This window comes from Rosa rugosa, chromosome 1 (genome assembly GCF_958449725.1).
Source record: "Rosa rugosa chromosome 1, drRosRugo1.1, whole genome shotgun sequence".
Lineage (NCBI taxonomy): Eukaryota > Viridiplantae > Streptophyta > Magnoliopsida > Rosales > Rosaceae > Rosa > Rosa rugosa.
Genome location: NC_084820.1, coordinates 645083 through 782888, shown reverse-complemented (window position 1 = coordinate 782888; position 137806 = coordinate 645083). Strand labels below are relative to the sequence as shown.

The 137806-nt window shown below is 39.8% G+C and overlaps 19 protein-coding genes, 1 long non-coding RNA gene, 2 other non-coding genes and 3 pseudogenes across 26 annotated transcripts in view; 15 read left to right on the top strand and 10 right to left on the bottom strand.

Annotated features, from left to right (window-relative positions):
• LOC133708666 (serine carboxypeptidase 24) overlaps nucleotides 1-7462 on the top strand; it is an 8177-nt gene extending 715 nt beyond the window's left edge. The window contains exons 1-9 of the mRNA XM_062134141.1: nucleotides 1-27; nucleotides 1488-1595; nucleotides 1726-1821; nucleotides 1926-2018; nucleotides 2093-2178; nucleotides 2284-2684; nucleotides 2814-2909; nucleotides 3201-3306; nucleotides 3415-7462. The exon at nucleotides 1-27 is cut by the window's left edge and continues 715 nt beyond it. Coding sequence (XP_061990125.1) covers nucleotides 1-27; nucleotides 1488-1595; nucleotides 1726-1821; nucleotides 1926-2018; nucleotides 2093-2178; nucleotides 2284-2684; nucleotides 2814-2909; nucleotides 3201-3306; nucleotides 3415-3561 — 1160 coding nt within the window. The 3' untranslated portion in view covers nucleotides 3562-7462. The remainder of the gene's footprint in view (nucleotides 28-1487; nucleotides 1596-1725; nucleotides 1822-1925; nucleotides 2019-2092; nucleotides 2179-2283; nucleotides 2685-2813; nucleotides 2910-3200; nucleotides 3307-3414) is intronic.
• A 13006-nt stretch (nucleotides 7463-20468) lies between these two features.
• Nucleotides 20469-20624, bottom strand: LOC133726858 (ATP synthase small subunit 6, mitochondrial-like). Its single transcript, XM_062154502.1, has one exon. It carries the CDS (start codon nucleotides 20622-20624, stop codon nucleotides 20469-20471), a length of 156 nt encoding a protein of 51 aa, XP_062010486.1.
• A 6420-nt stretch (nucleotides 20625-27044) lies between these two features.
• On the top strand, nucleotides 27045-29908 carry LOC133708659 (uncharacterized). Its single transcript, XM_062134133.1, has 4 exons — nucleotides 27045-28087; nucleotides 28747-28817; nucleotides 28937-29330; nucleotides 29430-29908. The coding sequence occupies exons 1-4, from the start codon at nucleotides 27971-27973 to the stop codon at nucleotides 29625-29627; spliced, it is 780 nt and encodes a 259-aa protein (XP_061990117.1). The 5' UTR covers nucleotides 27045-27970; the 3' UTR covers nucleotides 29628-29908.
• Nucleotides 29909-30121: 213 nt separating this feature from the next.
• On the bottom strand, nucleotides 30122-33914 carry LOC133708648 (uncharacterized). The gene is made up of 3 exons (XM_062134124.1): nucleotides 33701-33914; nucleotides 33142-33623; nucleotides 30122-31719 (listed from the first exon to the last, which is right to left on the bottom strand). The coding sequence occupies exons 1-3, from the start codon at nucleotides 33795-33797 to the stop codon at nucleotides 30343-30345; spliced, it is 1956 nt and encodes a 651-aa protein (XP_061990108.1). The 5' UTR covers nucleotides 33798-33914; the 3' UTR covers nucleotides 30122-30342.
• A 6478-nt stretch (nucleotides 33915-40392) lies between these two features.
• Nucleotides 40393-41005, top strand: LOC133708639 (UPF0057 membrane protein At4g30660-like). Its single transcript, XM_062134114.1, has 2 exons — nucleotides 40393-40560; nucleotides 40664-41005. The coding sequence occupies exons 1-2, from the start codon at nucleotides 40471-40473 to the stop codon at nucleotides 40808-40810; spliced, it is 237 nt and encodes a 78-aa protein (XP_061990098.1). The 5' UTR covers nucleotides 40393-40470; the 3' UTR covers nucleotides 40811-41005.
• A 2196-nt stretch (nucleotides 41006-43201) lies between these two features.
• LOC133708623 (F-box protein SKIP1-like) lies at nucleotides 43202-44659 on the top strand. Its single transcript, XM_062134096.1, has 2 exons — nucleotides 43202-43624; nucleotides 44038-44659. The coding sequence occupies exons 1-2, from the start codon at nucleotides 43209-43211 to the stop codon at nucleotides 44612-44614; spliced, it is 993 nt and encodes a 330-aa protein (XP_061990080.1). The 5' UTR covers nucleotides 43202-43208; the 3' UTR covers nucleotides 44615-44659.
• A 97-nt stretch (nucleotides 44660-44756) lies between these two features.
• Nucleotides 44757-45537, bottom strand: LOC133708631 (uncharacterized). Its single transcript, XM_062134106.1, has 2 exons — nucleotides 45379-45537; nucleotides 44757-45292 (listed from the first exon to the last, which is right to left on the bottom strand). The coding sequence occupies exons 1-2, from the start codon at nucleotides 45512-45514 to the stop codon at nucleotides 45045-45047; spliced, it is 384 nt and encodes a 127-aa protein (XP_061990090.1). The 5' UTR covers nucleotides 45515-45537; the 3' UTR covers nucleotides 44757-45044.
• A 4534-nt stretch (nucleotides 45538-50071) lies between these two features.
• On the bottom strand, nucleotides 50072-52856 carry LOC133726905 (protein MULTIPOLAR SPINDLE 1). Of its 2 annotated transcripts, none has more exons than XM_062154539.1 (10): nucleotides 52524-52856; nucleotides 52378-52435; nucleotides 52150-52296; nucleotides 51995-52054; nucleotides 51773-51852; nucleotides 51590-51644; nucleotides 51270-51383; nucleotides 50863-51055; nucleotides 50635-50705; nucleotides 50072-50375 (listed from the first exon to the last, which is right to left on the bottom strand). In XM_062154539.1, exons 1-10 carry the CDS (start codon nucleotides 52683-52685, stop codon nucleotides 50191-50193), a joined length of 1125 nt encoding a protein of 374 aa, XP_062010523.1. In that variant the 5' UTR covers nucleotides 52686-52856; the 3' UTR covers nucleotides 50072-50190. The 2 variants fall into 2 exon arrangements, with proteins under 2 accessions (XP_062010523.1, XP_062010524.1); XM_062154540.1 differs by having other exon boundaries at nucleotides 51270-51359.
• Nucleotides 52857-53474: 618 nt separating this feature from the next.
• LOC133708617 (eukaryotic translation initiation factor) lies at nucleotides 53475-58646 on the bottom strand. Its single transcript, XM_062134084.1, has 9 exons — nucleotides 58237-58646; nucleotides 56969-57040; nucleotides 56750-56857; nucleotides 56357-56524; nucleotides 56087-56184; nucleotides 55853-55940; nucleotides 55421-55771; nucleotides 55084-55326; nucleotides 53475-54989 (listed from the first exon to the last, which is right to left on the bottom strand). Exons 1-9 carry the CDS (start codon nucleotides 58414-58416, stop codon nucleotides 53937-53939), a joined length of 2361 nt encoding a protein of 786 aa, XP_061990068.1. The 5' UTR covers nucleotides 58417-58646; the 3' UTR covers nucleotides 53475-53936.
• On the bottom strand, nucleotides 57410-57513 carry LOC133727595 (small nucleolar RNA snoR103). The gene has a single exon (XR_009855276.1). It is a non-coding gene; the product is annotated as a small nucleolar RNA snoR103 (small nucleolar RNA).
• Nucleotides 57680-57785, bottom strand: LOC133727596 (small nucleolar RNA snoR103). Its single transcript, XR_009855277.1, has one exon. It is a non-coding gene; the product is annotated as a small nucleolar RNA snoR103 (small nucleolar RNA).
• Nucleotides 58647-62263: 3617 nt separating the features above from the next.
• LOC133708549 (heat shock 70 kDa protein) lies at nucleotides 62264-64640 on the top strand. The gene has a single exon (XM_062134027.1). The coding sequence runs from the start codon at nucleotides 62459-62461 to the stop codon at nucleotides 64424-64426; it is 1968 nt and encodes a 655-aa protein (XP_061990011.1). The 5' UTR covers nucleotides 62264-62458; the 3' UTR covers nucleotides 64427-64640.
• A 2668-nt stretch (nucleotides 64641-67308) lies between these two features.
• LOC133708589 (translation initiation factor IF3-4, chloroplastic-like) lies at nucleotides 67309-70238 on the top strand. Its single transcript, XM_062134061.1, has 9 exons — nucleotides 67309-67655; nucleotides 67763-67802; nucleotides 67884-67943; nucleotides 68268-68320; nucleotides 68776-68831; nucleotides 68943-68976; nucleotides 69423-69495; nucleotides 69604-69696; nucleotides 69823-70238. The coding sequence occupies exons 1-9, from the start codon at nucleotides 67363-67365 to the stop codon at nucleotides 69964-69966; spliced, it is 846 nt and encodes a 281-aa protein (XP_061990045.1). The 5' UTR covers nucleotides 67309-67362; the 3' UTR covers nucleotides 69967-70238.
• Nucleotides 70239-80653: 10415 nt separating this feature from the next.
• Nucleotides 80654-83113, top strand: LOC133708568 (polygalacturonase-like). The gene is made up of 4 exons (XM_062134047.1): nucleotides 80654-81198; nucleotides 81979-82268; nucleotides 82376-82604; nucleotides 82705-83113. The coding sequence occupies exons 1-4, from the start codon at nucleotides 80767-80769 to the stop codon at nucleotides 82921-82923; spliced, it is 1170 nt and encodes a 389-aa protein (XP_061990031.1). The 5' UTR covers nucleotides 80654-80766; the 3' UTR covers nucleotides 82924-83113.
• A 2528-nt stretch (nucleotides 83114-85641) lies between these two features.
• Nucleotides 85642-87893, top strand: LOC133708558 (probably inactive leucine-rich repeat receptor-like protein kinase At5g48380; annotated as a pseudogene).
• Nucleotides 87894-88238: 345 nt separating this feature from the next.
• Nucleotides 88239-89433, top strand: LOC133708608 (2-alkenal reductase (NADP(+)-dependent)-like). The gene is made up of 2 exons (XM_062134074.1): nucleotides 88239-88936; nucleotides 89257-89433. The coding sequence occupies exons 1-2, from the start codon at nucleotides 88694-88696 to the stop codon at nucleotides 89416-89418; spliced, it is 405 nt and encodes a 134-aa protein (XP_061990058.1). The 5' UTR covers nucleotides 88239-88693; the 3' UTR covers nucleotides 89419-89433.
• An 829-nt stretch (nucleotides 89434-90262) lies between these two features.
• LOC133726857 (zinc finger BED domain-containing protein RICESLEEPER 2-like) lies at nucleotides 90263-92640 on the top strand. Its single transcript, XM_062154501.1, has 3 exons — nucleotides 90263-90277; nucleotides 90911-92583; nucleotides 92628-92640. The coding sequence occupies exons 1-3, from the start codon at nucleotides 90263-90265 to the stop codon at nucleotides 92638-92640; spliced, it is 1701 nt and encodes a 566-aa protein (XP_062010485.1).
• Nucleotides 92641-97435: 4795 nt separating this feature from the next.
• LOC133708579 (2-alkenal reductase (NADP(+)-dependent)-like) lies at nucleotides 97436-99457 on the top strand. Its single transcript, XM_062134054.1, has 5 exons — nucleotides 97436-97757; nucleotides 98122-98308; nucleotides 98389-98555; nucleotides 98643-98725; nucleotides 98857-99457. Exons 1-5 carry the CDS (start codon nucleotides 97518-97520, stop codon nucleotides 99239-99241), a joined length of 1062 nt encoding a protein of 353 aa, XP_061990038.1. The 5' UTR covers nucleotides 97436-97517; the 3' UTR covers nucleotides 99242-99457.
• A 7325-nt stretch (nucleotides 99458-106782) lies between these two features.
• On the top strand, nucleotides 106783-109738 carry LOC133726856 (2-alkenal reductase (NADP(+)-dependent)-like; annotated as a pseudogene).
• A 551-nt stretch (nucleotides 109739-110289) lies between these two features.
• On the top strand, nucleotides 110290-113137 carry LOC133708539 (2-alkenal reductase (NADP(+)-dependent)-like). Its single transcript, XM_062134019.1, has 5 exons — nucleotides 110290-110639; nucleotides 110971-111145; nucleotides 111495-111661; nucleotides 112181-112263; nucleotides 112532-113137. The coding sequence occupies exons 1-5, from the start codon at nucleotides 110406-110408 to the stop codon at nucleotides 112908-112910; spliced, it is 1038 nt and encodes a 345-aa protein (XP_061990003.1). The 5' UTR covers nucleotides 110290-110405; the 3' UTR covers nucleotides 112911-113137.
• Nucleotides 113138-113833: 696 nt separating this feature from the next.
• LOC133726855 (2-alkenal reductase (NADP(+)-dependent)-like) lies at nucleotides 113834-121371 on the top strand (annotated as a pseudogene).
• On the bottom strand, nucleotides 115119-120343 carry LOC133708537 (uncharacterized). Its single transcript, XR_009845874.1, has 9 exons — nucleotides 119471-120343; nucleotides 119220-119271; nucleotides 118975-119080; nucleotides 118637-118889; nucleotides 117858-117926; nucleotides 117134-117418; nucleotides 116654-116730; nucleotides 116126-116191; nucleotides 115119-115287 (listed from the first exon to the last, which is right to left on the bottom strand). It is a non-coding gene; the product is annotated as an uncharacterized LOC133708537 (long non-coding RNA).
• A 5244-nt stretch (nucleotides 121372-126615) lies between the features above and the next one.
• On the top strand, nucleotides 126616-131387 carry LOC133708496 (cellulose synthase A catalytic subunit 7 [UDP-forming]). Its single transcript, XM_062133964.1, has 12 exons — nucleotides 126616-126800; nucleotides 126903-127316; nucleotides 127441-127534; nucleotides 127632-127755; nucleotides 127848-128114; nucleotides 128260-128605; nucleotides 128732-128995; nucleotides 129085-129297; nucleotides 129371-129590; nucleotides 129684-129880; nucleotides 129992-130345; nucleotides 130557-131387. Exons 1-12 carry the CDS (start codon nucleotides 126726-126728, stop codon nucleotides 131136-131138), a joined length of 3150 nt encoding a protein of 1049 aa, XP_061989948.1. The 5' UTR covers nucleotides 126616-126725; the 3' UTR covers nucleotides 131139-131387.
• On the bottom strand, nucleotides 130967-133969 carry LOC133708507 (pentatricopeptide repeat-containing protein At4g30700). Its single transcript, XM_062133973.1, has 2 exons — nucleotides 131471-133969; nucleotides 130967-131106 (listed from the first exon to the last, which is right to left on the bottom strand). Exon 1 carries the CDS (start codon nucleotides 133912-133914, stop codon nucleotides 131545-131547), a length of 2370 nt encoding a protein of 789 aa, XP_061989957.1. The 5' UTR covers nucleotides 133915-133969; the 3' UTR covers nucleotides 130967-131106; nucleotides 131471-131544.
• An 842-nt stretch (nucleotides 133970-134811) lies between these two features.
• LOC133708516 (AUGMIN subunit 8-like) overlaps nucleotides 134812-137806 on the bottom strand; it is a 5429-nt gene continuing 2434 nt past the window's right edge. For 3 of the 4 annotated variants that reach the window (XM_062133982.1, XM_062133990.1, XM_062133997.1), the window contains 6 exons: nucleotides 137103-137806; nucleotides 136540-136659; nucleotides 135919-136035; nucleotides 135747-135836; nucleotides 135435-135542; nucleotides 134812-135236 (listed from right to left, as the gene is read on the bottom strand). The exon at nucleotides 137103-137806 is cut by the window's right edge and continues 718 nt beyond it. In XM_062133982.1, coding sequence (XP_061989966.1) covers nucleotides 135132-135236; nucleotides 135435-135542; nucleotides 135747-135836; nucleotides 135919-136035; nucleotides 136540-136659; nucleotides 137103-137806 — 1244 coding nt within the window. In that variant the 3' untranslated portion in view covers nucleotides 134812-135131. Of the gene's footprint in view, nucleotides 135237-135434; nucleotides 135543-135746; nucleotides 135837-135918; nucleotides 136036-136539; nucleotides 136660-136709; nucleotides 136990-137102 lie in introns of those variants that run through there. The other variant, XM_062134004.1, reaches the window with a different exon arrangement.

Genomic DNA, 137806 nt, shown 5'->3' with positions numbered 1-137806 from the left:
AACCTCTCGTTCTTTGGCTCAATGGAGGTCAGTAAATTAAATTACCATGAATGAATTAATTACATTATCTATATATACAGCTCAAGTTTCAAATAAATTTAATCATTTCCTTATCACTAGATTAGTTTCTAGATCTTCTTGAGTTCTGATTTCTGGAAAATTGAAGGGACATGAACTATACTAACTGTAAAACTTGCAGCACCCATTAAATCCGGCCTTGACTGATCAATGTGTTTTCTCTTTCACAAAAAAAAATAAAAAAAAATAAATAAAAATAAAAGATCTTTTGTTCATGCTGTTTGAATGTTTAATTATGATTCGAACCGGTAGGTGAGTCTTTTATTTTGTGTGCGTGTGATATATGGGGGTTTGCCATGGATGCCAAAATGATGAGCAAACTATTTCTGGTCCTCCAAATTTAATGATCCATTAATTTGCAACCCACCTATCCAGTTGATCCTTAATTGGTGCTGAATGCATGCTCGATCATTATGTCTCGCACGTGTTGCCGCGACCCCCCACGTGCCTTCCCCCTAGCTACCTCATCGCTATTGACATATATTAAGGCGTACTTCAGTGAAAACTGGAAAAGTGAGCAGCCCAGAAACTGCCTCGCTAGCTCTTACTGATATAGAATGCATAAAAGATAGATATGGTAAGATCGATATATCAGAAACTCACATGCATATATGGCCTAAGTCTTTATGGGTCCTCTTCCTCGTGAACTCTCTCCCTCTCTCTCTGTGTCTCTAGCTATGACTTTTTAGGGTTTATTCCTTTTGCTTGTTTCAGTTTCGTTCCCTCTTTAGAACAGTAGTAGTCCCCAGTCTAAAAGTCTGTGGCTGCAGAAAACACAGTCGAATATTTCCCGTCACCTTTTTTGGTTAGTTCTTTTGTCGTTGGTTCGTGGCCTGTATAGTATAGTTGTTGCTTGTTGGGTGTGATCGATACACCAAATTCCAACCACAACAAAAGTGAACCAACTTTCCATCCCCACTACTACTTTGAAACCGTGCATGCTACGCAAAATTCCATTTCATATTGTCTAAGCTTGTAAGAAAGGGTTTTCTCTCTCACGCACGCACGCACGCACACAGCAAATACTGACGTCGTCTATGTGTTCTTGCTTTCTTCCAAGCACGCTTGCTCAGAAGAGATAATGGTGATAATGACGTCGCGTTTGTTGAGTTATGCTTCCTCCTGATTTTAACTTATATAAAAACAGTATATGTATTCTCGTCTGAGTCACCATATGAGGGAAAATTTTAGGTCATTCATCATATAACAGAGATGAACCGGTTAATTACTAATTGTTTCAATGGTACGTGAATTCATCTTCAATGACTTTGAAATAAGATGAGTTTATTCTATGTTACGTAATCAAAGATTTCTTGCACGTCTGTGACCAAAAGAACTTTCATGTAGACATTTGGTCACAAGTAATTATCCAGTCACATAAATAATTAACTACCATGTACATGGTGCAGGACCAGGTTGTTCATCAGTGGCATATGGAGCATCAGAAGAAATCGGCCCGTTTCGGATTAATACAACCGGTTCATCTCTTTATCTCAACAAGTATTCATGGAACAGAGGTAAATATATGAAATGAAAATTTCACTGAATTAGTGCGCAAAACTATTACATGCATGACATTCATTTCACTGAATTACATAAACTCATAAAGCTAAGGTTCACTAACTACTGTTACCATTCCACTTGCAGAAGCGAATATTCTCTTTCTTGAATCGCCTGCTGGTGTCGGTTTCTCATATACAAACACAAGCGCTGACCTTAAAGATTCTGGGGACAAAAGGACTGGTAAAGAGATTGAAAACGACTTCTACATTTCTAAATATTACAATTATCATTATTTTCAAGCTTCAAATAATCCTCACCTTATCTTCTGTGGTTGTCACACACAGCTCAGGATGCTCTAACTTTTCTGCTCCAGTGGTTATCAAGATTTCCTCAATACAAATACAGAGAATTCTACATTTCCGGGGAGAGCTATGCAGGTGCATGCATCAGAGTTCATTAAATTTAAGATCATCGCAAAGTTACTGTACTTACAATACTATTGCATATGCAGGGCATTATGTTCCTCAGTTGGCAAAGGAAATTGTCAATTACAATAAAGCACATTCCCATCCCATTATCAATCTAAAGGGGTTTATTGTAAGTTCAACATCACACATATATATCGATTAGAACAGTCAATCCCAAAAAGAAATATATGGTTTTGAATTCATGAACTTGACGAGTTCAAAAATACAAATGCAGGTGGGCAATGCTGTAACAGACAACTATTATGATAGCATTGGAACCGTCGCATATTGGTGGACACATTCCATAATATCTGATCACACCTACAGATCAATCCTCGACCATTGCAATTTCACAGCCGATAAATCAACCACGCAATGCGATGATGCTGTAGATTATGCCATGAACCACGAATTTGGAGACATTGACCAGTACAGTATTTACACACCATTTTGCTTGACACAGATTAATAACGCCAAAAGGCATCTAAGGCTTAAAAACACTCTTCTGCGCCGACGTATCTCTGGGTATGATCCGTGCACTGAGAATTATGCAGAGAAGTACTATAATCGGCCAGATGTACAGAAGGCAATGCATGCAAATATTACCAAAATTCCTTACAAGTGGACTGCTTGCAGGTTTATAATTTCCCAACCTTCGTTAATATATACAAACTATTTTGAAAATAGAGGCATAGAGTATCTGGTTATGTTCGTTAAAAATCCAATTTGAGATAAAATGTTACTAAATTTTGTATTGGCATGCAGTGATACTCTTATCAAGAATTGGAATGATTCAGAAGATTCCATGCTGCCTACATACAAGGAGCTGATGGCAGCTGGTCTAAAAATTTGGGTTTTCAGGTAACTCAAGATTCAATTATATATATATATATATATATACACACACGTAAATAACTAAACATTACCATGCATACTACCGTAACTCATTTGGTATTCTAGTATGCATTTAACCTGGATGACCCTAAGAGTTCAACATTGTATATTTTGATAGCAAGGAAATCAACAACTACTTTTGGTAGCAATTGCTACAGTATTGATCTAAAACTGAACTTGACGACGAAAATTTGAAGGACAAAATCAGAAGAAACAGAAATAACAATTATATGCTTACTTTTCCCATTTTACATGCAGCGGGGACACAGATTCAGTAGTACCAGTGACTGCTACTAGGTTCTCCCTCAGTCATCTCAACCTTACTATCAAAACCCCATGGTATCCATGGTACACAGGAGGCCAGGTATTACTTAAACAAAAACTTATAAGATCAATTGCATTGTTTACCTTCATGTTTTATGAAAGAGAGGTGAAGAAACTAATTGGTCGGTGACACTTTTTCCATTCAAAGGTGGGAGGATGGACAGAAGTCTACTATGGCTTAACCTTTGCAACTATACGAGGTGCTGGCCACGAGGTTCCACTGTTTAAACCAAAGAGAGCTTTCGTGCTTTTCCAATCATTTTTAGCAGGAAAACAATTGCCAAGACCTAATTGACATGTTACTCAGAAATACAGATTCCCATGCAAATGGGGTGATGAAGAGCTAGGCAGCTAGTTTAGGAACCATTTATTCAAAATATTTCTTACATATTCATATTTTCATATTTTCATGACAATGTATTTAATTTTAATTTATCTATATAGATTAAGATGAATCGTGATTTTAAAATTTGTTTTGAATAACAAATTCTACAATGCAAAGGACAATAAAATGTACGTGAGGTATCTTCTGATCATTAATGTGGTAATATCGATCAGCTTCTTTTTTACAGTCAAACAAATTTTGTAGCATGTAGCAGTTTCTTTAAATAGTATGTAGTAATACAAGTGTAAATAGCCTGTCAAGAGCTAACCATGTATTGACATATATAGCAAATTAACAATAATACAGCTGACCAAATTAATACCATAGTAATATAGAAGATCAGAAACCACTAGCAGAAAATTAGCTCCATCTGCTGTGAAATGAGGCCACTACCTCTTTAAAAAGAAGAAAACAACGTCAGAGACAAACAGGAAACTTCATTCCTTGAACTTCCTCAAGTAGCTAGTGTAAATCAGTCCAAACTAATGCGTCAACCAAATTCCCATAATCTTTTAGGGAAATCAAGCCCCCTTTCATAGTAAAGACTCGCAGACATTGCCAAAACCCAGTTTCAGTAATGCGCGTAACACGTCTTAAATAAAAAAAGAACGATTTGTCGCCCAATTCTTCTGTGAAAAATATGCCATGTTCCCATTCACAAACAACAAACGGAACGTTAGACAGAAAACCTGATTCAAGCGTATTAATGGTGTAATCTAGTGTCCACTGCTTTCTGTTGTAATCTTTCATTACCCATATCTCAATTTTCGTATCTGATGAAGTATCAACAATAGCAATAGATCTGTTTGGCTCCAAAACCAGTTGGCTTGCAAACTGTCTCTTTTGAGCGAGTGATTGCGCAGGCGTGCCAGCACCGCGGGGTGCAGTCGTTGGGGTAGTCCCTTGACCTGACTTCTTCTTCAAGCGCTGTGGACGAGGAGAGCACCAACCTCGTCACAGGGTTCTTCTCTAGCCTTTCGGAAAAGGACTTTTGCCTTACGGATAAGGACTTTGGTTGTGGTCTCTTGCGTTCACCGAATCGATACTTAGTGTTGTAGACTAAGCAGGCAATCACTGGGAAGTTGGGAGAAAGCACGGGTTGCGCTAAAGCGTGACTTTAGCTTCGCTGGGTTGCGAGGGCGTTACCCTTGCTTCGCTGGTAGTAACGGTGGCGGTTGCGCTCGCAGTCGGCTCGCTGGGAGACTGGGACTGGAAGTGCGGTCGCCGGGTTGGTCTGGTGATGCTGACAGTCGGCTCTTGGAGAGACTGGGACTGGCGCACGGTCACCGGGTTTCAACAAGGTTGAAGGTTTGCTCCGGGGAGGCTTTGTAATCGCTAGGATTGATTGATCTGAGAGAGGGGTCTCCCTGTATCGTCTTTAGCCTCTATATATAGGCTGCTGCAGATTCACTTTCCAAATATGAATGAAATACTATAATTTAGGCCACAGTTATTGGCCTTGAATCAAATCAAAACTCTTTATAGTTTTGATATCTATCGTAAGCAATAAGAGATTGACTCTGTCGTAGCAATCTTCTAGGCAAGGTTAATTACCTTTTAGAGTCCTGGACGTAATCTTCCTCTTGGTCGCGAGCTGTTGGATATGTACGTATATATGTTCATATATATCTTCGCGAGCACTCGTCGCGGGGACTCACAATTAAGGTTGATAGCTTCCTTAATTGGTCCATGTTATTGGCAGAGTGATTGATTGCCCCACGTCCACCTTAATTGCATGAAAAAGCATTGATTGCTTGCTTGCTTGCATGCATATGTATATATATAGCCCACGTACAGAGCCATGCAGCTTGCATATATTAACTTATATATATGATATCTTCTGTTGATTGCCATCAAGAATGATTATGCCCCTCCTTAATTGCTCCACCGCAAGACATTGCATGGACAATTATATTATATATATCTCCCTTGATATTTGCGATTAAGGTGGTTGATTCCTTCCCAAACTTGTTCGCGTCCTCGCAGAGTCTTGATAATCAAGCAAACAAATTACCATTAACTATCAAATACTTGATAATTAATAATAAATCAATGAATATCCAGATTTGCTTCAGGATTGCTTAACCTCCAAGTAGGCTTTATTTAGCCTCTAAACAATATATTCCGAGCTTATCGAAAATATATAGCTTGGGCCACGGATATTGGCCCGGTTTTCTTCGAGTCCCTCTTATCGGCAAAAAATGTTATTTTGGGTTCAAACATTGCCCCCCAGACCTCGAAGTCAAAGTTCCCCGTCTTGACTGAAGAGGTCTTGAGTCAGCACTAATCTTGCAATAACGTCGCTCTAAAGCCACTTGCATTGGCTTCATAATAAGTACAAACTTGAAATCACTTGATTGATATATAGGCCTCTTAATTAGGCCGTGAAGTATGAATGTCGATGTCTAAGATGAACAATGAGATAGATTAAAAGAGTAGCACCTTGATTGACAAACACTCGTAGATGAAAAACTTTTATTTTTAGGCCACTGGAATTGACCTTAAAGAGCTTAAAACACTGCATAAGTCTTGAGCAAGAATATTGACAAAGTAAATTCACCACTTGACAAAGTAAAACTTTGATAAAAACTTAAAAGCCACAGGTGTTGGCCTTAGATGATTTCTTCTCCAAAACTTCTTTGAAGAGAAATCTTCTTGAGGAGGAAATCCCCTCAAGGAAGATCCCAATAAGGAGAAATCTCCTCGAGGAAGATAGAAATCTTCTCAAGGAAGATCTTGGTGAGAATGAAATCTGAGTGAGCTTGATGAAAGTTCTTCGCGAACGTTTTTGCATAACTAGCCTGATGCAGCTGTGGTGTACTTGCTTCAAACCATCAGTAAATCACATGGAGAATGTGATAACTAGCCTACTTTTGCATCTTGTACCTAAGCACCATGGAACAACAAATTGCCAAATCATCAAGTTCAGCCGCATGCCCGAAAGAATCTTGGCCCCTAATCAGTGAGCATGTAGCAATGCCTTCCTCACGGGCTTTGTTGCTTCCAACCAGTATATACAAAGTATGTATAACACTCAATCATATTCTTTTCACCACTTCATATGTAGCTCTCAAGAAGGGATGATGACCAAGCAACTTAATTAATTATCTTTTTCTCCACCGAAACCTCAGCCAGCTTGATGCCCACATGATCCATCCCTTTAGCTCGTCAGCCTGCTGCGCATGTCTCCTCTGCTGCTTCGTACATGATTGAATGCTTCTTGAATTGATTATATACTTCTTATAAAGCCACTCAGTAGACATTCCAATATATATATACAAGCGAAAGCCACAAGTTGGCTCTACAACTCTGAAACCTGCAAGAAGGTTAGAGCTACGCAGTGTCCTTCTCTGCAAATCAATGTATACTGCCACTATAATTGGCATTAAATCATCTCGCAAAGTAAAATCTTTGTACAATTTCATGGCCACAAGTATTGGCCTGGGTGATACTAAGACACTCAAACAAGTCTTAATTAAAATCATGCCACAGAATTTTGAAATCCCTCCCCCATATATCCATACACAAGTGTATAATATTCGAATATATATATTTCCAGGAATTTTAAAATCACAGAAACCATGATTGAAGAACATGACCTGTCTTCGTCCAAGCAAGACTTTGTGTTGCCTCCCCAGTCCGCAGTCTTGTGCACTTCATTGCATAGTCCCCAGACTTTCAGGAATGCCAATAACAGAGACCAAAGCATCATATATTCCTCTCGTACAGGCCCTCTGTCCATATGGTGCCCCCCGGTTTTGATGTCTGCTGCCCTGCGTAACTGCATTGAAAAAAAGTGCTGCATCCAAGATTTTCATCAATCAGACCTCTCCACTGCATCTCCAGCCAGGCATAGCCCTCAATCATAAAGTCCATGAAACTGAATCTCTTTCAGGCATTCCATCAAACACCTTGTGTGCATATCTCAAATTCTCAAATTTATGATGAAAATCCAACAGAAACAGCCCACAGAGGAACAATCTATAAACAAAAAGCACAACCAATCACTGGGTCATGGGGATTGAACTTGATTCTTCGTAGAAACAGTGGGAGATTACTCCGGATTGAACATGTAGCTCCCCGAGGTTTTGTTCGCTGCCAGAGGAAACTCTCTCTGAAAGTGCTTTAGCGTCGAAAGTCCTCCGCTTTGTTCTGCCTCGACGTTACCACTGGAATTGGTATATTGTACCACTCAATGGTTCTTTGATTGACTTTGCCTCAAAGCGTGCCTCTTGGTGGAAGGAGTTCTGGCGCAGCTCTTTGTTAGATCTTGTCTCGCTGACGAGACTGCAATGGGCCTGAGTGCCCTTGGCCTGACTCAGCGAGCACCGCTTCCTCGATCTCGGCGAAGGGATTTTAGCGATGAGCTTCGTGTGTTCGCGAAATGTCCTTGCGAGCGTTTGATAACCCCTTGCCCCGCGACCGTTCGTTGAATGTCACTGTTGAACTCGTTCTTTTCGCTGCCATTCGCTCGCGGGGTATTGGCTTCGCGGCCCTGCGCTCTTCGTGGTCGCTTGCTTTCGCTCGCGGCCAATTTGCTTAGTCTTCGCTAGCGGCCATCTCTTCGCGGCCACTTGTTTTCGATCGCGGCCCTCTCTTTTAGCGGCCATCTTGCTCGCGGCGGACGCGGCCCCGCGCTCTTCGCGGTCATACCTTCACGATCCCTCGCTGAGTTCTCCACGTCCTTCGCGACAGTTTGCTCTCTTTTTGTTCTTTTTTTTTTTTTTTTTTTTTTTTTTTTTTTTTAACTAAAAGAAACATGCAAACTAAAAATTAGAAGCAAATAAAGAGGCTATCATCAGTGCGTTTGGCTAACCTCTAGAAGGCCACGGAGGAGGCCATCTATGCTTCACTCCAAGCTCTGATGTATCAAAACTCATAGTATGAAAATCTCTCTTCTGAGAGCTTGCAAGAAAGCAACAAAGATACTTCGCGTCGAAAATTTGGAAGAAAAATGGCTCACAGGAGGAGTAATATTGCCCCCCAAGTATCTTTGTTGGTTGACGAAGCATGATCTTCAATTGCAATTTTGGAGATGATGGTGTCCCAAGATCGGCTTTGTCGCCAACTACCATGTCATAGAACATGGTGTCTTCAGAATAAGCCACAAATTGGCTTTTGCATTTAACCACTTGTTGGTTAAAATTCTCATGATCAAGAGCCTCAAAGAGCTTGAACTCCTGGATGTGATTTTTTGAACCAATAATTAAATTATAATTATCATCATATTCATCATAGATTGGCTCTGTGTCAAGATTGAACTTGGGGTCACCAAATCCTTTTTTACAAATTTCAAAGCCACTGACTGGCCTTGAAATATATATGAAGATCTTCAAATTGAATTGATTAATGAAGCCACAGATTGGCTTTTCAAGACCAAAACGTAATTGATAACCAAGTGGCCCATGCCTTAATTGGTAATTAAGTGGACCACACTCTTGACCCTCTGCATGATGAGGACGTCCAGCAACCATATAACAACTTAATTCATAATTAAGTTGGTTGTGGCTTTGATTACCTTGGTCATGATGACGTCCAGTAGCAGAGTCATAAATAAATTGATTATGCACCTGCTTTTGGTTATCAAGGGGGTGAACCTGGGCAATATCTTGCCCCCCATGCATCTGATCAGTAGCCACATATTTGGCCTGATCAGTGGAGAAATCAAATATTTGTTCAGAGACAATTTTCTTGTCAGAAGAACACTCTTGTGGGCCATCTTCTCCATGCACAGCCTCTGTATAAGGCTTTGATTCACCAGTGAGGCATTTAGGTTTATCGCCACCTGTAGGCAATTGAACCTCAGAAACGACCTCTTTGCTTGCAGCTTCTTGATGTCCCAATTCGCCTTGATGCAACCTGACTTGAGCAGTCTTGTTTTGGCTTGCGATGGCCTCCACGACCTGCTTTTGTTGCTGAGTATGCTCCTCAGCGATTCTTCTGGCTTGCGCTCTAGACTCAATGGCTTCCTTTTTCGACTCGTCGGCCAGTTGGGCCATACGCTGGTCTATTTCGCGTAAGATCTTGTCTGTTTTCGCGTTTTCCCTTTCCAGATCAGCAGCTATTTTCTTGCTATGGTTTTCAATGTTTTCCAGGATAATCGCAAATACGACCTCGGAGGAGGCTCCCTCTGGGATAGGCTTCGGAACGAAAGCCTCTCTTTCAGTAGTATCGCCAATGGTGGTAACATTGGCCATCTTTTCACTTTAGGAATTTCCTTAGGTAAAGATTTCCCTCTGGCATCCCAATGATGGTGAATACAAAAAGACTCTTTTGAATGGTCCCACTGGGCGTGCCAAAATGTTTGGCTCCAAAACCAGTTGGCTTGCAAACTGTCTCTTTTGAGCGAGTGATTGCGCAGGCGTGCCAGCACCGCGGGGTGCAGTCGTTGGGGTAGTCCCTTGACCTGACTTCTTCTTCAAGCGCTGTGGACGAGGAGAGCACCAACCTCGTCACAGGGTTCTTCTCTAGCCTTTCGGAAAAGGACTTTTGCCTTACGGATAAGGACTTTGGTTGTGGTCTCTTGCGTTCACCGAATCGATACTTAGTGTTGTAGACTAAGCAGGCAATCACTGGGAAGTTGGGAGAAAGCACGGGTTGCGCTAAAGCGTGACTTTAGCTTCGCTGGGTTGCGAGGGCGTTACCCTTGCTTCGCTGGTAGTAACGGTGGCGGTTGCGCTCGCAGTCGGCTCGCTGGGAGACTGGGACTGGAAGTGCGGTCGCCGGGTTGGTCTGGTGATGCTGACAGTCGGCTCTTGGAGAGACTGGGACTGGCGCACGGTCACCGGGTTTCAACAAAGTTGAAGGTTTGCTCCGGGGAGGCTTTGTAATCGCTAGGATTGATTGATCTGAGAGAGGGGTCTCCCTGTATCGTCTTTAGCCTCTATATATAGGCTGCTGCAGATTCACTTTCCAAATATGAATGAAATACTATAATTTAGGCCACAGTTATTGGCCTTGAATCAAATCAAAACTCTTTATAGTTTTGATATCTATCGTAAGCAATAAGAGATTGACTCTGTCGTAGCAATCTTCTAGGCAATGTTAATTACCTTTTAGAGTCCTGGACGTAATCTTCCTCTTGGTCGCGAGTTGTTGGATATGTACGTATATATGTTCATATATATCTTCGCGAGCACTCGTCGCGGGGACTCACAATTAAGGTTGATAGCTTCCTTAATTGGTCCATGTTATTGGCAAAGTGATTGATTGCCCCACGTCCACCTTAATTGCATGAAAAAGCATTGATTGCTTGCTTGCTTGCATGCATATGTATATATATAGCCCACGTACAGAGCCATGCAGCTTGCATATATTAACTTATATATATGATATCTTCTGTTGATTGCCATCAAGAATGATTATGCCCCTCCTTAATTGCTCCACCGCAAGACATTGCATGGGCAATTATATTATATATATCTCCCTTGATATTTGCGATTAAGGTGGTTGATTCCTTCCCAAACTTGTTCGCGTCCTCGCAGAGTCTTGATAATCAAGCAAACAAATTACCATTAACTATCAAATACTTGATAATTAATAATAAATCAATGAATATCCAGATTTGCTTCAGGATTGCTTAACCTCCAAGTAGGCTTTATTTAGCCTCTAAACAATATATTCCAAGCTTATCGAAAATATATAAGGGCCACGGATATTGGCCCGGTTTTCTTCGAGTCCCTCTTATCGGCAAAAAATGTTATTTTGAGTTCAAACAAGATCCCCGCAAAGTAATCAAGTGCAATGCAGCACATACCCGAGCTTTGTAATATGGGAAGGGCAATCAAGGTGAACATGCACTTCTTTTGTGAAGTCAAAAGAAACTATGATGCATATTCCTTTTTCGAAATTTATATTGCATATATCTTCGATTCCTTTTTCCGTGAAACCACTACACAACCAATGCATGTCTCCATAGGCGCACACATTGTTCATGCAAATAAAATTCCAATTCGGAAGAACATATGGTATCTCTCGCCACAATCTTGTGCCCAATACGAGCACCTCAGCTACCATGCGTACTCTCTTTCTGTTATCATTATGATCATAAACAATTCTGGAAACACGAATAATCTTGTGAATGTCAGATATCTTATCAGATCCCATGCCAAAGAATACCTTCGAAATTGTTCCATCCTTTATAGGTTTGACGGTACTCATTGGGAGCCTTAGGATTTCTCCCCCAAGAGGGTTAATTAAGAATCAAGGTATATCACCATGTAGATGCTTGAAGCAAAACAAGTTGTTGAAAACAAAATCAACATTGTAATGATGATTATCTATCACGGACAAAATCTCCACAGCCTTAACTTCAACATTGCCGTCGTATCTCAGTAATTGCAAGGCTGTTACTGTCTGCTCCTTTTTTATATCTGCTCTCTTACATTCAACAAGGCGCATAAGTAGTGGTGTTTCAGCAACATATTCTGTGGAAACTTTTAACAGTGTCTTGCACACACATTGGATGCGGCAGAGTGACTCGGTGGAACAGTCGAATTGTGGCTTTATATGCAGTCTTTTAAGGATGTTGACAAGGATTTCCGGGGGTAGGTCCGTCAACTTTGTTGTGTTGATGCCCCTTCTTCTGTCCATGTAGGTGTAGGTGTGTCTCATTCTCTTGGTCCTCGGCATCACCATGGATCCAGTTTAGTTTTCGAGTATTATGGCTTCCTGATGCACCGCCCCTCCCTTGTCTTGTACTGCAATCCCATTTTAATTGGGCCAGTACAACAAAAGCCTAAAGGGAATGAAAGCTAGAGTATCCGTATCCGGTTAGAAATCGGTGACCTCTCTTTTTTTTTTTTTTTTTTTTTTTTTAATAGGAGTTGATTCTATTGAGAAATCAAATCCTACATGATCTAGAATACTTATTGTTAGGTGATTTGCTGTATAATCATTCATCAATTTGAATTAAGAAAATATTTCTTCTTATTCTAAGAATTCTTTATGGTATCAGAGCGTACGCTCTTGAGAACCTAGAAACCCAAAAACACACATCCTAAGACACAACTTACCTCATGGGCGGAGAAGAAGAACAGAAGGCTGAAGTTCAGCAACAGAACTCTTCCAAAGCCTCGGCACCATGGGAGAATGCCAATCACCCTCTCTTTCTCCACCATTCAGATCAACCAGGAGCTGTCCTAGTTGCACAACCTCTGATGGAAGATAACTACACAACATGGGAGCAGTCAATGACTATAGCGCTCACCATCAAAAACAAAAAGGGTTTTATTGATGGAACGCTCGCAACTACAGTGGGAACGATGCAACACCCTTGTGAAAACCTGGTTACTAGAAGCTATGTCGAAGGAGATTGCAAGCAGTGTAATCCACTGTAAGGATGCGCGAGGTATGTGGTTAGAATTGAAAGAAAGATTCTCTTAGATCAATACAGTTGCACTTTTCCAAATTGAAAGTGCCATCCATGGTTGTGAACAAGGCACAACAACAATCACATCATTCTTTACAAAGCTTAAAAGCTTATGGGATGAGAAAGATGCACTCTGTGCTTTCCCTCCTTGTAGTTGCGAGGCTGCTTCTCAGGTCAAAGATTACATCGAGACGCAGAAAACCATGAAGTTTTTGATGGGGCTGAATGAAGGCTATGCGCAGAACAGAAGTAACATTATTGGTATGGATCCTTTACCAACTCTTAACAAGGCTTATGCTATGGTCCTTCGTCAGGAGAAACAGGTAGTATCCACCAGGAAAAACACACAGGCCTCAGAAGCTTCGGCATTTGCTGTGAGGAAGTCTTCCCGTGAAGTTTAGTTTACAGGAGGAGATACCAAGTGGTGCGAAAAATGCAAAATGGACAACCACAATACCAAAAGCTGCAGGGCACACCTCAAGTGTACGTATTGTGGCCTCAAAGGCCATACGTATGACTATTACCGCAAGAGGAAGAAAACATTGGCAGGAGAAGAAGGGAGCTCGAAAGCAAACTTTGTGGGAATGTCTAATGAAGGCAATGAAGACCTTACTGGTCTTCCTTTATCACATAGTGAATGCAAGCAGATGATGGGATTTTTGAGCAAGATTAAGGCCGCAGCTAGCAAGACCAATGACGGCCATCAGTTGCTAGAGATGTTGAACACCACACAACCATCTTCTACAAATTTTGTTGGTAACGTTCCTAATTTTGAAGATATGTCAAGTAAAGCATTTGCTCTCACACAACACAATAAAGATGTGATTTGGATATTAGACAGTGGAGCTAGTGACCATATTGTATGTGATCCTATCCATCTTACGTCATCTCGGCCTGTCCATAATCGTACAGTCAAATTACCTGATGGTACCATGTTGCAAGTCTCCCATATTGGGACTGTAGTCTTTTCCTTACATTTTATGCTGCATATATAATGTCCTCTGCGTCCCATTGTTCTACTTAAACCTCATATCTATTAGCAAGCTTGCGTTGGATTCCTTTTATGTCACCATATTCATCAAACAAGTTTGTTTTATACAGGACCTTCAATCGGGGAGGATGATTGGGACGGGAGATGAAAGTGAAGGACTCTACTGCCTCAATATGCCCAAGAAAGGAACGTGCGATGTGGTGAAGACCAAAACTCAAGACTTGTGGCATCAGCGACTCGGCCATCCCTCTAGCAAGGCGACTTCTTTGTTCCCTTTTATGAAAAATAAAACTTGTGATCTTAGTCACTGTTCCGTTTGTCCTCTAGCTAAGCAAACTAGACAGCCTTTTCCCTTAAGTTTTTCAACTAGTACTTCTTGTTTTGATTTAATTCATGTGGACATATGGGGTGGCTATCATGTACCATCCCTTTCTGGAGCTCAGTATTTCTTAACAATTGTTGATGATTATTCCAGGAGTACTTGGGTTTTCCTCATGCATCATAAGTCCGAAGCAAGAAATTTACTCATTCATTTTATCACTTTAGTTGAAACACAGTTTGGGAAACGAGTCAAGATTGTTAGGAGTGATAATGGTCCCGAGTTTAAGTGCGTCGAATTCTATTCCTCTAAGGGTATTTTACACCAAACGAGTTGCATTAATACGCCTCAGCAAAATGGCATCGTTGAGCGTAAACACAGACACTTGTTAAACGTTGCTCGTGCACTTCTCTTTCAGTCACACTTGCCTAAACCTTTTTGGGGGGATGCCATATTGACCGCTGCTTACTTAATAAATAGGACACCAACACCACTCTTACAAGGGAAAACACCCTTTGAGAAGTTGTTTCACAAACCACCGACCTATTCCCATCTTCGTGTCTTTGGTTGTAGGTGTTTTGTTTTCACCCATCCGCTGCGACCTAGTAAATTTGACCCTCGTTCTACTGAATGTGTTTTTCTGGGTTATCCTCACGGTCAAAAGGGTTACAAGGTTTATAGTTTAAAAGACAAGAAAACATTAGTATCTCGGGATGTGATCTTTTTCGAAACTGAATTTCCTTATCAGGCTCGGACTCCCACATCTTTGACTCCTGATAACTCTCAGCCATTAAGTCACTTATTTCCTTCCTCATTTAATTCGTCCCGAACATATCAGCACATCTCACCAAATCTTTTCGAATCTGAGTTTGATTCCAATCCCATCACGTCACCAGATCTTCCAGGACACAATCTGATTCCAATCCTAACTCTCCAAATCTTCCAGGATCACAATCTGATTCCAATCATAACTCTTCCAATCCCATCACCTCACCAAATCTTCCAGGATCACAATCTGATTCCAATCCTAACTCTCCACATCTTCCAGGATCACAATTTGATTGCAATCCAAACTCTCCAAATCTTCCAGGATCACAATCTAATTCCAATCCTAACTCTCCCACTTCTTCCTCAACCGTATCACCTACCACTCATTCTCCAATCATCACAGACTCTTCCACTTTCCAAGAAGTCGTTCCACAACCACGACGGTCCACAAGAGCCACCAGAACGCCGACCACATTGCAAGGCTTTCACATTGAGGCAGCCCTTCCTTCTCACCCTACACAGTCGTCCTCCACGAGCGAAGTTCAACCTTCAGGTACTCCTTATTCCATTGCTCATGTCTTATCCTATGACAGACTTTCTCCCACACACAAAGCTTTTACTGTCAATCTTAGTCTAGAAAAGGAACCACAGTCTTTTTCTCAGGCCATACTTGAACCAAAGTGGAGAGAAGCCATGAATCAAGAAATTCAGGCCCTGCAAGCAAATCAGACATGGAGTTTGGTACCACTTCCTCCCAACAAGAAACCAATTGGCTGTAAGTGGGTCTTTAAGATCAAACATAATCCTGATTTCCTGATGGCACCGTGGAACGTTACAAGGCTCGTTTAGTTGCCAAAGGTTACAGTCAAGTTGCCGGAGTTGATTATCGAGAATCTTTTGCTCCTGTAGCCAAGCTCACCACAGTTCGCATCCTTCTCAGTTTAGCAGCTTTGCAGGGTTGGCATCTCCACCAATTAGATGTCAACAATGCCTTTCTCAATGGTGACTTATATGAGGAGGTTTTCATGAAGCTACCTCCTGGTTTCGGACGAAAGGGGGAGCATATATAGAGTTTGTCAACTTCACAAATCCTATGGATTGAAACAAGCATCCCGACAATGGTTTTTGAAGCTTTCTGCTGCTTTTAAGGTTGGTGGGTTTAGTCAATCTTGGTCAGACTATTCACTTTCATCCGAAATTACCAAGGAAGATTTACAGCCTTGTTAGTATATGTTGATGATGTCATAGTAACCGGGAACAACTTGGAGGACATCTTGAAGACGAAGCAATTTCTTGCAAGCAAGTTCAAGCTCAAAGACATGGGGCAGTTGAAATATTTTCTTGGCATTGAGGTAGCACGATCTAAACAAGGTATTGTTTTGAGTCAGCGCAAATATGCACTTGAAGTTCTTGAGGATGCTGGTTTTCTAGGAGCTAAACCATCACGATTTCCCATTGATCAGAACTTGGTGTTACGGCAAGGTGAGGGAATATTGTTAAAGGATGCGTCTTGATATCGGCGATTGGTTGGAAGACTCATTTATCTTACAATCACTAGACCAGATCTTGTGTATGTAGTGCACATTTTGAGTCAATTCATGGACAAGCCTCGCCAACCTCACTTGGATGAAGCTTACAAAGTGTTGAGATATTTGAAACAGACCCCAGGTCAAGGGATATTACTGCCTTCCACCGGACAATTAGAAATAAAAGCTTAATGTGATGCAGATTGGGCGCGTTGCAAGGACACTCGAAGATCTACTACCGGGTACTGCATTTTCTTAGGCAATGCACCAATTTGATGGAAGACTAAGAAGCAAGGAACTGTATCTCGTTCCAGTGCAGAGGCAGAGTACAGGTCTATGGCAACAACATGCTGCGAAATTACGTGGATTAGAAATCTGTTGAAGGACTTGAATGTTAATTACACACGTGCAGTCAGATTATTCTGTGACAATCAGGCCACAATTCATATAGCATCAAATCCAGTTTATCATGAGCGGACAAAGCACATTGAAATCGATTGTCACGTTGTCCGGGAAAAGGTACAAAGAGGATTGGTTCAGACCGTTCATGTCAAAACACAGGAGCAGCTAGCCGACTTGTTCACCAAGCCGCTGAGTTCTAAACAGTTCATTGTTCTCTTGAGCAAGATAGGTGTAATCAACATACACTCTATCTTGAGGGGGAGTATTGAGAAATCAAATCCTACATGATCTAGAATACTTATTGTTAGGTGATTTGCTGTATAAAATGTTTTAATCATTCATCAATTTGAATTAAGAAAATATTTCTTCTTATTCTAAGAATTCTTTAGATTCCATTAGTAATCAAGCCATGAAACAGGCCAGAGTCTAACATAACTTACATAAGAACATCCGGAAAACCGGATAACCTATTTAAGCCAAACTAAACTCATTAAAGTCTAATGGGACGCTCGCATGACGCAAGCCTAACTAAGCAAGAATAACCTCGCTTTCTAAGGAAAAATCATTCATCTAGTCTAATTTTCCGGCACGTAATTGTGGTACAAATCACAACTAGAAACATCTTAGAAAATCTTATAAAGTTTACCCCTACCTAAACAAGACTTGCATCCAATTGTCTAATAGCAGAAATTAAAATCTAGCAGCTAACAACCTCGGCAACAGGTTGGTCTTCTTGCTTTTCTTTGAAATCTGCTTACTCAAATGGGTCACAGGCCCAAAGGCTGAAGCCCAAATCCGAGTTCTTGAAACAGAAGCCCAAACACATTGCCAGGCAGTCACTGCCGCCGGCATCTAAACTTCCGGCGGTCGACCTTTCCACCACTCCATCTCTCTTCAATCAGCAAAGATCCAAAACCAGACAACTCCAGTCAAAAACCCAACCAGATCCGTGCACCAACGATCAGAGCACCACCAACAAACCCAAATTCGGCCCCAATTTGTATCCGGCGCCGATCTGGTACGACCTCGACTTGCAACCCAGCCGACCGTCGATCATCGCTGCCGCTCTGCAGATAAAAAACGTTAGCCTCCGATCTGCTTCAATCGAAAACCACCGATCGATTTGCTCCACTCACAGTTCCTCCTTGGAAGTCAATGACAACAAAAGCCAAACCTGTCGACCTCGAGCGCCAACACTGAGCACGGTGTGAAAAACCGCCATCTAAACTAGGGTTCACTCTCGCTCTCCCTCTCCTGTGGCTTTTGTGAAAGCATGTTTTACAATATCCAGAGTTGTTTCTAGAAATCGATGACCTTGAAATATGAAAAGTGAAAAAATATAGACAATAAAAAAAGAAGACAAGCAGTAGACAATTAAAACATACCAGGACATATAAAGAAGGGGGGATCAATAGCCACCTAAAATATAGTTACGATTATATGTTCTGATTTTATATCATCAAATTAGATAACAATTAATAGTTGAGATTAAATAATAATTTCTTTTTTGTTTTTTTTTAATATTACATATTCTAAAATACAAAAACATATGATAGTCTTTTTTTCCTTTTTTTTTTTTTTCGGTCATTCATTTATTGCAAACAATACCCGATTTGGTATTCCAAATCGATCAAGAATATCTACTTATCTACTTTCTTCTCTAAACTCATTCATTTCATATATTGTATGCCTATGCTAAGTGAGACTAACGGTGTCATGTCATTCAAGTGAAGCTAATGGTACCATGTGCATGTCTATGTCAAGTGAGGTTAAGCACATGAAAAAAATGCAATTTACACCATATAATTATTTCCGAAGCCCAGGAAAACTGACCTCTATAACTTTATTCTAAAACAAACAAACAAAAAATTTCAAAATCTTCGTTTTTCGCTCAAAACTGTGGATTATAGCACACGTTTTTTAGCCAAAATATTATGTTCTTATATTTTCACCAAAATCTTTTTACCTCTAAATTATGATTTCTAAACAATTCTCAAGTTGACGGAACTCTGAAATGTTGATCTAATTTTTTTATATGATTTTTCAAAATAAAAAAAGAAAGAAAATTTATTTAAAAAGTTCGGATCGAGGTTTTTGAGATCCATCACTTAGAACAGCTATTAGAAATCATAATTTACTAAAGGTGAAATTATACTACGAAAGAATTTCGATTCAAAAGGGTATTGACAATGTTTAGCACACCACGGGTGTACCAATAGAATCTCCAAAGTGGTGAAATATCAAGTTCTCTTTTGCTAAAAAATTTCCTAAAGTAATTTCACAGTCGATAAAGTATAGTTTCTAAAATATTTTCTATTTGACGGAACTAAAAAATTTTGAATTTATTTTGTTTTACGATTTTACAAAGAAAACAAAAAACAGGTAAAGAACGGCGGGAGACACGCGGCAAATTTATGAGAGCGTGCAAATATATATAGCTCATATTCACAACTAGAAAAAAAAAAACTCGACTCCTTCCTCTTTCTACAGCAGCGGCGATCCTCTAAACGATTTTGCTACCTGTCATTAATGGTTCAGGTGTGTCTTTCTGTCCGGTTACTAGTTTAAATTTCTGATTTACTTTTCCAATGTTTTTCCCCTTGTGATTCTACCATTGGAACTGATTGTGATATTTTGTACTCTGACTTTATGGTCATTCTTAAACTTTGATTTTGTTTAGAATCGGTTTGTTTTGCCATTGAAACCTAGTTACGGAAGCAAAACTAGTGTAGATATATGATCAGTTTCTAGCTGTAATACTTTAAAGCATACCCTGAATGAATTGTAAACCTAGACACAATTGGTACATTATCGATCGAACGGTTGGGAGAGGGAGGCCTTCAATCCTATGAGTAAGTAAATACCGGTGGAGGCTGGAGGAAATGAACTCGTAAACAACCTGCAGAACCCTTGGTGAATGTGCAGAGTAGTGATGATGCACCAGATTTATTACGGAGTGGTTGTTACCCAATTGCTGAAGTGAAGAAATTTCACGCTAACCAGCGTCGACTCTAGCCAGCGAGAACTCCTTAATCACATGGCGTTGCCCAGTGTGACGGTTGATGTCTCTATAGACAATGCTGGTACTTTCTTTGACGACCCCTCCGTCGCGCTGATACATCTCCATCATAGGAATCCGAAACTTCTTCTTGCTCTGTTTCTTGAATTCCCGCCAAAAACAGAACGAGGTTTTTGCTTTTTTGAACAGTTGGTAGGGACGAAGTTGTTATTTAACAACTCGAACTTAGGCCTTTCGATAATTTATTATTGGGCTGAACGTTTATTTATTTTACATTTTTTTTCTTTTCATCCTATCATTTTTATTATGTAATTTCGAATAAACGGTTGAAATCTCATTCTTAACCTCTTGGGCTCACCTCCAATGGTGAGCAAGGGTGAAAATTAGGTTACATCTAGAGGTTCGTTCGATTCTCTCAATTGTTATTGGGATGAGAAAGAAAGATGGAGCGGAGTGCCAGTGAGACTGAGAGAGAACTTGGTGATTAGAGTCCCGGTGATGGCAAAGTCGACGAGGAAAGGCCAGTTCTGATTCCACTCGCGCTTAAAGAACACAGGCCAAGGATCAAACTTTCTCATCTTCGATGATTTCTTTGCCTTCTTCTTCCTCTCTTACCAAACAGAAAGTCGTGAATAAAACAAAAGTGAAACCCGAAATCAAAAGTGAGTGACGGGGATTTAGGGCAAGAGGATGAGAAACCCGAAACCCCTAAACTTTTACCCCCAAATCGAGAGGAAGAGAACTTACCAGATTCGAAGACAAATCTCGGATTTAGGGCTTCAGAGTCAGGGATTAGTACCAGAGAGTCGGGGATTGGTACCACCAAAGTCGGGGCTTCAGAGGCGGTGGATTTAGCGTTCAGAGCTTCAGAGTCGGGTTAGCTTGGAGAGAGAGTCAGGGTCGGGTGGTAGGAGTTTTGGAAAGAGAGTGCTGTGGAGTGAATGTCATTGTGTCGAGATAGTTGGGAGTGAATGCTATTGTGTCTAGCTATAGTTTTTTTTTTTTCCCTTAAGTGTTCTAATTTAGTCTGATTGCTATTGTGTAGTGGTTTAGGACACATGGATGAATCATTAGTTGATGTATATGTACAAGCCATTAATGGTTTTTTTCCACATAAATGTTGTCTGAATGCCAATTTTAAATTTTCAGTTTGCCTCCTGTTGTTGCCTGGGTGGAGAGAAATGGGTATGGGGGGAGAGAATTGGTGGAAATAGTTGGGGAAATGTTGGTAGACATGTTTCTCTCTTGCAAACCTATGGATTCATACCACAATTTTAAACAAACCGTTGTGTCACCACTACATGTTGGGGAAATATAAGTGCTGCCAAATGGTGGGAAACTTGCCACCCCTATATACCATTTTAACCTCACACCACACCATTTATAAACGTTTTCTGAAACAATTCATAAGTCCTGCATAAAAAACACCCGTTGGTTGAATTCATATTAGAAGACGGACATTTTAAATCGTCGTCGAAAAAATGAAAAATCATTCACACCACAGAAACGGGTGTGGCGTCGTATGAGAGGTGTTGTGTGCTTCATTTTCTGTAGTAGTGAATAGACTCTATATAACCTAATGTTAACAATATGTGGTACTCTTGAAAAATGAATACATATATAAGAGCTTGGCTATCATGCATCTCTTTATTTAAATAAAATACTAAGTATTGATTATGTGAATATTTTAGCTTTCTCCAATATCCCACTTGACTAAAGCTCAGATACTCTAAAATGTAATTCATTTCAAGTTTCAAGTTTCCACTCAACTCCAACTAGTCCTCCTGCCTCCCACTTAAGCAAGTATTAAACACTTTTGTAACAGAACTTTGTTACAGGTGGAGATGAATAAACCTGAAAATTAGGAGGCGGTGAAGACAGGTGTAGGAACCAAGAGGTTTGGGTTTGAAATTAATGGACAGCGGTGATGAGCAGGTGTGGAATGAAAAAACACAAGTAAAAGCTAAAGGAGACAGAAATGAAGACAAGGGTGGGGTGTAATGATTGTAGGAGGAGAAGAAGAAGATGAAAACTTAAAGATCCAGAACAAAAATTGGTTCACCGACTGGGGTGGGTACTAGGGATGAAGAAGCCTAAGGTGTTCTAACATGTAGAGACAAGGTTTGCTACTCAACTTATGGCACGTTTACTAACTTGGAATCGGAATAAATCATGAATCAGAGACAACTGGAATGGGAGGAGAGAGGAATCGGTATGGGAATAATTTAATTCAATTAAGCTGTTTACTTACCATGTGGAATCAGAATAAGAATGAAACTGATTACGATTGATGTTGTTTACTTACATTTAGGAATGAGAATTAAACTACTTCGATTACTAAAATACCCCTAGAAAATGAAAAGGGAAAAAGACAGCTATATGATTTCAAAGGTTGGTCCTTTTTGTTTGGGTCCCCAAAAAATTCAAGTCTTTTATGTTGATGTGATTCTGTTTGCTTTGTTTAGGCTTCAGAAGGAGTTCATTTGATTCTCTCATGGTATGTTAAGGTTTCTGTCAATCTATTGTTCTTTCATTTTGATATTTTCATGGTGATTTTGATGCTAGAATCTTTACTTGACTTATTGTTGATGTGATTCTCTTTCCTTTGAGGTGTTGTTCCTCTTCAGCTATCTCAATTGTTGCTACGTACTCTTCTTCATTATGTGGTATTATTTATGTGTGTTGCTGCTCTTGGTGTGGTGAAGACTAGAAAAAGCACAGAATGATGAATTTGTTGAGAAAGCCAAGAAGAAGCAACTTGATATTGTTTTGGGATTAGATGAGAAGAAGCTATTTTTAAAAATATTTCTCCAATGTTTCTAAGGTGGAATTTCTATATGGTGATAATTTAGAGAGGAAGATGTTATGAAATTCTCAAGCAGGATCACAAAATTGGTCAAGGCAACTTCTACATATGAGTGTTTGACTCCAGCTAAGGTTCATTTGATCCAGATGTTTATGGTTATTCGTTTATCACTTGTTCAGAGCTTATTCTTCATATCCAAGTATATTCAAAACTACTGGGTTTGAGGTGTCTTCCAGCTGAATTTCGAGAGACAAGGGGTGTTCCAAAGGAGACAATGCAGGATGGTTATCAAAATCAAAAATTCTAGTTTGCAAACTTAGCTGTCTGCTGTAGCAGTAAAATGATTAACGAGAACAAGCTATTTTCCAAGAAGAATAGGTACCGCTTTTTAATTTTTATTTGATTTGTTTTATTTGACCAAATGCTAAAATTATTGGTTATATATATATATATATATATATATGCATATATGTGTATTTTACTTGTAATCAATGACAGATAACGTTTGTATTTGCAACTTTAGTGCTTTAAGATGATAGAATGTTGGGTGATTCGATTGAACCTTTTTTTTTTTATCAAGTTTCTATCTGGGATTTTATTTATACCCTTTTTTGGTCTATGGCCTAGATTGTAGAGCAGTAATGTTGCTTCTAAATTGGAGTCAGTCTTTGGGTCTCCTTTTTTGGGAGTTGATGTTTTCTGATGTCGACAACAGTATATATATTTCGAGGGTTGGGTAATTTGGTGTTATTGAAATTATGTTAGGGTATTTTTGGTATAAAAACTTGATTCCGAGTGGGTTGATTCCTAAACCCATCTCCCCACTAGGTTATCGAATTCCTGAGTATTAAGGAATTGATTCCCGATAAGGATGTGGGACCCACAACCATTCCGATTCCCTTACATGTAAGTAAACGACAAAATTCTCTTATTCCGGAATCATTCCATCCATTCTCATTCCGATTCCAAGTTAGTAAACATGCCATTATTGAATCTAAAATGTATTCAAGTTTCCACTCGACTCCAACTAATTGTCTACCTTTCAGGTTTCAGCAAGTATATGTCACTTAATATTTGGCCTTTCTATAGGGTTCAACTAACCCCTTGTTGTCAACAAGCTAGGATTTGCAAAAAGATGGTTCTCTCTCTAACTCTCGCAAGAGAGGTAGCTTGGCGGCGGCTAGGTTTTGCTGGTGGCGGCTCTGTACTTTCACCCAAGAAGGAGGTTTTGTCACCTTCATCTGGATTGTTCCTTGGTAACGGCGGGCGTGCTCGACGGTGCCTGTATCTTGTAGGCTTCGGCCTTATTTTCTTTGCTGTGTTCGTGGCTTGTGTTCGCAGCAATGGTGGTGTGGTTAGTAAGGAGGCGCTCTGGGGTCATCCTCACGGGTCTCAACAGATGGTGTTTGTAAAGCCCAACGCTGGTGATTGGGTTGCTGATTGGATGATTAATCCAGGTCAGCGTGCTCTGGGGATGATGGCGGCAAGGGCCGGCATCGGTGTTTGCTCAGATTGCGGCGAAGATAGCTGGCAGAATTGGGGTGATATTGGGTTTATGGTGCTCTGCTCGTCATCGGCGCTAGTTCGCCCAGAATCGGATTCGCGTGCTACTAGTGGTGGTGGAAGAGCGGGTGTCGGTCTCCGGCGAGCAGTGCATGGTGGCGCAGGCAGGGCTGTCTCCTCACTTAGTGTTTACCCTCGGTGGGGTGACTGGGACTGGTATTGGGATGCTATCATCTCCGGTGACGGAATTTGGAGGACAGTGGTGAAGGCTTTCCAAAGTGGTGAAAGCGCAGTTGGCGTCCTCCGGCAGGTGGTGTTTGGTGGCGGCGGCAGGGTTGCTTTCTCACTTAGGGTTTGTCTTAGGTGGTTGGGTTGGGCCTGGAATTTAACTGTTAGGGTGCCAATTTGGGCCCTCGCAGTTACCCTATTTTTATTTTTATTTGTTATTTTAATTCTGATCCTTTATCTTGTTCAAAAAGATAATGGGTTTGTTTGTTTCTTGTTTTGAGTGGGAAAGATCACAAAGAAAAGAGATACCCATTGAACCCCTATATTGGAGGCGTTATTTTTATTCCTCGAGCTTCTACTTATTAATACTAGAAGGTGGGTGTGCTAGGAGATTACTAGTTTTGTTTGCTCTGTTTAGGGGTGGCTTTGTAGTAGTTTCTACGGAACGGTTCTTTCTGTCGCCCTCATAGGGGGGATCGTTTTTGTACTGCTTGCTGAGCTGCATAATGGATGACCTTTACCCGCAAAAAAAAAAAAAAAGTATATGTCACTTAATAATTGGACCGAGTCATGCTAATGTTAACATGTGTGGTAGTCATGAAAAACGAATGGCTTGGTTATCATGCATCTTTTTTTTTTGGTTACAATCATGCATCTTTTTATTTGACTAGAAAAATGAATTATTATTCGACTAATGAGTTCTGACTGAATAAACTGATAAATATAGTAGGGAACTGACTTGTAAAACATGTTAAAAAAAAAAAAAAAAAAATGTGCACCATCCACAGGGCTTGGTTGCCTTTCAAATCTCTAATCTGTTGATGGCTTGACTTGTTCTAGTCCAAGTTAATGTCATTTTGTCCATGTTGAAGGAAAAGCCACGACAGTCAGTCAGCAAGTCGCTAGATTTTTGCCTTGATGATATACGAGAACCAAAAAAACATGTTCCTTATCTGGTGGATTGGGCTGCACAACCATTAGTAATGGGCCTACACCTTTCTGTTCTGGCCAACCCGATAATAGCTGGGCTTAGACAAGCAGAAATGCTAAGAGAGCTGCTAATCACGTAGCTTCTTTAGCTCGACGGAGCATGTCCGCGGCCGACTGGACACAGCAGCCACCTTCCTTCCTCCCTTTTACACATTCGACGGAGCTCCATGCTCAAGTAATGTAACCCATGTTCGTTTCTGGGAGCTTTTCTTTCAAAATTTTCTGGATTAATTCATGCACAATGATAATGGTAAGAGAAGGAAAGGCCATGACAGTCACTAGCTCATCGATCTCTATGCCTTGCATGATCAAGCAGACTGAAATATTTTAATTTCCTGTGATTCTTTTAGTTCTTTGTTATATTTTAGTCATCATCCTCTCTCTCTCTCGCTCTCGCTCTCCACCCAAGTCGGTCTCCAATATCAGAAGTCTTTCAATTATGGCTGGTGATGGAGTTTGACTGTTTCCTAAATCTCTCTCCCCCTGTTACCCTTTACATATAAAGAGAAGTCATCCCACTTTGTTTTTTTTTATCATAAAGGTTGATGTTAACCACCAAAAACATCAACCTATATGAACCTATCCCATACAATGAGACAATTGACAAGAAATAATTTGCCTATCTTATTGAGAGTCGACCTTGACCTTTTGCCAAACCACCCATTCTAATTACTCAAAAAACCGTCACATTATACAGGACTAATGAGAAACATGAAAAGAACTTCTCTCTCTCTCTCTCTCTCTCTCTCAGATCTGTGAAAGATCAAATCTTTAAACAATTTGGTGGGGCCCACAAAAGTTGGGTTCATGGTCTTCTTCACCCCTGAGCTTGGCCTGCAAGGGCGGGGCTGCTCTCTGAGATGGAATGTGTTTTAAGACTTTCCCGGCAATGGAGGGTATTTACAGTGTACTTGGCTGTTTACCAAAATGGTCCCAGCCTTCTATGAAATGGACATGCAACGAATGAGCTTTCTGAGGGGCAAAAATGGGAAATTGGGCCATCTGGTATTAACTTCTGTGGGTGGCTCCAACATCACTAACAGAGGGAAAAGGCTATGAAGCATGGGTGATCAACTGTTACTGGCTGGGAAGGTAGGCACAAAAAGTCCAGATTGTAGGTGGCGGATGGCATCTTCCTTCTATTGATTGAGAGAATATGAAGAGAATTACCAGCCTACCCTTCCCCAACATAAAAAAAGCCATTGATGAATCGATTTGGGGCAACTTTAGTGACTGGCATGAAGCCAAAATTGGGGACTTGTTCTTCTTTTCTTATGCAAGACCTTTGAAAGCTGTGTGGGGTTAAAAACAGGAAAGGATTGAGTGGGAGAGGGGGGATTAGAGCATCCTTTGGAATCAAAGAAAAACCAGAGGAGGATGGGGGCATGATGGTAAATAGCCACCAAAAATTGACCTGGTGGTATAAGATATATCACAAACAACACCAGCAGCACTGGCCATCATCCAAAGCCTAAAAATAAGGTAAGAAAGAAAGGAAGGAGAGAGTAGAGAGTACCAATACCAACAACAACTGCAACAAACAGAACAGCAACATCCCATTCATTTTTATCTCTTTCTTTTTCTTTCTTTGCCGTGCCTTTATTTTTTATCATCATCAGCATCATCATCATCATCATCAGCCAGGCAGACCCATAATCTTCAATGCCTACTCACCTTCTCTCTCTCTCTCCCTCTCTAGAACCCTCTCTGTCTTTCTCTCACATCATCACAGAGAAAAACGCACATCCAAAGAAACCCTTCCCCATCAAAAACAAAGAAGAGTCCACACCACACCCAACCCAACCCAACTTCTCTCTCTCTCTCTCTATCTCTAACTTCAATGGCCCAGCTGGACCAAAATTTATGTAGAAGAAAGAAAAACAAAAAAGAAGGAGAGAAAGAAAGAAAGAAAAGAAAGAGATGATAGATGTCTTCAAATGTCCTCCAACCAAACCCACCACACCAGCCAGCTCTCTCCCCCCATAAAACTAACAACAACAACAACAACATCATGTTTGCCAGAAATGCCCTTCTGCAACCCCCCAAAAAATCCCATCTTCTTCATCACTGTCTTTCACAACAAGATTATATATTTTTCACCGAGTTATGTGGGACTCTTTTGGGTTTTTTCTTGTTGTCTTGGTCAGAGTTTCACAGAGAAAACAGGAAAGCAAGAAATTTCTCCTCCCTTACTTCTCCCTCCCCTTTATTATTTTCTTCCCTTCCTTGTCCTTCTTGTTTCTCCCTGCCCTCTTTCCTCTCCTTTTATTATTTCCTTCCTCTCCTTTTCATCACCCATTTCCTTGTGTCTCCCACCCTTTCTCTCTCTCTCTCCCCCCATAATTCTTCGTTTTTGGCTTCTGGGTTTTCTCTGAAACTCTCTCTCTGATCCATCTGATGAAGAAGATGAAAGGGGTTGTTGCTGTGGAGCCTTCTTCTTATGCTCTGTATCAGGATTCAAAGGCCAGGTTTAAGCATCAGAGTCTTATGCAGGACTATGAGGAGCTGCAGAAGGTATATACCATTTCTGGGTTTCATCAGATCTGTGTTTGTTATTGTTTTTTTTGCCTGGGTTTTCTAGATTTGGATGTTTATGTGATCGTTTTTGCTATTGAGCAATTTGAGCTGAAGAATGAGTAATCAGTGTTTTGGATCTTATTTAGATTATTTCCTTAGTTAGAGATATGCTTAGCTGAATCTCAGGATCTCTATATGATCTGTCTTTGTTTCCAGCTTGCCGCTCTCTATGCAACTCTGTAATTTTACGTTACTTCTGTTTGTATGTTAGTGAAGACCCTCAAAAACTCAGCTAATTAAGTAGTAGTAGTTTTAGGCTCATTTGGAAGAGCTTTGTACTTGGCCAATTATTTGTTTGGATTTCTCCGTGTTTTCACCTCCTTTTTGGGTCGCCTTGTATGTGGTTGATTATTTAGCGTCTGATTATTTAGCCTTGTATCTATAGCAAGAAATTTCCAAATTTTTTGGTTACTTTGTTCTCGGGGTTCTACAGACATTTGGTGATCATTCTTTATAATGTTTTATCTTAACCTCTTGCTGATTGTCATCTTTTGAGGAAATGAACTTTTCATCATATGCTAGTGGATTTAGTTCAAATTGCTTGACCTAGTCGAGCTTGATATATGCAACTAAAGCCTTGTGTTCTTTCTTTGCAGGAAGCAGAGGCCATGAAGAACAGATTGGAGATGATGAAACAGAAAAAGTCTATCCTTACAGCTGAAGTCAGGTATAGCATATAGTGTGTTCCACACATTTCTACACCTTGTGATGTAGCTTAGATTTTCAATGAACAGAAAATATGAAAGGGAATTGACTTGGTTGATGTTTATCTTATTGACTTTGCAGATTTTTGAGGAGAAGACACAAGTACTTGATTGGGAAGCAGTCCATGAACCCCAAACCGAAGCAAGACCTTGTGCAAACACACAATTTGAAAATCCAGCGAACCGATGTTTTGAAGGGAAAGAATTACAGTAAGAAGGAATCTGCTTTGAGACATCCTGCTCCTGCAATGGACTTGAGCCAAAGGGTACGGATTAAAAATGCAATGGAGGTCGCCTTGCAAAAATCTACTCCAAATTCTGACTTGAACCATAAGGCAAGGACTGTCAGCCGGAAGGAAACTACTCTGCATAACTCAAATCCAGTTATTGACTTAAATCAGAAGGAAAAGATTCAGAGTGGGAAGGAATCAACCAAGCGAAAAAACACTCCAGTTTTTGACTTGAACCAAGTTTCGGTAAACACATAGTAACCCTTCTAAATAATGTGCTTTCAAGTCCTGGTTTGTTTTTTCAGTGCAAGGAATGATGGTCTCCTTTGTTTCATTTTGTCACAGCTTGAGGAAGAGGAGGAAATTCAAGCTGATTGTGAGCCATTGAGGACAGACGAGCCAAACAAAAGTATACTTAGAGGGGGTATTGATGAGCAGCACAATGATATGAAGTTGCTGGTTTGCAGGACTATCGGTAATGGGTCAAACCGATCAGGGAAGAGGAAGATTACTTGGCAAGATCCGGTTGCCTTGAGGGTTTGATTACTTTCTTCTTGGAGAATTAGTACATCGAGAAGATCATATAGGGTTGAAAAGTTTGCCTAGCCTTGGCAAGCTAAAGTTTAACTACTACTCTTGTTTGATTTCTAGTTTCTTGCTCTTTTTAGTTTTACCTTTCTTCGCTGTAAAGTAAACATAGTTAACACATGATGAGTATATATAGATGAAATGGTGAATTGTTTCTTAGGATTCAGAGCTTAGGACATTGTTTATCCTTCTTTTGTCACAATTTCACAATGAATGCTCTGCTTATGTTGCAAGTATTGTTAGATCGGCCAAACTTTGTTGGTTTCTTTGTCCAATTCTATATCCTTTAGTCTCGGGGTTTAGATGAATTCTAAAGAGAGTCGCTGCACATAGTTTAGGTCAATCGGCCTCCTCTTTTAACAAGTCAACTGCAACAGTCCGGCTTTTTCTTTCGATGCTCAATAAGGTCAAGAGGAGTATTAATTGGGTCACAACCTTGGTCAAGAATGTCATTGGAAACTTTGCCATTGAAAATTAGTCATATGCATTCTACAAGACTACAAGGGCATAGAACTGACCGACTTTAGGCATGGAATAGAACATGTTAGATCTACAAAAGAAAATAGGAAAGGAATCTAGAACTAGAATGTTGCTTGCTTATCAAAATTAACAAGGAATAACAAGCAGTCAGCAATGCATTGACCCCACAGATTTTCGTCATCGATATACCCTATCCAGTTAACCTTGCTTTGATCAACTTTTCATAAGCCTCCAATTTCCTCAAATTTTCAGCCGTCTCAGTAAACCAGAATGATTCCACGGCAACTGAGGTTGTGCTTTGCATGTTGGCATTTGCTTCTGTGGTCACATTAGTGGTATTATTCTTTATAGATTCCTCAAGCAGCGTAGCAGTTTCTGTCTCCTCACTAGCTCCCCATGATGTCACGGCTGCTGCTGTTGGAATGCTCACATCTTCTTTGGTCACATTAGCAGATTCCTGCAGCCTAGCAGTTTCTGCCTTCTCAGTAGCCCTCAATGATGCCACAGCAATCGTGACTGGAATGCTCGCATTTGCTTCTTTGGTCACATTAGCAGGTGCAACACTATTCTTTGCATCTTGCTGAAGCCTTTTTACTGCCTCCTGCGTAAACCCTGATGATGCCACAGAATTTGTGGTGGGAGTGCTCACATTTGCTTCTTTGGTCACATTAATAGATTCCTGCAGCCTAGCATTTTCTGCCTTCTCATTAACCACCAATGATGCCACAGCAATTGTGGTTGGAATGCTCGCGTTTGCTTCTTTAATCACATTGGTGGGTACAAAACTGTTCTCTGTGTCTTGCTGAAACCTCTTTACTGCCTCCTGCATAGCCCCTGATGATGCCACGGACTTTGTGGTGGGAGTGTTCACATTTGCTTCGTTGGTGGTTCGAACTTTATTCGTTTTTAGTTCCTCAAGCCTATCCATATGCTTCTTCGCCCTACTATGCTTCTCCATCACCTTTGGATTATTGCTACCAACTTTACAAATTTCACATAGGAACTCAAATTTTTTTGTTTTTGTTGGTTCTTCCTTTCTCTGCATCATGTGCACCTTTTTTACTTCAACATTGTTCTTCAAATCCTCTCCGCATTGGTCTTTCTGCACTGGCAGTTCCACTTTTTTCTCTTCTGAAGTGACTGTATCCTGCATTTTCTTGTCTGAACCATCACCAGCTTCATTATGGTCAAGCAAACCCCTTTCTTCTTTGGCCCCTAATTGTGAGCTTGCAGCACCAGTGGTCTCTAACTCTTTAGGCTCAAAAGGTTTTGCAGTGTTCTTCGAAAGTGGTGCATTACTGGAGCTCTTTCCCAGTTTTTCAGCTCCAAGTCTTTTTTCGCTGGCCTTGTGCCTCTTGCCCTTAAGGTGACCGTCAAACATTTTCTCATTTGCTACAGTAACCTGACACAGAGCACAACTCCATTCCTCCTTCGGTATCTTCTTCTTCTTCAATTCCTCCTCCGGTATCTTCTTCTTCTTCTTCAAACGATATTGATAAATCTCATTAGCACCCTCTGATGGTAGTTTTTTCCGCTTCAGTCCAGAAAGGTCTGGGTTGGGTTTAGCCTGCAGCAAAACACTTATACACAGTACGTAAAGAGAACCATTTAATACTAAAAACCTGGTTAATGGTATAACTGAAACAGAACCACAGCTTTTGAAGAAAGGGCTTGATCCCCAAGCAAGACAGACCTCAAGCGGCATGAGGGCAATTTTCTAGAAAGTTTGAGAAGGGAAGAGAGTATTTTTTAAGTTAAGCAGGTTAATTATTTCCCACGAGTGCATTCCTTAACTTAAAAAATAAACACTCTTATTCATCTTTCAAACTCTATACAAGCTGTAGATATTTTGTAGTGCTAAACAAGCTCGGAGAAGAGTCTTGTTATCCCCAACAATGTTTTAAAGAGCTAATGTAAAAGCAGTAACATCTGACTACAACATAAGAAAAATAAGAATTATTAGAATGAAACTGCATGTTTAGTTCAAACCACTGACAGTGAGATGTCTATAAAAGCTAATCATAGAACTTCAGTAAAGCATGTTTCACAACTAAATAGATTCTGGTTAAGTACAATTCTTAAATTGAAATTCTATATCAGAATATTTCAATTCATGATCAAAACTCCACAATATTTTGATAAAGAGAATAAAAATCCTCTGAATCTTCTCCATGACAATGAATCCATAGTGAGAAATCCCTTTTTTTCATTACAACTCAGAGACTCAAACTGAAATACTATGAAAGGTCACAATACTGACCAATATAAGAGTAGGTGATAAAGGGCCTGTTTTTATGGAAGATTTAAAACCTCACATCATATGGTAGAAGGGGTTGCTGCATAGTGCATGTACAGTGAGCAGCCTTCTCCAAGAAAACACACAAATGAAAAACCAGTATTCAATGATCACCAGAGTCATTCATCAAGATTATTCTTTACCTTGATCACCTTGATGTCACGAATATCATGGTAGACTATCCCAGTATACTGATCAAACTATCAAAGAAAAGTAATCTCCCTAATGCTATGATACTCACATTGAGGGGCTGACTTTTTACGTGCCGATCCACAAACAAAAGGATTATCACATACACAGAAGCAAGCCGACGCAAGTCTTGTGTCAATATTAGCATTGCTTTTCTAGGAATGATTACTTAAAGTTCATATGTACGTTTTCATTGTTAGTAAACAATAACTGAGCAAATCCAGTGACAATCGCGAGCACAAATGCTAGCACAGTCACACTAACTCCTGTATGCTTGCATTAGCAACTGTGCTTGCCACGACTAGCTTCGCTCTTAAGACTATGATTTAGTCAAAGTACCGTATTCTTCAACCAATGTAATGCAATTGACTAGTAGTCTCATCTTGCTTGTTTATCATTGTCTAATCATGATTTCAAGTTACCAATAAACACAAAGAAAATCATCATAACATAATTTCTACCGAAATAAATTAACTTAATAAAGTTAAAATGTAACTGACTAACCAGTACGATCAACTTGTCCTTGTTGAGCTCCGGAGGACGAGCCGGCGGGGTCAACTCCTTGTTGACCTCCAAATTATTATCGGGCACAGGTTCCGGGAGCCGCGGCACGATAGCCAACGGCGAACTACTCCTCGAGCTAAACCCGAAGCGATGGTCGAAAGAGTGGGCCTGCATTGGGCCGAACGGGTCCTCGAACCCGAGCCCATCTCCGACGGCTTCCTTCATAGCGATCTCTCGCTCCAACATGAGCTCTCTCCTCACCTCGGCTTCAAGAACTCGCCGCCGCACCATCTCCGCCGCGAGAATCTCCTCCCTGATCCTGTCCTTCTCCATCTGGCGCTGCATGGCGTCGCGGGCGTTGGTCGGGTGCAGGATCGGGTCGTGGATCGTGAGATAGTCCGGATTCGGAAAACCAGTCGGGTCGGGACTCGTTCTTGGACCCGAACTCGGCGTGACGGCCCAAGTTGGAAGAACCGATTGACCTGAAAGATAGATTGTCGTTAAGAGAGGTGAGATTTACAAAGAAATTGAAAGAAAGAGGGGAATGTGGGGAGGGGACCTCGGATTGTTCGCTCGGAGGAGAAGTATCGGACGGTGGAGGAAGAAGGAGGAGAAGGGCGGTCGGATACGTCTACGGCTCGGAATTTGAATTCCATGGTTAAGAGGAAGCAGATAGATTAGGAGGATGAAACCCTAAAAATGCCGAGAGAATTTGAGAGAACGGTGGGACGAACAATTAAGGAGAGCAGATTTTCTCGGGCGGTTTCATATAAATTTTGAGTGGGGAAATAGTAGTGACGAAACAGCGGGTCAATTATATATTGCCGGAAAGGGCAGTGTGGGCCAGATTTGAAATGCAGGCCCAAACTCATACAAGTTAAAATAATCAAATACTGTCAAATCTTTTGACAACTATTTTTTTTTTTTTTTTATCGAATATCATAATCTCAATTGTATTGATATTTTAAAGAATTTTTTGAAGGGACGGCTAATCTCGAGTCGATTTTTTTTTTTAAATGATTTTTGTCAGTTTTTAACTTTAAAAAATCATTAAAAAAAAAGAAAAAAGATTGAGTTGAGGTTTTTCAATTTTACAATTGCTTAAAATTCATTATTTACCAATTGAGAGATTTTAGTAAAACCTACAATAAGAACATGCGATTTTCTTCAAAAAAATCGTGTGCTATATAATTCACAATTTTGAGTGCAAAATCATGATTTCGGACAAAAAAATAATTTTTTAGGGAAACTTCTGTGGTTAGTTTCCACATGGTTGAAAAAGTATACAACATTTTTTAGTGTGCTTAACCTCGTTGGCATGACACAGTGTCGTTAGTTAGCCTCTGTATAAATGTGCATTGTTGGGCTCACTTCTCATGAGCATCGTTAGTTTCACTTGCCATAAACATCGGTTACCTCGCTTATTATAATTAAGCATTGTTAGCCTTGATCACTTGCAAGGGGCGTTGTATGCCTCACTTGTCATGGGCATCGTTAGCTTCAGTACTAGTGAATTATTAGATCGCTCACTTTTTGGCTTTTTGCAGTGTGTCCACATTGAGATAACCTATATGCCTTATGTCAAGGAATTGCATTTCCTGTTGCCATAATTTCAGGACTTTCTGCATATAGATAGGACATGATAGAGGATAGCCTCTTTTCCGTTGTGATGGCAAGCAAAGAATGACCAACCTGCTAAATCAAGCAGAAAGAATGAGCTCATTTCAGAACCTTTTTCTATAGTCTAGGCAAAATTAAGAATCTCTCTTTTTTCTAGAAACTGCTGCATCCCATGACAATGATGCCATTACCTTTGCCATTATCTATACAAGTCTCTCCTATCCAAAAGCATATTTTATATCCCTCAGGTCCATGCTATTGCCGGCCAATTTGGCAAAGAATGGGACACTGCATTTCCCAGGAATCAATCTAATATTCAACTCCAATAGTTACTTAGTTAGTAGTACAATGTAACATAGAGTTTCTTTTTGGTTCTATTTTCTTTTTAATCAATAGGTGCTAGCTTCTTGTAAAGCATTTGGAAGTGAACGCTGACAGGAAAGTCGTTGGATTGACTCGTACTGGATGATCAATCAAACAGCTGAGTGGTTTGTTCGCTTCGAAATTTCCATTGTTACGTAGCTAGTAAGCGAGATATTTCTGGTCAACTTGATGATTAGAGGACTCTAGTTCTATAGACTGTAGTTAAAAAGATCCAATTAGCAGTATGATATTCAAAGCCAGGTGGTTTACAATGATGTATTACTTCGATCAGTTTTTATTTACTTACTGCTAATATATTTCCAATCTCACCTTCTGTAATAATTTTTACCGGACTTTTGTGGGTTTACAAAATGTTGAATGAACTCGAACAAAGAGATAATCAAGTAAAATCTCATCATCTGCAAAAGCCCTTAAGATTAGCTTAAGTAGCGACGGACGGTGGAAATTTGGGTTAGGTATTAGGTGATACGTACTCTATTGTAACAGAAAGGAAAAAGAAAAAGAAATCTTCTGGCTTCTGCGGACTCATTCATTTATATCATAAACGTTATGTTAACTTTCCTTAGCAAGCAACACATGCTTTTTGTAACTTCAGAGGTGGACTTGGCCCAACAGGCTGTGGCCATAGTATGTATAGATGAGCATATGTTGGTGACGAAAAATTCCTTAGAGGAGTTTGACTCACCAATGAATGCGGACTAGAGCGGGAGCTGACCGGGAACAATCGAGAAGCTTCCCTCGAGCGTTGACTCGAAGTTTGACCGTCTGCTCGAGGAGGAGGGGGGTACCTGTAGAAAACTCTCCGACACCTAAATCAGTACGTTTCTTAGTAGTGGAGCAGAGAGAACCAATTCGATGGATTACCTGGACGTCGAGCCTCCTTTATATAGGCGATGACTTACTTGGGGAACAAGCCGCCATTATTTCTGCTTTTATGGCTGCATTTATTTACACACTGATGATGACAATTATTGCTGCACCAATAACAGTTAATCATTGCGTACTTACGACCGTCATTCATTGCTTATTTATGATAGTCATTCATTGCGCACTTATAATCATAATCATTGTGCGTAGTTATTGTTGTAATAATCGCCGCATTCATGACTGAAATTTAACTTCATACTAACTACGGAGTTAATCGCCTTAATTGCGGGCCCAGCAAAATTTGACCACTCCCACAATGCCCCCAAATTTTCTCTTTGGACACTCGTCCTAGCTAAGAGGAAATTTCCATTCTCTAGCTGTTTCGAATCTTGCCTCGAATATTTCCTCGAGTCCTGGGCGTCCCGATTCTTTCCTCGAGCCCTGGCCGCCCCAATTCTTTCCTCAGGCTCTAGCCGCCCCGATTCTTTCCTCGAGCCCTGGCCGTCCTGGCCACCCCGAATCTTTCCTCGGGCCCTGGCCGCCTCGATTCTTTCCTCAATGCGAAGATTCATTTTCAGCATGAGACATGGAATTGCCCCCATTTCCCTTTGAATCTGATCAAAAACATTTTATTCTCCTTGGTCACCGGCCTTGGGTATTTACTCTGGCCACCAGCCTTACACATACATTTCAACAACACTGACCACAAATAAATTTCAAATATAAAAGGAAAAAATCAGAATATGATTACTAAAGGAAAGAACGCTAGTCTACGTTACCCAGACTTTTATCACTTCAGGGCTTGTATTCCATCACTCCCAGTCCTTAGTGACAGAAATGAGATTTCTAATGGTGCAGCTCCCGCCATCACTTTTTAGGGAAAAGTGCTTCCCACAGACGGCGCCACTTGTTGGTGACGAAAAATTCCTTAGAGGAGTTTGACTCATCAATGAATGCGAACTGGAGCGGGAGCTGACCGGGAACAATCGAGAAGCTTCCCTCGAACGTTGACTCAAAGTTTGACCGTCGGCTCGAGGAGGAGGGGGTACCTGCAGAAAACTCCCCGACGCCTAAGTCAGTACGTTCCTTAGTAGTGGAGCAGAGATAATTGGAATTCGATGGATTACCTGGACGTCGAGCCTCCTTTATATAGGCGATGACTTACTTGGGGAACAAGTCGCCATTATTTATGCTTTTATGACTGCATTTATTTACACACTTATGATCAGGCCCGGCCCTGGCCCAGGGCCCAAAGTTTGCAGTAGATGGATAAAAAAAAAATGTTGTTTGAGAGGCTAATACTACATCAAAAATGCAAAAGTTGTCCAAAACAGACCCAACACTACTCAGCCGTAGCTTTTTAATTATATGAGAGACAAAGTCATGAGATAGAGAGAGAAAGTGTGTGAGAGGAGAGAGAGATGGATGTGTCATCATGGGCCCAATTTTTTCATCGATATGAAATATTTTTGAATTTTTTTTTTATATAAAAGGCCCAATTTTATTCTTCGCCCCAGGTGTTGAATTTCCCAGGGCCGGGCTTGTTAATTTGTCCAGCTCAATGGTGAAGAACAGAAACAATTCTTTCTCTCTCTACCTTCATCACTCAAGAAGCACTTGCAAGATTTTAATCAGGAACATAAAGTTTTTAGTGAGTGTGTCTTCGATCTCAAACGTCAGTTTCTTCAACGTACAGGAACTTTCCTTTTATTGACAAGGATTGTGGTTTTCTCGGGGTTGTTCGGCACTTTAATTATTTTTGTGAAGGGATCGATGTTATACAGTTGTTTTGTTTTTTTTTTTTTTTTGTCGAAGCTGAATCTTCTAAAGTTCTGATTTGTTTTCTACTCTGATTCTCTGAAGGGGGAAAGTGAAGACACATGCATGTTGGGTGAATATTCAAAGGTCGAGCAGTTCTTTAAGAAGGAAGTTGCAGAACTATTGACATTGTTGCTCGCACCAGCTTCGGAATTGATCATGGAAACTGGTTTTTTTTTTTTTTTTTCTCTTTCTCATTTTAGTTTAAAACGCTTAATGCAAGTCTAGAAAATTTCCAAGTCTTAAGACTGTTGCAATAGTATGAGTAGAAGAAATCAGTGAGCAATCACTTGCACAGTCATTGAATCCAATTCCAGAATTATTTGTTTATTTTGGTTGTTCTTTTATTGCTCAGTGTAAAAGTATGGCTGACCTACAGGAAAAAGCTAAAGCAATTGGTGATGAGCTGATAGATGAAGAAGAAGCTGCGAATAAAAATAAAAAGTTGGTTTCATACCCTCTTCTTAAGGCAGCAGCTAGATATTATACCGATCCTCAAATATTTTGAAGCTTAAAAGCATTTTCATATTCCCATGCATATAATTCTTAGATTCCTAGCTATTAGGTTTCTGATTCTAGTTTTTGAATCTCTAAAGACAAAAGAAAACGGAGAAACTTTAAAAGCAGAGAGGGAAGGGCCAACGATAGAGCAACAACCAAGTGATCGATGAGCAGTGATGGTCGCAAGTTCTTCTTTCGGCTTTAATTTTTCAATTGATGTGTCCAAACGACCCTTGTTTTCTCAAATTCTTGGTTCCGAATGAAATCTAATGAAAACAGCAATAAAATAAACTAGAGCGACTGAGATTTCTCGAGACGGAGAAGAAATCATAAGAGACATTTAACAACATTACCAGATGAAGAGAAAAAACTTATAACTAATTCATCCCCATTAGCATTGATGAAATAACATTTCAAGACAAATGACTTTGATATCACTTTATCATATTCTTCAACTTCTAACTCACGAGCTTCTCTCCATATAGCAACCTGTGCTTCAGTTTGCTTTATTTCGATCATGACGCAAAAATGCCACCAAATTTTGGGTCCTTCTCATTTCTTCCATTAATCACACTTATTCAATTGAATGAGAGGTACAAGAAGGAAAGAAAGAAGTGTTTTTTTTTTTTATAGAAGAATATGCAATCAGCTCAAATTACTGATGAAGTTTATGATAACAAGAAGTTTATGATATCTAATCTATGTTAAACAGCGACAAGCGTGGCCCGTGGCCCACCATTGTACCGATACTGTCCCAACTTAACCACCCAATAGGTGTTGGGTTTTAATCACAAAAGGCCTCGGTACAATTGGGTGAGATCCACCCACTTATAAGTTATATTTTATTTGTCACTTTTCCAATGTGGGATCTTTCCTCTCCAACACGCCTCCTCACGTGCAACCTAACTCTAGGTCTGCACGTGAAATTAATTAATCCAATTTCCAATGGAAATTGGGACACAAGTCTCATATCGGAGACTTGGTCGATACAATCCAAGGCCCACATTGGACACTTGGTAATTTCGATGGCAATACAGGGAACCCCAATTTGGGCTCATGATACGTGCCTACGTGGAGACGCAATTGGAGAAGGACCCGCTCTGATACCATGTTAAACAGCGACAAGCGTGGCCCGTGGCCCACCATTGTACCGATACTGTCCCAACTTAACCACCCAATAGGTGTTGGGTTTTAATCACAAAAGGCCTCGGTACAATTGGGTGAGATCCACCCACTTATAAGTTATATTTTATTTGTCACTTTTCCAATGTGGGATCTTTCCTCTCCAACAATCTACATAAAGAGAAAGCACAAAATTCTACATGAGGGCCAGTGGCCAAGTTTTCTATACAGATCCTTCTCTACTAAAAGGCTAAAAGCACAACAGTTTACTAACAAGCAATATAGATGCTACTTGCTACAAGCCATGCTTTCTACATAGATATTTCTTTCAGGGCCTTCCACTCTTGGATGTCTTTAATTGGATTCCTCAAAGGCCATGTTTGGTTGGTGGAATCAATTTCCTTTCCTTTGGGAAAGTGTTTCCGGAGGGGGGGGGGGGGGGAGAGGGAACCAATTTCCCTCGCTTTTTCCTTTCCTTTGGGAAAGTGTTTCCCTTCCTTGGCTGTCCCAAACGCAGGAAAGGAAAGTGTTTCCTTTCCCAATGCCCACTTTCCGGGAAACAAACATGGCCAAAGGACTATTCTTCAGAGCCTTCCATTCTGCAGTGTTCCCAATTGGATTCCTCGATGACCGTATTGCGAAATGGTCTTGAGAAATGAGAATAAAGCAGAGGCTGTATTTATAGCATTCCTGCCTATTCCCAATGGGCGAGGGTAAATGGTTTAGTTTCCCAGTCGGTGTAGGGCTTTAGTTTCCTTAAGGCTGTAGGATTCGGCTTAAGAGACCATGGGCTGCAGTTCTTTCTGTTCTGTAGTCAAGCCTATGGGCCAAAGTTCAGGATAATACATTAAAAAGAAAAAAAAGCCCAATTAATAAACAAACAATTCAAAACGGGCCAAATCATAACCCACAAGAGTCTCCCTTCCTAGCAACACATTGTGAGGATGTAAATCAAAGATCAGAAATCTCAATCAAAGTCAAATTTGAGATCTACAGAGAGCACCAAAATATCTAAAAATGCCGAGCGGGTGTGCGATCTGCTGCGAGATTGTGCTCGCCGTCTTGCTCCCTCCCTTGGGGGTTTGCCTCAGCCACGGTTGCTGCACCGTAAGTCTTATATATCCATCCGATCTCATTCTGGTTTCTTAGACTCTTGAGTTTGTGAAAAAACTGAGGCTAAATTTTGGTGGGTACTGTTGGATTTTTGCAGGTTGAGTTTCTGATATGCTTGTTGTTGACTTGTCTGGGTTACCTTCCGGGAATCATCTACGCGCTCTACATCATCGTGTTTGCTAATCGCGAGGAGTACTTTGACGAGCACCGCCGTCCCCTCTACGCTCCTGCTTATTCTGGTTAAACTGTTTGTTGTTCAGTAATTTAATTTTCACTGTGTTTTATGGGTTCGATTCCAAATTCGCCTTTCTGGGTTGTTAAAGGGGATGATGCTTTTGCTTTTGTTTAATGTATCTTATTTTCAATAACCTAATCTGAGTGTGTGTAATCTGATTTTATGTTGGATTAATAATGTTGACGACGTGCAATTGAATATTGATGATTTTGAGTTTAGGTGGATAATATATATATTATTATGTTCACGTGAGAGAAGCTTGATTCTTTCTGTTCATTCTCAATTGCTTGCTTTGCTGCTAAGAGGAATAGCAGCAACCCAATTTGCTATACATGGATATTAGGGCTCTATTGAATTGGTATTTAGGGTTTAAGCTGAAGTACAGTGATGCAATGCATAGCATTTTAGTTGGTTACAACTTACAGATACATAGTGCTTAGCAAAAGATCAGCTTTTGGTTTCAAATACTATAACTAGGAAGGAAGTGCATGATTATTTCAGTGATGGGCATAGGAGTGAAGAAGCACTTTTAGATACAACCCACATGAACATTTACCTCTTGGATGAGTTGAGGAGGCCTGGAATGAACGAATGAATTATATCCGATTCTCATTAATATTATGGAGCCAAGCTGGCCCGTGTGGCTGTGTCAAGTGAGGCTGAGCATCTCCAATGGTAATGTTAAAACGCTTGTGTCAAATTCGAATTTGACAGCTGATGTGTCAAATGTCATTTTTGACAAATTTTAACTCCAGTGGATATGTTAAATTTAAATATTATTTTATTACTTTTCAGAGTATTTTATATAAGAAAAATCAAGAGAGCTTTTTCTCTTTCTCCATCCTCATCCCCAGATCGGCATATCCCATTCTGTTTCTACTTTCTTCCTCCATCGTCCTTCCCTTATCTTTCATCATCCCCTTTGTCTCCTCCTTTTTCTACTCTTCTGTCTAAATCTCTATCTTGCCCTTTCTATCCATATATGCACAACCATGAACTTATACTTACTGAAAATTTGAGATTGATTGCTTTTTTCCTGCTAGGATGTGAATGATGAATCTGGGTGTTCTACGATAGTTGTTTTAATTGGTGATTGTATTGGATCTGATTGTATTTTCTTGCGTTGAAGCAATTGGGTCAAAGAACTGGGTTTAAGCATCTTCAAAGAGAGAGAGACGAGAAAGAAGGGAGAAGGAGAAACAAACATGAAGAGATCTTGTACATATTCCCTTCTTGTTTCAGTATGAACTCTTTGATAGAATTAGAGTTTCTTAATAGATGAAGAACCCATCTATCTATACAACTGCTTTCAATAAGATATATCAGGACTGGAGAGTTTGAAAGTGTATATGGAACCAAAAGATAAATTCGACTGGAGAGTTTGAAAGTGTATAATGAAGTAAGAAAACATTAAAACATGATCAACAATATTCTCAAACATTTTCGTCGTCGTTGTACCATCTATCTTCTTTGGTCTGGTTCTGGGTATGAATAAAGAGAGATAGAAAGACGAGAAAGAAGGAAGAAGGATAGAGAGAGCGAATAAAAAAAGAAAAGACAGACGAGTTTGGGTCTGTCAATTTTGACAGTAAGAATTGGAATGTCAAATTCACGTAGGATTTGATATATCTGTTGGAGTGAATTCATCTTTCATTTATAACCGTTCATTCCATGTGGCAAATGACCACTCCATTGGAGATGGTCTAATGATATTTATGTTTATGTAAGCGCAGTTGACAGTGTATACATTTGTTTGTGCTAAGTGAGGCTAATGGTGTTATGTCATGTCATTTAAGTGAAGCCAACGGCGATCATGTGCATGTCTATGTCAAGCGAGGTTAAGCACACGAAAAGATACAATTATACCACATAATTATCTCTGAAGCCCAAGAAAACTGACTTCATAACTTTTTTTCAGAAAAAAAAAAATTCCAATCTTCGTTTTTCACCCAAAATTGTGGATTATAGCACACGTTTTTCAAGTTGACGGAACTCAAAAATCTCGATCTAATTTTTTTATATGATTTTTCAAAGTCAAAAAATAAGAAAATTCATTGAAAAAATCGGGTCAAGGCTTTTGAGATCGGTCACTTAGGCTTAGGTTTCATAATTTACTAAAGATGAAATTATATTAAAAAAAAAATTTCAATTGAAAAATATATTGACAAGATTTAGCACACCACAAGTGTATCAATAGTGCCTCCAAAGTGGCAAGCCATATCAACTATCAGGTCCTCTTTTACAATAAAATTCCTCACAATAATTTCAATATCGATAATATATAATTTTTAAAATATTCTCCTCTCCGACTTCGAATCAAAGAAAACAAAAAAGGACAAAAGAAAGAAAAAAAGATAAAAGAACGGCGGGAACAACGACACGCGGCAAATTTAGGAGAGGCGCGCAGATGAAGCATAAGACAAACCGAGCTCTCTCAATTACACACACCAAACTCTCAAAAATGGACCGAACCAATAATGAAGAAGAACCACCAGTGACCTCCGACTCCGACTCCGACTCCGACTGGGCCGGGTTGACCTACGAGTGCCTCGCCAACATCCTCGCCCGGCTTCCCTTGGAGCACCGATGGCGTGCGATGCTCCTCTGCAAATCATGGCTGCTCGCCTGCAAGGACCCGCATCTCAACTCGCGCTTCGTCCTCGAGCCCAAGCCCGAGTACGGGTCGGCTCAGTGGTGGGCCCCCGAGTTGGGGAGAAGGGTCGATTCCATTCTCCGATCTGTTGCTGAATGGAGCGAGGGGTCGCTTAGGGAGATTCGCACCCGGAACTGCTCTAATGACTCTCTCCATTTCGTCGCCCAAAGGTATTATAGGAGACAAAAATTTGGTCACTTATTTATTCGTGTTTGATTCATTTTGGTTTTGGTTTGGACTTTCTATGAAAGTTTGGATTTTTGTGGAAATGGAATGAGGAGTTGAAAAGTGGGAAGGTTTTGATTGTCGTGGTGTGGGGATTAGCAGGGTGATAATTAAAACTTGTTTTTTTTGGGCATGAAGTTTTGTTCTTGATTGATGTATGGTGAGCTGAAAGGTTTATATGTTTAGTTTTTGTTTGGAAAAATTAGATCTTTGAGGCCTGGAAGTGAGTAGTTTATGTTTTTCTTCATTGGTACATTTCAAATGTTGTTTTTTAAGTTCAACTTTTCATGGACTGTTGTGGGTAATTGGAGTTAGATATATGCCAATGTGATAAGTGCTTGTAATTGTATTTTTCTAGGTGCCCAAACCTTGAGGTTCTTTCGATCAAGTGCTGCCCGAATGTGACTGATGCATCCATGGCTGACATAGCGTTTCGGTGCACCATGATTAAGGAACTTGACATCAGCTATTGCCATGAAATATCTCACGAGTCTCTGGTGTTGATTGGGAAGAATTGCCCTAATCTCACAATTGTTAAACGGAATATGTTGAATTTGCTAGATCCTTCTGAACACGCTGGGATTGTTCCTGAGGAGTATTTAAAAACTTGCCCTCAAGATGGAAATTCAGAAGCTGATGCAATTGGCAAATCTATGCCGAATCTCAAGCACCTTGAACTAAGGTTCTCCAAGGTAACGGCTAAAGGCCTTGGTTTGATATCTGCAGGGTGTCTGAAACTTGAGTACTTGGATGTGTTTGGGTGTGTAAACTTGAATAGTCGTGATATCAACAATGCAACATCCGAGCTGAAGAACTTGAAGGAGATTAAAAAGCCAAATTTCTACATCCCTAGGTCGGTTTTCCATACGGAGGAGAGGTATGGACATTGGAGGCTGTATGATGAGAGATTTCAAACAGATATTTTCAGAATCTAATCTGCTACCTAAGCTTGGAAATAAAACATCTACAGGGCTTCAGCATCTATCTGTATTGCCTTGTAGCTTCTTTTATTAAAACTTGCTTAATACTACCAATAATTCAGCTTCTGTTGTATTTATATATGCTATGTATCAATACTAATGTACAAGCATCATGTTTCCATGTAATATATAAGGTGAAGAAATCTTGAACCATACACAACTTTTCTTCGTAGCTCCTACTTGGAATCTGGAAGAATCCTTTCCCTTAGGTTTTACACAACTATACACAATACAGTCGAATTCAAATAGGCTAATTTGATAAGTACCCCTGCAAAAGCAATGGATTGAAAACAGGCAGTTTAACGTTGGAAATTTTGTCGAAAAACAAAGTTCCTGATTTACAGGTTGAGTCCTAAATCATCTTCTGCAGAATCAGTCCAGGCAATCAAAACAGAGCAAATATGAACCATCCGATAGTAACATGCCTGACTACCGCTGAGAAGAATAAATTGGGGGGTTTACCCAGGAAAGCGGATGCTGCACTATGGCTGGATTTTGGACGCTTAAGGTCTGAGGCACCACCGTATATTCCCTTTGCTTTCTTGGAAACCTTCAAATGATGAACTACATGCATTTTCCCATATGTTCTTTGATGGCCTTTTCCACTTGATTTGGTCATTATATCATATACATCTGCACAACTTACAATAACATAATTAGAAATGTAGGTACCAATTTAGCTCTGGCATTAAAGAGAAAATTGTATACTGAGTGCTTACCCTTCAGTTGCTTCTCTTTCTTCTGAGGTCCATGACCTTCAGCTTTAGGTACTGTAGAAGTGCTTTCACATGCAGACAGAGCAAGCAGGCACAGAAAGACGAGGGTAGAACACCATGTTAGTATTTCTCTCCTCATTTCCTCAGTTGGGTTCTAACTTCTGAAGAGGACACTTAAAAAGAGATTTCAGGGTTACTGTTCATAAGCACTAGCAAAAAGAAAGAAAAAGCATCATTTGGGTTTTCGTAGCCGGTGAGGTAAAGTAAGATTCTCACTAGTAGTAGTAAATAGAAAACTTGGCACATGTACTCTAAAGCCATACGATGTCAGTCACTCTTTTTTACTTGGTTTAATGTACTTTGCATTATGATGATTCACAGCAGAGGATGCAGTCAATTTGTATTTGGGAAATGCTGTATAGTAAGAAGAGGGCTGAAAGAAGAATAAAGAGAAACTTTGATCAAGGATTAACCGACTTTGAAAAAATTCAAGGGAATGTGATCCTTGCTTTTTCTTAGACAAGATAACGTACTTCTGATATAAACATGTCCAGGACCAGGTGCTTCTAGCATGTTCCTACCATTAGTAAAGTCCAAAAGTGATTCAATAATAGTATAAGCCACAATGAGAGCAAAGTATTTCTCTCACTAAACTTTCATATATTCCCTGCCTGCCAACACCATCCTGATCACAAGAACCTAAATCCATTGCAGTCTAATCCTAAACCTCTCTCTCTCTCTCTCTCTCTCTCTCTCTCTCACACACACACACACACCAGAGATCATCTTGAAGTATTAATGTGGTCGATTAAGCCTCATAAGAGGAAATAAAAACTACCTGATACCCAGGTTTTCAAATCCGAAAATTTGGAATCAGAAAGCTATATAACCAAAAATTACGATGTGAAAAACTCGAAAATCATTCCTTCCTCCATTTCGATGACAATCTATCTGAAAAATAACCTTAATATACATTGTTGCAGTAATATCAGGAATTTGTGAATCGTGTTGTGATCTCTCATTTTGAAAGAAAATTACCATCTCTAACTTCCTCCCTCCTCAACCAAATTGAAATTGTCTAAGTGATAATGTACATTACAAGACTACAAGAATAATTACACATAACACAAAGGCGTAGTCCTGAAGAAATGAGATTTCAGGTGGCAAATTTTTTGCTTTTGAATCCCATTCATGCTCCTTGCAATGTCTGCGTTTAAGCGTCGCCGCCTCGCCCCCAAGTATGCGTCCCTCATGCAACTCATCATCATGGTACTCATAATCATCATGCAGCATTGAAAAGTTACCATTTTTGTTTCCCTCTTCATTAGGACCCAAATAAACCTGGTAATCAGCGTGCTTTCTGTTACGCAACTTATTGCACGCCTCTTCTTCTTTTTCTTTAACAAATTCGGCCATTATTCTTCTGTGCATATCATCATCGTTGGCAGAAACGGTATGTGATCGGAACATCAGCATGATAAGATGCTTTTCTCTGCATGCATGCAGCTGAAGCCCTCTGGTTTTTGTCGATATTCTATAGGGGGAAACTGTAACTAAATTAACCGCCGAATTGGGTTAATTGGGCCCTTCAAATTAAACCGTATGTGTATACAAAGATTGTTCCTTTGTGGTTTTTTGTTCATTACACCGACTCCCAATTAGCCACTGTGCAGTCACTGTTAGTATGAGCTGTAGAACAAGGTCGGTATACAAAACATTTCATTACCATTTTTTGGTATCGAAAGATGAGAATTCAAACTTGGGTCGTCATCTAACGAAATGGAAAAAATCACTTGAATTGACTCCAACCAAAATGAGGGACACCATGCCACCACCATTAATATTCGGATAAGATAAGATAGTCTCATCACATGCATCATCAGGGAACTGATATTAAGAATTGCCAACTGTTTGGAGAACTCTTTTTTTTTGGGGATAGACTACTTGGAGAAGGTTGAGTAGGAACAAAGAAGAACACAATAATTTGTAAAAGTAGAGCAATGATCTTTTAACTACTTGAATCTTTCAAGTGTTACAATACAGATGCAATATATATAGTACAATTCTAACATGTTAATTTGATGACTCGTTCTCGATCAGAAGACGAATGAAGGTACAGCTGATAGCAGTAGTTTGCAGTTTCAACAGAGCTAACACCAGTAGTAAACGAATCCTGACCTACAACAGAAAGAGGCAGAGGGATAAACACAGAAAATAACCGAGACGAAGAGAAGGTGTCTGACTAGGAATGGCTGCTGATGCGTGACGAGGTGCTTTAGGACGAGGTTGTTTAGGAACGACGTAAGGAATTTTACCAATCTTCCTATTCAAGTGAAACACACTAAGATCGTTATTTGCAGGTTGTTGCATTTTCTGACCAAGAACTGCACTACGTGGATCCAAAGAACTTTCATGAGCTGAACTTGGAAGAGATTCAGAGAAAAAAAGAAGAACGAGTGTGAGAGAAAGCGCATATTTCATCCGAGTCATGTCTGCTAGCTCTAAGCAAAACGTAGTTTGCTAAATGAATATGGAACACCGTACCGGCCAACTGGGTGGATGGATTCTTTTATGGATTAGAGGATTACCTATTTAAGGTAGTAGCTCCATTATGGACCAGTAGTGTTCCGGTCGACACGCTTGAAAATCTTTAATCGTATCCAAAAGTAGGAGCCCTCCTAAACACGACAAAGAGTTTATAGAAGACAAGGACGGTATTTTTTGGTTTCGAAAGCCTAATTCGAACTTCAGTCCTCATATAACGAGATGGAAAAAATAACTTGAAGACGGAGACACCACCATTAATATTCGGATAAGATAGGCTTTGCCTTTTTGGTTAGTGCCACGTCCAAACTAGTCTCGCCCACATCATTAGGGAACTGAAATTAAGAATTGGCTAGTGACAATATTGCCTACTTGGAGAATTCTTTTTTATTTTGGATAGACTACTTCTACAGTAGCAACAAAGAAGAACACAATACTTGATGTAGAACAGATGGCTGCCCAATTTGAAGAACAATTGGATCGTGCTAAAGGAGGAAAACGAAAAGTGACTAGTAGACGCGAAACAGCTCCACAGAGTCCGTTTGGGACGCACCTTACCTTTCCGGAAAGGGAATCGCGCCAGAAATCAAACTCGTCGCTTTGCCACGACCTGTGACCTTTTTCGGGCATTCGGGGTCGTTTAGGGCCTCAAAACTGCATTTTTCTATTTTCCGGTGTTTTGGTTTTCCTAGTTATTTTCGGGTTGTTTTTGTTTTTACCCATGGGCTTTAGGGTTTCATTGTTAGTCGCCCTAGGGTTTATTTTCTTATAAATAAGCCGCCTTAAGGCTGCAGAACGGATCTATTATCTTTTTATCAATAAATTTGAGATTATTCTCTTTTATCTCTGGTGGACTCCAGAATCTTTGCTTAGGTTTATTGCTGGTAAACCTAGTTTTTCAATCCGATCATTCCGTCTGCGTCAATACTTTGAATCTTTCCGGTTTACAACTATACCAATTTACTGGAATTACTTGAATCTTTTGTGTTACAATACAGGTGCAATAGAATACAATTGTGACGAATTAATTTGATGACAAAGGGTTTCTCATTCTCAGAAGATGAAGGAATAAGGTACAGCTGATAGCAGTTTCAACAGACCTAACACAAGTAATAAACTAATCCTGACCTAGAACAGAAAGAGGCAAAGGGATAAACCCAAAAAGTAACCGAGACGAAGAGAAGGTATCTGACTAGGAACGGCTGCTGATACTTTGGGGAGTTTGGGCCGAGGTACTTTAGGAACTTTACGGATTAAGTTCATGTGAATCCCAAGCTTCCTATTCAAGTGAAACACACTAGGATCATTCTTTGCAGGGTGTTGCATTTTCTGACCAAGAACCGCACTATCTGGATTCAAAGAACTTTGATGAGCTGAACTTGGAAGAGATTCAGAGAATAAAAGAAGAACAACGAGTAAGAGAGAGAGCGCATATTTCATCGGAGTCATATCTGCTTCAAGCAAAAAGTAGCTTGCTAAATGAATATGGAAGACAAACTGGCTGTGTGGATTCTTTCATTAATAGAGAGGATTACTTATATAAGGTAGTAGCTCCATTGTGACCAGTGTTTCGACACGTTTGAATACATTGACCGCTATATCAAAATGGCTAGGGGACAAGATCAAGAAGATGTCGATCAGACCAAAAGAGAAAGTGTCATTCAATTTTTTACAATTATCTGAGAGTAAGAGCCCTCCAAAACATGATACTAAAGTTTATTGGTTGAAAGATATAGGGAAGCATTCAAGGAATTGAAATTAGTGTACCACTAGCAATTCTATATGTATCAGAAATATCTTATACGCTGAATGAGAAAGTTGACCCGTTTAGCAAGAAAAGGAAGATGCCTGAGAAACCAGTAGAAATTTTTCAACTACACACAAGCGAGACTTTAATGACCAATTTCAAGCCGTCCAGTGAAAATTGTGTATACCTCATTACGTGAAAGTGACAGGTTGAGAAGGTCAAGCCACCAAGTAAGAAGATATCCTCATGTCTCAATTAGTCTTATACCTAAAGAAATGTAAATATAGCTAGCCGGCACAAGAAAGGATGAGTTTAGAGTATCGGTGACACATAGCTCTTATCTTCCTTGAATGGCTGAGATCCAAAACACAATCAGTGTTTTTGCGATAGACTCCATTAATTGTTTCTAAACCTTTACACATACTCTTTCAACTGGGTAGATAAATCCAAGATGTACAAGTAAGCTAAATAAAAAAAAATTGGGTGACATTCCCAGGTGTTTAATATAAAATGTGATGATTTGGTCAGTGGAATAGCTTATCTAAAATTTCACGTTTGATCTTCTGCAGTGACATAGTAAGGCTCACATGCTTGGCCAATTCACCTATGACTCGATCCATGTATAACGCATATAGCCCATTTCTGCTTTCCAAAACTTCCAATGCTTTACGAGCATGAAGAACTGATGCCACCCACTCTTCGAAAAGCACTGCAATATCACAATCTTTAAGTTATTTCTCAGTTCTATATCTATTCTTGTTCACTAGGTGGTACCAATTGACAGTACTTAAAAGAAACTATTTTCTCAGTCACAAGATGTCTGCATCATTCAATTTATATTTATAAAACTTCTTGGTGCAAGAAAAGGTCCTCTGTTCCAGGGGATAGTGAATATAGTTTGGAATGATCTGGGATTGTTGAAATACAGACAGGTTAAGTTCTGTAAACATAGCAATTAAGATACATACCAGTGTCAAAACCTTCATCCTTTGACCATACTGATAAGTAATCAGACACCAAAAACTCAATAAGCTGGATCCTGTCAGTCATATACTAACATCAGTACATAATAATCATAAAAAAAATTCATTCCACTGGGAAAGTGGGAAGAGATGTCCAAGGGATAACATTTGTTATAAAGACTGATCAAGAAAAAGGGACAATCACATTGAGGGATGTGTTCTGTAAATACTTACAGTATGAACATGCATTGATGCATGTTTGTAAAAGCATCATCAAATGGATCTGAGAAAAGGAAACTCTCTGCCAGAATGGAGACTCTCTGAGAAACTGCAAAAAGTGCACGTTGTCCAATGTAGGGATCGGTACCAAGTTTTCGTATCAAGTGCTGGACGAAGAACTGCGCATCAGAGTCTGATTGTTTTGATGCTGAAACAAAATATTAGTAACATAAATAAGAGGTGATAGATAAACAAAAACTGAAAGAGCATATTTGTAATGTTGGAATGATAGGATGCCATGATTCCATAAGATTAATGTCATCATAGCATACCAAAAATCTTTAGTTTGAATACAGAAGTTTAAAATCAGCAAGACCAGAATATAGATCATTAACAGAACTTAACCACAGACAATAGATTACCATTTCCTTGCAAGGGGCAACACACCCTTGTAATCATACGTGTGATTAAGCTGCTGACAATTCCTTCTATGAGGTCTACGTTCTTTGCAGTTGATAACAGATTCTTCAATGAAGCTTCAGAATATAGACATAAGTTACAGAATGAAGAATATAACTAAAAGAGCAAAAAATTTGGATACACAAATCCACTGTGTGTCTACTCTTAGATAGCAGTCATAGCACTAATATGGAAATATTACAGTAGAATGATTGATCAAATCTGTTAACTCTTTTACTAGTCATTTGATTTGAACTAAAAGAGAAACAAGCATTTTGCTTACCTAAAATAAAATCTACCGCTTGGTGTGACCAATTCAAAAAACTAGCCTCCTCCACCTGACATTCCGATAAACTTGAGTTAGATGGAGATAGAAATCATGTATAAACACCACAGCAGCACAATGCATAAGTAATTATCTCTTTGGTTTTCGAAAAAGGATACAAAGGTAAGCTCTGGAACTGACTGGAGAACCGGTTTCACAAAGCTCCACAAGAAAGTCAACTGAGGCCCTAAGCAGCTCCATTTCATCTTCACTGTTCATGTCTGCACCAAAAAACAACTACTATCCTCAAATCAATTCACACAAAAATGCCAACACCTTACACCTAAATTTGGCCTAAATTGACTGAAATTGAATTAAAATGCGAGCATAGTTTACACAAGTTCATCGAAATCAAGTACACACCTGAAATGTGGTAACGCTGGGAAGAACCGCCGGTTCTTCTTCTCCTTTCCTTGAAACGCACTGCAATTTTTTCAAAGCAATTGTTGAAAAATAAGTACATTACTGATATTCGGAGAAAGAAGAAGAAGATGATGATGATGATGAAGAATACTAACCGTGTCTGAGAAATCGGCGTCGCAAGACGTCATTGAATCTGCACTGAGAAGCTTCCGGCAGCCGATTCGGGCTCAGCTTCCCCAAATTGTCGAAGAAATAGCACTTGCAGGAAGCGCTTTGCGGAAACAGGTCGCACTGCGAAGCATCTGAAACCGAAAGGAAAATCAATCAGATCTGAAATCTCTGAAATCGGGAGACGAAGAGAGAGAGAGAGAGAGATTTAGGACCTTCGGCTTCTTTCAGATCTTGCCGGAGTCTCAGAAGCTCTTGCTTCCGCTCCTTGGCCTGAAGCTCAATCAGCACAGAAGAGTCAACTAAGGCTCAATTTTGGTGAAAATTAGCCGAAAATTTCGAGTGAGAGTGAGAAAAGGACCTTCCGCTTCCATCGGAGAGCGTCGGAGTTTTGAGAAGGAGAAGAGTGGCTTTGCTTTTGGAGAAGCTTTGATCGGAGAAGTGAGATGGCCACCGCCATTCGCAGCGACTCGTCCGGCGGCGCTGAGTTTGTTGCCGATCGCTCTTGTTCGCTGCTTGACATTCTCGGTTTCTCCTGGAAATCTCGCGGGAGAAGTTTTCTGCGTCTTTTGATTTTTGAAAAATTAAATAAAATCGCAAAAGTTTGAATTTTGAAAGGTTTAGCCGTTTAGGTGCTTGGACCCAAAAAGAAAAAACGTTTTAGGGTGCTCGCTAGTGAACCAGCAAATCTCAACCATTGATATGTATGAGTAATTTTTTTTAATAACAAAATATAGACTTAACGTTATCTAGCCGTCCATTTATATTGGTGCACATGTCGGTACACTGAATACTCTCTCACTAGCTAGTTCATATTGGTATAAGTACACCTCGGTACACTGAATACTCACTACTCCCTTACTCTGGCTAATCCAATAGCGACAATGTGATTAGTGTAGTGTCAATTCTAACACGTGATTAGTATCGAGACTGCGAGCATTCTTTACTGACTAACAACTAAGAGTGACACTCACTTTGATCTAACAAGAAGTCTCATCCTCTACATGCTACCAACAACTAAGAGCGAAGTCAGACTCTACTTACTAACAAGAGCGACAAGTAATAAAAATCTGGCTCAAAAAACAACAGGTCGACTGGTCTATTCGGTACCAGTTACAGTTCCTACCTGTGGCTCAAAAGTAACCGGGATTTGCGTATTAGAAAGCCAGACTTTTAGGTAAGAACGCCAACAACTTGGAAACTCATCCCCCTAGATGAAGTACCAATACCTTCCACAAGCATCAAGGATCAATCATTTCAATATCAGTCACTCTGAAAGAAGGATACAGAAAGTAACATTCAACACTTCAAATCCAAATCCCAAAACCAGATCAAGTTCCATTATAGTGGAAGATAGAGAGGGCATGGCACTTATGAGCTAGCCAAGTTCAACGATGAGTAAAATAAACAGAAACTAATGAAGTACAAAACAAAAAATTGATAACAAAACTAATGAAGTACAAAACAACTGGATCTCTTCAAGGGCCAACTATCCTCCAGCAAGTTGGCACACGGTTTCATAAGCCACAGCTAGAGAGCAAAATTCATGCCATTATGATTTGATTTCTTTCCTCACACTACTATGACCTCAGGAAATATACAACTCAAAAGAACAAAAAAAATTAAAAATAAACTGTCCTGACTCCACCCTTATCTAATAGTACAGTCGTTCACCCAAAAAAAAGGGTGAAGGGTAAGGGCATTGCGATGAGGTGAAACAATAAGACATGGTTACAGAAACTCAAGTTGCTCCTGCAAAGATGTTCCAGAAAATCTAGAAGAGACTCCGGCAGGCCTCAATATCAGATGCTTGTGAATCCAGCACAGCTTGCCCCGAAGGGCTAGAACTAATAACCTGCAGTCCTGCATTGAATATGGCTTTCTGATAGTAGTCATCATCCACCACCTTCAAAACCTCTTTCACCACCTTAAAATCCAAAGCTCCAACTACAATTAATTTTCCCATAACTTCACCAAAATAACTCGGTGCTTTAGGATAATCAATGCCGATATCACTCAGCAAAGATGCATAGAGCAAACATCCACTCCTTATGTCACTCGCTGTAATGACCTTCTTAGAGAACAAATGCTCGAGAAGCTTAAAAAGTGGTTCAACATAGGATGTACTTTTCCCCAGCGCAAGGGAGATAGCTTCTTTGACAACCTCAGGGTGGTAAGCTGGAGATCTTAGCTCCTCCACGCACAGTAATGCTTCATCTAAAAGTCGCACACTGAAATATTCCTCCAAAAGAGAAACTGTTTTTTTCCTTAGTTCATCTACTTTCAACTTTAAAGCTGGAGCTTGTGGCTTTTCAACAGGTCGTGATACAGGTGCAGTAGGAACAGGTCTAGCAGGCACAGGAACCTGGGCTACAGGCTCAGTTTCGAAAGAGTAGTTGCTTGGGCGAGCAGGAGGAGCACCACTACCCTGCAACAAGGCACTAGGGCGTCCACTTGTAAGGCCACTACTACCCTGAGGTAACAGCCTTGTGTTCACCGATGTTGATTTGCCAATTAATGGCATCTGGCCCCCACGCCCAGCTGGCTGCATACCAGAACCATCACCTCTTGGCATTGACCGGGTCTTAGACACCTCCCAATTGTCATTGTCCATTCCAGGCATACCAGGCATCTTCCTAGTTCCTGGAAACCCAGGCATACCAGGCATCATACCCCCTGAACCAGGTCGGCTGTTGGAGAAGGGCCCAGGGCTGGTACTCCCTTGAGTACCAGCAAAGTTGCCACGACCAGTTCTAGTGCTACCAGGACGTAATCCAAGATTCTTTTCTGCCTCTGTATGTATTTCACTGATGGTTTTGGCTTTCACCTGTAATCAAAGTTCAAAAGAAAATTATTAAAAGTTATCACCAATATTTATAGCATAAGCATACCATTCGAATATAGATATCACAATAATTTACCTCCTCACGCCTGGGAACCCAGTTGTTGGAGCGCAAATCAATTACATCCCGAACCATGAACCTCAGCCTTGGAGCCAACTGAGGGTTTGTTGTCAGTTCCTTCAATCGGCCGAAGTACAAATCATTTATACGACGTGATTTTTGATTCTCATCAAGCTGTTTACCAATAGTGGTAAAAAAATGGCATATGGCCTCAACATTTTCCTCAGCAGGACAAATGTTGTTGTCAGCTCCTAAGAGCTCCTGTTTGACATAACAACAAAAAAAATGAACAAGATATCTAAAAGTAAATCACTGAAGAATTAAGGACTAAGAAAGAGGGAAATCCACGACGAACCGCAACAATGTGATGGACAATCTTTTCAGGTACCATCTTCTGCTTCAGGAGCTCTCCAATTAAACGAATGTTTCCCAGAGTACGTATCTTAGCCAATCTTTCTTTATCCCTACGTTCCATCTCTTGTTCAGGGGCAGTCATCTGCCGCACTTCTTCCCTCAACTTGTCAGCACCATCAAAAGCCTCTTGGCAATTGTTCAAGAGGACACGCTTGAAAGTGATTTCTTTTCCATCTGGTTCCTCTGATGGGAACCGGGGAAGCCTTTCATTAAGATCAGAGCATAGACGAGCATACATTGGACAAAATGTAGGTTCCAGCACAGCCTTATCGAAGATCAATTCAATGACTTCCTGCATGACAAAATTGTGAGTCAATTTAATAACAGTAATAATGAAGGACCAACAAGAATACTACTAATCAAAGATGACGACCTTTAGAATATCAGCCGAGGTAATTCCAGAGTCTACTAGCTGTCCTTTAAGGAGATCAAACTTCTCTGGGGTCAGCTTGTTCAGTATCCTGCATATAGAAACATCAAGAAGGATTCAACAGAGTGCTCCAACAGGACCAAGCAGATAACACAAACCTTAAAGAGGTCATAGTGAACCAAGCATGCAGTAAGCAGAAGACATAATAAAGTATGCTGGCATGTCACAATATCTTACCCCTTAACAGTCTTCACCACACGGTCCTTGTCAGATAGGGTACCCCTTCTAGCTGACCATGGGACCTCAGCTTTTACTAGAGCAGGAACAGCCCCTCCCTGAAATCATGAGAGAACAAAGTTGAGTCAAAACTGTCAAGTAAAAAGCAGAATACAACACGAAATATAACCAAAAGCATCCAAGACCAATATGATCTCAGCCACAAAATTTTAATTCTAAAGTGGAACTCAATTCAAAAGATATACATAAGTTGAAACAAAAAAATATTACCCCTTGGTTGGAAGAGTTTTGTGCCCTCGGATATTGCTGCTGATTTGCTTCCTGCTGTCTGTAATTACCAGGCTCTCTATTCTCCCTAAGTGTCTCAGGAACTGGAGCACGACGGTTGCGCCAATCCCGGTTGTCTGGCTCCGGATAATGAGCCGGTTGATTTGGCAACTGAAGAGGAAAAAATAAAACCCATATGTAAAGCACACAACAAAGTATCATGAGCAAGAATATCAATTATTCTGCAAGGCTATATCATTACTCACTAGTCACTAGTCACTAGAGTCATTAATGAGAATGAACACTATGTTTTGAAATGAAACAAAAGAGATTCTACATTAATTTCAACACTTGAAGAAAACAAAAGCAAGTAATATTAGTTGGACAGATACTGACATTGTTCACATTGGGTTCTACACGAACCCAAGGTTGATCTTCAGCAAGAAGAAACTCAGCTTCAACTTCTTGTCTGACTTTTATAATTTCCTCAGGGACCTCAACAGCCTATCAAGAAGATGTAATCCCAAAATTCAGTAAAGTTCATACAATCATCTGATGACTTGTATAACATGCTAACACTTTTTCAATATGAACTGCATTACAAAATTGAATTACCTCTCTAAGCTGCAAGATCTGCTCTCTAGTGTACTTCACGCGGTCACGACCCTCAAATCGTGAATCTCCGGCCTGTCCCGGAAAAAGTTTAGAAAGATTTGACAGATATACAGTTTGTGATGAAGGTATACAAAATGAGCACAAAGGTAAGATATAAAAAATCCTTCACTAAAAGAAACACTGAATATTAACTCTCCAGAACCTGAGTACCAATGCCAGAGAGTTTAAAACATGTCAGGAGAAGAAGAAAAAACTATAAATCACACATGTAATGAAATACATATCAAACTTTGTGCCAATACAACTACTGAAAGTAGTTCCAAGTGTTTGCCTCTCCTCAATGAATGTCAGCCTGCCTTATGTGTAAACAATCAAAAGCTACAGTAGCAATACAGCGGTGGTCCCCAAATGCAGCATACCAAGTTCTTTAATCAGTTAATTAACTGTGGGCAAGTCCTTTATGGGCAATCTAATCTAGCCGATTGCGCACCTAAAGCTTACATATAGCTGTTTGTCTATATTTACAGCAGGTACACATACAAAGTGCCCCACCAAGCCATACAATAATACCTTAACTCAACAGCAGTTTTACATTATTCTGCTAGCTAATACTAAAGAAAGGCACAGGTCTAGTCAAAATCGCTAAACAAAGACGAGTAAAATCTGCAGAACCCAAATGAAACAAAAGCCCTTATCTTTAACCAGTTGATTAAATGTGTGCAAGTCCTTTATGGGCAACCTAAACTCACGGATTGCTCACCTAAAGCCTACATATAGCTGTTTGTCCACTTTTTACAGCAAGGTACACATATCAAGTGCCCCGCCAAGAATTAGGACATTACTTTCTTTATCATCAATAATCCCTTAAATTAACAGTAGTGGTATGCGGGGGAAGATAAAATCCTCAAAATTCTAAAGAAAAGGCATTTAGGAGAAATCATTAAGCTCAAACACCCCTCACAAAACAAGTCTTCAAACTCTGTAATTGGTTGGTCAATAAGAGGACCAACTTCTCGGAGATCCTCCCTCTGCTGGGTCGCACATAATTCAATCCAAACAACAATCTTATAGCTTTCTTAATAATCATGGAAACAATCTTATAGCGTTCTCAATATTCATCCAAACAACATAACAATAAAAACCAATAAGCGGATAACAGGGGGCAGTAAAACCAATTAGGTAAACAAACAAGCAAATTGCATATCTAATACAAAGACGGGCCGAAACTGTAGATCCAAATAAAAGACGATCGATTTGGATGTGTATACCTTAATAGAGAACCCAGCGCCGGCCCCGCCATGGGAACGCAAGGTGGGGAGATCAGAAGAAAAGGAACCGAAAGCTAGAGAAGAAGACTGGGCGGAGGAAGAGTCGAAGCGAGGACCAAGGAGTCTACCACGACCGCCACCAGGTCTCAAGCTCAACACCGATTGATCAGCCTGCTGCATACCTCGATCTGAATAACTTTGAAAGAAAATCCGGAGTAGGATTGAAATAAGCAAAGACGGAATTAGACTCAGCAAAACTAGACCGCTGAATCTGATAGGATTGGATTTATATATAGAGAGAGGGATTTCCCGAAGTGATTTGGTTTTGGGTTTTCTCTCTTCAAGCTCAGAAGAGAAGAGAGAAATAAGAGAGATGGGTCCGTAGGGCGGTGGGAGAAGCTAAAAACCCTTGCTAGCTAGAGATTTATTTCTTTTTCTTTTTTTTTCTCCTCGTTATTATTATTATTATTTTTTTCTCGTTATTTTTTTTTAGGTATATGTCGGGGGAGTGTGATTAGTGATTACGTTATTGTCCACTTGGCGGCCGTGGGTTGAGTTTTGCGTACAATTTTGGTTGGACTGACGAAAGTGGGCTTTTTGTTATGTCCAAAACTGCGGTTTGGTCTTTCCTAGTCAAGTTTCTGTAGTGTGTCCGGCGGACCCCAGTTTTCAATCAGCACATTCATTTAGGCCCATTAATTGACCCACACAACTAAGAAGGCCTTTTCCTCTCTCCCCACCGTCTGTGGCTGGCGATGATGTCGTCAACCACATACGACCATGTAGTGACCAACACTATTAGCAAGAGCATTGATAATTCGAAAGAGAGACATTATGAGTACTTAAACTAAAATATCAGTAGATATTTAAAAGATTAATTATAAAATACCCTGAGACATTTGGGTACAAAATTTGACAAGCCTAAATAACATTGACCTCTAAAGCGGCGCTCTCCCCTAGGGTTTCGTCGAGCACAGAGAGGAGATCCGCCCACATCTCGGCGCTCTTCTCGCCTAGGCCCGGTGCTCTGCGCTCGTGGTCGGTCGGTATTTGGGGTGTTCAGATCCCGGTGGAGTTTGGGGATTTTTGGGGACGGGAGGTCTTCCTGTTTCCGACTGGGCGTAGTAGATCGGGGTTTGGGTATCGGCGCTGCACAGATTCCACCCCGGCGAGGCACGAGAGGGGTCGCCGCTATCAAGGAGGCAGAGATCTTTTCCGACAGGGCCTCTGTGGGATTGTGGACTGTTCAAGGAGGCATCGCACCGGGATTGATTTGATTTTCCAACTGCGGGCCTGATTGATGAGGCAATGGAAGATAGGCTGACTGCCGGAGGGCCAAATGGCGGCGGAGAAGGCATGGCAGCAGTGGCCTACGGGTTCTGCCCCATCGGCTCGAGTTCGGGCTTGGGCCTTTGGGCCTAGGATCAAGCTTGAGTTTTTGGGCTCCAGTGTGGGTTCAATCAGGTGGGCTGGGTTCCACCTTGGGCTGATGAGGAAAGAAAGCCTTGCAGTTGCTGTTGTCTTTGCTCTGGTATGCACTTGGGCTTTTGGGCCTGGGCCTAAATTTGAGTTGATGGGCTCTTCTCCATCTGCTCGGATTTGGGCTTGGTTTCCTGAGCCTGGGTTCAAGCTCAAGCTTGGACTGGTTGCGTTTGTTACAGTTGCTTCGGATAAGAAGAGCAAGACCAACCTGTTGCCGAGGTTGTTGGCTCCTGAAGAGGTCGTGGAGGGTGTTGGCTCCAACCCTAAGGGGAAGGAGCTAGCATTTTTCTAGGTCTCTGCTATTAGACATCTGGTTACAAACCTTTTAAAGTTGGAGTAATCTCTATGAGCTTTTTTCTAAGATGTTTCTAGTTGTATTTGTACCACAATTGCGTGTCGGCAGATTAGACTAGATGAATGATTTTTCCTTAGAATAGCGAGGTTGTTCTTGCTTGCTTAGGCTTGCTATCCAGCGAGCGTCCCTTTAGACTTTAATGAGTTTAGTATTGACTTAGATAGGTTCTCCGGTCTCACCGGACTCTTATGTAAGTGCATGTTAGACTCTGGCCTGTTTTCATGACTTTGATATCTAATAACATCAAATCCTTTAAAAAATAATAATAATAATAATAAAAATATTTGTAAGTGCAGAGTCTAGTATTGACTTACATAAGAGTTAAAATAAGTGGAAAACTATAACATCGCGGGGTCGCGGGGTTAAAATAATAATAATAATAATAGTATTGCTTGCTTAGGCTTGCTATCCAGCGAGCGTCCCTTTAGACTTTAATGAGTTTAGTATTGACTTAGATAGGTTCTCCGGTCTCACCGGACTCTTATGTAAGTGCATGTTAGACTCTGGCCTGTTTTCATGGCTTTGATATCTAATAACATCAAATCCTTTAAAAAATAATAATAATAATAATAAAAATATTTGGGTACAAAATTTAACAAGTCACTCTGCGAATAATAAGGTGAGCCGGAGAGGTATCACAGTGTTGAGGGTGGTAAAGATGAGTTGTGAAAATGCAGAAAATTAATATTTGGGTATGAAAGTGAAAAATCAATTTATTGTAAAAAAATTATGTATTATAGTTTCAAAAATACGAGAAGTTTAACAAGTCAATTTATAAGTAAGAAATACGTAAGTATTTTTACAAAATACATCAGTACATATATTATTTGCGTATTATGTAAGAAGTTACTAATAATAGCTACACTACTTCTCTCTCTCGAGGGAAACACGTACAGCTTCCCCTATGAAGGGCAACCGTCGCCTCTTCTTTTGTTCCGTCCGACGACAAGTCATCACGACGTCGTTGTCGGATGGGCCTTATGGTCACTTCATTGGTTTGCTCTTCTTCTCAGGATATCCGGTGCGCTTTGGACGCGGATGGTGGAATGGCGGCGCTATTGAGGTCAAGCATAACAAGATTTGCGTGGTGGCAGCGGAGGATTTGCTTGTTGTGGCTGAGTTGTAGCGACTTCTTCATGGTCGTGTGGGTACTGAGTTCGTCTATTTTGGCTAGGGCGGAGGGCGCCTCATTCTTCTGGATTGGGTCAGACAGTGTGTAGGCTGTGGTATACTGCAGCTGGCATCTTGGCGACTGCTGGTTGGGTTGGTGTTCTTGAGGGTGGTATGATGGGCCTCAAGTTGGGCTTCCATGTTGCTGGGCTAGGAGCTGGGCCTGACTTAATTTGGGCTAAGCTATTTTTATTTTTATTTTTATTTTTATTTTAAAAAAAAAAACCTATCCTTTTTAAGCTAACATTATTTTCTAGGATTGCCTCCTAGAGTTTTAAAAAATAAATTTGGGTTGGTGCTTGGTTTCGTTTTATTTGGCTTCAGAACTCGTAAGGAATAAGGATGACTCAATCTCATCGTAGTCTTTTTTTTAAATGTGCTATTTTTTATAATGTTATCTACTTTTGACATGAATGGATTGACACTCAATATGCTTTCAAGAAGTTACTAAGAATAAGGGTGATGTTAGTGGAATATGACTGTTTTTTGGTTTTGATAAAACAATCATAGAACGAGCGCATGTACGTACAATTCATTTCAACCCGGTGATTTTCATGCAGCCTTAACTGACAGGTTGCATGAAATTAGAGAGCTGATTCGTAGTCGAAATTTGTCTAATTTCTTCGCAGAGTTTGGTTCAAATAAAATGAGGTCTTGAACTCTTGATTGATGACTCTAAAATCGTACACGTGCAATGAAAGACCTCAAACCGCCACCTGCTTCGTCAATCTCCCATTTGATTCTGCACACGTTGACGCTCAATTCAGCGCCAAGCCGCCAACTGTCCTGGAAGCAACCCCCTGTTTCAATCACTTCCCAAAATCACCACACACACAGTCACACATGACACACCTCCTCTAATTACACCCCTGACCTAAGTGGTAAATTCGTAATTCTCGTGTAATTCACGTCTAGATTCCCACCCCAGTTTCCTTTCCCTTCCCCCGCCCTCTAGAACCCAACTCAAACCCTCCAGAACCATCCAGTACCACCTCCTACCTTCCATACTCTTCTCACCGTCTCTTATGAACTCTCTTCATCTCTCTCGAACTAAGCAATAACATCAATATAAACCCACCCTCCCCTCTTCCAAACCCAACATCAAGATTTCCAAAGCGATCAAAGCGATCATATCATTCCAATCCCAAACACTCACAAAGAAAAAACCTCTGTTTTTTTTTGTTGCTGTGAATTTCGAACTTGGAGTTTGCTTCGATGGCGGCCAAGACTGAAGGAAAAGCAATAGGCATCGACCTCGGCACCACCTACAGCTGCGTCGGGGTCTGGCAAAACGACCGCGTCGAGATCATCGCCAATGACCAGGGCAACCGCACCACTCCGTCCTACGTGGCGTTCACCGACACCGAGCGGCTGGTCGGCGATGCGGCCAAGAACCAAGTCGCCATGAACCCGCAGAACACCGTCTTCGACGCCAAGCGTCTGATCGGTCGGAGATTCTCCGACCCGTCTGTCCAAGCCGACATGAAGTTCTGGCCTTTTAAGGTCATACCCGGCCCCGGCGACAAGCCGATGATCGTCGTCCACTATAAAAACGAAGAGAAGCAGTTCTCGGCGGAGGAGATTTCGTCCATGGTGCTGACGAAGATGAAGGAGATTGCTGAGGCCTTTTTGGGTCAGACTATCAAGAACGCCGTGGTGACTGTTCCTGCTTATTTCAACGACTCCCAAAGACAGGCCACCAAGGACGCCGGAGTTATATCCGGCCTCAATGTGATGCGAATCATTAACGAGCCGACGGCTGCTGCTATAGCATATGGTCTGGACAAGAAGGCCTCAAGGAAAGGTGAGCAGAATGTTCTGATTTTCGATCTCGGCGGTGGTACTTTTGATGTGTCACTTCTGACTATTGAGGAGGGGATTTTCGAAGTCAAGGCCACCGCCGGTGACACTCATCTCGGCGGTGAGGACTTCGATAATCGGATGGTAAATCATTTCGTGGCGGAGTTTAGGAGGAAGCATAAGAAGGATATCAGTGGGAATGCTAGAGCTCTGAGGAGGCTGAGGACTGCTTGCGAGAGGGCCAAGAGGACTCTGTCTTCGACTTCTCAGACCACAATTGAAATCGATTCTCTTTACGAAGGAATCGATTTCTACTCAACGATCACGAGGGCCAGGTTCGAGGAGCTGAACATGGACTTGTTCAGGAAGTGTATGGAGCCGGTGGAGAAGTGTCTGAGGGATGCGAAGATCGACAAGAGCCAGATTCACGACGTTGTTTTGGTGGGTGGCTCGACTAGGATTCCCAAGGTTCAGCAGCTTCTGCAGGACTTCTTCAATGGGAAGGAACTTTGCAAAAGTATTAACCCGGATGAGGCTGTGGCTTATGGCGCTGCGGTTCAGGCTGCGATTTTGACCGGTGAAGGTGATCAGAAGGTTCAGGATCTTTTGTTGCTTGATGTCACTCCTCTCAGTCTTGGGCTCGAGACAGCTGGTGGTGTGATGACCACTTTGATTCCGAGGAACACGACTATTCCTACCAAGAAGGAGCAGATCTTCTCTACTTATTCGGATAACCAGCCCGGGGTTTTGATCCAAGTTTATGAAGGAGAGAGGGCCAGGACCAAGGACAACAATCTCTTGGGGAAATTCGAGCTGACTGGCATTCCACCAGCTCCTAGAGGTGTGCCTCAGATCAATGTCTGCTTCGATATCGATGCTAATGGTATCTTGAATGTCTCGGCTGAGGACAAGACTGCTGGAGTGAAGAACAAGATCACGATTACCAACGACAAGGGAAGGCTGAGCAAGGAGGAAATAGAGAAGATGGTGCAGGATGCAGAGAGGTACAAGGCGGAGGACGAGGAGGTGAAGAAGAAGGTGGATGCTAAGAATTCTTTGGAGAATTATGCTTACAATATGAGGAATACTATCAAGGATGACAAGATTGCAGGGAAATTGGATCCTTCGGATAAGCAAAGGATCGAGAAGGCTGTGGAGGAGGCTATTCAGTGGCTGGAGGGGAACCAATTGGCCGAGGTGGATGAGTTGGAGGACAAGCAGAAAGAGTTGGAGGGGATTTGCAATCCCATTATTGCTAAGATGTATCAGGGTGCTGGTGCTGGAGGAGGTATGCCACCTATGGGTGATGACATGCCTGGTGCTGGTGCTCATTCTAACGGTTCTGCAAGTGGAGCTGGCCCAAAGATCGAAGAGGTTGATTAAGCTGGAAAATGTGCGAGGATGGGTCGTTCTATTTAGCTTTTGGGTTTTATGAATGTAATTCTTCTTTTTGGGTTTAGCTTGTAACTTTGTAAGCATGGTCTTCTTTTTTTGTTTCTGGGGGTCTTGGGTTAAATCAAAAGCCATGGTAATATGTATTGTATAAGAGTATCTAGTAGTTGTGTTCAATAAAAAGTTTAGTTTTCTTCTGTAAGAACCAGTTGGGTATCTGGTTTGCCTGCTTGAATTTTGATGTTCTGATATTGATGGTTCTGAGACTCTGAGTTGGGTACTGCCAACTTAATTTGGAATTCAACATACTGACATAGTAAGAAGATGGCAATCTAGTCAAGCCCAATTTACAGAGGACTTGCAACTCTGGGATATACACCTTATATTAAACGAATATGATTAATCAAAATAAACGATACCATAGTATTAAGATCAGAATCGAATATGATTAATCAAAACAAACGATACCATAGTATTAAGATCAGAAACTTCATCTTGGGACCTAGTCAAAAGCTAATGCCTCTGTGTTACCTTTTCATATAAATGAAATTCTTCCTGCTTGCTTCTCCTTCAGTCCTGTTGCTATATGTAAGTAGTTGGTTCTTCTGCTTCGACCAAATTTGCATAATGTTTCAGGGAAATCAAGCTCTTATTAAGACTCATGATTCGCTTACATGCGCTCAACAACCAATCCCTTAATAAATTGGACATTTGAAAAGATTCATGGTAACAACTGTTCGTCTTAGATCCAGAAACAATGTTATTGTGGACGGTTGATCTATGAAAAGTTTTCCATACTGTAAATTGTACTAGTTGTTCTTGGACATCGGGTTTTCTAAACTGATTTTTTATGTTCATTTATAGGCTCTGAACCAAGTCATATGCAGAGGCAAGATGCACCTGCAATTTCTGGACAACCACTGCCACTCAGAGCCTCAGAGAGGTGCATGGTGCATGATACGCATGGATATGATGATGAATAAATGATGCCGCTGCGAGCAGAGAGAGGTCCAAGGGCAGGAGGGCACTTGAAGAAGCCTTCAGTAGCATTTGGATTTCTTAGTACCACAGTTTTATTCAACAGAGCTTAGTTTGTCAAGAGTGTAGTTTTTAATTTGGAGAAAGGTATAGATATAACTTTTCTTTGGTCAAGTACGAATCTCTCTGTCTATATTGTCAGTTTTTGAGCCTGTTGGCCATGATCAAGCTCGATTGCCACACATGTTTTTGTGGCCATTAATTCAGCTATCTTCTGCTTCTTAATTAAATTGAAAACCATTACCTAAACTGCATGCTGAATTCCATCCCTTACCAGAGTTTCAGTAGTTCATCAACTTGTGGAAATTTATTGTTTTAGATAGAGTTCACATTGGTATCCAAGTGCTTGTATATCAAAGAAAGTTCCTTTTCTTTTCCTCTAGTGAAGGTGGATTCTAACTGCCCGCTCACCAGTTTCTGTAGCTTTTTTTTTTTATTGCCTCTTGGCTTCTGCATCTTTGCCAGTTTTGTATTTAAGTAATGGTTATCTTGGAGTTTGTTTGGATCACTTTTTTGTATGTATTACATTTCCATTATGAAATTTACAGTAAGGATTGTATATAGGTGGTATGAGAATCTCCTGAAGTTGTGCAATATGCTGTGATTCATATTAGTGTCGCAGTCTAGCCAGCCAAAATGACTTGATAGTTCATTGTGCAGAATCTTACGTTGATCATTGGAATTTGAAGGCCCAATTTTTAAAGCCTCTCATAAAGGTTACCAGATAGAGGTCTGAGTAAACATCTTCAAGATTTTGTTTTAGTATATGTATAATACCGGTGTTGTAGACTTGTAGTTAAAATACATAATGGAACTTAAGATGCAAACTTGACAGGAGCAGAGGGGAAAAAGGCATTGGAGCTATACTGTGGTACCAGGAACCATTGACATTAAATGAGAGCTACAAGAAGGACAGAAATAAGTCTTTTTTATAGAAGAATATGCATTCAGCTCAAAATTACTGATAAAAAGTTGGGGATTACATCAAAACAAGAGGTTTTATGATATCTAATCTACATAAAGAGAAAAGCACAAAATTATACATCAGGGCCCCTGGCCAAGTTTTCTATACAGATCCTTCTTTAATTACTAAAAGCACAAAAGTTTACTAACAAGAAATATAGATGATTCAGGGCCAAACTTTCTACATAGATCCTTCCTTCAGGGCCTTCCACTCTTGGACGTCTTTAACTGGATTCCTCAAAGGGTTTTGACAATCCTTCAGGGTCTTCCATTCGCAGTGTTCACAATTGGATTCCGCAAAGGTTTCTGACTATTCTTCAGGGCCTTCCATTCTGCAGTGTTCCCAATTGGATTCCGCAAATGGTTCTTCAACTTCCTCGAACTCGTAACCGGAATTGATTGCACCTCTTTGCACTTGATATTCGAATTGGGATCCACACCAGAGCTAGTGAGTTTTTGATGAATTTTGATGAGGCGAGGCATAAGAGCGTTGCTTAGCTCGACGATTCTTTGGGCAAGAGCGTACTCAGATGGCCCAAAGAAGGAGGACTTGCTGCTATCTTTCATCGCGGTTGCAGGGCTCAAACTCTCGTTCATCATCATTTTTAGCGACATGATTTGAGAACAAAGAAATGTTTTGCGAAATGTTTTGATGACGCTATATTTATAGAATTCCTGACTATTCCCAATAGGCGAGGGAATATGATTTTAGCCGTGGGATATATATGAACAGCTACCCTAGGATTAAATTAAAAAAAAAAAGGCTTGGGCCTAACTGTGGCAGGTTAATGGGCCAATATAACTAAGACCCAATACTGAACAAAGCCCATAGTCTATTTCCACTCTTCTTCATGACTTCAAAAACAATGGATAAGAAATCGCTCCAACTGAGTAGAGCTGTCGAGTGTTTGAGCTTCTAATAAGCCATGGCTGGGATCACCACCAGCTTCGCATCCAAGCCTATCCTATCCCGGACAACTCCCAAAACGACGCCGTTTCCATTCTCGCTTTCCTCCTTCGAGTCCAAGCTCTTCGGCCTTCGCTTTAATACCGTTTATCTGATAAATCCGAGCTCTTGTAGCTCTCTCTCCTCCGCCGTCAGCAGCCCAGTCACGGCCCGTTTCGGCGGCGGCGGGCCCCGGAGGTCGAGTAATGACCGCCGGAGACAGCAAAGCGATGCCGAGGATGATGATAAAGCACTTGATATCTCCACTATAAGGTTAATTTATTATTGATTAGTTTTATTATCGTGTTTATGTATCTGCTTCAGTTAATCAAAACTGAAACTTGAATTTGGTTTGTTTCGTTGTGGATGGTTTCGAATAGGTCAGCTTCGGTGAGGCTTATTGATCAGAAGCAGGAAATGGTTTGTGTTTATTTAGTTGCTGAGATATTGCTATGGAAATGCAGTATGAAGGTCTTGAAATTGTGAACTTGTTCTGTGTAGGTTGGAGTGGTGTCGAAGAGTGAGGCGATTCGAATGGCTGATGAGGCTGACCTTGATTTGGTATGCATTTTGCTACTACCTCATTTTTTTTTTACGAAAATCATGAATGCTGTTATCTGCTGCATATTGATTTTGTATGCATTTGAATCATGCTGGCTGCCATCGGTCTTGGTTCAGTTGTTCTGTTGGTAGAAATTGGTAGAAGAACTCAGAACTGTGTGTTACAGAAACAGTGAATTCTCTGTTAGCTATATCAGCAACTGCAGTTTATATATCATTTGTGTGGAATATGTTACTTCTGTTGCACCAGATTGAATCACCCTTTGGAGCTTCTTATGAGTTTATAACATGGTTTCAAGACTAATATCTTCTCCATTGTTGCAGGTAATATTGTCTCCAGATGCAGATCCTCCAGTTCTCAGGATTATGGATTACAAGTACGAAATGTTTTGTTATCTGTTATATGAAGTCCATACTTCTCTTCATTTTGACTTATTCCTGTTTCTTATTTCCATTAAATGCCAAGATGTCCTCATAAAGAATATACCCCTTATTCTCTGTAGAAGCACTCTTGTTTCTTATTTCTATTCATATATTGTTATTATGTGGAGGTAACTAAACAGAAATGTCTAGCATTGTGGTTGTTCGGTATTTAGTTTCATATTTTGTAGTTTGTGATGGCACTGGTAAATACTCTGTTCAGTAATGAAGAATTGTACAAAAATTACAATGAACAATATGTTGAGTGGTAATTGGAATTGGAAGATCAGTTTGTAGTAAGTTCTCTGTAGTAGATCTACATAATAGCCATAACATGACCTAAACATATGCACTTGTTTAATTTTTACATTGAGTGGTAGACTTAAATATCTCTACCTTTTGCTTTCCTCAGTAAATATCGGTATGAGCAACAAAAGAAGAAAAGAGTGTCGCAGAAGAAAAGCGCAGGCAAGGGTTTTCTCTATCTTGAGCATGTTGTTTTTCTTTCTGATTCATGCATAAGCATGATCTCGGATTTGAGGAAAGATACTGACTGAAATTTGCTTCTACTTCTTTTAGCCAGTCGCATGGATTTGAAGGAGCTCAAAATGGGGTAAAACACTGAGTCTTCTTTCTTTATTTATCTGCACGCAGTCTTATTTCAGTATTCTATTATTCACACGTTCATTTGACATGTAAGATCATCAATGGCTGCCCAAATGGCTAGATGTCTAAGTTTATGTTATATGGTTAGAAAACAATTGTTTCTTCGATAAGCTTTCCATCTAATTTGAATCACCATATGGTATTTAGTGTTAATAACTGCTTCCATCAAAGAGAGAAAAAAGAAAACGTTACTTTTCTAGGAACTAATATGAAAGAAAAGCCACACACACTCAGTTTATTTCAAACTACAAAGAGAAGTAAGCACTCATACCTTGCATCCACAGTACGACATGTGATTTACTATTTAGCTTGCTCAAAGGAAATATATTTGCAAATGAAGAAGTTTTTGTTTTATCACGAGATTTGTTCACATTATTATTATTATCTGTACAGTTACAACATTGATCAACATGATTATTCTGTACGTATGAGAGCTGCTCAGAAGTTTCTGAAAGATGGTGATAAGGTAGGTTGCTTAAAGTTCTCAAGGAGGGCCTTCTTATATTATATAAGGATATCAGTGTGTTACACTCTTATTTTTCTTTGCTTTGATATTTATAACCAATTGCTGTAGGTCAAGGTTATGGTCAACTTGAAAGGTCGGGAAAATGAGTTCAGAAATAAAGCTATCGAGCTTCTCAAACGCTTTCAAAGTGAAGTTGGGGAGGTACCGATGTCCATCTGTGCTTATAATCATGAACTGAGTTGCATATAACAACATAAATTGTTGCATGACTCGGTCAACGTCTTGCTGTTCTGGTTATTTATCTACAATTGTATGCTTGTTGTGCAGCTTGCAACAGAGGAAGCCAAAAGCTTCAGCGACAGAAACATGTTTATAGTTTTAGTTCCAAACAAGGCTATTCTCCAGAAAGCTCAAGAGCCGTCAAAGAAAAAGGAGAACCCTGCAGTGAATGAAGTATCATCAAGTGTCTGAGTGGACTCAAATTTTTAAGCAGGTTTAACGAATACAAAATTCAGTGGCCATTTCGAAAAAAAGAAAAAAAAAGAATCTAGTGGCATCATTAATTGTTCTTCAAACTAGGTTGGGTACTTGGGTGGGTATCTTTGAGGTTGTGTATAGCATTAGTGTAATACATGTATTAGTGTATGACTGTCTTTTCAATCAAGAAGCTAGCGAAGTTTTGTAGACCGTGCTTTTGAAAAATTTAAAAGCTTCTATTTGAAGCCAAATGTATGTTTTGTCCACACTTGATGGTCAGGAGCAGAACAATCTCATGGAAACAAGTAGGTTTGTATGCATCATAGGTTCGTAAATCGTAAAATACTTCGCTGGTTATATAGAAATTCTGGTCTTGTGCTCATTTGTCTTGACAACTAATTATAAATATACAAAAGTAAAATGGGATTGTACATACAGTGATTTTCTGGATTTGCCCTTTATTTTTTGTCATCTTTGACGCTTTTGTCCCTCAGTTTTTTTTTTTTTAAAGAAAAAAACACAAAATATTAGCTCAATGAAATTATTACAAATAGAAGTAAAAGATGATTATAATTTTAAAATTAATTTGTTCTTGAATCCATAGTTTTAGCTTAGTAGGATCATACATACTATAAATTCATCTTTATATATGGCTTAGGTTTGTCAAATGTGAAATAACCTAAGCCTAGAACATAAGCCTTGATTTAAGTTGATTTTAAAATAGAAATAGAAAAAGTCAGCAAACATGGTATTTTATAGATGGGTGTCTTGAGTAATTCTTAAATTTAAATTTAGAACTTTATATGTTTATCACATATCACTAAATTGTTATAAAGATTTTTAAAAGCTTCACTGCTAAGTTTCATATGCTGCTCCTTATATTATATCATTTGTATCCAAAAACAAATGAAGGGTCTCCAACACCATATGAACCAATAAGTGATACATCAGAGGATGATTAGTTCCAACTTGAAATGTATGATATTTTGGTGAGATTTAACCACTTTCTTAATTTGTATGTAAATAATATATTTTGTTAGACTATTCCTTTGTTTTGAAAAATGTAAATACAGAAGTTTGGTTAAAATATCAGCTCTTACTCAACACTTTCATTCATAATATGCAAAACGATAATATATTTAGTTAACATTTTTTATATTGTCATTTCTACCCTACTGCGTATAAAATTTAGGACAAAAAATATAAATCCGCAGCATTGCGCGGGCGAGCTGCCTAGTATTAAACAAAAGAAAAATTACCAAACTCAGCAACTGTGTTGGAACAAGAAACAGATGCAAACATAATGAAACAAAACAACAGAACAAAATTGGCCACAAGCCAAACCTTGTGCTTGGCTTGTGCACAATGGGCACAAGGATAATCTAATAATAATTTATATATATATATATATATATATATTTATCCTTGAAAAGTTACATGCTAGGCATGTGCAAATTTTTTAGTCTGAGGCTGAGCTATTGAATGTCTGGGCAGCTTTCAAATTGGGAAAGAAAGAGGCAGATCAAGTGTGCTTGAGAGGGAGGGTACTTTCCAACAAACTGTACTTGGGTGTTGGTGTAATTTATTTATTTTTTAAACTTATTAAAATAGGGGTAAAATTGAAAAAAAATAATATTAAAATTCTCGCACGCACAAATGCAGCCTTTCACCATGCAGAAAAGCTAGTAATAAGATAAATAGTGTCATAAATATTATTGCAATGAAATTGTGATCTAACATCATAACTCGTGGTCTCGTGTACGAGTTTCCTCACTATTACTCGTTATAGTTTAACTAGAGCTGCCGTTTTGTATCTCTGTATCTGACTATCGCAAAACTGTGACCAGTGGTGCTTCTTAGGCTTCCAACCCCCGTAACTGTGCCCATTGTGCTGTGGCGTTTCCCCAGATTTCTAGTAGTGAATTCTGAATTTATGTCTTTTTCAGCTTGTATTGTTATCTATGATTATAATACCTGCTCTAGTAGTCGGCTCAGATTATTATGATGTCAAGACTCAAGAGCCTTGCAAATTGAATTGGGCTTTTGGATAGAACGGCCCACAAATTAAAAGTAGTTATGCCCTGCTTCTTGGCCTAGATCGGAAGAGCACAATTCCCATGCTTAAGTTGGTGAATTAAAACAGAATTTGACGATCCTTATTACGACGAAGTAAAAGTCCATTTGGGGAGGAAATCACCTGTTCCCAAATTCTCTATCCCAATTCTGTGACTATGTAGAGTGGGCAGGAAAAGCCACTTTGTTTGAGTTATCCCATACCTTTTCTGGTCTGAACCCTAATTCAAAAAAGTAACGTACCTGTTGACTTAATTATACATCTTAACAGTCGGCTTGGAAATTAAGTTAATCGATCACTATTGACGTAGGTATATATGCACCTTTCCTACTTAGTTTGGCAATTGAAGAAATACCCATGTGGTTAACCAATTAATTAAGTTCTCCCTAATCATGGAAAGTTTCTACGTACAGTATATATAGTAACTCGATGGAGTGATCTGCTTAATTATAACTTCATTTGCAAGAAGCAGTATTAATATATATAGCTAAGTTTGTGTTTCTTCTAAGTCATACACGTCCTTTATTTCGGTACATACTTTGGCAATGTATATGGACCGAACTCGATCACTTTATAAATATACAAGCTTTAGCTTCATCGTCAAGTTATTTACTAGTATTGCGAACTATATAAACGTACCTTTGCTTAATTTATCGTTAGCTAGTAGCTTAATCTAAATATATGAGTAATGTGTACATGATATCATGCACAAATATACGACACAATTTCACTCACATAATTTGATATATATATATATATATATATATATATATATATATATATATATATACAGATCCTATCTAGAGCGGAGCTCCGCTTTGAAAATTAACGTGTGAAGTTCGATTTTTGGGTCACTTTTCGGTCGCACATCCACATCTCGACCGTTCAGTTTTTAGGTACTACTGTACTAGTGTATAGATCGTCTCTGCAAATTTTCAGCCAAATTGATGATCGTTAAGGTATCTAACTCGCTTAAACCAATGGACGGACTGAATATGTCAACCTGAACCGTACTAGCTTTAAGGCAGTTATCAATGCCTTAACGATCATCAATTTGGCTGAAAATTTGCAGAGACGATCTATACACTAGTACCTAAAAACTGAACGGTCGAGATGTGGATGTGCGACCGAAAAGTGACCCAAAAATCGAACTTCACACGTTAATTTTCAAAGCGGAGCTCCGCTCTGGATGAGATATGTGTATATATATATATATATATATATATATATATATATATATATATATTAACACTGACAGAGCTTGGAGAAGTGCATCAGGTCAAGCTGGTTTTTGTGGCGTATTTCGGGATTATCAAGGTACTTTTCTTGGTGCCTTTTTCTCTAATTTTGATATTCCAAGTTCAATGGCAACAAAAGTAATGGCGGTGATTAAATCAATTGAATTAGTTTGGGTTCGTGATTGGAAACATATGTGGTTAGAAGTGGACTCTTCTTTGATTCTCAATTTCCTCAAATCTCCTTAGCTGGTGTCTTGGCAATTGCGGGTTGAGTGAGGTAATTGTTTGCACCGTATCTCTCAAATGCATTAATTTCCGCTCCTCACACATTTTTCGGGAAGGAAACCAAGTTGCAGATGCTTTTGTAAATTTTGGCCTTTCTTCTGCAAGTTTGGTTTGGTGGGATTTGAGAATGGCATTTTTGTCATATAGAATTTTTCCATGTATTAACAACAACTTCTTCTTCTTCACATGGCAATTGGAAAACCTAATTCGATCAGCTTCTCTCTTTTTTTATTAGTAAATTACTAATTAATCCTATACATACAATTTTTATTTGTTTCACTCGATCAGTACTTCTACGCGTGCAAACTGTTCATGGTTGACGCCAGTATCAATTAATCATTGAACATGCACCTCGATCGCTAGCTAGCTATGGCGTTCCACGATCGTTACACTATACGATACATCATATATCATTATATTCTAGCTATATATCTTGACGCAGTCGGATTGATAACTAGGTTTACCAGCAATAAACCTAACAAAAGGATTCTGGAGTCCACCAGACATAAAAGAGAAATTCTCTATTTTATTGATTAAAAGTTGAAAGATAGGTTCTGCAGCCGCTTGCGACTGCATAAATAAGAGAAAAGTAACTCTAGGGCGACTAACAATGAAACCCTAAAGCCCATGGGTAAATACGAAAACAATCCAAAAATAACTACGAAAACAAAAAGTCTGAAAAATAGAAAAATGCAGTTTTGAGGCCCTAAACGAGCCCGAAAGGCCGAAAAAAGCCACAGATCATAGCAAAGCTATGAGTCTTGTTTCTGGCGCGATTCCCTTTCCGGAAAGGTAAGGCACGTCCCAATCGGACACCGAGCTGTTTCGTGTCTACTAGTCACTTTTCGTTTTCCTCCTTTAGCACGATCCAACTGTTCTTCGAATTGGGCTGCCATCCGTTCTGCATCATATCTACTTTGACCTGTATACAAACACATGACTCATGATTATCTAATATCCATAGTCTTTCTAAACATTGGCACGCACGTTAATCATCAAATGCATGAACTTAAGTTATCATTAGCTAGCTACATATATGATATATTAATATACATATACATAGAAATTGCATGCTCTTGATTGAAAATTCTTTGCTCACGCAATGCCTTTGCTCTTGCATGGTGCTGGCTCATCAAGCACTTTCAATCGCTTTAGCTAGATAGCTACTGAAAATGTTTCTCTAATTTGAAAGCCCTTTGGCAATTGTAGAGAAAGCACTAGTGCACTACATATATATGTAACTGCATGACTTGAATCAAACCATAGATTGTTAATACTACTACATCAAATTGCAGAGAAGACCTTGTGTTTTTTAGGGAGGGGAAGAACCAATGGAAACCTGTGTATATATATGTTGCTCAATCGATGATTACAATTGTAAATTGTTTGATAACATGGGGTGTAGTACCTGTGCCTTGGGGCTTGGGCTCACATGGTTTGCTCTGATTGATTCAGAGTAAATGAAGCTCACCAACATAATTCTGCCACGTACGTACTAGGTACGTAGTGCGCTTGAGAAACCCTAAATCATGCCCTAAACTCATGGAAGCAAGCAAGAAAAACCGCAAGGAAAAAGCATGTACACACACACACACACGCATATACAATTCAATTTTTTATTGGGAAATTTAGAAAACATTATAATCAAAGAACCCCAGGAATATATATTGTCAGTTAGGATATACTATGTTATGTTACAATGATGAAACCTGGAATCGAGGCTTCAACACATGCATCGTGAGGATCTTACCTTTAATATTTAATTGGATAATTCAAAAGTAAATAAAAATATATGTATCTGATTATCATCGTTCCGGTCTAAAATTCCCGGTTTATATTGCTCTAGTTGTTTTTTTTTTTTCATATTGTAGATTCGGAGGGAGTGATTATTGTGTCTTGGTGTTTGCTAAAAATAAAGGTACGCAGTACTGCACGATCACTCATTGGCCTCTCAAGTTAGTGAGCTTACCGGAATTAATCTTGATAATGACAGAGAGTTATAAGTATGTGGTACGTTTGAAAATACATGCCCATAAAATTTATGCAATCATATTCTTAACTATTTTGTTGGCAAGAAATTCTGAATTACTTAACGTCATCAATTTTGATGAGTGGACGGCGAAGGGTCAAATGCAAGAATGGTGCTTGAAATGGATGAGGGGAGTTTTTTTTTTTTTTTTGAGAAGAGGATGTGGGGAGTTCACACTGTACTGAAGGTTTTCCTTCTTCAAAAGTCACAAGTATATATGTTGGGTACGTAGCTAGTTATATGCCTACAACTCCAGAAGGGAAAACAAATTCTGTAACTGTGTCGATCGAAAAAGGTGCGTTAATTATTATACAATACTATGTGAAGAAGCAGAGCGAGCATGCAGTTGTTTTTAGGTTTAGATACTAAATGTAGCGCCTTTATCGTGTGGCCGGTAAGTGGTAACCGGTGATATGATTGATTAAGAAAGCTTGATTACAGTAGCCTTTATCGTGTGGACGATCGATGCATGCAAGCACAAAACCTAACTAGCTAGCTAGCTACTTGCCCCCAAACATATATGCAGCTAGCTAGCAGATTAATTACAGTAATGAGAACACAATTAACTGGAGGGGATAAAAGCATGCTGGTATGAGAATATTGTTATTCCACCCCCATAACGATCGAGGAGTCAGCAGCTGCAGCAGTTCGAAAGAAAATAGTTCTTTTTTAGACTAATTGGATATAATATTCAGAACTAGAACATGGTTTGATCTATTATATAATTTAGAGTTTTGCGACACGAGAATTACGACGGTTGCTTCTCCGTCTTCTACTCCATTTGTCACGTTACCTAGCCCTTCTATATATATATATATTAATATAATTTGCATCTGCATTTTCAATCAAATTGCACTATACACCCAACTAATCATCATAGATTCATTATAAACTTAACATTACTTAACAGAGCTAACATGCTAAATTCTCCATCCGTTCCCATTAACAAATCCATATTTATATTTCCCATCTATATGTATATATACTTTAGTTAATGCAGCAAGCTATTGCTAACGTATCATTAAGTAATGATCACAAAGGTATTGCAAACAGATATATCTTGATTCTAGCCTCAAGAAAACAAAACATTATCAAGTATATTAGATATATAAGTAAAAACGAAGTATTTGAAGAATTGGTACTCGACATATGATCAGTTCTTAGTTTTACTTTTTTAGGGTATATTAAAGTCTTGCTATATTCGGTCTTTATTGTTTGGTTTATACTGTCCGACAGGAAGAAGACGGAATATGTAATACCCCGAAAAATCCAAATTAAATTCCATGGATTTTTAGAAATGATTTCACGATAGTAGGAGCGAGTACGAATCTTGGAGAAGTTGTGGAATTAGTTCGAACGATTTTATTTTCGAAATCGAACGTTATTTAGGGGCTCGTGGAAATTGACTTTTTATACATACGGAATTTGGGAAAACTTCCTGCATGAAAGTTGTAGGGCTCGTCGATACGATCTCGTGCATATGTGGAACACAATATTCGGAGTTCGTATGAATAAGTTATGAATATTTGAAATTTGGGAATTTTCTATAAATAGGAAAAATTTCTGATTTTTTCATTAAGGACGAAAAAATCTAATTTTTGCTAAACAGTCCCCGAAACCCTCCGTTCTCTCTCCTCTCCCACGCGGCCGAACCGCTCGACCCGACCCGGCCGAACGGCCCTCCTCCGGCGTCCTCCAGCCCCGGACCCGGACACCACCGTGATCGCCGCTCCACGCCCAGACGCCCTCCGGTGTGGTCTTGGCCCGCCGCTGCCCCGAAAGCTGGATCGAAGACACCCAGACGAGCGAAACCGACCCGGCCGGAAAACGTCGACGCCGGCGTTGCACGGGCCGATCCTTCCCATTTTCGTGATCTCCTCTTCCCCCTGATCATCCCCATGTAAGTCTTTCATCACGATTTTTGAGTGTAGACCGCTAGATCAAGGTTTGACTTTTTGAACGCCTCTGATTCAATCTAGGATCCGATCGTGCGGCCGAGATTAATCCAACTTCAACGCTTGATCTAGGACGATCTAGGCCGAACCAGGCTTAGCTCCAGGTATGAAAGTTGATCACCCTTTCATTTTGAAGAAGTTTGTAGTTGACGACTTTTGCATCAGAGGTGGGTTGACCTTCGTTGACCGCCGCGTTGACCACCGTCTGTCCTCCGCTTGTGGCGGCGGGTCGGACCTTATTTTGAGTTTATATTATCTGGACGATGATCTACGCATCCATACGAGCGTTTTGATATATTACAAGGTTATTTTAGAAAATGTGGATAAATAATGGATTTACGTTTTGACGTTACTATTTAACGTTTTTACGGTTTATCTTCGGTTTACGATCTGCGAAGATCTGACCATCGGTTTTACTTCAAATTATAACATGTTGATCGTATGACTGTCCCGATGACTTTGTGTGGTCATGGGCGAAGATCCGACCGTTGGATCTTCGTATAAATGCAAAACAGTGATTAGGGAGGCGATTCGTGAGAATCCGTCCGTCGGATTTTCGTATAAATTTGTGAAGATGTTAGTAAGGACGATTCAGGAAGATCTGACCGTTGGATCTTCGTGATGATTTTTGGAGGGTGATCCTAAAGGCGATCCGTGAGGATCCGACCGTTGGATCATCATTTAATTTCGATCCGACCGTTGGATTGTCGTTTAAGTATGTTTTTGAGTTATTGGCTAAGTTAAGGTCATGTGTGATTAGGTGATTGACGGTCTCCCTTGGGTGAGCGATTTCGGTGTGTATTGTGTTGAATTGAAGACGCAGCGGGAATATCGAGGTGAGTAAATCGCACATGGTTCATTCACGAACCGAAATTCGGTGATTTTATTTAATTGAGAAATTGTGGAAATTGTTTTATGAAAATAAATATTTGTTTTAAATTATATGGACTTGATCGACTACGGTCCATAGGTAAGTAAAATGTATTTAAACTATAAAAATGAATTTCTAGATTTTATTGCATGTGAACTATAGTTGGTATTAGTGGTCACTCTTGTGTGGGTGACTACGTATATATATATTTACGTGGAATATATATTGGATGGTGTGATTTACTGAGTTATATTTTGAGCATTACCCTTTGGAATATGTGATTTATCTTAGATGTTGCGTTGTCTATGATAATGGGTAATTGAGTAAAGTGCGATAGTTGAGTCGTTGAGATGAATTAAATGAGGAGTCGAGTGAATTGAGGAAAGCAGTCATTCGTAAGGTGAACCTTGGCCCAGGTGACACTTTACGATACAGTTAGAGCTCTAGTCTGTCTGCCGTCATACTGCTTGGGGGATAAACGAGTTATCATATGCCCTTGGGTATGACATGACATACTGAATGGGGTGATTAATATAATTAATCATAAGCCTGTAAGTATGATATACTGAATGGGGTGATTAATATAATTAATCATAAGCCTGTAAGTATAATATACTGCATGGGATGATTTATATAAATAAATCATAAGCCTGTGAGTATATATTGAGTAAGAAGTGGTTTATTATTGAGTAGTCATGATGAGATGTGAGTTGATTGATGCTTGAAGTGATGTTGTACACTTCAATTCTTATGCAAAACAAAATTAAAATGTGCTTGAGTTGATTGCGTTACTTTAAATCGTGCAATCCTTTCATTTACTCATACGAGCTTTGCAAAAAGCTTACCGGGTTTGTATTGTTGCAATCCCGGTACACTATTCAAACGGTGTAGCGGGTAATCCTGCAGGTCAGGAGAATCAGGGCGGTGATCGAACGGGTTAGAGTATTTGTTATAGTTTTACAGCATTTGTAATAGTGAGGCGAGTTAAGCTCATTGAGCCTTACAATTTGATTTGGTGAGAGTGTGTTGTAATAATTAACTTGAGGATTTGATTTATTGTAATATTGAGAGGTGTGAAGTGTGGTTGTTTGTGAGAAAAAAATTCAGGACGTTTATTCTATTAAGTTGTATAATTCATGTTTCGGATTTTAATTGTATTTAAAATTCGGGGCGTGACAGAATATACACACGGTGTTTTCTGTTTTGGCTACTAGAGTGGAGGCTCAATGCAAAAAGCCAGATATGTCTAACTACAAAGTACAAAGTACAAACTGTTGAACTAGTTAATATGGGAATCCTCCACAACTGAATTAGTCCAAATATGGAATCCACAACTGTTCAATATTGGAATCCTCCACAACTAGTTCAATATGGGAATCCTCCACAACAATCATTCAATTTTATTTATTTATTTATTATTATTATTATTATTATTTTAAACATTACTCAACAGACCACATTCAGTAGTTAATTATAATAATTTAAACTACAAACTCTCAACACCACCAATTGACAAGAAAAGCAGACCATCTGCTTTTCTTTGCCTTTCACAATGTTATTTTTCTTGCTTTGATCGATTTCTGTAAATATTATGTTTTAACTTTTACGATATAAGCATGTATGACGGTTGAAGCTAGGGTTCTTAATTTGAAGTACTACAAAGCAATCAAGTACGTAATGACCACATAAAAAGGGAATAGGACAAGAAGTTAATTATTATGGCAATATGGAATAGACATATAGCTAGCATGGTGTGAATGGCAAACAGTATATGAACTTGCTGTTGAAGCAAGATAAATGCAAAACAATAGCAAATATTGTCACGCATTATAAGCACCCGAAAAGAAGAAGCAAAGGAATGGGGCTGGGTACGTTGATCGATCACCTGATGCGCGCTATACGTACTACTTGTAACAAATTAACAGCTAAATGAATAAGTTTACGCAAGGTCAATTTGGTTAAGAAAAGAGGAGAGCTAAACCTAATTATGAGAAAAGCAATTTATCCCTTCAAGTCTAAGTTCATAACATCATATATAGCAACCTACGTAACGACATTTCGGCGCCGTTTGCTTCCTTGCTTTAGGGCGCATATTTTTGTTACAAGCCCAAATTAATGACCTAATAAAACATACTCTCTCACCTCACCTTATTTTAAGCCTATAAATACCCCCTTCAACCGTTTCAACTTCCTCACAATCAACCTGCTTCCGATACCCACAAGGCCTTCTTCCAACTCCACCCATCATTAGCCTCTCCAGTATTTTCTCAAATTATTTAAGACATACCGTCTTTCTTTCTCATTTTCAATCGATTATCTCAGCAAATCGATCAACTAGTCAGATGGCAAACCACAAATGGCAAACCATATTCCTATTTATTTTCATCAACTCCGCCATGGCCAAGGCAGTCACTTACAGCGTGACCACCTTAGGAGCCAAACCAGATGGCAAGACCGACTCAACTAAGGCCTTCCTTTCTGCATGGGCTAAAGCTTGTGCCTCGGTGAAACCCGCCGTGATTTACGTGCCGGCAGGGAGGTTCTTGCTCCGCAATGCCTTGTTCAGCGGACCATGCAAGAACAGCCGCATCACCTTCCGCATCGCCGGCACCCTCGTTGCTCCGTCCGATTACCGGGTCATCGGAAATGCCGGTAACTGGCTCCTCTTTCTGTACGTCAACGGAGTCACCATTTCCGGAGGAATTCTTGACGGTCAAGGCACTGGTTTGTGGGCTTGCAAGAACTCCGGCAAGAGTTGCCCCACGGGAGCCACGGTAAGCAATTAAGCACCATAATTACTTCTCCAATCTAATTAAACTTGTTCTTTAATCAGGGCTAACATTGTTTATTCACACATGCATGCAAGAATGCCTCATATTATAAGAAAAGTTGAAGAGTCCATCTGAATTCCTCTACAGTACCTTTTACGCATCGGGTAAAAAGTTGAATAGATTAGTGGGCAGGATTGAGTGATTGACTAATTAAAAGCATGATTACTGTTAATTCTTACTGCTTCTTTCGCATTCTAGGTCACCAAACTGGTCATATATATGCATTGGTTACGTGTGAGTTTATAGTTTTCTTGGGAATGGAATATATAGACAGGTAACCGTTTTACTAGCTTAATTTAAGAGCATTATTCTCCTTGCTTTACTGATTAAAGTTGAGGATTTTGAGTTAAACTTACAAATGAGTGTTATATATATTGAAAGTTGTTATTTGATTCTTAATCTGGAGATAATCCTACGATCCCTGTGAATTAAGTATAAAGCCATAAACCATGCACTGATGCATGCATATGATCCCAATACCCTCTCTTCCGTCCATCACTCGCACAATTTTTCTCCTGTATCTCTGCCATTGATAAGTTATCAGAACAAGAAACTTTGATAAATATCCAATGCATGTGCTTATAGCCTGCTTTTCAATATTAGTAGTGAAAATTTCAAAGGTCAATGTACTATAAATATAATTATTGGTTGCTTAAAGAATGGATGCTTACTTAGCATGAATTATGTTGTGCATTAATTAACTAATATCTCGGTTATATGCAGACATTGAGTTTTTCCAACTCCAACAATATTGTGGTTAGCGGATTGGTATCTCTAAACAGCCAAATGTTTCACATAGTCGTTAACGGTTGCAACAATGTGAAAATGCAAGGGGTTAAAGTATCGGCCTCAGGCAACAGCCCTAACACCGACGGTATCCATGTTCAAATGTCATCGGGTGTTACCATTCTCAACTCAAAGATCTCTACTGGTGATGATTGTGTATCAATTGGTCCCGGCACTTCTAACTTGTGGATTGAAAATGTTGCATGCGGACCGGGTCATGGAATTAGGTACTTAAACCTTAAAGATATCCATACATATCATGAGTACTAAATTATATTTTTGTGAGACTTTTAGGGTTTGAAAGTTTCTAAGTTTTGGTATGGTTGTGGTGCAGCATTGGGAGTCTAGGCAAAGACCTACAGGAAGCTGGTGTGCAAAATGTAACGGTGAAAACAGTGACATTTACCAATACTCAAAATGGTGTGAGAATCAAGTCCTGGGGGAGGGCTAGCACTGGATTTGCCAGGAACATTCTTTTCCAACATGCTGTCATGATTAACGTTCAAAATCCAATCGTCATCGATCAACAATATTGTCCCGACAAAAAAGGCTGCCCTGGCCAGGTAAGACATCATGACCCAACTTTCATCAGATATCGGCCACACCCACAACACCTTTGTTGTTAATAAGCATGAGATCGATCTGACCCAATATGTAATGCAGGTTTCTGGAGTTAAAATCAGTGATGTGACATATCAAGACATTCATGGCACATCGGCAACAGAAGTTGCAGTGAAATTCGATTGTAGTTCAAAGTACCCATGTAGCAGAATCAGATTGGAGAATGTGAAGCTCACATACAAGAACCAAGGAGCTCTAGCTTCTTGTAGCAATGCTGGTGGAACATCTGCGGGTATGGTGCTGCCTACAAGTTGTCTATAGTGCTTGGGGCAAAAGGAAGAGATCGAATTAAGTAGATTATACCCTAGAAGATCTTTAGTGTGTGTGTGTAGTAGTTGATTGTTTGAACGAATTGAAGTAGTAGTTGCTTTGAGCCTGTGGCGCTGGCAGCTCCGATCCTATTATTTGTTTGATCGAGCTTCCTCTGTAGCCTGGCCTTGCAATGAGCTGCGAGCTAGTTACTTAATAAGTTGTCTTAGTCTAACCGCTTTGGTGGTATTTGTATTGGATCTTGATTGTTTTGATCGATGTAAGTTTTTTTTTTCCCTCACTTTTTTGTTTTTTTTTGTTTTACGATATATAAACTAGCTAGATGAAGCGAAGTTTATGATACAATAAAAATGACATGAATTCAACAAAATTATAGGTAAAGACGGACGAGTCATGCTTTGAAAATTGATAACAAAGTGATTAGATATGATGCATATTCATGCTTTGAACTTATATCACATGTAGAATGTTCACCTCTCACCTGGATTCTTTGAAAGTGCAAAGAACCCTCCTCCATTTCTGTCTCTCCCACTTTAGTTTTCTTCGTTTTTGCTTTCAATGGTAAATGTGACTTTAGAAATCAAGTTTAGTTGGTTGTTTATTGACTGGCTTAATGTCCCTGTTCTGCAATTTTCTTTTTCTTTTCATTTATTCTTTAATTTGAGAGTTTACCTGTTCCAAATTCCAATGTGAACTTCTTCTGCATAAAATTTGTATTTTCTGATATAATTGTATGTTTTAAATTACGACAACCGAGTTCGTCAGTTACTCAGTTTAGCTGGTTAGTAATCTAAAATGAGGAAGAAGATCGGAGTGATATCCATTCGCTTGAAGGGTATTAAGAGTCGCCGGAGGACCCTAGCTAGCTTTGAAGTACCCTCATTAACGAGTTAATGGAACTTGAACAAAGTGTCTTGTGCTGTTTTTTTCCGCATGCATAATAGCACTCACCAAGACTACTAATGAATAATGTTGACTAATTACTTTTTTTTTTTTGAGAGAAAATAGGTCAGCCCTTTCATTAGATTCAGCAAGCAGTACAAAAACGAAACACCCCTATGGGATCGACAGAAAGCAATCGTTCCTTAGAACCTCAAGAAACCCTATTCTAGAAGAATAAAATCCCAAAAAATCCCGAGTACACCCACCTTTTAGGAAATCCACGCACCATTATTTTAACAAAAACCAAGAAACCTCGAAGCAGACATAAAAGGGAAACAACTAAGGCACTGGTTTTTGCGACCCAAGCAAAAATTAAACAATACTATGGGTCATAAAGACACATTCCATCCTAACCCACAACAAAGGTAGATTCCCACTCCATAGTCCAGTGAGCCCAAGAAAAAAGCCCACAAAGCATTCCAAGGCCCAAGGGGCCCAGTCCATCCACAGTTTGAGTGGAGCAATGGAGACAACGGCGTTGCCGCCGCACCAACCACCACCTCCACATCCATCGTGCCCGTCCATGCAGCCATTTCTGACTCCGTCATCAATAGCCACCTCGCCCCAGTCATCACCACCAGACGTCGAATCCAAACCAAGGCCAGCATCCCCTATAGCAACGCCGACATCACGAGCCGCACCACCAGTCCACCACAAACCATCGCTGGTCTTGCCTCCATGCTCCCCATCGTTATCACGACGCCACCACTCAGATCGGGAAACCTGAATACCATAGCCACCAGTGCAGCCAACTTCGCTGTCGCCCAACATGGTAACAAGAAGGGGACACCAATGCTGCGACTGCTGCCTCCAACCCATCACTCCAGGCTCCCTACCACCGTCGGAAGTCAGACGACCCCGATCCACAACCCAGTCGGGCCGATCTAATACAAACCCTACCAGAACCACACCATCAGAGCACGGCCTCAGATCAGCCACCCAAACATCAAACCTACCATTCCAAACAGCAACCCCAGGGAACCCACACCAAGGCGGCCGCGATCCAAGATCCAAACCGATGCCAAGATCCAAACCGATGCCAACCGGTCGACCACGATCCACGATCCAGACTCGCCGATCCGCCTTAAACCAATATAGCTCCACTCCCTTGGAGCTCGGCTTCAGATCAGCCATAGCCCAACCAGCACCCCCAGACATCCCCATCCAAGGCGGAACACCTAGCGCCAGATCGAAAACAGCAAGAAGAAATAGAGAGGTAGCCACAAGGCTAGCAATGGCCATGACCAAAGAGGTCTGGAAGGTTTGAGAATTTTGTCGATGGAGGAGGCCAACGATAACCCTAGCAGAGCACTAGGTCATTCTGATATGTATGTTGACTAATTACTTTGACCCAACTAATAATAAGCTAAGTAATTTGATCATATATGACGTCCCTACATTAATTCATCCTTTGAGGATTCATTCATTCTTTTTCTTTGAAAGTTCAAGGAACCTTCCAAGTTCTATTCATCCTTCTACGACCTTCAATGGTTATACTCTCTGCTAATTTGTTATCTGACTATTCATTTGCATCTCATAGACTGACCTTCACTTTCCTGGAGAGTTTATTTCATATCTGTTACTTGTGATGTGGTTGACTTGGTTATGGTAAACGGACTTTTGCTATGTTGACTTGGTTATTCAGTCGTTGCTCCCGTCTTTCATTCTAGTGTCCTCGCGCGTTTTCCACAACCCTTTTCCTTTTGCTTATATGTGCTCAAGGGAGTTCAATGATGTTGATAAAATCTCACACGGCAAGGATGCCTGTCAAGAAAGCAGCAGAAGAAGCCTTGCTTATGCTCATGCTTCTGCTATTTGTTTGGTCACTAGCACTGGGTACATTTACCTTTTGTTATGCTGAAGAAGATCATCCTAGTGACATCAGTTGCTTGAAATCTATTAAAGAGTCGTTGGAGGACCCTTTGAATTCCCTTGGCAATTGGAACTTTAACAACAGCACACAAGGTTTTATCTGCGAGTTTAGCGGGGTTGAGTGCTGGCACTTTCATGAGAACAAAGTCCTCAACCTCAACCTCTCCAGCATGGGGCTTAAGGGCAACTTCCCTCGGGGAATCGCAAACTGCCAAAGCATAGTGCAGTTAAACCTTTCCCACAATCACCTCTCTGGGCCAATCCCATGGGACATATCTGATTTGCTTTCCTATGTGACCAGCCTTGATCTCTCCAACAATAACTTTTCTGGTCAAGTCCCAGAGAGCCTAGCCAACTGCAGTTTTCTTAATATACTTGGCCTTGACCACAACGGACTTACTGGTGCACTACCAACTCAACTAGGCATGCTTTACCGGATCAAGATTTTGAGGGTCAATAATAATCTCTTGTCGGGGCCAATTCCTCCATTTTCCTATAGTCATTATATTACAGGGGAGAGTTTAGCAAATAACAAAGGACTCTGTGGGTTTCCTTTGGAAAGTTGCGATAACAACAAAAGGATATCGTATGTTCATTCCTGCAAAGTTCCCTTCGGAATTGGTTATGCGCTTTCATTCATAGCCGTGTTTGTCTCATGTTGCGTGCCATGGGTAGAAATTAAGATGGAGACGAGGTGGATAGTATTCTCTCTACTAGAGAAGAGAAACAAGAGAAAACAAGCTCATCATAATCTGATCAAATTTGGAGCTGAAAAACAGGTTTGCTTGCTCTCCTCTCTCTCTCTCTCTCTGTTGAATTACTTGCCTGGCTACTGGCTAGTTTACTCGAGTTTATTGCATTTAGAATAGATATCATATTATTTAAACAATGCTTCACAATGATTTTCCTTTTCATTTTTAAAGACACATATGTACAAGCATCTGTAGAAAAAGTAATGTTATTACTATTTTGTTCAACAGTGAATGTATAATATTTCTGATATGCAGTAACATAACTTTTGTAATTTGGTCCACAGTTTGGCAGGTTTGAAAGGACAATAAATAAAATGAGTTTTACAGAACTGAGTAAAGCAACTGGCAACTTCGGTTTGGACAATGTTATTGGATTTGGAAAAATGGGGACTATGTACAAGGCCAAACTTTCAAATGGTTGGTTTCTTGCAGTTAAGAAGTTGCATCATGACTCTGAACAATCTGAGAAGCAATTCATATCAGAGCTACTGGCTCTGAGCAGATTGAGGCATGTAAACTTGATTCCCCTGCTCGGATTCTGCATACAAAACAATGAGAAGCTTCTTGTGTACAAATACATGTCAAACGGAAACCTCTATAATTAGTTGCACCCAGTGGCAGATGCTAATAAGATTTTGGAATGGCCTTTGAGGGTTAAAATCGCCATTGGGGTTGCAAGAGGCTTGGCATGTCTCCACCACAACACCAAGTTCCGAATAGTCCACCGCAGCCTAAGCTCAAACTGTATATTGCTTGATCGTTATTTTGAACCCAATATATCCAACTTTGGACATGCAATCATCTCAAACCGAGGAGGAGTAATGTTTTTGTGCTCAAGTGACAGTGAGTCAGGGCAGTTTGTTAACAGCGGTCTGTGGGAGTCAGATTTTGTGAAGAAGGATGTGTATGACTATGGAGTTGTGCTTGTTGAGCTAATCACAGGAAAGGAGCCTATAACTACCGGTTCATCAAACAGTCTGCACAAGACTTTGGTTGAATGGATTGATCATGTTTCAACTAGCTCATTCATTTTCAATGACGCCATTGATAAATATCTGATTGGGCAAGGGTTTGATGAGGAGATCATTCAGTTTCTTAAAATTGCATCTGACTGCGTTCAGCCATATCCATTTCAGAGGTCAACAATGCTTGAAGTATACAGAAGACTCGGCACAATTGGGCAGAAATATGACATTACATGTGATTCTGGATTTCTGATATAACTTGGGAACAGCATCCAGTACGGGTCGGCAAAGAACTTGAGCACTAGAATAAACAAAACAGGGAACTGTAATTGTTGTTAATTTTCAATTAGTTTGGAAAGCTGAATGTGTAAACTATCATTGAGACTGATAAAAAAAATGTTGCAGTGTATATTATGAGTCTCTAACTAGTAACTACAATGTATGATTTGTGTTGGTGGTGAAATGGTATGTCTGCTATCAAACTATATATCCATATCAGCTAGTCACTTGCGATTATTTTCAGTCATTTTCTGGTTAACTGATACTGTATCAGTTGATTTAGTTCTAGTTTTTCTGGCATGGGTTCAATATCAATAAAGGAAAACCACTAGAACGTGTATGAACAGTGATGAGTTTCAATTCTAACAAGTTTATTTTTTCAAGCCTAGACATCGACACAGGCTACAGAAGAGACAATGCATGAACCCTTTTGATTCGAAATAGAAAATTCTGAGACCCGTGCACTCTATATCATGTGCACTTTGATGGTTCATTACTGTGACACAAGTAATTAGTAGAAGAACATTAACATCTCACCAATTCTGGGCACCCATTTCTCTTCTGAATCAAACCATATAGATCCTCCTCTCAGTTTTCCCACAAAACCCATGTTATCAAATTTCAAACATACCCACTTATGAAGGTCAAAGATCATAGCTTTGCATTGGGTTTCAGTCTAGTTGCCCGAGCCCATTGGCCTTGGCAGAGGCGACAGAGACTTGAACGACGACGCAGAATCGGAAGGTGCCGCCATTGATTGGACTTAGTCGTCGGCTGGGTGGACTCGATCGGTAACATCCAATCAATGTGAGAACTCGCCGCTTGTGTAATTATTGTGTAATTTAATATTAGAAAATTGTGAGAACAAGCCACTTGTCCGAGTGTGGCTGACACCCCCCTATAGATTGAAGCACACCAGAAAACAGAGACGCAAAGCAAAGCAATAACGCAATGGCGGAGTTTGAAGTGAAGAACAAGCAAGTGTTGTTCAAAAACTATGTCGAAGGCTTTCCCAAAGAGTCGGACATGATGGTTACAGATGCTTCCACCATCAGACTCAAAGTTCCGGCAGATGCTCCCAATTCCGTTTTGCTCAAGAACCTCTACTTGTCCTGCGATCCAGTCATGCGCATCCTCATGAGGAAACCTGGAGACGAAACTTCATCTTATTTTACGCCCTATGCCCCTGGCTCCGTATGTAATCATTCCTTCAATTCTCTCTTTACTTAATTGCGCTCTTCAATTTTCCTTTAATTGTTTTTCCTACCATATAAAATTTTGGGGTTTTCAGTTTCAAGACTCTCTCTTTTCATTTATACCATATAAAATTATCAACCTTCGATTCCAATTTTCTTCTTTTATCCTGAACTTGATTATATCCTAGTTACTTGGTACTTTTTTAAAGCATTGACTGGTAGTATATATACACTTTCAGTTCTCAGTCAAGTTGATGTTATATCCAGTGTTAGAGATTATAATGGCCAAACAATTCTAATGGTTATTAATTAATGCAGCCTTTGAGTGGGTATGGAGTGGGTGAAGTTGTAGATTCTGGGCACCCAGACTTTAAGGAAGGTGACCTTGTCTGGGGAACAACCAAATGGGAACACTACACCTTAATCACACAACCAGAAAGCCTCCATAAGATACATTGTACCTCCAGAAAGCCTCCATAAGCCTCCATAAGTGTATATTAAAATTTAATTAGTTGATACATCTTACTTTAAATTATTAGTTGAAATATTTTGTTGATAATTATACTTTAAATTATTAGTTGATATATTAAAATTTAGTTGATAATTATACTTCAAATTAGTAGGGCTGGGAATTGCATACCGGAAAACCGAGACCGAATCCGACCGATCCGGGCCGATACCGATCGGCTCGGTCTGCAACTTCAATTCCACAGAATACCGACCCGACCCGAACCGAATAGCAGCTAAACGGGTCGGCCTCGGTATGGGTCAAATACATACCGTTTTGACCGACCCGACCCGATTTTCTTATGCGACGCACGACTTGTCGTTGATTTCAGCCCTAAAAGGCTAAACGCGTTCTACTTCTGGTCTTCTGCCGTTCTCAAACTCACCCAAACCCTAAAATCCTAAATCGAGCCTCTCTCCTCCATCGAAGACTCCCAGCCTCTCAGCCTTTCACTCTCGCAGTCTCACGCCTCTCTGCTCTCCTCCATCGAAGACTCTCAGCCTGTCAGCCTCTCACTCTCACAGTCTCACTCCTCTCTGCTTACCTCCATCGAAGACTCTCAGCCTCTCGAAGAACCGAGACCGAAACAACAGCTCTACCTACTCGATCCAAGTCTCCTCCATCGAAGACTCGAAGGCTCTCGCTCTTCTCTCACTCCTCTACTCCATCGAAGATCGGAAGCTGTGGCTCTTCTCTCACTCCTCTCTGCCCTCCTCGAAGATTCGAAGGCTCTCACTCCTCTCTGCCCTCCATCGAGGAATCGATTCTTCAACTCGTTTCTTCAACTCGATTCTTCAAGCCTCCCACTCCGAATCGATGGGAAAACTGGGAGTAAGTCTCTCACTTTCTGAGATTTTTTTTTTGAATTTGTGGGGCTGATTTTGAAATGGGTTCTGTTTTTTTTTCATTGGATTTGGGTGTGGATTTATGTAAAGTTGGTGGCTTTGTGTATTTTGGGGTTTGTTTAATGATGGGTTTTGCTTGGACTATGTTTTGGGGATCGAAAGTTTGTTGCTTTTGTGGTTTATTTGGTTAATGTGACTACTGACTAGGAAATTTGGATTATGAGCGTTTTGGAGCTATGTAAAGTTGGTTGGTTTGCGTATTTTGCTTACCGGACTGTGTTTTGGTGCTATAAAGTTGGTTGCTTTGGGGATTATAAGTATTTTGGAGCTTTATGATGTTGCTTACTTGACTGTGTTTTGGCTAGAAAAGTTGGCTGATTTGAATTTGGGATTGATTTGAATTTGGGATTGTGTAGCAGCATGATTGTGTAGCTTGATTTGAATTTGGGGTTCTGTTTTCATGTAGTACATTGATTGTGTAGCAGTATGATTGTGTAGCTTGATTGTGTAGCTTGATTTTAGTAGTGAAATTTTAGTTCATTATATGCAAACTGCAAAGAGATTTGCATGTTTATATGTAATCGAGTAACCTGACTGTTGTGTAATTTACTTGTTTCAGTTTAAAAACAGTAAGAAGAATAAGAAAGCTCAAGGACAGAAAGAAGGAGATTCTAGTCTAGTTGTTTCTTCAACTGGTACCTCTCCCTCAATCCCTGACAGAGCTGAAGAAGATAATGCAGATGGAGGAGCTCCAGCTTCCGCATCTGACAAGGTTAGTAACAATCCTCGAGCTGATAGAAAACGTAGTTGGGTGTGGGAGCACTTTAAGGAATATAAAGATGTAAAAGTCACTAAAGTAAAGGGTCAAGAAGATATTGTAGAAGAATTTAGGAGGGCTAAGTGTATATATTGTCCTAAGGGTCCTCTAGGAGACTATGCTTGTGATCCTTACAAAAATGGGACTCAAGGGATGATTAAGCACATAAACAAATCATGTAAGTATTATCCCGGAAGGAGAGCGATAGATAAAAATCAGAAAGTGCTTGCTGGTGATAAAAGTAAGGGTAATTCTATGAAAATGGTTGCATTTAATCCTCTTGAAGTTATGAAAGCATGTGTTGAAATGGTTGTAGTTGATGAGCTTCCTTTTAGCTTCGTTGAAAAGCAAGGGTTTAGGCATTTTTGTCATGTTGCAGTGCCAATGTTTAAGGTCCCTTGTAGGAAAACTTTGGTTAAAAATTTTCTTACATTGTATGATAACACAAAGAAGAAGTTGAAAACTGATTTAGCACACTATAGGGTCTGCCTAACCACTGACACTTGGACAAGTGTTCAAAATTTCAACTACATGGTGCTAACAGCCCACTTTATTGATGATAAGTGGGAAATGCATAAGAGGATAATCAATTTTTGCACTATTTGTAATCATAGTGGGAATTCCATAGGTCTTTTGATTGAGTCATGTTTGCTTCAGTGGGGGATTAGCAAGGTTTTAACCATCACAGTAGATAATGCAGCAGCCAATAAGTGTGCTATTGAGTTTGTTAGGTCCAAACTTAACAAAAGAGAAAAACCAGAATCAATCTTAGAGGGTAAGTACATGCATGTTAGGTGTACTGCCCATATTTGTAATTTGATTGTTGGTAGTGGGTTGAAGAGACTAAATAGATCAGTGTTGGCCATTAGAAATGCGGTGAAGTTTGTTAGGTCTTCACCAGCAAGGTTAGATAGTTTTAAGGCATGTGTAGAACTGGAACAGATCCCTTGCAGAGGATTGGTTGTTATGGATGTTCCCACGAGGTGGAATTCAACATTCTTAATGTTGGAAGCTGCCTTGAAGTTCAAAGCAGCCTTTGCAAGGATGGAGGAGCAACCGGACAGCGGCTTTTCAGCCTATTTCAAAGAGCCTGAGGAAGAGTATGATGAGGATGGAAATTTGGTTCCAAGTAAAAGCAAGAGGCCTAGAGTGGGGCCTCCATCCGAGGATGAATGGGATAAGGTGGAAGTGTTTGTGCAGTTTCTTAGGGTATTCTATGAAGTAACTCTAAGAGTTAGTGCAAGTAATAGGCCCATAATCCATACCACTTTTCATGATGTGTTGTCAATCGAATCGGAGATTAGCAAGCTCTTCATAGAACCTGAAATTGCAACAGGTTTGGACACCCAGAAGGTTTTGAGTGATATGGCAGAAAATATGAGGTCCAAATTCATCAAGTATTATGGTGGCTTTCGGGAATTGAATCCCTTGGTGGTGTTTATGGGGCTGATCCTTGATCCTAGATTCAAGCTAAGGCATGTAACTCATCTTTTGACAAATGAAGGGTTTGCATTGGCAGATGTGCAGGCTAAAACGAAGGAGTTACGTGATGTGTTGATGTCCTTGTATGAAGAGTATGCACCAAAGGAGGCCCCTGCAAAGAAGAGAGGTCAAATAGAGGTTGAAAGCTCATCTTCACAAAGCACTGTAACAAGCACCGGCAGCAGAGGAAGACAATCTTACATCAATGATTGGAGGAAAGTAGTTTCTGAGCTTGATGAGGCTGTGGTTTCACATGAAGTAGACAAATACTTGTTGGACCCTCTTGAATTCACAAATGAGAAGGAAGGGTTTGAGTTCCCGATTTTGTTATGGTGGAAGATCAATGGAGCCAAGTACCCTATACTTCAAGCAATAGCCAAAGATGTGTTGGCTGTTCAAGTTTCGACAGTTGCATCGGAGTCCGCTTTTAGCACCGGAGGGAGAGTAATCGACAACTTTAGGAGTTCATTGACTCCTAAATCTGTCGAAGCATTGATTTGTCTACAAAGTTGGTTGAGGGGGAATGATATTAGCTGCATAGAAGATGAACCATGCATCAAAGATTATGAGTTCTATGAAAAGTGTGAGAAAGGTGCAGATTTTTAACTTTCTGTGTTTGTTTTTTTAGTTTTCAGTTTTCGCTTTTTACATTTCAGTTTCTGCATTTATTTTTTACATTCTGACTATAGTTTCTTGTGTTTTGTACTTTGGTATGTAGATCATGTAACCTCAGCCTCTTCAACCTCTTGTCCTCCTCCAAAAGCTAAGGGAAAGAATGGTATTGGAACTGATGATGAAGTTGTTCAACTCAGTGAAGATGACTCCGAGGGTGAAATGGTGTCTGATGATTCAGAAAACAGTTGATGCCTATTGCCTTGATGTGATCAGTTTCTGACTTTCTGGTTTATGCCGCAAGGATGGACTCTTTCAGTTTTCATTTTTCAACTTGATTGTTTCATACTTTCATATTTTCATGAACTTATTTCAATTGCTAGTTTGCTACTGTGGTTTAATTGGTTTCTGAACATTTCCATGTAATATTAAGCTGATAGGCTTAGAACATGTAATATTAAGTTGAACTTGCTACTGTGGTTTAACTTGTAGTTCCAAGTTCTGCTTTGATTTGCATTTTGGACAGAAATGTGCATGAAGTTCATTGGAGAACTAATTAGAGATGTTTGAAAATTTACAATGCTGCATTTTTTCAGGTTTCTGGAAATTTTACTATTCAAAGCAGGTGGTACCGATTGGTACCGAACCGATCGGTATCGGGCCTAATCGGTATTGCAGCTGAGTTTCCGGCGTCCCGAACCGAACCGAGCCGAGTATAAACTCGGTATCGGTATCGGTATAGGCATGTTCCCGAGCCGAGCCAAACCGATCCCAGGCCTACAAATTAGTACTTCATAATCATACTTTAGACTTCATTTTATTTAAATTATACATTATACTCACCTTATATTTAAATAGTTGATACATTGTACCTCGTTTATATTTGTACTAATAGATTTATACTTTTTTGTTTAAATTAAATAGCTACGTCAAACACAAGATTTGTGGAGAGCTGCGATGACCAAATCGAAAGGAAAACCAAAAAAAGGTGATTTCATTAGTTTAGAATGTTACGAGATTGTTAAGGGGTTTCAACAATTTGATGACATTCCAAACCATTCCTCTTCGGCTGGAGGAACCTCCAGGGGAGGAACTGAACGGATGCACACACAACAATCCGTTCCTGATTCTCATGTCCAGTTGGACATAGATGCAGATGAGGTAAACGCCGATGCAACTCCCAATCCTTCGGTGAGGCCTCAAGGAAAGAAGGCTGCCAAAGAAGCTCTTCGGAAAGGAAAGAAAGCATCTAATGATTCCAGTCCTCTGACACCCGCTGTGGAGACTATAGCAACCAACCAAACATCAATGTTGTCTGCCAAGGAGAAACGTGATGAGGAATACGCTCGACATCTCCGTGACCAACAACAACGAGATTATATACGCTTGCAATTGGATATTCAAGAGAGGGAATTCCAAAATCAAGAGAGGGAAGAGCGTATTATGGAGATTGACACAAGTAAGATGACGCCAACCAAAAAGAATCACTGGCAAAGAAAACAAAAAAAATTGCGGAGAAAGAAGCTGAAGATGCAACCCGTGGATCTGGCTTCCCACAACCACCATTCACCGGTGGATATTATCCACAACCTCCTTTTGTCGGTAGCTATCCACAACTTCCTTTCCCCGGTGGCTATCCACAACCTCCTTTCCCCGGTGGGTATTATCCACAATCTCCTTTCCCCGGTGGCTTCCCACAACCACCATTCACCGGTGGTGTCCCTTCTCCACCTTTCTCTTCGGGTGAATCCACCAACCCCAACCATATGGATGACCCCACAAACACAAATTGGATTCCTAATGAAGATGAGGATTAGGAAAATTAGGGAGTTATATATTTTAGGGGCTGTGACCAGTTACCCATTTTTAGCCCAAAAAATGCCCACTTACTCCACCAAGAGTTTTTTAACCCCATTTACCCAATCTTACATCTATTGACATTTTAGCCCCTGTTAATTAAATTAAAACCCATCCATCTCTTATCAGTCTCTCTCTCCTTCCCAAACTCTCTCTCTCTCCCCCCGATCTCCACCTCCACTCTCTCTCTCTCTCTCTCTCTCTCTCTCTCTCTCTCTCCTCCCCATGATCTCCACCTCCGGTCTGTCTCTCTCTCTCTGATCGCCGCGCCGGAGATGCAGTCCAAATCTGAACACGACGATGAAGCTCCAGTCGGCGATCCAACGTTCTCGTCGCCGTTCGATTGATCGGCGATCCAGCCACTCCAACGTCCTCGTCGCAGTTCATCGGCAATGTGTCTACTGCCCCTAACGCTGCCCCTAAACCCTAAACTTAACACGAAGACATTATTTGGAGGCAGTAATGTGTCTACTGCCCCCCACTAAACCATTATTACTGCCCCCCACTAAACCATTAAAACTTGCCCCAGTTTTGTGAAGGGTTCTGACTTCGTATGAAGACATTATTTGGGGGCAGTAATGTGTTTACTGCCCCCCACTAAACCATTAAAACTTGCACCAGTTAAGTGAAGGGTTCTGACTTCGTATGAAGACATTATTTGGGGGCAGTAATGTGTCTACTGCCCCCCACTAAACCATTAAAACTTGCACCAGTTTCAAGGATTCACAGTGTATTGCACTTTATCACAAACAAATCAACAAGAGATGATTACTGTCTCCTAAGAAAGACATTATTGGGTGGCACTAATGTGTCTACTGCCCCCCAATAGACCATCAAACATTACACCGCTTCCTATGTTTCGCAAATTATACAAGTTATTCATACTCAAAACAACAGATAATGTCTAAAAACCCACATTATGAGGGTCAATATTCTGTCTACTGCCCCCCACTAGACTGACACAAACAACACAATTTTTTTCATTTATCAACTACTGCAATTTAACACTACATTTACTTTGGAATAGCAGTTTTCAGTCCGTCAATAAATAAAGCAGTTATCATTGGCCCCCGATACAAAGTCTACTGGGGGGCACTAATGTTACAACTTTTATGGTTATGACTGCACAATAGCAGATAGCCATTTTCAGTCCGTCGTCGATTCCTTCAGAAGGTCAACCCCGGCCTCGCCGAGCTTCTCAGCGACGAGGACCGTCGGCTTGGCGTCGAGCCTGGCAGCGGAGAGCACGACGACGAGTTTCGGCGCGGCGATGGCTAGAGCAGGCGTCGTGGGCGACCTGCCGGAGGGATGGAGGGAGGGAGAGAGAGATCCGACGTCTTCTGGAGAGAGAGAGAGAGAGAGAGAGAGAGAGAGAGAGAGAGAGAGAGAGAGAGAGAGAGAGAGAGAGAGAGAGAGAGAGAGAGAGAGATAGAGAAATCGGTGAGGGGGGAGGAGAGAGAAATCGGTGAGGGGGAGAGAGAGAGAGAGAGAGAAACTGAGAGTAGAGAGATTGAAGGAGAGGGCAAAAAAGTCCCAAAAATTAATAAAAAGAATTAATTGGGTAAAGGGGAAATAATCCCTTAGAGTGTTTTGGGTAAATGGGGTTTAAAAACTCTTAGTCGGGCAAGTGGGCACATTTTAAGCTAAAATTGGGTAAATGAGCATTTTCCCTATATTTTAATTAATTGTATTGTTATGATTCCAATGCTTGGTTTTGCACTTATGTAATATTAGATTGATGAAATGAAAATTTATTTGAATAATACCCTTACAAATGAAAAGCTAAATGAAACCACACAAACATAATTAATAAAATATTCGATGAACAGTAACTGACTGGTGACCCTGACCCAACGCGTGAATTTGCTCTAAGTATCAAAGTATCCAGATGGCCATATCTTAGGTATCATAGAAGGAATTTATCCCAAAAAATAAAATAAAATGTAGCAGTGTTTGTACAGAAGAATAACTTACTAAATTTGGTAAAGAATAAACCAAATAGTTAAAGAAAGAAATGTTAAGAAGGTCCAAGAAGAAGGTCCAAAGCTGAGCCGCCAGGGTGACACACCATTGCAACATACAAAATCCGAATAGAAAATTAGTTCAAGACATGTTTAGTACGCAAGCACCGGGCCCCGGCCGAAGAAGTAAGAAAGATGAATGATGGATGTTGTTCCGACCAGAACAATCAACAACGTACAGATAGATATAGATGATCGGTCAATGATCGTCCCACGTTCTCCTAGCTTGAGTAGATGGCGCGCTGGCGCGAAACCGTCACAAGAAAAGTCATGGCAGAGAGTTTGAATCGAAATTGGATTCATAAATATAATCTTTATTGGACTAGTCACCTGGGAACTATATCGATATGCTATAAATATAACATCTAGCTGCTGGCTGGTATTACTATTAGATACTTACCCAGCAACGAAATAAAGTTGATCGTCATTAGCAAGCAATGGCAGGTGAAGTAGCAGTGAGGAATAAGCAGGTGATATTGAGGGACTATGTGTCTGGTTTTCCCAAAGAGTCAGACATGTATGTCACAACTGATAGCACAGTAAGTCTGAAGGTTCCAGCAGAGACGAGAAATGCTGTTCTACTCAAGAACCTCTACTTGTCCTGCGATCCCATGATGCAATTCCTCATTAGGACTAACTCTAAAATGAGAAAATACGTCTATTGCACTCCTGGCTCTGTAAGTCAATCCGTCATCGATCTCATGATGAACTTTTATTCATAAATACAAATGCATCTATCAAGTGTACGTAGTTCATCATGATCGATCACTTTGATCTAAGTTCCTGAGCTCCTATACATGTAGTGTTGTTAAATTAGAAGAAAATACTAATAAGCAATCACCTCTGTGACTCTCTAATCCTTTCAAGTTCTGAAGAGTCCAAAAATCCTAAATCCAATATTTGTGGTAGCTATAGGTACTCTGTTTTGACTCTGTTCTCCTCTGCAGCCAATAAACTCATCCCAAACCAAACAAGGGAGGGGGCATTAATAAATTTCTTTGATTTCTTTTTAAATCATACGTGTATTTATGAATGATGCAGCCAATTCGTGGGTATGGTGTGTCTCAAGTTGTGGACTCGAGTCATCCAGAGTATAAACAAGGTGATTTGGTGTGGGGGTTAACCACATGGGAAGAGTACAGCCTCATCACAGATATGGTCTCTGAAACCTCACTCGTTAAAATACACCACACTGATGTCCCTCTTTCTTACTATACTGGACTTCTTGGTACGTAATTTGACTAATCTCACTAGCTAGTTAATTACAAATCGATCATTATGATTAACCTAGCTAGCTTGTGCATGCAGGCATGGCTGGTAAGACTGCTTATGCTGGATTCTTTGAAGTATGTCCTCCTAAGAAAGGAGACAAGGTGTTGGTCTCTGCAGCATCTGGTGCAGTTGGTCAGCTTCTCGGACAATTCGCTAAGTTGGCTGGCTGTTATGTTGTTGGATCTGCCGGATCTAAAGAAAAGGTACACTGTTAGCTGATCTACAAGTTATCAACAGATACATTGTATTAATTGGTTCGGCCGGTCAGTACTAATTCTTGAATTAATTAGGTTGATCTACTAAAGAACAAGTTGGGGTTTGATGAGGCTTTCAATTACAAGGAGGAGAACGATTTAGATGCAGCTTTGAAAAGGTAATTAAGTCCATATAATTAATTACATTATACATATTTGCATATGGATAGCTAGCTCTAGCTAGCTGATTCGTGTGAAGTTTATATGCACATTGCTCTTGCTTTGCTAATCAACTGTGAAATATATGAAGGTACTTTCCTGAAGGAATTGACGTCTACTTTGAGCATGTGGGTGGGAAATTGTTTGACGCAGTGCTGCTCAACATGAAAGAACACGGTCGCATTGCTGTGTGCGGAATGATCTCACAATACAACCTTCCCGAGCCTGAGCCACTCAAAAACCTGTTCCAGATTGCATTGAAGCGGCTCAATATACATGGATTTACGCATCGCGATTACGATCACATAGTACCCAAGTACTATGAGTTTGTGCTGCCTTACATCCGGGAAGGTAAAATAGTGTATGTGGAAGACATAGTTGAAGGGCTTGAGAATGGTCCAGCAGCACTGGTTGGACTCTTTACTGGTCGCAACTTTGGGAAGCAAGTAGTTGCAGTTGCACCACCTCGACCTTAATATATCCAGATCGAGGATGTTCCTTCATTAATCCACATGATCACCCGCCTAGCTAGTAATAAAATTACCTTGTCTTCACTGGGATTAATTCAAGCCTTGTATTGTATATTTGTATTGTATGTCCATTCCTTAAGAGAAATAAAGATTTGTGTTGTAACCGGTTACACTGTATCTGTGCCATTTTTTACGGAATGATTCTAATACGGATGTATATGACTTTATTGTGCCCCATAAACAATTGGATTTGAAAACAATTTCTGCCATTTTAAGTCCAGTCATTAGTTATGCATCATTTCAGATGGAAGTAACCGACGATAACATGGGGACTGTTGTAAATCATTATGGCTATATCATGTAAATAGATATAGGGTAAATCATTATGTTGTTATATGCTTACCCTTTCCATGTTTTATGGATGACTTTAGGAATCCTTGTTTTATGGAGGACTTTAGGAGTCCTTGTTTTATGGAGGACTTTAGGCTACATGTTCCCTATCTTCCACTATATGTAGTCCATTTCTCATCCATGTTATGAGGAGAAAAACAGAAAATACTACACTTATTATCTGCATCTAAACTCTCTCTCTCTCAAGTTCTTAGAAGCAAAGCTCTCTCCATTTTCTGAAACACTTTCTATGTTAGTTTTACAACACGTTATCAGCACGACTAGCTCTAGGATTCGGATTGCCGATCGACAAGAGAAGAGGTGAATAACTCTTGGTTGCAGAAAAGAAGAGGTTCATCATTCAATCAACATCAATCTACCAGCTCTACAACCAAGTATGTTTTTCCAAGCAAAAACAGATTTTACTGTTTCAGTTTACCTTCTGTCCTCTGTGTTCCCGTATTTATTTAAAATAGTAATTCAACTCCAAAATTCACCAAATTTTGTATGCTAGAGCCTCTGTGTGTTTACTGCATCTCTATAATTTTTCATATTTTTCTGGGTTGTTTTGGTTGGGATTTTGGTTTGTTTTTCGACTGCTATTCAGTAGAAGCTGCAATCACGATTTATGACTTTTATTGAAGCATCTAGTTTAACTTAATCATCTATGAGAGACACTTATTTCTCTTGCACTATAATTGGCATAATGGAATGAGTAAAAGGAAAATCAATAGCTTTTTAATTTAGCTATTAATTCATGTATATTGTGACAAATATCTATAAATACTTGTTTGGACTTTGTGATAATGATACATCTTTCCTTCATTATTTATTATGATAATGTTTTGTGATGTTACCTGCTCATATTAAATTTAAATATTTTACCTGCTTAAATTCTTTGCATTAGAATATATATGTGCGGAATGCAGGTACTTAACGAACCGGAAGTTCACACACATAAACATTGAACCAAAATTTCATATATAAATATTGAACCAGAAGTTCACATATAGTATCGAACCTGTAGTTTTGACAACACTGAAATATTATGAATCTTTCCAAGTAGGCTCACCCAATTCGATGTGATGTCTAGGCAAGATACAATGAGGCTGTGTACTTAAGAGAGCCTCGCTCCACCCAAACCTCATACTCTTACCTGGTCGTATTTAATTGGAGTTACCAAAAGGGTTGAGTAATAACTTTTCATTCCTTGGCAGACCAGCTTGAGCCCAGCAGGCCCACTCTCCCTCTGCGGGACCTAGCAGCCCAGCAGGCCTCACACACCATTTAAATTACGCATGAAAGGCCGGGTCACAAGCCCGCAGACTAAGCCCGATAGGCTTCACTATCAAGCCCACTCCTTTGGTCCAGCAGAATCAAATAAAAGGAAAAATGATTTGATATTGTAAATAAATTCACCATATTTCATATGTGTAATTAATTGCCAGAAGCATTTATTCACATAATTGTGTGACAATTAATATGTTATATTACTAGCATGCAATTAATATCTCAATTGATTTGTGATTTCCATTTATTCAATTTGTGAGATATTATTTCAATTTGCTCTATTCAATATTATTGTGTTACTTGTCTAAATTTTCGCACTAGAATATATGTGTAGAAAATGCAGGTACCTAATGAACTAGAAGTTCTAAATGAACCAGTAGTTCATACACATATCGAACTTGTAGTTTCGATAATGCCATTTAAGAAACTTGAAGTTTCCTTCATAAATTCACCACACATGATAAAACCAGTAGATTTTACATGTTTAATCCGATTTTTCATACCATGTTATAGAACCTGAAGTTCCTATTAGTTGCTTATGGACGATATTACCCAAAGCACTAAGATTATTTGTTCCTTTCCTGTAAGAAATACCAAATCTCAACAAACTTGACTTTGTTTCTTTGGAGGTTTCCGGAAGAAACTATCTAAAGTGGTTCAAGATGTGATAATTCATCTAACTGCAAAGAAGATGAGATCAACAATCAATGCTAACAATGTCGTCATTGATGCTTTTAATATGAGTGCCATAATTTTCAAAGGAAACATATGGAGAAAACACTCCAAGTTGAGTATCCGATGAAGAGGATACACAGATTCTTTGGGTCGCTCTAGAAGAGCACTTTCACCATCAAATGACCATTTTCTTGCTTGAAGCAAGACATGATTGGCAGAACGAAATTAGCCCATATGACCGTCTGCCACTTGGCCAAAGCCCAAGAGGCCATGTAATCAGGCTCCACGTGGCCAAGGCCCACGTGGTAGGAACCATGATGCCATAACTCAGCAAGCCCGAGTTGAAAGGAACACTGGTCCGGCCCGCTGCCACCAGAATCGATCAGCATGATCTTTGTTATCAATGTGGAGGAATTGACTGCTGGTCCCGCACCTGTTGTGCGATAGCCTAAGCAGTAGATGAGTATTACGCCAGTCGCAGAACTCGAAATACCAACTTTATTAAAGGGTCATTTTCTATCAGATTCCACACTAGAGATCATGGATTTTCAGGCAGTTACTGAACATACCGAGGGTTAGAACTCGAAGACATGGGTATAATTGGCCCCTTGTGCCATATCTATTTCATCTTAATGAATGAAACATCTTCGAATTTTGGTGATTTATGTTTTCAATTATTTTGGATTATAGAAATGTGGTTATGTTCGAATATATTTAATTCAATAAACTTATTCATACATGTGATCCATTGAATTAAATAAATGAATAGGCATATTCTGTGGGGAAGTTTGTTGTCTGGTTAAAAGTGCTATTACGCACACCATACTCCCAGATCGGAGATATTTTTCAAACTTATTGTCTATTCATACCTCTGTGACAACCGTATCAGGCCAATCCAACCTGATAGAGGGTTATGGCAAAACCCACTATATGTTGTCCAATGGTACTGAACCTACCATTAATGAAGCCTTATAATCTCCACGTTCCAGAACAACGTTATTGAGTATTAAGGATATTCGAACCAACGGTTATCACGCTGAAACCACTGAGAAAAATGAGTGTAATATCTTTGCATAACCTCCAAAGTGTGTGGCCAGAAGCGTACATTGGAGAAATTGGAATCTGTTAGCTAGAAGCTAACCAATTCGAGCAACTACTTGCTATGGCATGACCATTTGGGACACCCAGGTCAAAGTATGATGCACCGTATCCTCAACTTATCACACGGGCATCCCCTTCTGAATAAGGGTCCTGTGTTTAGTAACACATTACGCCAAACTTGCTCGTTAGGAATGTTAAACTCTAGACCATCATGTGCAAAGACTAGTATATACACACACCATTTTTCTGCACAGAATGCAAGGAAAATTTGTGGACCTTTCCAACCACCATGCGGACAATTTAAATATTTCATGGTTGTGGTTGATGTATCGACAAAGTGATCACATGTTACACTATTGTCCACAAGAAAATGCTGCTTTTGCTAAACTCTCGCCCAGATCATGAAATTGTGGATCACCACTCGGATTATCCCATAAAGTCCATAAGACCTGATAATGCCGGAGAGTTTACAGATTGTCACTTTGATGAGACAGTCTTCCCGCCGTTAGGGGGAGATAAGAACGTTACCGTTCCTGATGAACGACGTGAATTGACGTGGAATGTCCCCACTATGTCTCATCTCGATCCCCGAACCGCACAATGCGATAGTGAAGTGCGGAGAATTCTAGATCTACAAAGTGTAGCCCAAAATATGCCAGACGCTTTCTCTGATCTAGCTAAAGTGACGAGATCACATATACCTGCTGCAAATGTGCCTGCAAGAATAGATGTCCCTGTAGGACGCGTTGTCCCGGATGGACGAGGTACGACCATGGCGGCTAACCAGTCACATGTCCCTGCCCAGAAGCGAGGTAGACCACTAGGTTCGAAGGATTCCTATCCCCGGAAGAGGGTAAAACCAGCACAAACGAATCCACTAGACATCGCGATCTCAACTGATCCATCTCACGAGATAATTCCAGATTATGGGTCCGTCCTAGAAGAGACAACGTTGGGGGACGCTCCAACGTTTGAACCCACTCTCGAGAATAGAGAAATCTCGATAAATTATGCATGCTTAAGTGAGATTTGGAATCGAAATGAGATTATCATCGATGATATATTTGTATTCGCGGTAGCTACCGAAATTATAACTAGCGATGACATCGAACCTCGCTCCGTTGATAATGTCAACGTAGAGACGACTGGCCAAAATGGAAAGAAGCAATCCAGGTCAAATTAGATTCCTTGACAAAGAGAAAGGTGTTTTGGACCTGTTGTTCCTACACCTCCCCATGTTAAACCTGTAGAATTTAAATGGGTATTTATAAGGAAGCGTAATGAGAAAAATGAGATTGTGATACACAAAGCTCGTCTAGTGGCGCAAGAATTTTCTCAACGCCCTGTGATTGATTACGAGGACGCGTATTCTCCCGTAATGAACGTCATAACGTTCCACTACCTTATCAATTTGGTAGTTTCCGAAAAACTGAATATGCAGCTTATGAATGTGGTCATAACTTATCTCTAGGGGGATCATAATACAGAAATATACCTGAAAGTTCCTGAAGAACTTAATATACCCGATGCAAATAGTTCTAGACCACGGAACACGCTCTCCATTAGTTTTGAGGCGTTCACTTTATGGATTGAAACAATCCAGACGGAGGTGGTATAACCGTCTAAGTGAATATTTAATCAGGATGGGATATGTGAATAATAAACTATGCCCATGCGTGTTTATTAAGGAAACAAGTTCCTAGTTTAGAATTGTGGCGGTCTATGTCAATGACATGAATTTGATCGATACTCCTGAAGAGATCAAGGAAACCGCAAAGCACCTGAAGTTGGAATTTGAGATGAAAGGCCTTGGGAGAACAAATTATTGTCTCGACCTGGAGCCCGAGCACAGTGCAGATGAAATTTTGGTCCATCAACCAAATTACATCCAGAAGATGTTAAGATGCTTTAATGAGGATAAAAGCAAGCACACCCATGGTCGTCTGAAGTCTAGAGAGAACCGTATCGTCCTGCAGATGATAACGAAGAGATATTGGTACCAGAAGTCTCATATCTAAGTGCAATAGGCGCATTATTGTACTTGGCTCAATGCCCTAGATAGGACATCTCATTCGATGTGAACTTGTTAGCTAGATATAGCTCTGCGCCAACACGCCGCCACTGGAATGGCATGAAAGACATTTTTCCGCTACCTTAGAGGTACAACGGATATGGGCTTATTCTATCCCTACGCATCAAGGAATGGATCAAACCCCCTTGATCCTCAGAATGATGCTCGCCTTGTTGGATATGCTGATATAGACTATCTATCAGACCCGCACAAGGCACGTTCCCAAACTGGTTATGTCTTTACCATTGGGAATACTGCAATTTCTTGGAGGTCTACGAAATAGACACTTGTTGCTACCTCTTCGAATCATGCTGAGATACTAGCTCTTCAAGAAGCAGTATGTGAATGTACATGGCTAAGAGCCGTTACAAAGCATGTTCGAAGCACATGTGGACTGCATTCCACCACTGATGAACCAACCATTATCTACGAGGATAATGCTGCTTACATAGAGCAGATGAAGACGGGTTTCATCAAAGGAGACAACACCAAACATATTGCACCGAAGTTCTTCTTCAATCAGCAACAACAGGAGCATCAGAAGATTGAAGTCAAGCAGATTCGATCTGAAGATAATCGTGCAGACCTCTTTACCAAGTCACTACCAAAGTCTACATTCCAGAAGCATGTTCAAGGTATTGGTCTACGTAAACTATCTGAATTACCTAACATGTAATTTTCAGGGGGAGTCGAAATCAGGGGGAGTATCCCGAAGCATATACACTTGACCATCGTGTACTCTTTTCGTCCTTCGTCCAGGGTTATTTTGTCCCACTGGGTTTTGTTACCTGGCAAGGTTTTAACGAGGCACATCTTTAGAATGGTCACCCCACTTATACTACATCCTGAAGATGCTTTGATTTGACATATATGCATTTGCTCATCTTTTCCCTTCGACCACGGGTTTCTCCCACTGGGTTTACCGGGCAAGGTTTTGGTGTAGCAAATCTAAATGCATCCCTCTCGTAGACATACTACCTACTTATGATGCTAATAAGAAGACTCCACTTATCTCCGAAGCTGTGATATTACTACTCCACACTCATACGCGTTGTGCTCTTTTTCTCCTTCGACCAAGGTTGTTTTTTTCCCACAGGGTTTTTATTACTTGGCAAGGTTTTTGATGAGACAACTGAGAAGCGCACAACCCATGCAACACTATTGACATGAAATATCCAAGGGGGAGTGTTGTAAATCATTATGGCTATATCATGTAAATAGATATAGGGTAAATCATTATGTTGTTATAGGCTTACCCTTTCCATGTTTTATGGATGACTTTAGGAATCCTTGTTTTATGGAGGACTTTAGGAGTCCTTGTTTTATGGAGGACTTTAGGCTACATGTTCCCTATCTTCCACTATATGTAGTCCATTTCTCATCCATGTTATGAGGAGAAAAACAGAAAATACTACACTTATTATCTGCATCTAAACTCTCTCTCTCTCAAGTTCTTAGAAGCAAAGCTCTCTCCATTTTCTGAAACACTTTCTATGTTAGTTTTACAACAGGGACTTCGAAGATATTATCCTTTAGGGAGGTTACACACTAATTCACATAAGTCAATATTGCAGTAAATTAATAGGTAGCAATAATAATAGGAAAATATATTAAAGGCTGTTAATGAAGACAATTAAAGTGACGGAGATCATGGCAGTTGATTAAGGTGAATTAAGAAGTCGTAGGTCTAATGAAGATAATGAAGATTTGATAGAGATTAATAATCAATTAGCCTCATCAAACCCTTCAAATTCTCGGGACACAAAAAAAAGAAGAAGAAAGAAGATGAAAAAAAATGATGGTACACAAATTCTAGTTTGGCAATGAACTGATTGAAGGGAAGCAAAAGTGAAAGCTGAGACGGAAAAGGAAAAGTCTCTGGAGCGGCTTCAGTTATAACACACGCGTCTTCCTCTGAAACACAAAAATGGAACTGTGCTAGAGAAGAAATCCATTTGTCATTTCTGACATTCATTCATTCAAGAAATAGTCTTGTAGCTACACAGACGTAACATCAGCAATGGTGGAAGTGAAGAACAAGCAGGTGATACGGAAGGAATATGTGTCGGCCGGACTCCCCAAAGAATCTGACATGGCCGTCGTCACTACCACCACCAAACTGAAGCTTCCAGAAGGCTCCGCCGGGGTTCTGGTGAAGAACCTCTACTTGTCCTGCGATCCTTACATGAGAAGCCGCATGACCAAGCGCGACTCTGCTTCTTATGTCGATCCCTTCAACCCCGGCGAGGTGACTACCTTTGCCCTCATTCTCTATTCAATTCAAATTCCAAACCTTTAAGCTTCTTGGGTCCTCGCAATTGTTGCTACTATTATATATATGATTTAAGCAACTATTGTGTTTAAAATGAGTAAAAAGAACCCTGCTTTGTTATGAGATTTAGAATAGAGGAAACCCCACTTCAATTACGTAATTGTTTACAACGTATTTGAAATCATTTTACATATAGTATTATATCTGTGCAACCTATCAGCGGTTTTGGCGTGGCTAAAGTTTTGGAATCTGGGGATGCAAAGTTTAAGCAAGGCGACTTGGTTTGGGAATGACTGGCTGGGAAGAGTATAGTCTCATCACTTCCATTCAGTATTTGTTTAAGATTCTCACCACCGATGTGCCACTGTCTTATTATACTGGAATTCTTGGTATATACATATTTATGCCCTCCGTGCTGCCCCTATTATTTCAATTGCTATTGCTATTACTAGCTACCACTTTTCTCCTTCTGCAAAATTGCTTCTGCTTGAAACAAAAAGTTGTGCATTATCTCTGTATGTCACTGATTGTATTGTCTTCTTCTTATTTATGCTGAATGGTGAGACTAGTGAATCTAGCGTCAAACCCTTGCTTGAACTTTGAACAAAAATAGTAAATTTTGATTTCTATGATTGCAGCTTTTGTTAATTCTCACATTCTTTCCAAAACTGATGTTTCAAATTCCACATTGTTTTCAAATTTAGTAGTGTGGTCTGGCAGTAAGAAATTTATTTAGCATCCAATAATCTTGATCACACTGGTCATGCAGTAACTTACCTGCCTTTTAGCATCATTCTCTACTTAAATGAGTTGGAGTAATCCGTCGTAATTAATTCAATCACTTTTGATATTTCATTTTCAGTCCTGTAATGCACAATGTATGTCCTGCACTACTCCTGCTTAATGCGCTCAAGGCTCATGACATGTGTTTGCTTAATGTAGGTTTGCCTGGTATGACTGCCTATGCTGGTTTTTATGAGGTCTGCTCTCCTAAGAAAGGAGAGACAGTCTTCGTTTCAGCAGCATCAGGAGCGGTAGGTCAGCTTGTTGGCCAATTTGCCAAGTTGGCCGGATGCCATGTTGTGTGGAGTGCTGGAAGCAAAGACAAGGTAGCAATTACTACTTTGTGATCAATATCAAATTTGTTTCAATTAGAATTCTGGGGATGCAACTTAGCTGTATATATGATTATTAGAAAATATTTGTTTTAGTACTGTATGATTATTAGTCATTATGGGGATTGTTTTGTTTCGTGTTGCCTTTTTAATATAACAAGAAAACCCCCAATTCAATCAACCGACAAAACCCCCAACAAAAGTATCATCCCCCTCAAAAACATCTAACAAAAGAAGAAAAAATCCAACAACAAACACCACAGATCGATTCAAACCACAAACCAATACCTTGCAACTGGTCTTTTCTTTCTTCTCTCTTCTTTCCAAAGCTCACAGATCTTCTGCTTTCGTCTCTTCTATTCCTCTTTTCTCTCTGCTCTCTTCTTTGGCTTTTGTTGATCTTGATGTAAGCCACCCAATCCCAACCCAGGATCCACTCAAACGACTTTTCCGACCAGCTTGATATTCTCCTCAACAGTGAGGACAAAAAGGGCTTTTCCAACACTTCTTAGGAACAGTGAAACAGTGTTATTCACGCTTTATATATAGAATAATATGTCATTTTGCGTGTTAAGGTTGATTTGCTAAAAAACAAGTTTGGCTTTGACGGAGCCTTCAAGGAGAACCTAACTTGGATGCAGCTTTGAAAAGTTTAGTAGAATATGGTTTTATTATCAGAATCCAATTACAGTACTAAAGCTTGACTTTGAGTCCTAGAATTACTATCCTAACTACAAGGACCATTTCTTAAAAAAAAAAAAGTATTTCAACATGTATGCCCCCTTCCCTCCTTGAATAGTAGAAAGGAATCTGAAATCGGTCAAATCATCCCATCTCTTAATGCAGAGAGTGAATACAAGAAACTAAAGAAAATGAAAGGTCTCACTATAGTAGAGTTGAGGTGGATCTTTGTCATAATCTTCCTACATATGTTACATTTTTGGGCATTCACGTACATGCATATTTAGTCTCATAAATGTTCAATTTTTCTTTAATAAATACAAGGTACTTTCCTGAAGGAATTGATATATCATATATACTTTGAAAATGTTGGGGGAAAGATGCTTGATGCAGTGCTACTGAACATGAAGATGGGTAGCCGAATCTCAGTTTGTGGGATGATCTCACAGTACAACCTCGTGCAACCTGAAGGTGTACAGAATTTAATGTATCTGGTGTCTAAACAGCTGCGCATGGAAGGCTAGCTTCCTGGTTACTAAATACTTTCCTCTCTACGGAAAGTTTCTCAAATTGGTTCTGCTTCACATAAAAGAAGGGAAGATTACCTACGTGGAAGATGTTGTTGAAGGGCTGGAGATCGAATGCTCCATCGGCTCTGCTTGGTCTCTTCGCTGGCTGCAATGTAGGAAAGCAGGTGGTTGTTGTTTCCCGAGAATGAATGGAATGGTTACTTCATCCTCAACTCCAACTCCATCGATGGATTTATCTCATGACTGAACCTTTAGCTAAAGGCCTATAGCCTAGCTATATGCCATATGGTAGTATCATCTAGTGTAAAACTTTACATACAAAACTTTATTTTTTGGCAAGATAAATAAATATAGTCTGATGGATGCACTATTTGGATGTTTCATTACTTTCATACATGAAAGGTATCTATTTTGTTTCTTGTTCTGCTTAAATTATAGTCACCCTTTTTTCTTTGTTCTGTTTACATCTGCTGAAGAAGCTGTGCATATTCCTAATCTCCAGAGACGGTTTTACCTTGCTGTACGTATTCAACAATTTAGAAGTCAAATATGAATTCATGTTCTTTTTTTTTGAATGCGACATGTTCTTTTTAAATAGTAAATAGTAAATATTATGTTTGTACAATCAAATCAAATCACATCACAACAGCCAAGAGCAAGATTACACAGTATATATGTGTCCACAGAAAAACGTTTTTCTGGTAAAAAACAAACTGGAATCATCGGTTTAACAAGGACGGCAATATCAGATCAAAAACTACAAAAATAAGGACGGCAATATAAACTGTTGACGTATGCAGCGACGAAGTGTCAATGGCATTGCCGCATTGGGGAACCAAACGTGTGACAAATGTGAAAGAAGAAAATTCCAGAGAGAGCTGCACCGCTAGCTACTAACTAACAAGGTAAGACATAAATACAGAGAGAGAAACAAAAGAGGCAATTACTAGTCATTCATCTCTTTCCTGGCATTGCTCACATCGCCTCTTCTTCCCTTTTAGACAGACAGACAGATAGAGAAAAGCTGAGAACCAAATTGGTAGTTATGGCTAGTGGAGAAGAAGTGAGGAACAAGCAGGTGATATTCGGAGACTATATCACCGGCTTCCCCAAAGAATCCGACCTCAAATTGACCACTGCCACTACCAAACTCAAGCTTCCAGAAGGTTCGACGGGCCTCCTCGTCAAGAACCTCTACTTGTCCTGCGATCCTTACATGCGAAGCCGTATGACCAAGCACGACAGGCCCACTTATGTCCAATCCTTCACGCCCGGCTCGGTCAGTACTGCGCTCCCACCATCCTTTCACCGTTTTTATAAAGATATATATATATATATATATATATATATATATATATATATATATATATATATATATATATCCCTTTTGTTTATTAATTCTGTGTAAAGTTTCCTTCTTTGGTGATGTGGATCTGATCTGATGAGAATTTTTTAATTCGAGGGGTTGCCCAGGATAATGATATAAAATCCTAATGCACCAGTGGATTTGGATTAAAAAAAAAAAAAAAAGTGTGCTTTTTTTCAGAGATTTACATGTCTGTGTGAAGCTAATTAATTAGAGAAGATGTGGTTTGATTTGAATGTTGCAGCCTGTAACTGGTTTGGGAGTGGCTAAAGTCCTGGAATCTGGGGATCCAAAGTTTAAGCCAGGGGACTTGGTTTGGGGTCACACTGGTTGGGAAGAATATAGTGTCATCACCACAGAGTCTCTGATTAAGATTCACCACACTGATTTGCCTCTCTCTTACTATACTGGACTTCTCGGTATGCCTACTTCTCCCACTTTCTATTTTTAATTCCCTTAACTAACTGGTTCTGTTACTTACAGACCCCCCAAGTCTATTATGCTGATTTGATTGGCCATAACCCCTTGACTTAAGTTGGGGCATTACTTTTTTGTGTCACTGTCACTGATTGTATTAGCTCCTTGTTATATATGAGCATATGTCGGAAAAGTTTCATGCGAAAGTCACAAGTCAACAGACTGCTGTCAATATTATATTTGTTTAATGATTATATATGCTTCCCTCATGAAATTATGCTTTATGTATTGATCTCTTGTTGGAGTCTACTGGTTGTTTGGGCTCATCTGGCCTATTCATATGTTATGTAGGTATGCCTGGAATGACTGCTTATGCTGGTTTTTATGAGATCTGCTCTCCTAAGAAAGGAGAAACAGTCTACATTTCAGCCGCATCTGGAGCGGTAGGTCAGCTTGTTGGCCAATTTGCAAAGTTAACAGGTTGTTATGTTGTTGGGAGTGCTGGAAGCAAGGAAAAGGTGAGTCACTCTGGTACTCCACAGATCAATGAATGTTTTAGTTGGGATTCCATTCCTGTGAGTCTGTGACTCAATTGCATGACTGTTTATGTTAAATGTGTCGAAACATGTCTATAGTGATGTCTTTCTAAAATTCTCTATAGTGAAGTACCAAATTCTGGGAATTCAAAGATGGAAACATACGTACATTACTACATGGTTTAGGGTGACCGGCCAATGCTCTTTTACCTACATTACTACATAAAAGAAGAGTGTTGATATCAATTTAATTAGTCTTATTCTGGTACCTGCTGCACTCAATTAGAGCAGTTCTACTGTTGTGTCGCCTCATCTGATTGAACAACTCTAGTTATGAAAGTATAGCACATACATGATATGCCTAGCTCTGATACATGGTACATAGTAAATCCAATGACTTGTATGGTGTCATTCTACGTTTAGTATCCAATATTCAATTGCCTTTGTTACCCTTTTTATCTACTGTGTTAATATGTGGATATACAATTTCTTGGAGCTAAGGTTGATCTGCTGAAGAACAAATTTGGATTTGACGAGGCTTTCAACTATAAAGACGAACCTGACCTAGATGCAGCTTTAAGAAGGTGAGTGTAATATATCTCTTGGCCAGCATCCAAAATATTCTTAATGCTTTGACTTAGTCTAGGATTCTTGTTTATTCTAATTATGCTGACACTGGACTGGTTAGTTTGTCCGATATTGAATTTGGAGGTATACCTCTCAACAGGCATTAACAAGAGTCTGAATCCAATCCAGAACACAAGGGAAAAAAAAAGTAACTTTAGCCTCATGGCATGTGCCTCATTATGGGAATTTACATCTTGTTTGAATGTGTTGTTTGCTTACGTGCAGGTACTTTCCAGATGGTATTGACATTTACTTTGAAAATGTGGGGGGAAAGATGCTTGATGCAGTGCTACCAAATATGAGGCTGAAAGGGCGAATAGCTGTGTGTGGGATGATCTCACAGTACAACCTCGAGCGGCCTGAAGGCATACATAATTTGATGTCTCTGATTGTTAAGCAGGTCCGAATGGAAGGTTTCCTGGTCTTCAGTTACTATCATCTGTACGGAAAGTTTCTTGAAACAGTGTTGCCTTACATAAAAGAAGGGAAGATGACATATGTGGAAGATGTAGTTGAAGGCCTTGAGAATGCTCCAGCGGCTCTAATTGGGCTCTTTTCTGGCCGCAATGTGGGAAAGCAGGTGGTTGTAGTTTCCAGAGAGTGATTACTCATCCAGCTCCATCCGTACTTCTGAAGTACAAGTGTTTAGCTTTATGTTAAAAATTTAAAATTTAAAGTTGTCTAAGCATCTGCAGTGCACCTTCTTGTATATTAAGAACTTGTTAGCTTGCTCTATAAATTGCATTTTGCGTGACGAGAGCTGTGTGACCTTAAATAAATGTGGTATGATTTTCACAATAATACTAACACTATTATGAAGTATGAAGAGAACGACAGTATGCAATATGAGAACAAGATATGAACACACACACCAATTTTTAAGCTGAATAGCAATTTTTGAAATGACACCATCCTTGTACATACAAGGCGAGTAGGCGACTCTTGTAGGTAGACCTAGTTCAGGCGAAGACATAACATGGTAAAACCCTTCAAAGCGAGTTTAGTGCTAAACAAAGAGAAACACATAATGCAACCTACATGGTACATGCTCCGAAGAAAACGAAGAATACTGATAGTACTAGATTGATAGAAGACATGCCCTCCGCCCTCCATTTCTGAAGGGAATCAAACTCTTTTCTTCTGTGTTAACCGATCTCTGTGCAGTAATTAATGTTATAAACTGGCAAATTGGCAACTAATATTTTTTGTTTTTGTGTTTGTTTATGGTCATAAAGGCCCATTGGTTGGTTGGGTTGTAGTTTGTTTGGGCTCTGTAAGTTGGTTGGTAACGGCTGGGCTGGGCCCTCCGGAGGGACGGTGGATGACGTTGACGCCAACGTCGCCTGAGTCTGAAGTGTGAATATATTTTTCGATAGCAAAGTCGAAATGGAGTATCCATACCAGTCTGCCAGCGATACCCATAACTTGATTGCAGCGTCAAGCACAGCATAAATTGGGTTAAAATTAAGACTAGTCATTTTTGGTACGTTAATAGTTTTGAAGAAGATTTCAGAATGAAAGGCATGCATGCAAAATGAAGTAAAGCTGAAATCTGGGGAGGGAGGTAGTTACGTAATCTCTATGAAAAGCATGAATGCAAAAAGGAAGGCTGAGACCTGGGGAGGGAGGTAGGTAGCTAGTTTTGTAGTCATCAGCAATGGATGGATGGCATAGGCGACTACCTCATCTCTAGTTCTCTACTAGAGTGTGTACGTTCTAATTGTTTACCATAATTCGATCCCTGTGTCTCTTATTATTGTATATAAATAGACGAATTGAACTAGGTTTTGAGAAACAGAGAGAAGAAAATAGCAATGGCGAGTGGTGTAGAAAGAGAGCAATAGTGAGGAACAAGCAGGTGCTATTCAAAGACTATGTCACCGACTTCCCCATAGAATCTAACATGCAACTGACCACTAGTACAGCCATGCACACTGAAGCTCCCACAAGGTTCCACTGGTGTTCTGGTCAAGAACCTCTGCTTGTCCTGCGATCCTTATACTAAAGTCCATATGACCAAGGCTAGCTCTGATACTCCTTCTTATATCAAAACCTTCACTCCTGGTTCGGTCAGTCACTAACTCTCTAGCTTCTATTCTGTTCCACATTTGATATTGATGTACAAAGAACATAGTGCATATTTGAATTTAAATGTAGGATTGATTACTCACATGTGATCACTACACCAAAAACAGCCTTTTACCGCCCACAATGTGCGCCGTAAATACCCTTTTACGGCGCAAAAAAGTAGGCTGTAAATGCCGGAGCCGTAAAAGACATTCCTCTTTAACGGCGTGCATAAGAATGCCGTAATTGTGCATCCATGCAGGCCGTAAAAGACATTCCTCAATAATCCAATTTGGTTTATGGGATGTTTGCACGCCGTGAATGTCAAGAAAGCACGCCGTAAATGACTCTCTGACCACTTATTTACGGCGCACTGGGCATGCCGTAAAAGACTTTATTCACGGCCTACGACGAACGCCGTAAAAGACTGTTTTTATGGCACACTTTTGCATGCCGTAAAAGAAGTAGTTGCCCAATTTTTTAAGGCCCAATTTGCACGCTGTAAAAAGCTTTTCTGTCAATTTTTATATGTCATTCACGACGCACATAACCTGCCATAAAAGTCTTTGTGGCAAAGAGGTTTCCTGGCTGCTCATAATCCAAAAATGATCAACTAACAAAATGACTTGAGCAAAAATAATATTAACCTCAAAGTACAGGTGAAACAGCATATATATCATAGATAATAGAAAGGGTTTTAACAAACTTTTTATATCCAATCTTCTACAGACCAAGTACAATTTCTAGCAAACTTGAGTTTAAACTTATGTTAAGAATATAGCAATTACAAAATATACTACATCATCTTTTGAACATTTAACCATCCAAATGCAGATTCTCTCAATTGACCATCACTTTGAGCACTTTATCATCAGTAGGGCAATGTTAATAGAAACCTTAAAAAGTGGAAGTCCCTGTTATGAATGTAAAGCACAGTTAATAATAAATGAAAGCAAGTACTCAGCAAACTATCTAATAGCAGATGACCATCTGAGTTAAACATACATATGAAGATGTCAATTTTCCTGTAACAGTAACAAGTTCAATTATCCAATACTTCACAACAACTTTTCTGAAAACAATCAATGACATAAAAACACAAAATAAACAACAAACACTAAAAGAGAGAGTATCCATAGTGCTTTTCCATTCCTCCAATCACACCAAAAGTAAAACCCCGGCTCTCAACTCAGGCAAGGAAATATGAACTCTGTAAAACAGAACCTGTATATAACCCAAAATCTAGCAAAAAAAAGTGCAGCTCTTTCAGACTTTCCAACAATGCAATGAAATCTGATGCTAACTGAAAACTCAGATAATTTAAAATGAAACTAAGAAGTAAGAACCAGAAAATCTCTAGATCTATTCAATTCTCTATTTCTTAATCATTCTTTATTCCGTTAATTATGTTTCAAGTAATAACACATTTCTAAATTGGTCATCAAACAGAGGAAGCAGTATTTGGCCGGCCATTTCTGCCCATATATAGCCCAGTTCTGATCATCGAACATGCAAGTCCGTAAAGATAAGGATGCTGAAATTTGGTGTACTTGGTGCTATATATCCCAATGAAAATAATCATTGCAATGCCTATATAACTATATGACAACCCAGCTGCTAAAATGGAATGCCTCCTTTACAAATCAGACTGTTGGGAACAGATATGTAGTTGTTAAATCAAATATTTACCTAATCAAACCAAAAAAGCTACGTCTCTGAAAAATCAAACATTGTTGATGAAAAAAAAATTACCAGCAGAGGAATTCATGCGCGCTCTATCAAATAGTAATCCACTGGATCCAGTCAAATGGTAGCTAACTGCAACAAACCATACCAAACAGAAATTAGACAAATTGAAAGTCTTCAGACCCTATAACGACCAAAGAAAAATAGAACCGAGCTTTAACATGAAAGGGGCTTATCTATCTTATATTGCAAATCTTGATTTTAAGCTACCAAATATTTTAGATTGCAGAACTGCAACTGAGCCCTAAATTACAAAACTTAAACTATATTTCTTAAACTGAGCAATCATATAGGCATTTCTAACAAATCTTTCTGCAATTCCCATGAAACAATAATTAAATACAAACCCAAATTTCATAGTCGATGAAAATGTAAACTTGGCTCGGATTTTGCAAAGCTACTACGTCATTGAAATACTTTGTGCAGGCGAGTTGGAACAAATCAGTGAAGTCACTGGGATATTAGATATGTCAATGTATTTCACATGTAGCAGTACCATCAGTAAACTTAATAACCGAAGAAATAAGCACTTACTATGATTGGGCTCCCTCTACCCTGCTAAAATTCTGTTCTTTTCTTCAAAGTCCCCAAAGAAGACTAAGTTAGCCTCACTTGAAAAATGCAAAGAAAAACGATCAGCAACGAAGCTAGATCATGGAAAAGAAGTAGGGTAATCAGTTACAGAAAACTTATGATAAAAGGGATTAAAAGCTATTATAATCTATAACATAGTCATCCAACTTGTTTTCAGAACCTAAGACCGGCACAGAGAAACCCAAAGATGAAAAAGCTTTGCTAATCAACATCAAAATTACAACAAAGCAATCAAAACTTGACCATTCAGGAAGTATCATTAACATTAAAAAGAAATAACCCTGGGAAATCTTTAGTCCCTAGTCTATACCAAAGCAGTCATCATAACCTAAAAAAAGGTTTACAAAGCTTGAATATTCAATCTTAAACATCTCTGACAATGTAAGAAAAAAGTGGTCACCAATTGGGAAAAAGAATTACCTTGCTCTGGAGGATAAGCCATCAAACAGATGTGAGCAGGTGTCAAAGATTCTAGATCGGTAGTGGCTTCTCACTCTAAACATATAGGAGTACAAATAAGAAAGGTGCTGAAAATACATATATTTAATCAGAAATATGAAAAAAGGATATGCTCAATTCATGGGAATTTTTGCAGCATGGCTAGTTTCAACATTGAATGTTTTGGAACAACTTGGAGGCCGTAGCGTTTTCCGATCACTTTCATTAGGACTCCCATCATCATCGGCATTACAAGTTCCAGTATTTCTAAATAAATAAATAAAAGAGTATATCAGAATTTAAGGAAGGCAAAAGATGCAGGTACTAAATACATTACACCCTTCCTCATACATGTTTGATGGCGTATCCTCCAGAAGCCCAAATCTTAAAACATCAACTACACAAAAAACCCAATTCTACCTATCAACAACTCATCTGAATACATTTTTGTTTTAATTATCATGATTATTTTATATTGTCCATCTTTTTTATATGGTTCAAGGCACAACAGTCAGAATTACTCAACTATTTATACAACAGTAAGAATTCTCAACTATTTCTCAAATAAGGAGCTGCTTCTTGCTTTGCTTCTCATTACATTTTTCATTTTCCTCTTACCCCTACCACCCCAAATCAAAACTTTACTTAGTGGAACTTTCTCCAATCTTTCAGACTTGTTAGATGAAAGGCTGCTGCTAGCACATACCAGTTTCGCAGATAAAAAGCCGCTGCTAGTACATTCTTGTATCTTTACATTGTGCTCCAGAGCTGGTACCTGCGAATAATCAATCAAAAAATTTAAACAGCTTGACCCTATTTGCAAAAGTGCAAAAAAATTTAATTTGGGGCAAAATTCAAGAAACTCAAAGTAGTTTCTTTAAGCAATTGTATTTCGATGGGTTCAATCATAGTAACCGAAAGTATTTTCTTTGTATTTTTAGCACTTGCCTATTTCCATGTATTCTTTAGCTGAAAATATATAAAATTATATTTCTTGACAGCATTAGAGTAACCGATCAAACCTACATTTTAAATTTCTAGACAGCTTCTCTTCTATTTTAGCAGGTATTTATGATAAGAATCTTTGACTCTATTGATCCAGACCCCTATGATTAAAAGTGTTTAATATTTTTCTTATAGTCATATGGATGAAATGGTTATCTAAACAAACTAACAGAGTAGAGAACGGTTCAGAAGATTTTGACAATCTCTATGGACAAAGCAACTCAATGGAGCTCAAGCTCAAGTTTATTACCAATCTCTATGGCATTAATTGAAAATCCAAGGGATGCGAAATTACAATGAAAATGCTCAAACAAAATCTGTCATGTAAAATTTTGAAATAGCAAGACAGTAGCAAGAGCAATCTTAGTCAATGACCATTAATTCTAGAATTGTCCAATTACACATGAAAACAAACAACAAAACTTAAACACAGATTATGAAATATAATCAGAAAACAAAAACTGGAAATCAAATAATAACCTTATAGAGAATGGTCGCCTATCGGGTTGAGAATGGACTATGATTTAAAGCCGGATCATAGTCCGTATCCCAAAAGAGGCACCAAGAAGACAAAATTTGCTCCTCAAACTTTTGGCTATCTGAACAATGATATTGCTGCTCTTCATCCTCTTCTTCATCCCCTGATTATTAGGAATAGGCAAGGCCCTGGTGTATCGTCTCTAAGTCCACCACAATCTTGAACCCCTCCTCTTCTCTTTCCCACCCCAGCAACCTACGATGACATCAAATCAAAATTGAAAATCTCAAATCCGGCAAATAAATGTTCAAATCTGGCAAATAAGCTTAGGAAACCAAACCTGTCCTACTCGTTTTCAGTCCAACCTCTCTATCTCAGAGCCTGATCGATGCTATTAACTGCCATCAAAACCTAAATATCAAGGTTTCTGGGAGAGTTCTGTCTACCTGATTTCAATTAAAAACATGATTAGCAAACACAGGAAATCTTCCAGTTACAGTAAAATCATCTGAAACTCTGTGGCTACCCTGTTTACTCAACATATGATCCTGACATGCACAGTCCAGAAGTTCCAAGAACACTCACCTTCAATGATAGATAAATGGAGCATATATAAATCCAAGTGTCAAATGTCTTCCTGAATAATAACATCAGGGTATAAAAACAAATAAGAAAACCTAGAAAAAATCAAAGTCACACCCAATAAAACAAACAAAAAATATGGATTCTTGAAATTGCTTAGCAACGAATTCGCGCTTTTTCAAAAAAATTACCAGCTGAGGAATGCTTTCACATAAAGATCAAAACTTTACCACAACCCAGATGAAAAAAGTTACCATCTTGGCTAGTCGAAGCTTCTTGATCCAAGCAAACTGGCTTCCGATTGAGGAAAGAGTTGAAAGCAAAGATCTTTGGAAGAGTAATGGGTGGCTTTCTGTAACTGAAGCTTGGTGGCCTTTTCTGGTACCCAAGATAGCAAATGAGCAAGATAAGGCCAAAGTTCTCAACTTTCTCCAAATGGGTTTCAGAAACTTCAAGACCCGGATTCCGGTGGCCCGAATCTCCGAGAGCGGTGATCACTTCAATGTTCTTTAATTTGGAGCTCAATCGATCCACGGAATCTCGATGATAGGAGCAGAAAACGTGGTGGTGGTGGGAGGTGGTCGGCGACTCGGCAGTGGAGCAAATCCACTGAACGGCGACTCGGCGGTGGGAAGAGACGTGGAGGGAAGAGATAGGGAAAACTGAGGTCTGTCGGGGAGAGAGAAAAGTTTTGTTTTATGAAATGAAAAAAAAATAGAATTAGAAAGTGTGGAGGAAAAGGATGGAGGGAAATAAAAATTTTGCTGAAAATTTCCCGCCTTTTATTTTTACGGCACACATTAATGCATGCTGTAAAAAATCATATTAAAAACTACATTAACGGCGCACATACTTGCAGGCTGTAAAAGATAATACTATTACGGCGTGTATCTAATGCATGTCATAAAAGACCAAACGAAAATAGACATTAATGGCGTGCACTAATGCATGCCATAAAAGACCAAACGAAAGTAGACATTAACGGCGTGTATTAATGCATGCCGTAAAAGACCAAACTAAAATAGACATTAACGGCGTGTATTAATGCATGCCGTAAAAGACCAAACTAAAATAGATATTAACGGCGTGCATCTAATGCACGCCGTAAAAGACCATATCAAAAAGTGTATTAACGGCATACCGTAAAAGTGCGCCGTAAATGTATGTCTATTACGGCACGCATTGATGCACGCCGTAAAATGTGCGCGGTAAAAGATTCATTTTCTTGTAGTGGATATATATTTGCAGCCTATGACTGGATTTGGAGTGGCTAAAGTCTTGGAATCTGGGGATGCAAACTTTAAGCTAGGCGACTTGGTTTGGGGAATCACTGGCTGGGAAGAATATAGTCTCATAAATGCAACAGATCGAATCTCTGTTCAAGATTCACAACACTGATATACCTCTCTCTTACTATACTGGAATTCTTGGTATGCCTGGACTGACTGCTTATGTAGGTTTTTATGAGGTTTGCTCACCTAAGAAAGGAGAGACGGTCTACATCTCAGCAGTATCTGGAGCAGTCGGTCAACTTGTTGGCCAATTTACCAAACTCATGGGTTGCTATGTCATTAATGGAAGTGCTGGAAGTAAAGAAAAGGTCTTTCATGACTCTTTGCTGTTTTGTGATCAATCAATCCACTGTCGTTTTCCGGTTTTCATTATTGCAATCAACTTCTTTTAATGTTCTAAATGTTGTATATTTCTTTCTGTGAGTTAAGGTTGATTTGCTGAAGAACGAGTTTGGGTTTGACGAGGCTTTCAATTATAAAGAAGAACCTAACTTGGATGCAGCTCTAAAAAGGTCAGTATCATTTATATTGGCAAATAGTGCTTATCTGAACTTCCCTTATATATCCGTGGTGTTCATTTAGAACTGGTCCTTATAATTTGATGTTTCATCAAAACAAATGCCAGGTACTTTCCTGAAGGTATTGATATTTACTTTGAAAATGTTGGGGGAAAGATGCTGTTCCGGGGGCGAATTGCAGTTTGTGGGATGATATCCCAATATAACCTTGAGAAGCCTGAAGGTGTACACAATCTAATGTTAAGATGTAGAATTGAAGGCCTCGAAAGTGTTCCATTGGCCCTGATTGGACTCTTTACAGGTCGCAATGTCGGAAAGCAGGTTGTTGTTGTTTCCCGAGAATGATCATACTCCATTATTTCCTTACTTTGCCTGCATGAACCAGCTTAATATGGCGTATCATCAATAATTATCACATACTAACGTGGTAATTAAAATTATCTATTGTAAAAGGGGTGCGAGAGCTAGCTAGCTTTATCATTATCATTCGTAGATGTAAAAGTATACATGTCCACCTTATACTCCCTTCATTAATACATTAATAAGGTCTGGAAGCTGATTATTAATTCTGGAGAACTTTCAAAGTTGATGCATATAGCTGCCTAGCTGGTGTTTCTATGGTCTGTCCCCCACTTTGTCTCATCTTGATTCCTGAACCGTACAGTCCGAAATTGAAGTGCGGAGAATACTCTATCTTCAGAACGTAGCAGATTCGATGCCTGATGCGTTTTCTGATCACACGTATCTACTGCAAACGTGCCTGCAAGGATTGATGTCCCTAAAATTAGAGGACATGACGCTGTACCCAAGGAAGTAGAGCACGCGCCGCCATCCCCTATATGAGTGACTGTAATACCCGAGTCATCGTAAATTGTTGGTGACACGTCATTATAACAAAGAATTACATTTTCTCATTATCTTAATAGATTTTGAGAGTCATTTTCAGGCTGAAATAATCTAAGTTTTTTTTCTTTTTCCTTGTTATCCATCATTCCCTTAGCAAATAAGGATTTTATTATGTGATTGTCCATCCAAACATGGTCTTAAAGAAATACATGTGGCAAATTATGAGCCCTTGATTTGTTTGCCGACATTAGTAAACTACATGAATAAATAAAATGGATTAAGAAGGATCGAGAGGGAAGGGGAGAATAGAAAAAAAGACACAAAAAGACGAGATCTCTGTGGAACCCGGAGGAACACTCCTTTGATAGAGAGCTCCAGAAGCTTAAGGCTTATGACCCATTTCGGTGACTCGACGACCCGCGATGGGTCTCTATCGAAAATCATCCGTCCAACCACGACGTGGTGACGTACCGATCTCATTCAATTTCTCTCCTCGCCGCGGTTCTACCTTTAGTCTTGGTTTGCTGGGCGAGGAAGAAGTATTGAAGCTCGAAAGGTTTTGGTATTCTGGCGACGGTTGGTTGTACATGAGGTGAGAAGGTTGGTTCTCTAGTCAAGATCTATGTCCTGGTATAGTTGTTTCTCAATTTAATTGAGTTGTGAACGAATTGGTGTTTTGGGGCAAATCAATTTCCTTTCCACTAAAAAATCGGGATTATTTTCAAATAACTTAGAGGTCGGGATGTTACAGTGATGCAGTGGCTCAGGCCAGGCTCCCTGCAAGGAAGCGAATGAGTCCCAAAGGTTGAGAGTTTGGCACAAAACGATCCATTAATCATCGATATAAATAATCCATCTCATGAGAATATTCTGGATTATGGTTATGTCCAAGAGACATCATTGAGGAACAGTCCAATGTCAGAACCAATTCTAGAGAATAGAGAGATCTCAATGAATTACACTAGTGTACATGAGACGATAAATAGAAACTCTATTGCTATTGATGATGCCTTTGCATATTCTGTTGCAAAATGAATTATAGAGTATGATGATATCGAACCTCGCTCAGTTGAAGAATGTCAACGAAGAGCGGATTGACCTAAATGGAAAGATGCGATCCAGGCTGAATTAGATTCACTAGCAAAGAGACAGGTATTTGGGCCTATAACGCAGAACCCCCAACTGTAAAGCCTGTTGGCCATAAATGAGCCTTTGTTAGAAAGCGTAATGAGAAAAATGAGGTTGTTAGATATAAAGCCCGCCTTGTGGCACAAGGTTTCTCACAACGCCCTGGAATCGACTACGAGGAGACATATTCTCCTGTAATGGACGTTATAACGTTCCGCTACCTTCTCAGTTTGGTAGTTTCTAAAAAACTTGACTTGCAGCTTATGGATGTGGTTACAGCATATCTCTATGGGGATCTAGATTCAGAGATATATATGAAGGTTCTAGATGAACTTTAATTACCCAAATCAAGTGGCTCTAAACCAAGGAGCGCGTTTTCAATAAGGTTAAAATGTTCACTATATGGATTAAAACAATCCGGACGGATGTGGTATAACCGTCTAAGTGACTACTTGATTGGGAAGGGATATGTCAACAGTGAAATATGCCCATGCTTGTTCATTAAAAGGACAAGTTCCGGATTTGCAATTGTAGCAGTTTATGTTGATGACATGAACCCAATTGGAACTCTAGATGAGTTAAAGGAAACTGCTAAGTACTTGAAATCTGAATTTGAGATAAAAGATCTTGGGAAAACATGGTTTTGTCTCGGTTTAGAACTCGAGCACCGTAGTGATGAGATTTTGATCCATCAGTCTGCATATACTCAGAAATTACTAAGGCGCTTTAATGAAGATAAAGCAAAGCCTGTGAGTACTCCTATGATTGGCCGTAGTATTGAGCCTGGAAAAGATCCGTTTTGTCTAAAAGATGAGGTCGAAGAGTTATTAGAGGTCAAAGTTCCCTATCTAAGTGCAATAGGCGCATTATTGTACTTAGCTCAATGCACAAGACCGGACATCTCATTCGCAGTGAACTTGTTAGCTCGACATAGTTCTACGCCAACACGCCGCCATTGGATTGATGTAAAGACAATCTTTCGTTATGGGCTTGTTTTATCCCACAGAGAGAAAAGGAATGACTGAAGTTTGGGATTGAACCACATAAGCCAAAATGGCGCCTTCCAAAATATGGCCGCCGACCATGTCGCTGGCACCAGTGTCGCCGTCGTCCATGGTGGCCGGCGTTCTCTTCCTCCCCTTCATCAAAACGATGGTGATGATTTGATGAGTTTTGCTGATGCAGGGTATCTCTCTGACCCTCACAAATGTTGCTCCCAAATGGGTTATGTCTTTACCATGGGAAGCACTGCGATATCTTGGAGGTCTACAAAACAGACAATTGTTGCTACTTCCTCGAATCATGCAGAGATTATCGCTCTACATGAAACCATGCGTAAATGCATATGGCTAAGGTCCATAATCAGACATATTCGAGGAACTTGTGTTTGAAGTCTACCATAGATAAACCTACATGCATTTATGAGGATAATGCAGCTTGTATTGAACAAATGAAGTTAGGTTTCATCAAGGGCGACAACACCAAGCATATATCGCCTAAGTTCTTTTATAATCAGCAACAATAGGCACTTCTAAAGATTGAAGTGAATCAAATCCGATCAGAGGATAATGTAGCAGACTTATTTACTAAGTCGTTACTCAAATCCACCTTCGAGAAACATGTGAAGAGCATCAGATTGAGAAAGTTATCCGAACTCCCATAATTGTAGTAATCAGGGGGAGATATTGACATCAGGGGGAGGTATGATGTCTACATGTTCGTACATGTTCGATCTCGAAGAGTGAAGGACGTGTACTCTTTTTCTCTTCCTTGAGGTTGTTTTTGTTCCACAAGGTTTTTATTACTCGAACAGGGTTTTTAACGAGGCAACGTTTGAAGCGTTACCATCAAGTTTGAGCAGCACAAGGGGGAATGTTGAAGAATGTTGACATTTGGTGTGCCTTGTCAAACTAGGTTTAGTTCTATAGTTGTAATAGGAGAGAAGGTTCTAAAATTCCTAGTTCTATTCGGAATATATTTCCTTGTATCACAAGACGATGTACTTTGTAATCCCTATATATAGTGCTCCTATTATCAATAATAGAACACACAATTCTCTCTACAATATTCTCTTGCATCCTATTTCCTTAAACATCTATTTCCATTATTTTTTTATTTTCAAGCCAGATAACTATATAATTTTGATTGCAATTTGGGATACCAGATATATGATATTGATTTTACTTTGGAATTTAATAAATTAGGTGAAATTTTTTGATATATGAATGTAGCCCACCCCATTTTCGGATTCTTGATCCGCCACTATGTGTAAGTGGAATAAAGGTAAGAGAACACCTAATTATCAGGTTAGAACTTGACCCAAAAAATAGTTATTAGTTTAGAAAATGTAAAAGTTTCCATTTCTAATAATTCAACAGGGAAAAAGAAGAAGAATGAAGATCCGCACCAGCTGTTGAAGATTTGGAGGATCCACACTGAACTAAATCAAGAACAAACCAATTATCCAAATCTTTCTCACTTATTAGAAACTATTGAAGCACGTCTAACCAAAATTGGGTTAAAAGGCTAGCTACTCATTTTTGGTTAATAGGAGGAAGAAGATTTCAGAATAAAAGGCATGCATGCCGAGTTATTGATTGTCTTGAATCGTATTTTTTGTTGCTGTACATGGGTTGGCTTGCAACAGAGGAAGCCAAATTCCAAAAGCTTCTGTCATCGAAACATGTGTGTAGTGTTAGTTGATTTAGTTCGCTGTCTTTTCAAATAATTAAGAAGCTAGCAAGAGTTTTATACTTTTCCTAGACTTTGAAAACGCTTTTGTATAGTCTTTTCAAATGAGAAGCTAGCAAGAGTAAACAAGGTTTTTGTATATGCACACAAGTATAATCTTCTGCATAGATGAATCATGAATATGTTTGTAAATTTCTCAAGGGTCGCTGGCCTAATATATAGATATCCTGGTCTTGTGCTAACCTGTCTAGATGGCGAGGCTTGAACTCACTCACCTAACAATTTGAACTTGGCTTAGGTTCTAAGTTCTTAGATCCCAATTATGGTTCTCATGTAGTTTTCTACTTTTCTTTGTTTTTGAAAGCAACGGTTTGGCTATATTTTAAGCTTTTTTCTGTTAAACTTTCCCTCTAACAAAAAAAAAAAAAATTATATTCAAATGAACTGTGCATATCATATATATATCATGTATATTTATCATTTCTATCAAAAATATCATCGTTCAGGTAAATAAGATTCTCGTTAAAATAAGAGAGGATTTCGTTTGAATAATTAAGTCTTAAAATTAATAATTGTATGTATGTCATATGTATAACATATTATTGAAATCAAGTAGTTTCTCAACTTCCAGCCAATCCAAGAAATTTGCATGTACTATCTGTTTTTTTTTTTTTTTTTTGCTAGCTTCTTTTGTTATGATATTAATAGAAATTGTAGGGACAATAACAGAGAGAATATACGAAGTTGAGCAAAGAAGGTGGTAGAAAAAAGAAAGAGCGGGAGAGAAGGTGAGTAGGCAAACATAGAATCAATGGATTATAGTTGAAGAATGGAGGGAAGGAAGCTTAGCTTCAAGGCAATGGGGACCCTGCAACCAACAACTATAACATCCCTTATGTGGACACTTTATCATTAGGTGACACCAAATATCACATGCCGCACCCTACCTAGTTCCATTCATATAACATAAACTCCTCCTTCACCATCTACATCACCATTTCTCCTTCTTTCCTCTCACAGCTAACACACCCGCCATGGAAGCCAGTGCCGGACTTGTTGCCGGTTCTCACAACCGGAATGAACTCGTCGTCATTCATGGTCACGAAGAGGTACGTAACTAGTTGGTTAGCTAGTGCAAAAAAAAAAAAAAAAAGATTATGATCTTATGACTAGTTTATGAGACTAATATATATGTGATATGAATGGTGCAGCACAAGCCTTTGAGGAACTTGGACGGCCAGGTTTGCGAGATATGTGGAGACGAGGTTGGACTGACGGTGGATGGAGACTTGTTTGTGGCTTGCAATGAGTGTGGATTCCCTGTGTGCAGGCCTTGCTATGAGTATGAGAGGAGAGAAGGCTCTCAGAACTGCCCTCAGTGCAAAACCAGGTACAAGCGTCTCAAAGGAAGCCCCAGGGTGGAGGGAGACGATGACGAAGAGGATGTGGATGATATTGAGCATGAATTTAACATGAATGAAGATGATCAACACAATAAGGGTATCAAAAACAATGAGCAAATCGCAGAAGCAATGCTCCATGGAAAGATGAGCTATGGAAGAGGACCAGATGATGAGGAGAATTCCCAATTCCCACCAGTTATTGCTGGTGTCAGATCCCGCCCGGTGAGTTACAATTTTGTTTTAGGCACCTAGCAACTACCTGTGCTATTAATAAAAGCACTGCTACACTCATCAAACTTGTTTTATATATATTCTTGTTCATTAACACTTATATGCTGCTATTCAGGTTAGCGGCGAGCTCACATACTTATCTCATGGTTATGGAGATAAGCCTTCTCCGTTGCATAAACGAGTTCATCCATATCCACCTTCTGAGCCTGGTATGTATAAATTTAGTTATCAAATTAGTTGCCAGGCTTTGTCAAGATCATATGTATTGGGCCAACTACTTTTTCACTGACCCTAATACAAATGCAGGAAGTGAAAAATGGGATGAGAAGAAAGATGGAGGGTGGAAGGAAAGAATGGATGATTGGAAATTGCAGCAAGGCAACTTGGGAGGGCCTGAACTTGATGACATGAACGACACAGACGTGTCAATGTAAATGCTTCAAAGAGAGATCACTGCAATTTTATGTTAACATTTTGAAGTCATATATGTATAATGTGAACTTCAATTAATTGGTATTGCAGGATTGATGAAGCTAGGCAGCCACTGTCAAGGAAAGTATCAATTGCATCTAGCAAGATCAACCCTTATCGAATGATCATTGTGGCTCGGCTGTTTATTTTGGCTACATTCCTCCGGTATAGACTTATGAATCCGGTTCATGATGCACTTGGTCTCTGGTTAACTTCTGTCATTTGTGAGATATGGTTTGCAATTTCATGGATCCTTGATCAGTTCCCCAAGTGGTACCCTATTGAGCGCGAGACCTACCTTGATCGCCTTTCACTAAGGTATACATATATATAAGCACTCATCACTAATGTATGGAACACAAAAACTAAGCAGAACTTGCTATTGCACTGTCATATTCTGCCTATTAGTTAATGTCTGATCTTTAATGATATGGTACTGATCTTACATGTGTAATTAATGCAGGTATGAGAGGGAGGGTGAACCAAATATGCTATCCCCAGTAGATGTATTTGTGAGTACTGTGGATCCCATGAAGGAACCTCCACTTAATACAGCAAATACAGTCCTTTCAATCTTGGCCATGGATTATCCTGTTGAAAAAATCTCATGCTACATTTCTGATGATGGAGCTTCCATGCTCACCTTTGAGGCCTTGTCTGAAACAGCAGAATTTGCAAGGAAATGGGTACCCTTTTGCAAGAAATTTTCTATTGAGCCTAGAGCCCCCGAGATGTACTTCTGTGAGAAGATTGATTACCTAAAGGACAAAGTTCAGCCAACATTTGTCAAGGAACGTCGAGCTATGAAGGTACTTTGTGCTAATTGGCCTCATTGATATGATGATCTATCTCTTCAACTTATGTTTGAAATATTAACTAGAACCTGTTTAACATCATAAAGGCTAGCTGATCATTTTTTTGTTGTGTTGGTGCAGAGAGAATATGAAGAGTTCAAGGTTAGGATAAATGCGCTTGTGGCCAAAGCCACAAAGGTTCCTCCAGAAGGATGGATTATGCAAGATGGGACACCATGGCCCGGAAACAATACTAAGGACCACCCTGGTATGATTCAGGTCTTTCTTGGTCACAGTGGAGGCCTTGATACTGAAGGAAATGAGCTCCCTCGTCTTGTCTATGTGTCTCGTGAGAAGAGGCCTGGCTTTTCACATCACAAGAAGGCTGGTGCCATGAATGCCTTGGTAAATATCTAAATCATTCTTCTCTTTCTCTTCTCTTTGATTACATTAAGCTCATAATCGCTTACCAACTCCTATGCATATACATTCAGGTCCGCGTCTCTGGAGTGCTCACCAATGCTCCTTTCATGCTCAACTTGGATTGTGATCATTATGTTAACAACAGTAAGGCTGCAAGAGAAGCCATGTGTTTCTTGATGGACCCTCAAATTGGAAGGAAAGTTTGCTATGTCCAGTTTCCTCAAAGATTTGATGGCATTGATAGAAATGATCGTTATGCTAACAGGAACACAGTCTTCTTTGATGTAAGTCACTGCAGGAAATCAGCTTATCCCCATTTGATGAATTGAAGTGATGTTCATTTTCACTGTCTTTCAGATTAACATGAAAGGTCTGGATGGAATTCAAGGTCCGGTGTATGTGGGCACAGGATGTGTTTTCAGAAGGCAAGCTTTGTATGGATATAATCCTCCAAGGGGTCCTAAGCGCCCAAAGATGGTAAGCTGTGACTGCTGCCCATGTTTTGGACGCCGCAAGAAGCTTCCAAAGTATTCCAAGAATGATGCAAATGGAGATGGTGCAAACCTCCAACTACAAGGTGAACATAAATATTCAGTGTTCTTTATTAATTTGTTACGTGTATATACAAATTTTTATGGCCTAAAGTAACACTTATGTTCATAATGAGTAGGAATGGATGATGACAAAGAGCTATTGATGTCCCAAATGAATTTTGAAAAGACATTCGGACAGTCAGCTATTTTCGTGACTTCAACTTTAATGGAACAAGGAGGTGTCCCTCCTTCCTCAAGCCCTGCTGCCATGCTTAAGGAAGCCATTCATGTTATCAGTTGTGGTTATGAAGACAAAACTGAATGGGGAATTGAGGTAAAAGTTTTATTAAAGATTCTCTTTGGTCATAACCTGATTTAGTATCGAAAGCTAGAGTAGATCTTCTTCATTCTTTATGGACTGTAATCGCCACTTTTACTCATGCAGCTGGGTTGGATTTACGGATCTATCACAGAGGATATCTTGACAGGGTTCAAAATGCATTGCCGTGGTTGGAGGTCTATTTACTGTATGCCAAAGAGACCTGCATTCAAGGGTACAGCTCCCATCAACTTGTCAGATCGGCTCAACCAGGTGCTTCGTTGGGCGCTTGGTTCCATTGAGATTTTCTTCAGTCGCCACAGTCCCCTCTTGTATGGCTACAAGGGAGGGAAGCTCAAGTGGCTTGAGAGATTCGCTTATGTCAACACTACTATCTACCCTTTCACCTCTCTTCCTCTTCTTGCCTATTGTATGCTCCCTGCCATCTGCTTGCTCACCGATAAATTCATCATGCCACCGGTAACAATTTTTAGTTATATTTTACATTCAATCATAGGAATAAGATGATCAAGAAATGATTCGACACAAACGAAAATGAAAATAATTGCACTTCAAGAAAGATTAGATGCATTCACTGTAATTATCTTACTAGAGAAAGAGGTGTCCAGATGCAATGAGAAATCTAAATAATTTTATTCCGGAAATCTGACAAATTTCTATTTCATTCCAGATAAGCACTTTCGCAAGTCTCTACTTCATTGCTCTGTTCCTTTCAATCTTTGGTACCGGCATTCTTGAGCTGAGATGGAGTGGAGTGAGTATTGAAGAATGGTGGAGAAATGAGCAATTCTGGGTGATTGGCGGTGTGTCAGCTCACCTCTACGCTGTTATCCAAGGTCTTCTGAAGGTCTTGGCTGGAATTGACACCAGCTTCACTGTCACAGCCAAGTCTGCAGATGATGAGGATTTTGGAGAGTTGTACGCCTTTAAATGGACAACTCTCCTAATCCCTCCAACCACTATCTTAATCATTAACCTTGTTGGAGTAGTTGCTGGGATTTCAGATGCCATAAACAATGGGTACGAATCATGGGGACCTCTATTTGGAAAGCTCTTCTTTGCCTTCTGGGTGATTGTCCATCTATATCCATTCCTTAAAGGTCTGATGGGGAGGCAGAACCGTACGCCAACAATTGTTGTCATATGGTCCGTGCTCCTGGCTTCTATTTTCTCCTTACTCTGGGTTCGAATCGACCCATTTGTGTTGAAAACCAAGGGACCTACCACAAAGCAATGTGGAATCAATTGCTGAAAATACTTGTATCTTTTGTCTTTCTTGAAATTTGCATCTCCAGAGGATACAAATTCTTGGCTTTACAAATTATGAAGTTGAACCAATAGAAAGGAGATCTATCAGAGTGAATAAAGCTCTATAAAGTTTTTTGTAGCTTGAGTGAAATGTATACAGTTTTGTATTTGTAAGTGTTTACTTCTGGCAACTACATGTTTCCAATCAAGTTTTCAATTTCCAATTTATGTATAAATTGCAGGGTTGTCTTCATTTACTTACTACGTTATAGATGGGATAATTGATCAGATGACCAGTTATAATTTAACTTAAAAGAAAAGAGAACAAAACTTTACCAGTGAGAAGAATAAACTGCAGACTACATGCTTGCATCATGGTACACCTTAACCAGTATTGAATAACTTCTTGTTCACCAGTAGTCTCCACAAGAACAAACACCGTCTTTAAAATGATGGAATCTGTTAGCATCTCTAACTACAATAACTCTCTCTGTGATCTTGGATATAAATTTAGTTGCATTATGGCAATCTAAACAAACCCGTAGATTCTTGATGATTCTGATTTCTGTTCCAGGTGCAGTAGAAATAAGGGCAAAAGCAATGGCCAACTTCTCACTATGAACATTCACCATTAGCTCCTTCTCTTCCTCCTCCACATCATGCAAAGCAGTTCCTGTTTCGGTTTGAAATCCAGCCTCCCTCATCTTTCCTGTTAACTTGTCTAGCATCTTATAGATTTCTGTTGCTTGAGGATGGGAACGATCACCACAGGTGAAGACATGTGGGGTGTCACCAATCTCAACAAGAGTGCATCCAGGAGTCTTTGCCAAATTTCTATGCTTGGCTACCTGCCGGACTGAAGCAGCCTTTGGAAAGTTCCCGTCGGCTGATAATATATTAGAGAGCAAGACATAATATCCTGTATTATCTGGATCCAATTCAAGTAGCTTTTCGGAAGCCAAACGTGCCAGTTTAGTGTCTTTGTGTATCTTACATGCACCAAGCAAGGCTCCCCAAACAGCAGATCCTGGCTCAACCGGCATTTTCTTTATAAATTCCAAAGCCTTCTCTAACTGTCCAGCTCTGCCAAAGATGTCAACCATGCAGGCGTAGTGCTCAGCTACGGGCACAAACTGATGGTTATGAACCATTTTATGGAAGATTTCATCTCCTTCTCTCACCAAACCAGCATGGCTGCAAGCATACAAGACAGAGAGAAAAGAAACGCCGCTTGGGGGGATCCCAGAATCCAACATCTCATTAAAGAGTTTCAGTGCTTCATGGCCATCACCATGGAGGCCATAACCAGATATCATGGCATTCCAAGTGACTACATTTTTCTCAGTCATCAAGTCAAATAATTGCCTAGCTTCCGCAATGCTCCCACACTTTGCATACATGTCAACTAGAGCAGTCAACACATAGATGTTAGACTCAAGATTTTTGCTCTTAATCAAACCATGAACCCATTTCCCAAGACTCAAAGCTCCAAGCTGAGCACAGGCAGAAAGAATGGTAGTAACCGTAACAGGATTTGGACTGAACTCAGACATCATTTCCCGGAAAAGAGATATCGCAGTCTCTGTTAGCCCATTTTGAGTATACCCTGAGATCATGGCATTCCAAGACGCCAAAGTTCTCTTTGCAGACTCATCAAAAAGCTGCCTTGCCGACTCAATCTCATTCAGTCTACAGTAAACAGTAACTAAGGCAGTCGAAACAGAAGGATGCGAAACAATGCCAGATTTCACACAGAAACTTTGAAGAGAGCGAGTGAGCTGCAGATGACCAAAAGGAGAAGACACAGGAACCAACCCCACAATTGTGCTCGAATTAACTTTCTCCCCATAACCAAGCAACTCCTTAAAAAGACCAACTGCCAACACTGTCTCATCATTACAAGTATACCCGGCGATCATCGCATTATAACACACCAAATCCGGCTCACCAATCATCCCAAACACCATCCTAGCCGTCCCAAGCTCCCCGCATTTCGAATACAACGAAACCAACCCAGTAAGCACATGAACATCATCATGAAACCCAACTTTCACAGCCAAACACTGCACCCACATCCCCGCTTTCAGCTCCTGCAGCTCCGCCACCGCAGGAAGCAATGTAGCCAAAGTTGTCGAATCAAAACCATTCCCACCCGCAACCATGTCTCTAAATACCCGAACCGCGTCCGCATAGTAACAATTCCTCACCAACCCGGAAACCATCGTGTTCCACAGCACAGTATCCTTCTCAGGCATTTCGTCGAACACCTTCTGCGCAGTCTCAACCCTCGAAAACTTGAAGTAAAAGCCCACCAAAATCGAACCCACGTACAAATTCGACCCCAACCCATCAACAACCGAGTGCGCGTGGAGCAGAACCCCATACAACTCATCTCTAAAACCCGAAGCGGCGGAGATGGCAAAAGCGTAGGTGTACTTATCAGGGCAAAGAGTGGTGCTTTTTCTGAGGTGGGTGTAGAGAGAAATCGAAGATGAAGGTGAGGCATTGGTGGCGAAGCCTTTGATGAGGACGTTGAAGAGGAAAAGGTCGGGTCTTGGGAAGGAGAAGACGAGGTCACGTGCGTGGCGTATGGCCTTGAGGTCGGAGAACTTGTGGGTGAGCTTGGTGACGGTGACGACGTCGTTTTGGTAGCCGTTGAGGATGATTTGGGCGTGGGTTTGGGTGAGGAGAGAGAGTGTGGTGGCCTTTTTGAGGAGGCTGAGGAAGAAGTTCCGGTCTCGGTGTGCGGAGGAGCAGCTACTTATGTTTCGGCTAATCATGAGTGTTTATGTTTTGTGATTGTTTCGTAGGGTCTCATGATTTTGAATACTGGCACGGCGGCAGAGTCCTATAATTTTTTTTTTTAGTGAAATAACAAGCCCACTTTGATTACGTCATCAAGGGTATTCAAGTAAAGCTAGATTAATCTCCATTGCAGAAGCACGATCATGAAGACACTTAAAACATGCCCGTTATAAACTTGTTGGAGTCAGGAATCGAACGCTAAACATGAAATTCAATACTAGATTGCTCAGGCCTTTCATATTTTGCTAGAATTATATGGTTTTGAATTCAATTCCTCTTTTAAAAAAAAGAGTTTTGCTATTGATTTCTTGGCAAAAATGTCATAAACTTGATGTAAGTTAAATCGTGTTTTTTTTTTTTTTTTTTTTTGATCAAGAGGAAACTTCATTAATAATGAACTGGATACAATGAGTTTTGACATCATCTCATACACAGAAATGGTCACTGGACTTCACACTGGAACTCCAAAATGATTGACTAACGGAGCCAAAAAGGCCCCGACTCAACTACAAACTTAACTTGCACTACAATTAAAAGGCAAAGACAATATGCGCAGGCACAGTGAATCCTTGATACACAACTTTGTCAACACTTAACTCGCCACCCAGAGTCCTCCTGACCTGCCTTTGATCGACCAAGTCTACACTAGTTGTGACTTCGAACCCGACCAAAAAGAAACACTAGTTGTGTTTGGAGCTGTAATCTTCCTAATCTCACGGCTGTTGCTGCTTTATTTGATAGGCTTAATTATAACTACGTTAAAAGTTCTTTTAAAATTAGGTCGTAAATTCTTTTCTTGAAAAAAAACAAAAAAAGTTGTCGGCAATGATTTTGAATTGAGATGCAAACAAACTCAAATGCAAGAAGACAAACAGAACGAAAACCATGATGGTTACATATATTTTCTATTTCATTTCCTTTGAACTTTTGCATCTACATTGACATCAAGTACTTTGCTTCCTTTGCATTTTCTTTTCATTTGCGTAAATACAAAAAGCTAACCGTGGAAAGCATGGAGCCGATGGCTCTTTGCTCAGAAAAGAAGAAGAAAAGAAGGGAATACAACATGTTGACATTCCAAGGCTAAAAACTCAATTTACATTCACAGAGAACCGAGCAGACACTTTTATCTCTGCTCGAGTATGTATCCCTTCGGAATTGCATGGCAAATCTTGTATAATTAGCTTGGAGGCTAGTCAGGTTCAAGAAGTTGTCTTGGTTGCCAAAATTGGCTGCTGACAGTTCCCAAATCTTGTTTCATTTGTATGAGTTGCGTCTTAAGGCTGTATTCCTCTACCTGCTTTGATGAAGAATCAGAAGTCAACAGAAGCCAGTTATTTGGACACAGAATAACTTGGAGAACACAAGGCACTATTGAGCACAGAAGAAAATGTAGATTTGACAGAAGCCAGAGGCTGAAATATTTAAGTTGCTGTGTTACTAAAGAAAGTGAAGTATTTACTGTTTGTTAAAACTTATGGCCAAATTATTGTACCTGCATAACTGCTGCTGAAGCCAGCAATGCTTCACATTCGTCAAGCATGGCTTTCTCTTGCGCTGCTACAACAGCAAGTTCTGAAACCAAACCATTCACCCCCTCCACCTGCTCATATAAAGTTTCAAACTATTAGGTACATTCTTTTGAAAGATAATACCCACCAAGGACAAACTCTGGTTGCAGAAGATAGGCAACCTCTAAATTGGTTGTTAGTGCTACCCACTACGTGTCAAAAAAGTATAGGAAACAAAAGGGATTGAAAAATATCACTACATGATTGTTGTATAACTACAGAAACAAAAATCTCACCCTTGAGAGCAAAGAGCATATGGAGGATCCCATTGCCTGCATCACATCAACAGCTGAGCAGATAGCTACCTTCAAAGAGTCAATATCCGTCTGCAAAAGTATAGTTTATGGTTATGCATAACTTTCACTTACGAGAAAATAAAACTTGATTTCCTTGCAACATATAACATACCCTTGCCCCTCCAGTTACTGGAAGACGGAGAGTGCTTGCCTCCAAATCTTCCATAGCCCCGGAGAAAGCAGCAATATGATCTCTTTCAAGTAAAGCCCAGTCGTCAAGGTAGTCCATCTGAAGAAACATGGTTCATGCAAGGACATGGAATCATATTAAAATTGAGATCACTGACACTACACGTACGAATTCCAACATAAACAGAGATGGAAAATGGATCCACAAGTTAACACAAAAGCTTTTGAACTAAGATATGCCCGACATGATTTACTATATCTGACAAGCACCTCTCTTAGCCCAATTGCTCACTGATCATGATAAAGCCACAAAATTATAGTTACTTTGTTTCCTTCACCATTAACTCCCTCTTTCATTAGACAGATGGATGTTTACAAAGTAGCTCCTATAACAGGATAACAAGGCCAGTTAATAGCTATATCGAGCACTTGGTTCACATGAAAGAAAATTTTAGAATGCATCAAACTGCCTAGTGGGCGATTAGCCACACACTAATTCTTCATAAGTTTGTCCACATTATATCGATGCCTTGACTTAGAATCAATGCACCAAATGGGGAATATTGACAATAATGTTACCACTCTTGTGCAAAAGAGGCATTACCTGACCATTCAATACTGACTTCAGCTTAAGCTCAAGATTTAACTGCTGGAGTTTGATTCTTTTCCTGATTACTGAATCCCACAGGCTTAGTGTAGTGTTCCATACATTCAATAGAGTTCTCTGCACATCAATTAGATATCTTATTTAAATTGGCTTATCCTATGAAAAGGAGAATCAAAATACATTTCTTAATAATTGATATAGAAGCTTGACCATGCAACACATCAATACTAACCAACAAAACAAATCAGTAATCTATACAAACTGGACAACATGCTAACAATCCAAGTTTAGCTTTTAACCTCACTAGTACTCATGAGTAGCAAATAAGAAATTCTCCAACGCATGAACAAACAAAACCCTAGTAGTTCAGGACTGCAAAGACCTAACTTGGTTCAATGTGTATAAAAGTGTTTCCAAGCCCCCTCATATCATCAGGACTATCTTAACCTACGACAAGACATGAACAAATGATTGCAATATTATGATATACAAATAGTTAACAGAATGAGTAAGGCAGATAAATAGGCCTAAAAGTTTGCCAAGTTACATAGACAACCCACCTCTGCAGTTACTTTCTGAATATAAAGTACAGCCTCTGCCCTGGCATTAGCAAATCTCCACTGCAAAAATCTATTGTGAAGTAGCCGCAGCTGATGAGCATCTTCAATGTAAGCTGCACTCTTTTTCCCCTTGAAATCAGCAATGAAACTAAGCACAGAAGTTGCACTGCTTGATTGACAAGAAGTACTCGAAACCCTTGTCTTTGATGGACTAACTCCTCTAGAAGGAGGAGTAGATGGTCTTGAAGTCCGAGATGGACTACCACCTCTTGAAACAGAAGGTGAAAACGCTGATGCCTTACTAGGTGAGGACGGTCGCGATAGGGATCTGACTTTAGGAGTTGCATTTGACAACCTTTCTGAAAAACGCTTGTGCAGTGAACTATCATCAACTGAATTTGCTCCCAGTCTACCACTTTCATGGAGTGATGATAAAATCGCAGCATCACCACCCAATTTCTGTACCGGCTTTCCCAAACCATCAGCTGCAGGCATTCGCCTCAGCATAGGTACCCCAACTCCAGGAGCTGGTGTAGCAAGCTTGAGGATCCTAGGACCAAGATCCATACTTTTGTTTAATGAATTGGAATTGGAATTGGAATTGGAATTGGAAGATACTTTCCCACCTATTCTACTAGGCCATCGATGCTGATCTATCAATCTAGAATGCAAACCATCCACTGGTTTCGAATTCTCTGATTGAT

What these genes read in the sequence shown, in the direction of transcription:
- LOC133708639 (XM_062134114.1), top strand. Translation starts at nt 40,471, where the DNA reads ATGCCGAGCGGGTGTGCGATCTGCTGCGAGATTGTGCTCGCCGTCTTG. An exon ending in TCAGCCACGGTTGCTGCACC is followed by an intron (nt 40,561 to 40,663) that starts GTAAGTCTTATA and finishes GGATTTTTGCAG; the next exon opens with GTTGAGTTTCTGATATGCTT.
- LOC133708568 (XM_062134047.1), top strand. Translation starts at nt 80,767, where the DNA reads ATGGCAAACCACAAATGGCAAACCATATTCCTATTTATTTTCATCAAC. An exon ending in GTTGCCCCACGGGAGCCACG is followed by an intron (nt 81,199 to 81,978) that starts GTAAGCAATTAA and finishes GGTTATATGCAG; the next exon opens with ACATTGAGTTTTTCCAACTC. An exon ending in GGACCGGGTCATGGAATTAG is followed by an intron (nt 82,269 to 82,375) that starts GTACTTAAACCT and finishes GTTGTGGTGCAG; the next exon opens with CATTGGGAGTCTAGGCAAAG.
- LOC133708631 (XM_062134106.1), bottom strand. Translation starts at nt 45,514, where the DNA reads ATGAGGAGAGAAATACTAACATGGTGTTCTACCCTCGTCTTTCTGTGC. An exon ending in GAAAGAGAAGCAACTGAAGG is followed by an intron (nt 45,293 to 45,378) that starts GTAAGCACTCAG and finishes TAAGTTGTGCAG; the next exon opens with ATGTATATGATATAATGACC.
- LOC133708608 (XM_062134074.1), top strand. Translation starts at nt 88,694, where the DNA reads ATGGCGGAGTTTGAAGTGAAGAACAAGCAAGTGTTGTTCAAAAACTAT. An exon ending in CGCCCTATGCCCCTGGCTCC is followed by an intron (nt 88,937 to 89,256) that starts GTATGTAATCAT and finishes TAATTAATGCAG; the next exon opens with CCTTTGAGTGGGTATGGAGT.
- LOC133708648 (XM_062134124.1), bottom strand. Translation starts at nt 33,797, where the DNA reads ATGGAATTCAAATTCCGAGCCGTAGACGTATCCGACCGCCCTTCTCCT. An exon ending in CTCCGAGCGAACAATCCGAG is followed by an intron (nt 33,624 to 33,700) that starts GTCCCCTCCCCA and finishes TCTATCTTTCAG; the next exon opens with GTCAATCGGTTCTTCCAACT. An exon ending in AGGACAAGTTGATCGTACTG is followed by an intron (nt 31,720 to 33,141) that starts GTTAGTCAGTTA and finishes GTTTTGCTGCAG; the next exon opens with GCTAAACCCAACCCAGACCT.
- LOC133708589 (XM_062134061.1), top strand. Translation starts at nt 67,363, where the DNA reads ATGGCTGGGATCACCACCAGCTTCGCATCCAAGCCTATCCTATCCCGG. An exon ending in TTGATCAGAAGCAGGAAATG is followed by an intron (nt 67,803 to 67,883) that starts GTTTGTGTTTAT and finishes TGTTCTGTGTAG; the next exon opens with GTTGGAGTGGTGTCGAAGAG. An exon ending in TTCAAAGTGAAGTTGGGGAG is followed by an intron (nt 69,697 to 69,822) that starts GTACCGATGTCC and finishes CTTGTTGTGCAG; the next exon opens with CTTGCAACAGAGGAAGCCAA.
- LOC133708623 (XM_062134096.1), top strand. Translation starts at nt 43,209, where the DNA reads ATGAAGCATAAGACAAACCGAGCTCTCTCAATTACACACACCAAACTC. An exon ending in CTCCATTTCGTCGCCCAAAG is followed by an intron (nt 43,625 to 44,037) that starts GTATTATAGGAG and finishes GTATTTTTCTAG; the next exon opens with GTGCCCAAACCTTGAGGTTC.
- LOC133708579 (XM_062134054.1), top strand. Translation starts at nt 97,518, where the DNA reads ATGGCAGGTGAAGTAGCAGTGAGGAATAAGCAGGTGATATTGAGGGAC. An exon ending in TTACTATACTGGACTTCTTG is followed by an intron (nt 98,309 to 98,388) that starts GTACGTAATTTG and finishes TTGTGCATGCAG; the next exon opens with GCATGGCTGGTAAGACTGCT. An exon ending in CTGCCGGATCTAAAGAAAAG is followed by an intron (nt 98,556 to 98,642) that starts GTACACTGTTAG and finishes TGAATTAATTAG; the next exon opens with GTTGATCTACTAAAGAACAA.
- LOC133708507 (XM_062133973.1), bottom strand. Translation starts at nt 133,914, where the DNA reads ATGATTAGCCGAAACATAAGTAGCTGCTCCTCCGCACACCGAGACCGG.
- LOC133708539 (XM_062134019.1), top strand. Translation starts at nt 110,406, where the DNA reads ATGGCTAGTGGAGAAGAAGTGAGGAACAAGCAGGTGATATTCGGAGAC. An exon ending in AATCCTTCACGCCCGGCTCG is followed by an intron (nt 110,640 to 110,970) that starts GTCAGTACTGCG and finishes TGAATGTTGCAG; the next exon opens with CCTGTAACTGGTTTGGGAGT. An exon ending in GTGCTGGAAGCAAGGAAAAG is followed by an intron (nt 111,662 to 112,180) that starts GTGAGTCACTCT and finishes CTTGGAGCTAAG; the next exon opens with GTTGATCTGCTGAAGAACAA.
- LOC133726905 (XM_062154539.1), bottom strand. Translation starts at nt 52,685, where the DNA reads ATGTCAAGCAGCGAACAAGAGCGATCGGCAACAAACTCAGCGCCGCCG. An exon ending in AGCGGTAGATTTTATTTTAG is followed by an intron (nt 51,384 to 51,589) that starts GTAAGCAAAATG and finishes TATATTCTGAAG; the next exon opens with CTTCATTGAAGAATCTGTTA. An exon ending in TTGCCCCTTGCAAGGAAATG is followed by an intron (nt 51,056 to 51,269) that starts GTAATCTATTGT and finishes ATTTTGTTTCAG; the next exon opens with CATCAAAACAATCAGACTCT.
- LOC133708659 (XM_062134133.1), top strand. Translation starts at nt 27,971, where the DNA reads ATGAAGAAGATGAAAGGGGTTGTTGCTGTGGAGCCTTCTTCTTATGCT. An exon ending in ACTATGAGGAGCTGCAGAAG is followed by an intron (nt 28,088 to 28,746) that starts GTATATACCATT and finishes CTTTCTTTGCAG; the next exon opens with GAAGCAGAGGCCATGAAGAA. An exon ending in ATCCTTACAGCTGAAGTCAG is followed by an intron (nt 28,818 to 28,936) that starts GTATAGCATATA and finishes TTGACTTTGCAG; the next exon opens with ATTTTTGAGGAGAAGACACA.
- LOC133708617 (XM_062134084.1), bottom strand. Translation starts at nt 58,416, where the DNA reads ATGCAGCAGGCTGATCAATCGGTGTTGAGCTTGAGACCTGGTGGCGGT. An exon ending in GCGCTGGGTTCTCTATTAAG is followed by an intron (nt 57,041 to 58,236) that starts GTATACACATCC and finishes TTTCCGGGACAG; the next exon opens with GCCGGAGATTCACGATTTGA. An exon ending in AAAACTCTTCCAACCAAGGG is followed by an intron (nt 56,185 to 56,356) that starts GTAATATTTTTT and finishes TCATGATTTCAG; the next exon opens with GGAGGGGCTGTTCCTGCTCT.
- LOC133726858 (XM_062154502.1), bottom strand. Translation starts at nt 20,624, where the DNA reads ATGAGAAAGTTTGATCCTTGGCCTGTGTTCTTTAAGCGCGAGTGGAAT.
- LOC133708549 (XM_062134027.1), top strand. Translation starts at nt 62,459, where the DNA reads ATGGCGGCCAAGACTGAAGGAAAAGCAATAGGCATCGACCTCGGCACC.
- LOC133708496 (XM_062133964.1), top strand. Translation starts at nt 126,726, where the DNA reads ATGGAAGCCAGTGCCGGACTTGTTGCCGGTTCTCACAACCGGAATGAA. An exon ending in AACGACACAGACGTGTCAAT is followed by an intron (nt 127,756 to 127,847) that starts GTAAATGCTTCA and finishes TTGGTATTGCAG; the next exon opens with GATTGATGAAGCTAGGCAGC. An exon ending in GGAACACAGTCTTCTTTGAT is followed by an intron (nt 129,298 to 129,370) that starts GTAAGTCACTGC and finishes ACTGTCTTTCAG; the next exon opens with ATTAACATGAAAGGTCTGGA.